Below are 137,015 nucleotides of genomic sequence, written 5' to 3' on the forward strand. Positions count from 1 at the left end.
ATCAATTAAGTCACTACTCAATTGATTGCTAAGAGACTTTTAGCTTAAATATTATTATTATCTTTTTTACTATTAATGATAAAATACTTTATTAATGTAATTAAAACAATAATTATACAATAGATTGCTTAATTTCTTATTAAACTTGTTATAACTAACATTTAAAGCAATCAAAATTATTTTACAGTTAACATTTCTTATAGGTATAATAATCAATATATTTTGTTAACTATTGTTGTGTTGACTAATACCTCTTGACATTTGTATTTTATCTATATTGTAATCAATAATAAGACTTATGAATTTCATTACTAAGCTGAATTTAAAAATAATAATAATGCATGAAAATTAGTAAAACAAATAACATTAATTTTACTGTCCCAAATTGTTACGGGGTAGGTTTGTAGCGAAAGAAACCCGTGCAACATCCAGGTTATGTACGACCAGGATAAGTTTGATGTGTGTGTGTGTGATAAAAGCCATGTGTCAGCCTGATGATGCCTCCACTAAGGTTAGTGGCATTGGATCATGACCTCGTGATACATGGCCAAGGCTCTTTGTAGCTCTTGCCAATCCATGGGAGGCACTCTTATGTGCCAAAAGGAGAATGCTATGATGTGAGAGGCAACCACTATGATGATGATATGAGGCACTTGTTGTGCCAATGAAGAGAGGCAATTGTTGTGTCGATGATGTTTGTGGGTAATTGTTGGGCCATAAACACGCCCGTGTGCTTGTTGTGGGAACGAAGTAGCTCGATTAGCTTAGGCATGGAAGTAGCGAGGTGTAGGGACATGCTTGGGCCAAACCCACATGGAAAGCCTCCCCTTCATATGTGATGCATAGTGTCGGTCCATGAACTATTCCCGTGAATGTGTGTGTGTGTGTGTGGCGCCTATGAGGAACCGTAGTAGTCATGCTTATCATTAATCAGGATTGCCTCGCAAGGGATGTTGGTTTATGGAATGCTAAGATCAAGCACCCAAGGAGGTCAATCACCCCTTATCAAAGAGTACGTTAAGCTTTTGGAAGTTTACCAGTAGGAAATATCACTTTTTCAAAAAATCATACTAGTGATATTTACAATAGTGCCACTCAACATAAGCCTACCAAGCGTAGATAAGGCTAAGCCTGTGTCAGACCATGACTGTCTCCCCTGTTGTCCTCCCGACAACGGCTCTTTTGTGAATGGGCATCTGTGTCCTACACCATCCATGTGTGCTTTAGTTTAGCTACTCATTATTGTAGTTAGGGCCACCTAGTTAGTCTGAGTCTCACCTATGTTGATATTTATATAAGGGGACAAAACCTAGACTTCACCCATTGTGTTCAAGTTACTTAAACCGTGCAATGGTTATGTCCTCAATTTGTGTGTATATGGCTCTTAAAGATGTTATACGTTTGTGGTTCGTGGAGGTCCGCCTTATATTCTCTTTACCTCAAGGCCTGATTGTCTTTTGGATAGCTTTTCGGTGGTGTCATTGAACACGATGTGATACGTCTTCTCCTATTGTTGGCATAGTATATTGGGAAACCCTTTCACCATGTTGGCCTGCAGCCTTTACCTCACCATGTTCGGGTTACTCCAACTTATTCATAGATTATGCTCTTTTGCTCTAGAAACTACACTTTATCTCGTTATGTTCGGGATACCTCTTCACTCCAAGGGGCCCCTGATGTTGCTTGCTTCAAAGATTTGACCATAATGTGTACGAGTGGTGGCAACTTTTACCTATGATGTTGCCAAGCATGCACTCGCTTGTGTGATGTATTGATGTTGTTGCGAATGTTCTGCCTTGTGTTGTGTTGAGCATGTCCTCCGATGCAATGCGTCGTGTCGCCATGCTCCAACAACAAGTGTACTCACATTCCTAACATTCCAAATATTATGTCTTCAACTGATAACCCATTTTGTACTAATGTCATCATTTTAGTGACATTCCTTGACCAACCATTGACACCAACTAATTTCGGACTATCGTCCCCAACTTAATAGTGCCTTAGACAAGCTATGGAACAATGGCCCATCTGTCATGAGACCAAGATATAGGCGCACTACCCACACCTCACCAAAATGAACAACGACTAATGTCCATGAGGAAGCAAGGCACTCTCTAACTCAAACCACCACAATATGCCTTCTAAGAAATGACCCATGTGTCTGCCCCTACACGAGCGTTGCTTCGGATTCATTAGAATGGGGACATGATATTTGGCCTTTTGCCAGACTTAATGCTTGTTGCTTACTTGAACCCTGTTGAGTGGGTATGCCAAGGGACCACACCCTACGATGTGCTTCTTGTCATGATGACGATTCCGGGCTGGCTCAATTGTGTGCTCTGATACCAACTACGACAATAGTTGGTTAATGCTTTGATACCAATTGTCATAGGGGTTGGTTTGTAGCAAAAGAAACCTGTGCAACATCTAGGCCATGTGTGGCCAAGACAAGCCTGATGTGTGTGTAAGAGCCATGTGCGTCTAAGCTATGTGCGGCCAGTGGCACTGGATCATAACCTTGCGGTGCATGGCAAAGGCTCTCTATAGCTCTTACTGGATCATAGGAAGCGTGGTAGCTCAATTAGCTTAGGCATGAGGCTAGCAAGGTGTAGGGACATGCTTGGGCTAAGACCCACATTGTCTCCATGAGTGTGTGTGTACCCATGATGAACCCTGGTAGCCATGCTTACCATTAATGAAGGCCACCCTACAAGGGATGTTGGTTTATGGAGTGCCAAGGTCAGGCACCCAAGGAGGTCAACCACACTTCCTTAAAGAGTGGGCGGGCCAAGCTGGGCTAATCCATGTTTAAAAAAAAATTAAAAAAATAATGAAAAATTTAACATAAATTAAAATAAATAGAAAAAATAAAAAAGATCTTAAAATTTTATTTTATATGAATTTTGATGTGTACAATTGTTTATATATGCAATAATAAAATGAAATAATATAATAAAATTGAAAAATAAATTATATACATATTAATATATTATATAATTATTGTATATAATATATGGCCCGAGCCCGCGCAGGCCGTCTTAGGCCAGGCCGGGCCACGAACCGGGCTAAGCCATGTTTTTTAAAAATTAAGAAAAATGAAAGTTTTAACATAAATTAAAAAATAGACAAAAAATAAAAAAAAGATCTTAAAATTTTATTTTAGCCTGAGCCGCCACGAGCCCGTCTTAGGCTAGGCCAGGCCACGGACTAGGCTAAGCCTGTTCATGGGCTCGGTAGCCCAATAATTTAGCTCGGCCCATTAACAATGCTAAATTAATTAATTAAATAATTTGAGATAGCCTTTACTAATCTTATGTTGATAATACATAAAGTTTTATTTATTTATTTACTTATTTTACTAAATTATTTAATTAGTTAATAATTTAATAATCTAACAAATTATTATTGCCATCAAAGTAAGACAATCATGTATATATTTACTCTCTCACTTGATTGTCTATTTATCTCATTTATTTTACTAAATTTATTTATTTATTAAATTAAATTAATTATTATTTAACTATTTACAATTATTCCACTATATAAAACAAAAGTACAATGGCAAAAGTTATCTCTCCCTCTTTCACTCTATTGCCTGATGGTTATTTATTTATTATTTATTTTATTAAATTAAATATATTATTATTCATAAAATTTTATTTATTTTAAATAGATATTTTTTTCTAATAAACTTTTACTTAAAAAATTTATCTTTCATAATTTTTTATTATATAATAATTTACCTTCGACAAACCGCTCATCATGTTTTGCCCTTACAAAGCAGTGCGCCTTTGCTAGTATGATAATACTTCGTTATGTAATTTTGTCAAAAAATTACTTTGATACACATGGCATCTTACCATTTTATTTTCATTGTAAAATGAATAATATGATGAAAATGAAAATAACTTAGTATGCATGGGTATGTACTTGAGATAAAAACAAGAAATGGCCAAATTTGTCTTTTTTTGAAAAAATAAATGTATTAACTATCGAATCATACGATACAATATGGTCATTATTCACTATCCAACACATAAGAGACGAATGTTCCCTTATTTTTGAAAAACATATGCTAATCAGAAAAATATTTTAAATATTTTATGATTACAACCTAATTGTATATATTTACTAATATTTAAATAATGTTTCATAAAATTTAATCATTAATAAAGTAAAATAAATAAAATGAAATGTTACTAAATACTATAAAAAATAATTATATTAAAATATTAATATAATTAATTCAAATTATTAAATTATTTTTATAAAAATTATTAAAATAAAGATTAATTATTTCGCTTATCACCGTGTTAATCCGAGAAGGGAGAATGACCAATCAGCCTACATCAGGATTTTATAACCCTATAGTACAGGGGATGCATCCTGACCATGAATTGATGCCAAATTCACGGGCTACGGTTTATAGGAGAGAGGGCTAATGGAATAAAAATTCTGCATCGGATGTATCCGTATTTCTCCTAAATATAGTTGAACGGAGTCGCTGTCGACTGGCATTTTCTTCCGTATTTCAGCAATAATATCGATTTGTGGTTGCATATGCACAATGCAACGCACCAAAGACGCGACGGGCCCACGGAGATCTTGTCTGTAGCATGTTGCACATGAAGCGAGCATTTTTATTGTGTTTCCCTTTTACTCATGCTTCTCAACTTCTGTCCATTCCTTTTCCCACAATTTCTCAATTGGGAAAAGACTAGAGAGAGGCCGAGAGGAATGAAAATGCGCACAGAAGGGTGAAAATTGGGTGGAAGGTCTAGCTGTAGCGATGAACAACAGCGTAAAGCATGATCGAGAGCCCCAGCCTCAGCCACCTCAGCAACAGCCGCAGCCCCAGCGTAGGCCCCGTGGCTTCGCCGCGACGGCAGCCGCTGCGGCGGCATTGGGCGTCGCCAGCGGTGGCAAAGGGAAGAAGGAGAGGGAGAAGGAGAAGGAGAAGGAGCGCACCAAATTGAGGGAACGCCACCGCCGTGCCATCACCAGCCGCATGCTTGCTGGTCTCCGACAGTACGGCAATTTTACCCTCCCTGCTCGTGCTGACATGAACGACGTCCTCGCTGCGCTTGCCCGTGAAGCTGGTTGGACTGTAGAGGCCGACGGCACCACCTACCGCACTTCTCCACCTCCCTCACAAGCGGTTCTTTCATTATTTCTTTATCTCGTTTAATTTATGGTCCTTTAGTTTTTTTTTTTTTCGATTGATTCTGAGTTGAATCTCTCTCTCTCTCTCCCTCTGACATTATGCCTATGGAAACCCGGAATTTGCTTACATTAAATGAACATTTTATTTACTATAATAGGAATCGCTTCTTCTTTAGTATGATGAGTACACTTAATTGGTCACCAGAAAAAAAAAGAGTACATTTTAATTAAGAGTAATATGGAGCTTATTTCAATGGAATTGGGGAAAACTCCAACATGTGCACTTCCTAAGTAAGGCTTTTCTTTCTTTCTGAATTTTCGAGATTTTGTGAAAAGTTAGAGCATCCTGTTGGTTGTGGGCTACTTGTGATTCTATTTTGAAGTGTAAGCATAATTTCTACACCTAGAATCATGTTTGATTTCTGTTGTTCATCATAAGAAAGTGAAGGTAGAAAGGACCATGATTATTTCCCTAGTGCATTAGAAGTCCTGCAATATTGCCTATTGAATAGGTGAACGAGATGGAAGAACAAAAAGTGTTGTGGTCTTGTGGAGTGTAAGATTAAATGAGGGTTGTCTACTGGGAAATAAGAACGAAAAAGGTAGGTGGGACAGACTAAGAGCATCTGTTTTGTTCTTGCAGATGGAGAGCGCTCTAGTTGAAAACGTGTATCATACGTATGGACACAGATGTACTGGTTTTGAAAGTCTAGCTGGAATTACTAATAAAAAAAATCTAGCTGAAATCTACAATACCAAAGATAAGTTACATGAAGCCAGCTGCAAGGTTTTAGTTGTTTGTTCATATTGAAATTTGAAAGAAACAAGATCATACTAATGGGTACATTTTATTCATAATTTTCATAATAAAAGTATAAAGTTCATATTAAAGTATAGAAAATCAACATATTCATGAGAAGAAAGAGAAGAAGGAAAATAAAATTCAAAAAATATAGGGGATGAACCCTTATTTTTGTTATAGGAAAAGAAGAAAAGAAAAAGTAATGGTAGTAGTAGTAGTAGTGGTAGTATATAAACACACAATAAAAAGAAATTAGTATATAAACACACAAAATGATTATTTTAGTTTAATAATGTCTATTTTATAATTATAATCTCAAAAAATAATGAACAAAAAAGTAATTTATAGTAGGAAGTATAAAACTGCTTGGCGATTAGGCGAGGTGAGCCTCAAAGGGCGCCTGCCTAGGCGTCGCCTTGACAACTATGTTTCATAGTTATAGATCATTGTATTAAAAGTTCTGTGCCGAGCACTATCTGTTCCTTGAATCTTGATCCATAGGATTTTAGATGTTTAATGGGGATTGTGTGTATTGTGAATATGGTGGTTCATGTAAATTAGTACTGCAATGGATAAGTGGTGGGGGAAGTTGCCTAATGGCTTTGGTACAACCCTAGATAGTCAGATTCATATTAGAGTGTTGATATCTAATCTTCTAATTACAAGAAACTCATGAGTATCTTCCATTATAAGTCATTAGGCCTAGCTGGTATTTCTCCATTTCCTACATGGCCATTGTTCTCTCTGCAAATTTAGAATATAGGTTGCTTTATCATTGGTAATTCTTATTGATCCATGATTTTTTTGATAAGTATTCTTATTGATCCACATGCAGTCCTGCAGTTCCACCTCTATGATTCTTCCTAAGTCTTTACTCACTACTAGCACTCAATATGTTTTCTAATTTGTGCTTATAAAAAAAAATCTTTCTAACTCATGTTGAGTTACTTTCATCATCAATGTTATTCTGAACCATGGCTATGCATGAACGTAGAAGAAACACTTAAACTAGAAGATTCCATTAGGTGGGAGTGGTGCAAGCTCTATTAAGAGGATTTGAAGCTGTGTTAGGGTTTATGTACTGTTCAGAAGAGTGTGGTGATAAGGACAAAGAATAATGATCTAATTAAATTTGTATGGGAAGGCTCGGATGAACTATGGTTTATTTGCCACTCAAAAAAAAAATACTATGGCTTATTTGCCTATCTTGGCCTACCTTTCGGGTAAGGTTCTAGAATGACACATTTGCCGTCTGGTCTGTGCAGGTTGGAATAAAAGTTCTCTCTCATTAGAAGGAACAACAACACTAATCAAAAGTGTAACTATCCAGCTTACCGAGCTATCATATGTTGATACTTAATCTTGCACATGAAGAAAAAAGAAAATGGAAAAAGATTCTGTGGGACTTCTTCTTGATGCATGTAGAGAGAATAAGAGGTTTTACCTAGACAAATGGTGATGAGTATGTTGGGCAAGGAGTGTAGGAATGGGATTCTCAACAATATGGGAAATGACCAAAGCATTGTTAAGTAAAAGGTTATGGAGTTTGAGTGGGATTGCAGGAACAAGAGACAATTTGGAGGAAGTTAATGCTAGATGAATATGGGGTGGGATTTTATAAAGAGAATAATAGGTTTCACCTAGACAACTGGTGATGAGTATGTTGGGCAGGGATTGTAGGAGTGGGGTTCTCAACAATATGGGAAAGGATCAAAGCATTGTTAAGTAAAAGGTTATGGAGTTTGAGTGGGACTGCAGGAACAAGAGACAGTTTGGAGGAAGTTAATGCTAGATGAATGTGGGGTGGGATTTTATAGGGCCTTTACACCATATGGTGTGTGATTATGGAGGGACATATTGAAAGATTGATGATTATATATCTAGCTTTAAATTTCGATTAGGGAATGGGGAGCCTGCCCAGATCTGCTGAAAGCAAAAAGTGTGTGAACATGCTGAGAGCATATAGCATGCAGCCACACATCAGCAACATCTTCCATACTTGTATGTTAAATCCATGGGGAGATGTTCCCGATATGTGGCTTGATGCCGTGTCCTCAGTGCATTTGCATGCTTTTTGCCTTCAGCAGATCCCATCTTGGGAATGAAGAGTCTTGCTCTGATGAGATTCTTGGGAGAAACTTTACCTAGCAAAGGAGGACCTGTGTGTCTGGGAGGAACATTAAGGGGAATTTCATGATGAAGTCTTTCTGTGACAAGCTAGTTAGGTGCAGGTTGCTTCTCATGGAGGCATTGATTAAATCTGGGGATTTTCTATACCATCAAGGGTGGTGACTCCTTTTTGGTTAATGATGCTTGGGAAGATAAACGATTCTTACAGTGGATAAGCTAAAAAAATGGAACATCAAATTAGCAAAAAAGAAAACAACAGAAAATTGCTAATCTAATCATACAAAAATTTCCAAATTACTCAATTGAAACTCCAACACTTCTCTCTTCTTTCCAATCTTCCTGAGAACCTTTGGATCCCAAATAACCACTAAGCCACCTGATAAACCCACAAGATTCACCTCCGCGGCTCTGCCCATTCCTCATTATTAGACCCCAAATTTCATTTTTCATTCTCAAGTTGAATGTCTCCAGCTTCGTTCTTGCTGCATCACTACATCTGGGTTGAGATTTCTCCGAACACTCCTCACTAATATTCTTCTTCTTTCTTCTCTTAGTCCCCTAACATTCCATGACTCCAGCTCCATCTATAGATTCTGCTTCCACTCCCTCCCCTACTTTCTGCTAATGTCCCCCTATATTCTTCGTCAAGAAGTCCTTCTTCCTTCCCTTCTCCTTCCTCCCACTTCTCTTCCCCTTCCCCTATAGCTTTTCTTTTACTATATTCTTCGCTTCTGTTTCTCTCAAACTGTTCAATCACTTTTTTTTTGATAATTGAAAATTAATTATTAATCAAAGATAGATCTGTTACAAATAAGCCTGGAGAGAGGCTTGAGGTGTAGCCTCACTGGCTCACTCTTAAGAATAAATATCAGAACTACATGAAAAAACAAGTAGCCACTAGTAGAGAGATTATACACAATTAAAAAGCTGTCCAAAACAGAGAATCCCTGTCTACCCCATTGGATCTTCACTATCGTATTCCTTGTTAACCAATCCACCTTCTTAAGAAGATCTCTTAAACCCCAAACAGTCGAATACGGTTCCAGCAACCATCCCACAACAACCTGGGAATCACTTTCAATTATCAGCCTTTCTATACCAAGTTGACTGGCTAGCTGAATCCCCTGTACGGCAGCTAGTAGCTCTGCTTTGGTAGTCTCCTAAACTGACTGGACCTGAGAATAATGCCAAGACATTGCTGTCCTTATCTCTCAAGATTCTTCCTATGCCAAAGGGGCCAGGGTTACCTTGGCTGCTCCCGTCAAGGTTTAGTTTAACAAAACTCTCAAGAGGAGGGACCGAAACTGCAACATAACTCTGTTTTGAGGATGAAGTGCTAGCCACTGTTGACCAGTTCCTCCAGAAGTCATCAAAGGAAAAAAGCTGGGAAGTGCTTGTTGTTCTCAACCAGTGTATTGTCCTTATCAAAATGTAGTCCTTCAACCCAGAAAGGCTTCTCTCCTTATTGTGGATGATTCTAGTGTTCCTTTCCTCCCAAATAGTCCATAAGGAAGCTGCCCTAATGATTTCCCAACTTCCACTTGCTTGTCAACTAGAGTGTCTATATCCACCATGCTTCTCTCTTCACATATCTCACCTGTACCTTTACCAGATTTTGCCCCCCTGATGCCTTTTCTCCATCCCCAGAGATCTCTTCCCCCTTCTTTTGTTCTTCTTTGTCCCTTCCTTTCGTCCTCCTTTTATTATAGACTCTGTTTTTCTTCTCTTCTGAATTTTTCCTCTTCAAACAAGTTCCCTTCCCATGTGAATCTCCAGAGCCAGGTTCCTCTTTGTCTTCCTCTCCAACCAACACTCCCCCATCAATTGGAGAAGGAAAGTAAGAGGAAAAGACGGGGAAGAAGAAGGGGAAAAGGAAGCTGGGCATACCTCACTATTCAGGCAAGTAATGATCCGTGAATGTTTCCCCTCTTCTGGTGAGCCAGAAATCTCTTTGGTGCTGCTCACTTTTTCTCCTCCCATCTGCAAAGATTCCTCAAAAATTCCATTGCCCTTCCCGTCCCCACTGTAAATCCGCTGAGATGTTTCCTCTACAGTCTTCTGAGAGGAAGGACCTCCAAATGGATTTAAAGCTTCCCACCTTCGTGAGTTTGGAATCAAATCCTCTTCCTCCTCACAGTTCTTGGATTGCCGTTGCTTCTCCTTCTAGACTGAACCAGATTGTATCACCTTCTCCTGCAGCTCTTCTTGATCGGCGACCTTCCTGCCGTTCTCAAACTTAGTCACCACCGAGACCTATTCATTGTTGTTTGGTTTCTAAAAGTCTTTAATTGTTTAGACCTAAAGGAGCCAAACCCAAATCTCATTGAAGATAAACTCTTTTTTAAATTGCCCCTCAACCTTTTTGATCTGCTACTCTGGCTCCCCTTTTTAAAATTAAATCTTTTATGTTTAAAACGATGGGCCCCACTCCCTTTACTTACCCGACCATTACCTGCTACAGCATGTTTCCTCTCCCCCTCATTCCCACCCCGAACTTCTGACCTTTGGACTTCCACTGACTCCTCTCTAATCCTGTCTTTTCTCATGCGAACCATTGGCCCTGTTTTGGCCATCTGTACCTCACATGTGTTGTGAGGTTCCACCTGATCATCTCCTTTTTCCATGCGACTCTTCGGCTCCCTTTCCAGCCATGCCTCCTCCTCTGTTCTGCAACTAGACAACCTTTCATCTTTTCCAGCCTCGTCTCCATCCTTCTTTGCCACTAAATCTTCAAAAGCTCTTCCACCCATTGAAACCTCCTCCTCTTGACGTCAATGCGAACCATCTGCACCTTCAATGATTAGTCTCAGGTTGCAGCTTTCCCTTGCAAACACCAGCTCTATTCTATCTGGGATTGCAGCAGCATCTTTGACTTCAACCAGTAATCTTGCCATGCCAAGCTTTTCCCAGGTTCTATTCCAGTCATCAAACTTCAAGAACCTGCTGCAGCTTCAAACGTCAAGATACTTCAGGTGTGAAGAGGGATACCTACCACTCCTATCCACATCACAGTGTTCCTTCTTCCTGTAACTACTTCTCCAACTGCTGGGTACCACCAGTCCAACCTTAAAATCAAAACTTCTTTCTTTTGTTTTATCTGTTTCCAACACTCATTCTACAATTTGCCTGCTCTGTTACATGAACAGCAATAATCCAGCACTCAGTTTTCTCACCCCCATTACTTTCTGTCTTCCCCATACTAGCATCACCCACTCTAGCTTCTCTGCCTCCAAATCCTTTCCCACCATTCTTTCCTACCAGGTTCGCATGTAGTACTTTCATCCTCTCCTCCATCTTTGCTGCCTTTCTATGTCTACAGTAACTTTCTTAACCCGACCTTCTCATGTCTTCCTCATTGTCTCTTATCAACTTGAGCCTGATACATAACCCTCTTTACACCTGGAGGGTTCCTGACAAAACTCATGAACAAATGAAGAGGCCAACAAAAGCCTTGTGGTCCTTAAAAAGAAAGAATGGAAGTTAATATGATTATACCATAGTGGGATTTTAGGGAATTTGGAAGGATAAGAAAAGCAGAACGGGGAAGAAAACTCAAGTGTTTACAAGCTTCCTCCTTGCACATGAATACATGATATATCCACCTGCCTACCAAAGTTCCATGAGCTTAAGTAGACTTTAGGGGCGACGAGAGGCACTAGGGGTGACAAGAGCTAGGGGCGACAATGAGAGGCAACGACGAGAGTTACGACACTTAACGTTGACAACTAGGAGAGGCAAACACACAAGTTGTTTACATGGCTTTGATCGCTCGGTTCCAATAAGATGTTCAGAGGTGGTTCGGGTTTTCAGGGGAGAAAGGGAGGTAGATGGGGGGGTGGAGAACTGGCATAATTCGAACAAGAAAGGAGCAGGCTTGAAAAGAAATTTCTCCTTTAAAAGTGCAATAGATGTAGGACTTTGGCTTGGATTGGGAGAGACGATCATACGAAGGGAGGGGGATCGACAATTCTTGGAAATGGAAGAAAGGGGAGTGGAAGCCAGAAGGAATTTCTTGAAGGGATGCTTAGTGGGTTGGGAGGAGATTGCAGGGGTAAGGATAAAAAAATTAATAGATGATCAATACTTTTTTATCTTCTCATCTAGGGAGGAGGCAAAATGGGTGTTGTACAATGGACCTTGGAGGTTAGGACAAAACCGGCTGACGATTGATTGGTGGGCAGACTCAGCAGGATATATGCTAGTAGAGAAGAACGGAGAACTACCCCGACCAAAGGAGACATGGATCAAGGTGTTCGGACTGACGCTACTGCTTTGGTGTCCAAACATAATAAAGGGGATAGGGAATATCTGTGGGGGTTTTTTAGGGACAAATGACTCAGTGGAGGAGTTGAAAACTTGTGAATGGGTTCACATTAAGATTAGAACGGAGGGAGAGGTGCTGAAAAAGATCAAAATCGTGACTGGTGACTCCACGTTCTGGATCTGGATTTGGAAAGAGAGAAGGTCGGTGGTGGAGAAAAAGGAGAGGACAGAGGGGGAAATGTTTCTAGGGGGACTAAATCCTCCCGGAGGAGCTAGAGAAGATTTGGAACCGGAGGTCAGGGGCAGTTACTGGAGGAGAGGGAGAAAGAGGAAAGGGAGAGGGGTCTTTCGAGACCTGTGCCTGAGACGGGGTTGGAGGCTATGGGATCAACCAAGGGGGTTGGCTTAAAAAGTCAACAATCCCTCCCCCACCATGCGATGGAGCCGAGTATCAATGGACAACAGGAAAAGGAGGTTCAAATTTTAAGCAGGGACTAGGGAGGAGTGGGCTTTTCGAAAGAAGCCTTAAAATAAACTATTCTCGAGTGTTTAAAAGAATTGGATTGGATGCCAGCTAGGCTAGAGCAACAAAAGGGGGGACCACTGAATTTGGCAAGCCCAGTAGGTAGAGAGACCCTTGGGGGTGGTTCAGGTGAAAGAGAACCAAGGGTAATTAGTGGGAAGGACTACTCTACCCCAAACGGTCCAAGCAACCCGAAAGAAACCTGGACCCATCTAGTTTCTCCTCAAGCCCATCTGGGAACTTGGGAGGGTGAGTGTGCCTGGCCATCGAGTTCGAACTAGTTAGCCTCGACAGACAAGATCTTCCTTGTAGAAAGGGATAATTGTGCTTGATTGCAGGCCGATGTGGAGTTGAGATGTGCAAGAAACCCGCAAAGGCCTTTTCAGAAGCAAAAGACGCCTTCTAGGGTCTCCACTACCTTAGTCTTGATGGGGGAGGAAGTTCATCCGGCTATCGCGACGACGAAGACAAGTCTAGAGGACTCAACTTCAGAAGATGTTACCCCATTGGCCGTAATTGAAGCTAGAGAGGAAGCTACCCCACATTTACATTTGCCCACCGAAATCCCAAGTTATCAAGTACGCAGTTCTGTTTTGATTTGAGAGGGTGAACGGAGAAGGGGAAAGGAGGTGGTTGCGGAGGGGGGGAGGGGTGAGAAAATTGAGGGAAGGAAGAAGGTCGACTCTACTTCGGCCTGGGTGACTTCAAAGCTGTTGGGGTTGGGGAAGTTTTTGGGGGTATTGATAGAGGGTCTGGAGGATGAGACAGTTAGCTACTTAGAGGGGATAGAGAAGAGGTTGTCGGCGGAAAAAGAAAAACTGAACGCTAGAAAAGGGGGAAGTTCTTTCAAGAAAAATAGGGAAATGTTAAGACTCTCTTGGGGTTTGAATGAGAAGGTGGGAAAAGGGGAGGGTTAGATGAGGGAGGGGAGGGGGAAAGAAGGGGTAGAGAAGAGTGAAAGGCTGTGACAAAAAGGGGGGCGGATTCTTATCGTGTTTTCTTTACGAAGTTAAAAATCTTATCTTGGAATGTGAGGGGTTTAGGGTCAGGGAGAAGAAGGATGGTGGTGTGCGACTTATTGAAGAGATGGAGGTCGGAGGTGGTTTTCTTGCAATAATTCAAATTGGAAGTGGTGCAAGCTGAAACAATCAGGAGTATCTGGGGTGAAGGGGAAGTTAGGTGGATCTTCAAACCATCTAGAGGAAGTGCAGGAGGCCTAATTACCATGTGGGATAGATCAAAATGCAAGTTGATTGACTCCCATGTAGGGGATTTCTCCATTTCAGTTGAATTAGAGTGGGAGGGGTGAGTGAGGGGTTTATTTACCAATGTTCATTGCCCAAATTTAAATGAAGAAAAGGAAAGGCTTTGGGGGTATTTATTTGAAGAAGAGGGTTTTCCTCTTCCACAATTCCTGAAGGGATGAGAGATCCATCCTATGGACGCCCAAAGATTGCGGAATAAGGGGCGAATTTCAAAAATTTTTCTCTCCCTTCAACTGGGAATCACATTCCCTATTTAGAAAATCATATTTTCAATGATCATTCTTGAACCTTAAACTGAACCAGATCTGAACCAAAAGGAATAGGAGAGAATTATACTTGATACGGAGAAGTAATATCTCCCAACGAAGGTGTTCACACCCAAGGAAGGATCCAAAGACTGCTCCCACTGAAGATGGCGTAGTGCAGGATGGAGCAGAATCAACAGTGTTCTTCCCCAAGAACTCTGTCCTTCGCAAGAATCAGTAGAATGGTACGTGAGCACAACTTCCTTTCAATCCTTTCTCAAAGAACTGATGTCAAGATCCAATCTTGACCTCCCACAACTGGAGATCGAACTGGAAAACAGGGCGGCAAGAACAGGGAGGCGGCAAGAGAGTATTCGTAGGGTGCAGAATTCTCTCTTCTTGATTTCAGCACTAAAGAGGATCTGATGTATATCTCCTAAAGGCTGCCACCCCCTCCTTCTTTTTGTTAGCTTAAAAGATCAGCTCCTAATCCCATCAGGAGCTGCTTATCCAAATCATATTTGGATTAGCCTTCTCTTCTAGTGATAAGGATAAACCCTTATCTTATCTGCTTATCCAAATCACATTCAGATCTGGACTCTTTGAGTGGATAGGATTAAGACCCTATCCTATCTGCTAATCCATCTTAGAATTCGCCCCTAAATAAATAGCCCAGTTCGAAATGGGCTTTAGGCCCATTAAGCTTATGTGCTCACTTAACCTTCCTAACTGCTGCCTAGTTGGGCTTCCTTGTATGGCGTGGGACCCAAGCATTGATCTACACATCAGCCACATGGGTTCGGCCCAGCCTTTGTTACAAGGCCTGGTCGAATACACTGTTAAAGACAGTGGGCAGATGGGCCCAACACTTACCCTAAGTGGTCCCTGGGCCAAGCCACCTTGTAACACCCAGGGACTGTGGGCAGATGCAAGATTAGCCCATCAGGTATTATCCTCAATGGTCTTACACTTAACCTCTCAGCCCTTAATGATCATACACTGCTCGACAAGAGAGGACCTCTCCCTCGGCTGCAAGGAACAGTGTTGCACTCTCCACTTATATGGATCCCGAGAATTAAAACCTTTTGCAAACATTTTAGAAACCATAGTATATATACTTTTATATCTCATATAAAATATACTTTGCAAAACAAATCTCAACGGTTGAAATCGGCTGCCGGCAGTCTTGGTTTCCAACAGTGAGAGTGCATCCCCGATCATTACCTTTGTCTGACAAAGGGGCTGATCCTGTCACTATGATCACCCACTCAGATGAATTCTCGGATTGTCCCAACATACCCAGGTTTTGACCCCCGCTAAGGATCTCACTGATTGGTACATCAAAGACAGCCCGATCCAACACCTAGTGCAGTATCATAATCGAGTCTAGGGGTCGGGTGTAACTTTCCAATTTTGCCCATCAATCTCCAAGGTCCAGGGCAATAGTGGAAATCTGGTCCAGTTCAAAGATTCAATTAGTCCCACACTGTATGTGCCTAGGGTCTCACCCTGGTAGCTGAGACAAGCCACCCCAACCGACTTGGTGGCACCACAGTGTCAGCCTTGTCAAGATAGGTCTCCTCAGACCGACCCACTGGCTGTGAACATTCTAAACTAACACGAGTCTCATTAAGTGTCCAGTTTAAGGGTATTACACAGAAACATACCAAGGGAACATGAATCAAATATGCACTTTTATTCATTTACAATAAACTTATAAAGTACATCAATTTTGATTGAAGCTAAGGGCATACAAAACTGTTTAACAATTCCTTGGGTAGTAGGGGGAGACTTCAATGTAACTAGATTTTTGGAAGACAGAAATGGGGGTAGAAATGAAGCTAGAGACAGAAAGCGGTTTGCAAATTTTGTAAATCAATTTGAATCGATAGATCTTCCGCTAATTAGGGCCCAATTCACATGGACAAACAACCAAGAGAATCCGGTCCTAGTAAAACATGATAGATTTTTGGTGTCCCCAGGATGGGAAGACCTATTCCAAAATCTGAAACAGCAAGCTTTGCCAAGGTCAATTTCAGACCATTCCCCTCTTCAACTTGTTTGTGGTGGGCAAGTCCGAAAGAATTCTAGCTTTAAGTTGGAACATGCTTGGTTTGAAGAAGAAGACTTTGTACCATTTTTAAAAAACACTTGGTTTGAAACTCAGGTGGTTGGAACAAGCTCTTACATTTTAGCAAAAATATTGGGTGCAATTAAGGAGTCTTTGAAATCTTGGAAGGCAGAAAATTGGAATAAATCTGAAAAGGAAAAGAGGAGGTGTCTTGAGGAAATAAAAAAGATAGATTCAGCAGACGAAAGAGGCCCCATCTCAGAGGAAGAAAAGAAGACAAGATTGTCAGCAAAACTGCTCCTAGATAAATTAGCATATAAGGATGAACTGAAATGGAGACAAAGAGCAAAGGTGAAATGGCTCAAGGCTGGAGATAGAAATTCTAGCTTTTTTCACAAAATGGTAAGGGCTAGAAATAGAATAAATAGAATAGAAAAGCTGGAACAGGAAGGGGAGGTTGGGGAATCTTGGAGAGACAAGGAAAAAATGGTTATAAATTTCTTCGTGAAGCTCTTTAAGGAAGATTGGAAAAAAAGACCTCTGCCGGAGGGAGTTAATTTCAAAAGAATTTCTGAGGACCAACAAAGATGCTTGGAAACTCCTTTTTCGGAGGAGGAAGTTTTGGTAGGTGATAAAGAATCTAGATCCAAAGAAGTCCTCGGGTCCGGACGGGCTTACCAATTTATTTTACAAAAGCTGTTGGGAAGTGGTGAAAGTAGGCGTGATGCAGGTTTTCCAGGAATTCCATAGGAATGCCTCACTGGGAAGAAGCTTAAATTTCACATTCATCTCATTGATCCTGAAAATTGAAGGAGCTACAAACTTGAAGGATTTCAGACCTATTAGCCTCCTGAACAGCTTCTATAAGATTTTGGCCAAGGTTTTGGCAGAGAGGTTGAAAAAGGTGCTGCCGAGTGTGATCTCTCAAAATCAGTTTGCGTTTGTCCCCGGTCGTCAAATGGACAGTATCTTGGTAGCCAATGAATTAATTGATTCAAGGTTAAGGGAGGGAATTCCGGACCTGCTTTGCAAACTTGACCTCGAAAAGGCCTATGACAATGTCAATTGGAGATGTTTGGACTGCGTGTTGGCTAAAATGAATTTTGGGCAGACTTGGAGGAACTGGATAAAAGTTTGTGTCACCTCTCCTAAGTTTTCAGTCATCCTAAATGGCCAATTAGTAGGCTTTTTTAAAAATTCTAAGGGGTTCAGACAGGGAGACCCTCTCTCTCCCCTCTTTTGTTCATTTGTGTGATGGAAATACTTACAAATTTCATTCAAAAAACAGGGGTGGTGGTGGTGGTGGAAGGGCTTTGAGGTGGTGCCTGGAGGGGAGAAGGTTCAGGTACTGCAATTTGCAGATGACACCTTATGTTTTATGGAAGATAATGAAGAACACTTAGACCTATTAGTGGGAGTTCTAAGCTGGTTCGAAGTGGTGAAGAACTGAAAGTTAGTTGGAGCAAAAGCTGTTTGATTCCAATGGGAAAAGTGGAATATTTTGAGGACTTGTTAGAGAGATTAGCTTGTCAGGTGGGGTTCCTTCAAACAAAGTATCTGGGACTCCCACTAGGAGCAAAATGCACTTCAGCATTGATCTGGGAACCAGTCTTAGAGCGGCTAGAAAAGAAATTGGCAACTTGGAAGGCTAAATACTTGTCCTTGGGGGGCAGAATTACCCTGTTAAAAAGCTCCTTATCCAACTTGCTGGCATTTTATCTCTCCTTATTCCCAATTCCAAGCAAAGTGGCCCAAAGAATTGAGGGGCTGCAAAGGGACTTCTTATGGAAAGGCTGGGAGGAGGATAGAAAGAAAATCCACTTGGTGAGTTGGGAAAAGGTATGCTCTCCGAAAAGTAAAGGAGGTTTGGGTATTAGGCGAATGAGGACCTTTAATAAGGCTCTTCTTGGGAAATGGATCTGGAGGTTCGGGCTGGAAAGAAACCACTGGTGGAGGAAGTTAATGGCAACAAAATACAACACAGATAGAGGAGATTGGATCACCATTTCTTCTCCCCCATCTTTAGGCTGTTCGGTATGGAGGAAAATAATGGACACTTCCCATTCTCAGTAGAGGTTTAAGCCCCAACCTTGGGAAGGGTGACAGGCTGTCCTGGAAAGATCCCTGGTGTGGAAACACTCCTCTTTCAGAGTTATTCCCACATCTTTTCCAGTTAGCAGACCATCGAGATGCAATGATTGCTGAATGTTATGAGGTGGTGGGGAACTCAGTAGCCTGATGTCCTTCTTTCAGAAGGAATTTTCAGGATTGGGAAATTCCTGTCTGCTGATCTTCTCAATCTGCTCTCCTTTCAACACCTAAATCTGCTCAAAGAAGACAGCTGGTCCTGGAATTGGAGTACGATTGCCTCTTCTCAGTCAAGTCATTTGCCTCTCACATGACAATGTCCTTCTTTCAGAAGGAATCTTCAGGATTGGGAAATTCCTGTCTGCTGATCTTCTCAATCTGCTCTCCTTTCAACACCTAAATCTGCTCAAAGAAGACAGCTGGTCCTGGAATTGGAGTACGATGGCCTCTTCTCAGTCAAGTCATTTGCCTCTCACATGACAATGAATACTTCAGAAGATTTGCCTGCTTCCAGAATCTGGAATCCAACCTATCCCTCAAAAATCAAGGCTCTAGTGTGGGCTGCAGTTATAGATAGGTGTTTAACTAAAGCCCACCTATGTAAGAGAGGGGTTCATATTCAGGATCAGAGGTGTGTGTTATGTGGTCAAGGAGTGGAAGATAGCAGTCATCTGTTTCTGCACTGTTCATTATCTGCTAGGATTTGGAATCACTTTTTTGGTTCAGTGGGTCTTGCCTGGTCAATGCCAGCTTCGGTGAAGGAGATGATGTGGAGCTGGGGATTTCAGGGATTGTCAAAGCTTGCTTCAGTAGTGTGGAGGTCCATTCCGGCTGCAGTTATCAGTACCATTTGGGCAGAAAGGAACAAAAGACTATTTCAGAATATCTATAACGACCCAGAAGATATGATATCTATTTCTTTTGGAAAGCTGATTTCTTGGGTCTTGGCTTCGAAGGGAATTCAGGCTGCTCAGTTGGGGGCTAGGCTGAATTCTAGGAGCCTATGGCATCTGTAATTTTGCTATGTTTGGGCTGTTTCCCCTTCTAAGGTGTTTAGTTGGGGGGCCTTTGTACTAGTATTTTCTATCAATAAAATTACATTACCTTTTCTCAAAAAAAAAAAGTTCCATGAGCTTAAGTGATGCACCATTAATGTCCTGTCTAAATGTTGCTCTTTGCTTTGTATTTAGCACCATGATTATTACCATCAGATTCATTTTTCTCTGTACTGGATTCAATTGGTAATATTTGGGTCTAAAAGGGGATAAGGAAAAGGAGTACAAAGAATTGATGCAGAAATGATTTGTATGATCACAAAATTTTGTGCTTGTACCACTTATAAAATAAGTGTTTGTGTCAATTTGTTCTCTTCTGTATGCATTTAGCACTCCATGAATCCCAAAGCAGAGAGACTTTGTAGACATAATTTCTGTTGGTTTCAAGTCATTGTACTTTTCAAACTGCAATTCTGGAGGAATTAATAATCATCATATATTTTTGAAAAAAAGCAATTGGACAGGATAAACTTATAGTTTTCTTAAGATGTTAAAATATGTATCTGTCATAATAGAGATGTTTCTATCCATTAACTTAATTTTAATGACTTGTATATAACTGTCACTGTCTGGCTTAAATAAATCTATCATATGCAGGCACCATATCCTGTTAGGTCTGTTGAAAGTTCGCTGTCTGCTAATTCATTGAAAAATTGCTCCACCAAAGCATCAGTAGACTGTTCTCAATCTATTCTTAGAATAGATGAGAGTTTGTCACCAGCATCTCTTGATTCTGTTGTAGTTGCAGAGAGGGATTCAAAGACTGATAAATATACACATGTGAGCCCCATTAATTCACCTGAATGCTTGGAAGCTGATCAGGTAATTTGTTGTTTACTTGCTATAATTGCATGCTAAATATTATACAGACTTTCATTCTCATTATTTTGTAACTTCTAACTGTTTTCACTCATTGCTGATCTAAGACTAATAGTTACAATTATGCGAGTGCTAAATGATTCTATGGACAAACCTATAAATGTTTCTTGGTCACCAAAGACATCATGTATGCCAATATGCAAAGGAGCTTTTAAAACCTTCATAGAAATACATGTGTTCATGGTATTTTGTATGTATGTGATACTCCTTTAGAGACAAAAATCATCTACTTGAGTGATGAGACCATTCTCTAACTTGGAGGGAAACAAGAGATGCCATGAAGGGAGCTTCTAAAGGACTGAACAGACTGTGGTGTGCCTTGGTTGGCAGCTAGTAGTGATGGAAAAAGAGAGAAGAATACTTTTTGCTGATATTGGATGTCTCATTTTAGATTATCTGCTGGTTCATATGTTATTGTGTTGAATTTTTGGAGTAGACTTGATTTTCTAACGGATAATGGTTAGTTTAAGGTGTTTTTGGTTAGGTTTCAGTCTGTAACATAATGCTGATTTGTATTATCTTAGTACTCCCATTGTTGTTGTCCATAGTTATCAGGGTGGTAAAGTGTGATTAGGTGTGTTTAAGGATTCTCAGTCTGTGCAGAAGGCATGTGATGACTGATGACTCCAAATCTTCTGATTTCATTGGCAAATCTTTTGCAGATATGGAGGCCAAAGCTATTTGGGACAAATCAGGTGATTATGATTGGGGCCAGGGAGCTGGTTTGTTCTGAGCAAGGGATTGTCTATAATGTCTCATGGAGTGACAAACATGGGTGAATCCATGACGAAGATGTTGGCATGGGTCGTGGGCAGCAGCATACAGTTGGATGAGGTCAACAAGGTTGGAAGCAAGGTCAATAATCAAGCAGATGATGCACTTGTTCTGAGTAAGAGTTGGGTTGATTTTGGGAAACGATTCTCTTCAGGTGGAGAATTTCCCTGAATCTGTGAATGGGCTTGACTCTTCTGAGATGGGGGAAGAGTTGTTGGAGATAGAGAATGAAGACAAGGAAAAAGTATCAAAGCGGCAAGAGGAAAATGATGAGGTGACTTTAGATCAAGTGAGAAAGAGAATTTTTTATTTGAAAAAGATAGTAGAAATGGAAGTTCAAGTAAGCAAAACATTGAGGCTTTTTGTCCTATGAGGGGAAGAATTTGCAAGAAAAGCTTTCTTGGAGTTGGAAAAGAAGTATGGTTGAGGTGTGGTAGATCTGATGCTGAGGTTTTCTTTTAAGTGGTTAATGATTGGGGCATGTCTAGGGTTTGGGATGTTGGTGGAAAATTTGGTTCTCTTGTCTGGTGTTGGATTCTGGTTGTGTGGTTTTCTGGTTGTTGAAGGTCTGTCTGGTCAGGGAAAAGTTTGTGCTCAAAAGGTCATAGGAGGGCAGATGGTTTTGGGGGTTTAGTTTTTTTGTTTTTTTTTGCGGGAGATATCTTATCACCTTTTTGTAATATCTTCTTCAATTTCTTAATAAAATTTTCTTTTTATTACCAAAAAAGGTGGTAAAGTGTGATTAGGTGATTGCCATGCCATCTAAGCACCACCTAGGTGCAGGTTACATTTTTTTGATAAATAGTACAAGTAATTGTATTAAATGTATAAAGGAGGGTGAGGGTCTGGGGTGAGAGTGAGAGTTAGAGGAAGTGATTGGGTTCTGGGTTGAAGGTGAGAGTTGGAGTTCGGAACGGTGTGGAGTATTTCAGTTGTAAGGGATGGCTTGGAGGGTTGTTTTTTCTTTATTGTGTGTGATTTCTTATCACCTCTATTGTATTCTCTTTCTTTCTTTCTTTCTGTTTGTCTGGCTTTTTTTTTAATGAGAAGATGTAAAGAGTCAATTCATTAATTCAAAAATAAAAAAAACCTTTGTACAACCAGAGACTAGAGGTGAGCATTCGGTTTTTTTGGTTCAAAACCGAACCGAAAAAATCAAAATTTTAAAAACCAATCTAATGAAATGAAAAACCAGTTGAAAATTAGACCTACAGTAATTCAGATGGTGCAAGAAAAGAAGAAAAGAGAGAAAGAGAAAGAAGAAAGAGGTTTCAGCAATAGGTTGTGGAAGAAGAAAAAGAAGGGAAGAGAGAAAAGAAGAATTCGAACCACCTCTCTCTCTAGCTCCCTTTCATCACTTTTATTAATAATTCTAAGTCTGAGTACAATTACTTGGATGCCCTTAATGGGGCAGCCAACACTAAAGAAATAATTAAAGAAAATAAAAGATGGCCCATAAGGCCCATAACTAAGAAACATAACTTTTAAATACTACTTAAAAGAAATAAAGAACACTAAGGCCCATTCGGCCCATTCTCACTACAAAACCTAACCGAAACTGAAATGTACTAAAACCGATTTTTTTTTCCGGTTATTTTGGATATTTCGGTTAAAACTGAAATAATAGGCATGAAGCACTTATGTGCTATGGCCTATGTGAGCCTATCTTTACTCGGGCATGAGCTGGCCCAGTAAGCCCATCTTTACTCGCGCATTCGACGCCCAGCCCAGTAGCACCCATTAGTCACTACTTGGTCATGTTGGGTTAGGAATAGCAGATTGAAGAACCCGGTTCCCTATTTTCTATTCTAAGATCAAGATCTCCAGATTCTCCACTGTGCAAATCTTTGAGAACTGATACATCAATCCCATCATCTATAGGCCCAATAAAATAACAACTATAGCACCTGTCAAAGTCCAAACCAATTAAATATATAAAATAGTACATCAGAGTAATATTACCAATTTCCAAAAAAATGAAGGACAAACACAGAATAGCTAAATCATCTGGAGTAGTGGGATTTAAGATAATACCTGCCAATAAAATGATCCTCATGAAGAAACAACAAAGCCAAAATGTTGATAATCATAGTAGACGGGGATGAACATTGCAATGCAACAAAATAGGGGTCCTCATTTTGAGATAACGAGATGCACCAAGATAAGAGAAAAAGGGATAATCTAGATCCCATAATTCCCTGCAATTTTCCCATTGCCTACTATTAAAATTGGAGATTTTATTCTTCATTTTCTAAACAAATAGAACATAATATAAACACTAATTCTATGTATATGATGTCTTAACGCATACAAGACACGCAGAAATTCAAAACTTGACTTAATGGTCCAAGATGTTGGGTCTGGTTCTAGAAATAATGCCAGAGCAACTGATACAAGCATGATAAGTGCATTGACAGTCTTAAGAGTTGAATATCAAGTAACTTCAAATGGCTGAATACCTGCAAGACTACTGTAATTAGTTACCATATTATTTATCAAATCATCATCAATTACAACACTGCTAATCTTCTTAAACAGTTCAGATTGGCTATTGTAAAAATGTGTTAGATTGGCAATGGGATGAATTGAACCATGAACAATTTCCTGTTGTCTTCAAAACCACTGTAAAATATTTCAGATTGGCTACACATAGCCTCTCAACCACTGTTTCAAGTCTCCAATAGACAATCAACACAAGAGGATCTGAGGAGGGCATGCCCATTTAAACATATCCAACTGATGGGCAGCCCTGTTAACATGTTAACAATTTGAGGAATGTAATAGAAATTTGTATAATAAAAAAAAGAGTTTTATAGAAGAGATATTATCCAAAAAGTATTAATAGTCCAAATTAGAGAACCCAAGACCAAAAAATCCATAAAGCAAACAAAATCGGAATTTTCTTCCACTTCTCCAGTTTGGCTACTTCTAGAGCTTTAAATACAACCAAAACATCCACCATCACAGCATTTCCACATAGACTTTGCCTCCAACCAGCTATATCTATTTGAAAGAAAGGCCCCTTGCTAGAAAATTAAGGTGAGTAAATAGTCCATCATATATCACTCTTCATTAGTTCTCTCTTACAATCTAATGTACTATATGTGTAAAATTTAAATATCGGAATGAATCTAATGATCAAATATCAATCACTATTGTTGGCTCTGATGCAGTCTTTGGTAAATATGAAAAGGAAGAAAACCATGTATGACTTAATCATTTATGAAGGCCAAACAATTATCATTAGAAATGGCATGAAGCTTAAACAAAACAGTGTATTACCATTTTCAAATTTGTCAATATCTTCTAAATCTTCTTCAACATTAATTGCCTTCCATGATGACCGAGTCCAATCTCGAGTACATATAATTGCTTCTGCTACCTTAGGAGTCAAAGAGCTCCTAAATGCATCAAACACTTGTCCTCCAATGCTAAAAGTAGGGGTGGATTCGAGCCGAGCCGAGCCGAACATTTGAGTATTCGATCTCAGCTCAGTAGGAAAATGCAAGGCTCGAGCTTGGTTTGAATTGGAAATATGAGCTCGAGCTTCGTTCGATTACAAAATTCACAGGTTCGAGCTCGATAATGAACCTTCGAAGTCCTAACTCCTATCTGTAAAGAAAACCCAAATCAGAAATAGATTTGAGCTTGAGCTGCTCGAACTTTGAAGTCCCAACTCCTATCTATAGAGAAGAACCCCAAATCAGAGAAGAACTCACACAGCCATAACCCTTGGACCTGCTGCTGCCAGTGCTCTTGTTGGTGATGATAACTGCTTCAAGAAGTAGAGAAAGGAAGGCGCAAATTGTTGTTGTTGGACGTCAGTTGTGAAAGCACTAAGAGGAGAACGGAAGCCTATTTTTCTACAGCTTTTTGTGTATTTTGTAATTGTAGCAGAGAGTGTGAGAGATCCAGAACCAGAGGCATTGAAACTCTGACTCTGAGAGTTGAGAGCTAAGAACTTGAGACCGAAAGGCTCCTCAGTCCTCCCACTTTTGATAACTAGGTGAGAGCTGAGAGGGTGAGAGTGAGACCGTCGACCAGTGAGAGTTGTGGCCTGTGAGAGCAGAGCTGCAGTCTGTAGAGGAGAACGAAAGTCTGAAAGTCAAGGAAGAGAAAAAAGGGTTTAGCCGCTTAGGTTTTTTTGATTGAAGAAGATGAAATATTTTTCTCCCTCTCAAGTCTCGAAGAAGTATACTGTGTAGGGACCATGGTATAACTGTCCCTACCGATAAAATTTTCTAAAAGGGTATATATACTTATATATAATATGTATAATATAAATATATATGCTGATATACATATATAGAGGTTCGTTAGTCTTGCGAGCCTAACGAGCCGAACTTTAAAATGTTCGAACTCGGCTCGATTGATAGACGAGCCATATATGCAGCTTATATTCGGCTCAAAGCTCGGTTTGGGTCGAGCCGAGCCGAGCTTTTCACAATTCGAACTCGAATAGCTTGTGAAAAGCTTGATTCATGTCCACCCCTAGCTAAAAGTAGACTTAAAAGCAACTGTGGAGATAGGAACTGCCAACACATCACGAGCCATCTATGAAAGGATAGGGAATCTAGGACTATTAACTTTCCGCCATCCTATAATATCAAAATCATCATTACCTTGTCTCTATTCAATATCTTCATTTAGATATTTATCCAACTCAAATTTAGCATCTCCCCCTCCATTTACCGACTTGTACTTCTTAAATCGAGACATCATCAGCATCTTCTTTGCTTGTGATTGTTGCTCATTCTCTGTTTCACTTGAAGTTGAACATTTGACCTTCTCATTGGTTTGACCACTTTGAGGTGCAATCATTCTCTTGTATTCATTATACAGCTCATACAAGGCTTCCCTGACTCTTTTGGCGAATTCTTGACCTTTGGCACCTTGATATGTTTCATTATGTACAAACTCCATGTACTCTATTTTGTGCCAAGGGTCTAGAACAACTGCAATTTTGATCAACTTATTCATCTTTTCAATGTTCCCCCAATATTTATCATACTTCCCTCCCTTTCATCCTCTCTGCCATATTCTATAAATTCTTGTCCTCACTATTTACCCATTATTGTAAATTTCATGGAAAACGTTGTTTGATGTAACATACAAGGAGCCTGAAACCTACAATTTGAGATCATAAAAATGTTGTAAAAATAGCACTAACCTCCTAACATTCTCCCAATCAAAATAATTTGGAATCCCAACCCCTATCTCAAGTTCACTTCTAAAATGAGGATCATGATCCTCAAACCTCTCAAAGACTCTTTCAAACTTTTGAGCTGCATCCAACATTAGGTAGGTCGAATTCCATTTAGTACTAACATTAAACACAACAAATTACTTTGAATCTTTCCAACCTCAACAATTTCTTTAAATTTTTGCAACCTAGCCAGGGATTGCCTCACATGCCTTACTGCCTCCCAAACACGACCAATAGATTCATCCATCTCTTTCAAGCCATCATCCGCGACTAGATCTATAATGTGTGCAATACACCTCATATGAAGCAAATTTCCATCTAGAATACTAGTTCCACAATTAGCAATTTTTCTCTTCAAATATGTAATTGCAACATCATTTGAACTCGCATTGTCAACTGTAATTGTAAAGACTAAAGACTTTGTCAATCTCCCATTCAAGCAAACACTTGTCCACTGCCTTACCAATGGCTTTTCCTCTATGACTAGAAATTGGACAAGAATTAAGAATCTTTTTATTCAATTTCCAATCATTATCAATAAAGTGAACCCTTAAACACATGTAATTGATTCTTTGCAAAGAAGACCATGTGTCAGTGGTAAAACAAATCCTTTGACTTGAATTTTTTAGGAAATTCTTTAACTCCAATTTCTCATCTAAGAACAATTGGTAACAATCTCGAGCAATAGTCCATCTAGATGGAATACGAAACCTAGGACAAGCAAGCACAACCTGAGTTAGACCACTATCCCATTTTTTTCATCAGCAGAAAAAAAAACTATTTTATTATGTTTGGATATAAATGAGGTTAGTACATCTTGACGACAAGAATGCTATCCCTACTAATCAAAATCAAGTTTACATAGAATTGCAAGAGTTGCTGTCTCATTACTCCATTTTTGGCAAGGGAATCAGCTAAATCATTTGCACTCGTTACCCACTTGAATTTGGCATTTATGTCCTTTGCAATCCTTTCCACTTCCCTTAAAACATGTTTTGAGAATCCATGGGGTATGCCTATTGCAATTTTCCCATGAAATAACTACTTTTGAATCCTCCCTTCTACCTTAACATGTCTATAACCCAGTTGTTTTGCTAACCAAAAACCTTGCAGCAATGCCAATAATTCAGCCTTCAGGGAGTTTTCCATACCAATTGGCCCTGAAGATAAAGCCAAAATCCTACTCTTAGAGTTTTTGATTACCCCTTCTGTTCCTGTCATACCCAGGTTACCAGAGGAGCCTCCATCAAAATTCAATTTTACTTTGTTGGCTTCCGGGGGTTTCCACTCCACTCTTATTCTTACTTTTTCTCTCGAGGACTATGCTATCTCAGTCTAGGCTCTTAAAATGTCAGTGACTGAGAAGTTTTGGAAGCTATGCTACCTTGAATTTTATGTTGTCTATTACCTCCTCCAAAGTTCTGCCTTTTCCAATAAAGATTCTATTATTCCTCTCTTCCCAAACCACACAACTGATTGCTGTCTTAGTAGCTCTCTAGAGTACTTTCCCTCTTTTCTTTGGTTGCCTCCAGAAGTTAGGATTGAAAATGCCCACCACATTTTGAGGGGGTCTCACCTGTAACCAAAAAGAGAACAAAAAAACTCCCAAATTTGATGCACAAAGGAATGGGAGATTAAATGGGAGAGGGTCTCATCACTACCCCTACATAAGAATCACATATGAGGAGAAAGGCAAGCAAAAGATTTTCAACCTCAAAAAGAGAAATAAGGTTTGATCTATCTACAGAGAACTGGGCGGATGACTAGGATTATGGCTCCCCACTATGTTCTGCCACACTTCCTCCACTTGACAACCTTTACTTTGGAACAGCCTTGCATTCTTTCCTGCCAAATCGACCAGAACATTGTTCCAGGAACCATTTGCCAGATTGCTTTTTGTATTCTTTCTTTCTTCTTAATACATTTTTCTTTTTCATTTGTTGCAAAAGAAGTTATGAAGGAGGGCGAGCAACCCTCAATCTAATACAAAAAGTGTCTCTATATGTGCACACAACATATACATTCAGCTCCTGTACATAGAAATCAAAATAAAATGGATGAGCAATTATCAGAAAAGTGGCTAGCCAGAATTCCTGCAAACAGCCTTGAATTGCCAGTCCATCTCCCCAAATTCCAGTCCACCCTGTTAATAATCACCTCCAAAGACTCAGACTTTGTCTCAAAGATTATGCAATTTCACTCCTTCCAAATTGCCCAAGGAATAGCAAAGACAGACATTTCCAAAGAAATTTCCCTTTAGCTGAGAACACACCCATCTTCCAAGATGAAAGTATCTCAACCATGAATAGGGAAGAATCCATTGAATCTGAAATTGTTCAATGAAAGGATACCAAATTTAATAGGTGAAAGGGCAGTGAATTAACAAATGATGCACAGACTAAGATGCCAATATGCAGAAACAGCCCATGGCATCCAAAGCCATTCCCTGCCTCACAAGAGCTTCCACAATTTGGATCTTTTCCTTACCAGTAAACCGCACAAGAAATATGTTTTTTGTGGGAATTTGAGATTTTCAAAACCAAGACTAAGCAACCTTACCAGAAGGCCCCAATAATGAATGGTAACATGACTTGGTTGAGAATCATCTTTCTCCCCCACCCAGAACCGGGCATCTCTGCAAATAGGAGCAATCTTTATCTCATACAATCTGCCCAATGAATCTTCCAGGAATGACTCTAAACTTTGACGGTAGCGCCCAAGGATCCACAGGTCAAGCAGGAATTGGGGGTGTAATCCAAGGGGAAAGGGGGAATATTTTCTGGGCTTACAGTGGTCCGATTGGGAGGGCTGATGCCACAAAGGCTGAGGTTTTGGCTGCACTCACAGGAATTCGCCTCGCCAAGCGGCTTGGATTATCATCCTTAACAATTAAAGGGGATTCTGCAAATGCTATAGTTTGGTTACAGGATAAGGGAGGGCCCTGGAGATTAGCCCACTTTTTAGCTGAAGCCAGGGACATCCTAGACTCCATGAATGTGAAGTTGGTCTGGATTCCTAGGGAGCAAATTTCTGTTGCTGATTTCCTAGCAAAATCAGGGGTCTCTAGAGATTTCTTGTTTAGTGACAGTTGTTTGCCTTTGTAATCCGGCCAAGCCTCTCTTGGCTTCAGTACATCCTCTCATGTACTTCTGTTTGTTTCTTCTTTAATAAAAAGTTACCTTTGTTTCAAAAAAAAAAAAAAATCTTCCAGGAATGGTATTTGTCAATCACTTATGTTTCAATGAAAACTAGGGGCCCACACCACTTGGCCATTGAGCATTTCCACGAACTCACTAATCAGCCCATCCTTGTTAGAAGCAATGGAAAACAGAGAGGGGAGAAGCTCACAAAGTGGTCGATCTGAACACCAAGAATCCTTCCAAAAATAGATATTCCTGCCATCCCGGGGATAATATTTGATAAGCTGCTGGAATGGAATTTAGGCAGTCTAGACATAATCCCTTTCCACACACTAGTAGCATAAGACTATTAAGGATCAAGTGTGGTCCAGTCCATAGATGACCTTTCATTCTTGCACCCAATAATCTGCCGTGATAATCGACTCCTTTCTTGACTGAACCTCCACAGCCACTAATTCCAGCTCCACCTTTAGATCTCTAATTCCAGTCTACATGAAATTTATAACCCATTGTTTATTGGATCTTTTCCAATTAAAATTGAAAATAGGAAACAATTAAAAACAACTTGTGTGGCCATATGAAAAGTAGGCAAAGGCTGCTAGTTTAACTTGTTGATTGTAAATTGTAATTTAACTCTTTCAGTTGTTATATAGTTCTGAGTTTTAACAATAATATTAAAAATCATTATATTTAATGTATATATAATAAACTATTATTTATATGAGAAGTTTCCCTGAATCCCATCTGAGTCCATGCAACACTGGTCTCCTTGCAATAGTCTCTGGTTGATCAATCATGCATGAGCTCCAAACAGTGGACTGCTATTTGAAATTGATATGCTATTCATGTTTACAGTGATGATAAGTGTAGCTTATTTTTTATCCATCAAATTACTTAAAAGTTGCTCATCCTACACACATTTTCTTGTATTTTTATAGTGAGATACTCCTTTATTATGTGGTATCTTGTGTTGACATCTATTATTTGGTAAATTGGACAGCTTATACCAGATATTCATTCTGGAGATGATTTTTCAGGAACACCATATGTGCCTATCTATGTTATGCTCACTGTAAGTGAAAGTGATTGTTACTTTCTGATTTGATTCTTCATTTTTTAAACTTTGAATATGCAGTTGGTGAAGCAGTGGTCTAACATTTTTGTTTTCTGCTTTTTTTTTTTTTTAGTTTTTAAATTTTGTTCATAGTTGTTATCGGTCAATCTGTTTGGAAAGTATTATAAATCCTCGACTCTTACTGTGGCAGGCTGGTGTTATCAATACTTTCTGTCAGTTGGTTGATCCAGAAGGCATTAGACAGGAGTTAAAACATCTGAAGTCTTTACATGTAGATGGAGTAGTTGTACATTGTTGGTGGGGTATTGTTGAAGGATGGAGTCCACAGAAATACATATGGTCCGGGTATAGAGATCTATTTAACATCATCCGAGAGGTCAAGCTGAAATTGCAGGTAACACAATCCCTGAACAAATCATGTTTTGATTGAGATCCCTTTGTTTATTCAACATGTCCAACAAATATCACATGTATGTTTGTGGGTTTATCGTCTGTTGTCTGTGTTGTGGAAATGCCGGTCACCCAAATATGGGAAACATGTCAGAAATGTCAGAAATATTGTAAAAATTATAGAAATAGTGGAAACATTGCAAAAATATAGTATGATATTTTATGAAATGATAAGAGAAGCATAAGCATACCTTTTTAAATTATTATATTGTTCCTAATCATTAAACAGAGCTAAGAAGCATGGGTTATAGACAAAAATAATACATTTATGAAGTTGTCTTATATACTTTAAGAATCAAAACTACATAATAGAATGAGTTCAAACAAAATTTAAATTCATGGAAAATCCAAATGACTCTAATAGATCAACCAAATGATCTATTACACAAACACAAACTAATATTTAACTTCATATTTGAAAAGAGTATTGAGCTGGCTCAAATTGGTAATCATATCCATTAGGCCAGCAATAACATTGCTACTTCACAGATCCACAATATTGTCACCAAATTATGTTATAATGCTATCTTTTGTACTCCACAAAGTGCTAGTGGTGTTCATTAGGGAATATGTCAATTCTAGTAAAACATCAGGTTGATATCCATGGAAATGGAAATATGTCATGGCAATATTAGGAAATTTATGAACATTTTAAACTATGCTTTGAACCTCTTGCCTGATTATTTTCTTTATGGAATACTGCTTTTATGGGCTATGGTAAATATCTTTTGTCCTAGTAGTTGAATGACCTAAAAACCTCTTTTTTTTTTTTTTTTTTTTGCTTTTTTTGAAGGTTGTAATGCCATTTCATGAATGTGGGGGACACGGTTCTGGTGATATGTTGATCTCTCTCCCAAAGTGGGTTTTGGAGATTGGAAAAGATAACCAAGATATATTTTTCACAGATCGTGAAGGAAGGAGAAATACCCAGTGTTTGTCATGGGGCATTGACAAAGAACGGGTGCTAAAAGGAAGAACTGGTATTGAGGTAATATGTTATGAACTTTGTGGTAGTCTCTATATCTTTTAGAAGGATTTCTGTTGGGAATATGGGCTTTATTTTCTTTTTCATATTAGCTTTTCATTTATCAGTTAAAATTTATGCTACCATATGCATTGCATCTTAGTGTTGCATAAATTTGTGTCTAATATTTAAATTATCTTTGAGATTTAAAAAGTAGCTTTCATGTAATTTTATTATTCATTTGTTATTAATGTTATTATTTATATACAAGGTTCAAAGTATCGATACGATACGGGTTTCGGCCGTATCGTATTGGCACTTAGAAACATCCGAAACTCTATTTTTTTTGTAGTTTTTTTTCAAAGTTTTGTTTTTTGGAAAGCTTATAACCTGTTTTTTATTATTAAAAAAATTGGGGGTCCGAAACACCTGCAAACAGGCATTTCAGACCGTATCGCTTTCAAAAGATACGATACGATACGCCCGATACGGGGCGTGTCATATCGATATTTTGAACAATGCTTATATGTGAGATTTTTCTATTATTTGCATCTTTGCATATAACATGGTTTTCAATTTCCCTGAAACAAAGTGAAGCATCCCTGATATTTTTCCCATTTTCTAAAGAGGTGAAATGAAAAATCTTGGAATAAAAAAAATTACAAATATCTCTTGTTGTTACCTTGATACTTAAAAAGGATTGATACATTAGCAAAATTTTGAATTTGTTATGTGCAAAATATTCTAACTTGTTTTTCCAAAATCAATTGGAAAATATTGTGGGACAGAGAAAATGCCCATAGCACATCTTTGTGCAAAACAAAGAAAAAGGTATTTGGATTTGTTGATAACTCAATATTTTGGAGAATAAAGATCATTTTGAATTTTTATTAAATAATTAATTTAATAATAAATAACTCTTTGTAATAATTAATTAAATATAAGTAATATAGTAATCATAATGATAATCCTATCAGTCTTTAAGATTCTGGCTAAGGTGGCTAGTAGGCTGGAAAAACTAATGAGAAACTTTCTTTGGGAGCCGAGAGAGGAGAAGAAGGATCATAGGGTTAGGTGGGAGGTGGTATGTAGAGATTGGGAATATAAGGATTAGGAACTTAGCACTACTAGGGAAATGGCTGTAGAGATTCTCATTGGAGAAAGAAAGACTGTGGGTTAAGATAATGGGAAGTATACATGGGCTAGCAAACAATGGATGGGACTCTGGGATCCTAGCAAGAACTACAAGAGCTTCTCCTTGGAAAGCTATTCAAGCCATCTTGCCCTTGTTCTACCCATGGGTTAGGTATGATTTACACTCAGGTAATCTCATTAAATTTTGGGAACATGTGTGAGTTGGGGACTCCTTTTTGAAAGATCAATTTCCAGGCCTCTTTGCTATCTCTATCCTTAAAAATGAACCAATTTCCTCTTTCCTTGTACCTTCTAATTCACCTTTTGGGTTCGGTTGGAATTTGAACTTGAGAAGAGATGTCAAGGACACAGAGTTAGCATGCATTTTAGCCTTACTATCCATTCTTGAAGGGGTCTTCATTGAGCCATCGAGGTCAGATAGTAGAATATGGATACTCACTCCCTCGGGTTCCTACATTTGTGCCTCTTTCTTCAAGGCCCTTTTACCCTCTTCTCCTATTGGATTGTCTTTTCCTATTAAAGAAGTGTGGTGTCGATCTATACCTCCAAAGGTTGAGTTCTTCTGTTGGGAAACCTTCTTGGAAAGAGTTAATACAGGGGATCTACTTCAAAGAAAAAGACACAATAGTTGTTTGTCTCCTCACTAGTGTGTCCTTTGTAAGTTTAATGGTGAGCCTGATATTATTTATTAATTTCTTGCCAGTTTGTTAAAGTCATTTGGGAATGGTTTACTTCTTTGTTTGGATGCAGGTGGACTTCCCTTTCGAATGTATAAAGCTTATTTACTTCCATGCCTAACTGGTCAACCAAAAGGGCCAAGATCATGTGGAGATGTGGTAGGGCTGCAGTGTGTTGGACTATTTGGGAGGAGAGAAATTCAAGGGTATTTTCAAATAAGGAGAGAAGCTTGGAAGCAACCCTGGAGACTATTCACATTAGGGTGATTCACTGGTTAAAAACCTTGGAATTGTTTGCAGTGTGTAGAGGAGATGGGCCGAATGGCCCATAGACTGTCATTTCATGTTATGTTATGTTTCTCTTTGTTATGGGCCTTATTCTGGGCCCATACTCTGTAATGTTATGTTTTTTTGTATTTTTCTACCCATTCAAGGGCCTCTCTGTAATTTGTCAAAGATTAACATCTTAATAAAATGTTTAGAGTGTTAGAGTGAGGTTATGTTCGAACCTCTCACTCTCTAACACACATTGCCGCCAGCTCTCTCTCTCTCTTCCTCTCTTGTTTGCTTATTTTCTGTTTTGCATCTAATCTCAAACAGTTCCATACATCAAGTGAATTGTTTTTCAACTTGGTATTAGAGCGGGTCATTGCTTGGCGTATCCCTCATGTGGTTCTAGTTCAGCCAACTGCATGAGGAGGTTCTAGGGCTGAATATTTATAGTCATTCGCCTGGTTCTTGGAGGTCATTGGAGGGTGCCCAAGTTTTCTACACACTTGGAGAAGGGTTCGGTGACTAGGAAGAATCAGAGAGCAAGGTTTTCAACCTGATTTGAAATCAGAGAAAAGGGGATTTTGAAGTTAGCTCAGGGAACAAAGTGTTCGGCCTGGTTTGAAGTTCAAACCAGAGATACTGTAGTTTTTTTTTTCTCAGTTCTTTGCTGAGTTATCTTGTTATTTGGGAGGACTGTTAAAGCATTCAAAGCACACCTCCATTCGGCTCACTGTTGCTGGACTGATTCTACTCAGAAATTTCTGGGTTATTTTGGAAGTGTTGTTCGGCTGTTATTGGACTGCCAAACTGCTGAAAACTGATCTAAACTGAGTGGTACTAGTCTCATCTTCATCCCAGCCTCTTCTTGGACCTATACCGAACACTTTGAAGTGTTTTTTTCTAAGTTAACAGTAGGCTGTTAACTACTGCACACTAAGTGTCTAACAAAAGGTCTCTTAAGGACTGTGACCTTTCTTTCTCTCTTTGGGACAACAGCTGCTGGGAACATGAAATACCTTGTGATTGGAGGTTTGCTGGTTGTCCTTGAGGGCTGAAACAGTACAGAAAGAGCTACCGCTGAGCTAGACTGTCACAACTATCAAGATTGGACTGATTTTGTGAGCTAGTTGTTGTTGCCTATTCAGCTCAACCTAAGCTCATCAAGACCCCAGTACTTTGAGAACCTATTAAATCCTAATTGGAGCCTTTACATGATGGAGTTCTCAAACCTTGAAAACAAGAATGCTGCTGAATATGGGCAGATTTTGGGAGCCCCAGCCGATTCTATGTTGGCTGTAACTATAGTTAAACTTGATGGGACAAACTACTTGGCTTGGTCACAATCAGTGAAAATCCATATTTGTAGCAGAGGAAAATGGGGTTTTATTTCTGGAAGCAAGAAAGCTCTTCCAGAGGATGATCCATCTTATAAAAGATGGGTGCAAGAAAACTAACAGTGATTGGGTGGCTTGTGAACTCAATGCAGCCACAGATTAGTTAGTATTATCTGTGGATGAACTCGGCTAAAGAAATCTGGGATAGTGTTGCAGAAACTTACTCCCAGAAGTTGAATGTTGCCAGAGCCTACAAACTGAGAAGTGATGTGAAGAATCTAAGGCAGGGGAAGAAGTCACTTGCAACATACTTCTCAGCCCTGAAATCTCAATGGCAAGAGATTGGTTTGATAGAGGCTGTGACATGGGATACCCCTAAGGATGCTGAAACATACAGGAAATTGGTTGAAAGGAATAGGGTCTTTGAGTTCTTGACATGGCTGAATTCTGAATATGACATTACAAAGCAAAACATCTTGTCCAAGGAAGATGTTTCATTGTCTCAAGCATATGCTTTGTTCAGCAGTGAAGAAAGTAGGAGGCAAGTGCAGGTTCAAGGAGTCAGTATCAATGATCATTTTGCAAAATGTGGGAATTAAACCCAAAGGGGTTATAGGAGCTCCCAGTGGCACAGGAAAGGAGGTGGTGTGTGAATATTGCAAGAAGCCGGAACACAAAAAGGACAAGTGTTGGAAACTGGATCCCAATCTTGTCCCTATCAGATTCCAAAAGAAGAATGATAGTAAAAAGACAGGAAGTGCACATGTAGCCACAAGTACAGATACAAAGGTTGAGTCTACCAGTGCACAATTGGCAGCCATGAAAGCTGAATATGAGAAGTTTGGAAAGATGATCAACCAGCTTGAAGGTGTAACTTCATTATCCAACCCTTCTGGAAATCCAGCCACCACTGCATTTGCTCACTCAGGTATAAGGGCTTCTGCTAACCATGCATCCACCTCAGGTAATCTCAAAACCCCTTGGATCATAGACTCAGGTGCTTCTGATCACATGACCAACCTTTCCACTTTGTTTGTTTCATATGACTTGCTTCCTGGTCGTGACAAAATCACCTTGGCTGATGGTTCTCTTGCTCCTATTTCTGGCAAGGGAACTGTCAAGCCTACAGACTCCTTACTCTTATCTTCCACTCTTCATGTACATCTGTAAGTAGCTTGACCAAGTCATTGAATTGTTGTGTAACATTTTTCCCTTCTCACTGTGTTTCAGGACCTGAAGTCTCAGAAGGTGACTGGGAGTGGCTATGAAGCGAATGGAAAATACTTGCTCAACACCCTGGCCAATGCTTTGATCATCCCAAGAATGTTGCTTTTGGTTCTATTTTTTCAGACTCTGTCAGTCAAATTATGTTGAGTCATTGTCGGTTGGGTCACTTACCTTTTTCTGCTTTAAGTCATTTTCTTCCCAAACTGTTTAAGGGAGTCAGTGTGTCTAGTCTCAATTGTGAGTCATGTCAGTTGTCAAAGCATTGTAGAAAAAAATTACCCTATGAGCAATAAAAGATCTTTTTTTCCTTTTCATATTGTACATTCTGATGTGTGAGGGCCTTACTACTTATCCTCTATGGGGGTTACAGATACTTTATCCTGTTTATTGACTTTTCTAGATTCACTTGGATATACTTAATGAAATCCCGGGATGAAGTCCCAAGACTTGTGAGGCAATTTCATGAGTTTGTTTTAACTCAATTTGATACCAGAATTAAGGTTTTCAGATCTGACAATGCAAAAGAGTATTTTGAGAAGAGTTTATCCTTGTATCTCTCTGACATGGGGGTTATTCATCAAAGCTCCTGCGTTAGAACCCCTGAACAAAATGGAGTTGCTGAGAGGAAAAATAGACATATTGTTGAAGTTGCAAGGAGCCTTTTGTTTGCCTCACATGTTCCCACAAGATTTTGGGGTGATGCTGTACTTACTGCTACCTATCTCATAAACCGTATGCCATCCAGGGTTTTAGGGTTTAAATCCCCCTTCAGTCTTCTTCATCCAGACAAGGATCTCTTCCCAGTTCCCCTTCGTGTGTTTGGTTGTACCTGTTATGTTCACATTCCAAGTGTGCATAGACATAAGTTTGAACCGAAAGCCCACAAATGCATCTTCCTTGGTTACTCCCCCACACAAAAGGGTTATTGTTGTTTTGATCCAAATACTGGCACCCGACATGTCTCTATGGATGTTACCTTTGATGAACTTTCTCCTTTTTATGGTTCCTCTTAGGAAGGACATTGTCAACAGGGGGAGAGTCTGTCACAAGTTTTTGCTCTTCCACTTCCTGTCCCAGTTGAGTCTCTTGACAAGCCTGTATCCTCACCAAATGAATCAAAGGAGGATCAGTCACTTCATTTCTCTTGTCTTAGTGCCCCTATTTCTTTACCTCCTCGTCCTACTCATAATCCCAAAGTGTATCAAAGGCATAGATCCATAAATGAGCAAGTTGTTTCCCTTACAACAGATGAGGCTCATACATTCCCAATCACAGATGAGATAATAGGTACTGCTTCAGCTCCTTTGGAATCATCATTCCCAGACCTTGATGTCCCCATTGCTGTTAGGAAAGGGAAGCGGAAGTGTACTACACACTGCATTTCCAAACACCTTTCTTATGACCTGCTTTCTCCTTCATACTTTGCCTACCTCTCTTCTATTGCTTCTAACCCTATTCCTAGGTCTGTATCAGAAGCTCTTGGGATTCCAGAATGGAGAGATGCCATGAAGACTGAAATGGATGCTCTACGTGCAAATGGTACTTGGGAGGTGGTGGATTTGCCTGAAGGGAAGGGTGGTGCAAGTGGGTTTTTACCATTAAATACAGGGCTGATGGAACTATTGAGAGGTACAAGGCCAGGCTTGTTGCAAAAGGTTACACACAAACATATGGGATTGACTACCTGGAGACTTTTTCCCCTATTGCCAAGATGACATCTGTGAGGGTTCTTTTATCTCTGGCAGTTCACTTTGATTGGCCTCTCTATCTTAGATGTAAAGAATGCATTTCTGAATGGTGACTTACATGAGGAGGTCTACATGTGTCTTCCTCCAGGAATGTATGGGAGAGATATGCAAGGAAAGGTATGTAAATTAAAGAAATCACTTTATGGTCTCAAATAATCTCCTAGAGCCTGGTTTGAGAGATTTAGAGCTGCACTTGTTAAATTCGGCTATGTTCAGACACAATCAGATCATACTCTGTTTGTGAAGAAAAGTGGATCTCTAGCAGTGTATCTCATTGTGTATGTCGATGACATTATAGTGATTGGTGATGATGCCTCAGGCATTCTGGCCCTTGAAGTCTTTCCTCCGTACAGAATTTGAGATTATAGATCTGGGGGAGTTGAGATACTTCCTTGGCATAGAAGTTGTCAGATCCAAGGATGGGATTCTTATTTCCCAGAGGAAATATGTCTTTGATTTGTTGTCTGAAATTGGAAAAATGGGTGCAAAACCAGCTGCAACTCCCATTGATATGAGTTACAAACTTTCAGCTTCGGATGGAACTTTGTTGGAAGACAAAGGGGTCTTTTAGAGACTTCTTGGGAAGCTTTTGTACTTGTGCATGACTAGGCCAGATATTGCGTATGCTGTCAGTTGCATTAGCCAGTTCATGCATGCTCCTAGAGATACCCATAGGGCAGCAGCAGAACGGATTTTGTGCTATTTGAAAGGCTCTCCAGGAAAAGGAATTCTATTTACCAAGCATGGTCATCTGAAACTTGAAGCCTATACTGATGCTAATTGGGCTGGAAATATTGATGATAGAAGATCTACTTCAGGGTATTGCAGTCTGGTGGCTGGTAATGTTGTCTCTTGGAGGAGTAAGAAACAATCAGTTGTGGCCCGATCCTCCGCAGAAGCAGAGTATAGAGCCATGGCACATGGAGTCTCGGAATTGTTGTGGCCAAGGCCCTTAATGGAAGAACTTGGGATTGATCATGACAAACCCATGATGTTGTACTGTGATAATCAAGCTGCCATTAACATTGCTCACAACTCGGTACAACATGATAGAACCAAACATATTGAGGTTGATAGACACTTTATTCGAGAAAGTCTCCTCCGGTGAAGTGTGTCTTCCATTCATTACTTCTGAAGGACAATTGGTAGATTTCCTCACCAAGGGCATTTCCAAGGCAAGGCTTCAACATGACACTGGCAAGCTGGGCATGGTTAACATCTATGCTCAGCTTGAGGGGGAGTGTAGAGGAGATGGGCCGAATGGCCCATAGACTGTCATTTCATGTTATGTTATGTTTCTCTTTGTTATGGGCCTTATTCTGGGCCCATACTCTGTAATGTTCTGTTTTTTGTATTTTTCTGCCCACTCAAGGGCCTCTCTGTAATTTGTCAAAGATTAACATCTTAATAAAATGTTTAGAGTGTTAGAGTGAGGTTATGTTCGAACTTCTCACTCTCTAACACATTGCCGCCATCTCTCTCTCTCTCTCTCTCTCTCTCTCTTCCTCTCTTGTTTGCTTATTTTCTGTTTTGCATCTAATCTCAAACAGTTCCATACATCAAGTGAACTGTTTTTCAACTCAGTGTTCTCAGTTGATGAGATGACCAGAAAGTGGAAGGAGATTGCAGAATTAGGCTCAATCAAGAAGACATCAAATTCTTGCTAGACACCTCCACCTCATGGGTTTACCAAACTGAATTTTGATGGCAGCAGCATGGATCCAGAGCCCTCTGGAGTGAGGGGAGTGATAAGAGATGAAAAAGGGAACCTATTAGCTATGTATTCTGGCCCAATTGGGGTTGGAGATTCTTTGAGGGCTGAGATCCTAGGAGCTCTTGAAGGGATACAAAGGGCCAAGGAAATGAACTTTAAAAAGTTGATCATAGAAGGTGATTCTGAAATTGTAGTGAATTGGCTAAAAGAGGACTGTTCTATGCTCTGGAAATACAGCAATGAAAAGAGGAAGTTCAAGTGGCTCACCAAGGATATTGAAATTTGTTGTACATGGATAATGAGAAGTGCTAATGCACTAGCAAATGGTCTAGCTAGGCAAGGGGTGAACAGTCTATGTTTTGGGCTGTTTTGTAATTGCTCCATGATTTGGGGTTTATAGGGTATTTGGGAGTTAAGATTCTTTAGGTCCTTACCTTGTAATTCTGGTTTTCCAAACGACTAATAAAATCCACTGTTATTGATAAAAAAAAATCATAATGATAATTCATATTCTTATTTAATGCCATAAATGCACATTTCTACACAGAGATTATAAGAATTTCATTTGTCTTTTAGGAATACTTACCTTTCATGACTATAAATTAGATAATTTCCATCAATGCTTTATGACCTTTAATTTTCTATTGTTTGTTGTACATGGTGGGTTATGTTTTTTTTTACCCCCGAAGGTTTTGAATGCGTAATATACCTTCTTCAGTGTTTCTTGAAGTTTCATAGAGCACCTGGTAACCAAATTGAGAACCCATATTTCTGGTCAGACCATAAAGCCCCAAAAGAATCAGATAACCTTTAAAAACATTCTAGAACTTTATAATAATTATTTGAAGCCCCCCCCCCCCCCCCCCCCCCCCAAAAAAAAAAAAAAGGGAAATCTGATCCAAATTACCATTAATCAATTTCTTGGCCATCCTATTTATGGATGTTTGTTCACGGTTGTTTATGGATTATCTGATTTTTTATATACCTTGGAAACCAAAACCAATCACCAAAGAATTTCTGAAATGGCATTTATTAGAAGAACTGGAAAATTAAGCCTAGAAACATAGGTCAGCTTAAGAAAATGGAGGTACAAATCACAGTGCATCATAGAAGAAAGAAATCAAATCTTATGCAAAAACATGCATGAACATACACAAATTATATGCAGCAAGATAATGGCGATGCTCCACTTGTCTCTTGTGTTCAAATAAGTAATCTTTGAATGATTTGACATATTTATTAACAAATGCATAATCGCAAATTTATGCAGGTTTATTTTGACTTCATGAGAAGTTTCCGGACAGAGTTTGATGACTTGTTTGCAGAGGGCCTTATTTCTGCTGTTGAGATTGGATTGGGTCCTTCTGGGGAGCTAAAGTACCCTTCATTCCCAGAAAGAATGGGATGGAGATATCCTGGTATCGGTGAGTTTCAGGTATCTGTTTCATTTATTGTTACATTGCACATATCTTTATTTTTTTTTTCTTTTTTATTCTTTTGGTTGGCAAATAAGTTGGTGGTCAGTCATCACTAATCAGTGCTGAAGACAGGATTTGAACCTAGGTTTGTGGTACAAATCCCCTAGAAAAAGGGACTTATCTATCTGATTGCCTCTCTTGTTGCTTGGATTGTCTTGAGAAACATTCTTAGGTATAATAGACAACTTCTTTTACTTGGTCTCTCTGTTGGAGTAAACCTAGATCCTATGGTTGAATGGCCAATGGAGCAGTCCAATGGTATCATTGAGCTTGAGAAACATTCTTAGGTATAATAGACAACTTCTTTTACTTAGTCTCTCTGTTGGAGTAAACCTAGATCCTATGGTTGAATGGCCAATGGAGCAGTCCAATGGTATCATTGAGCTGTCAAATGACATGTATATTGAATAAGAGAAATGCAAGTGCTGTAGACTGTTACAGTTACGACCCTTTCATAAATGAAAGTTAAACAGGATATTTGTTGGGGTTTGCTATTTAGTTATGTCCTTTCACGAGAACAAGGGTTTACAGCTGGCATTTCGTGTGGAGCAGTGGAGATCTGCTGTGCATAAAGGAGGTTGAAGCAGCCACTGTAAGGATTAAGGATTTTATTCTAGGAAACAAGTGCAGTATTAACAATGTTGAGGTATATTGTCTTAGTTCAACCCTTTTCAAGCAATGACCCTTCTTGATGTCCATGTACCCTATATAGTAAATTTGCACCGAATGTGCAGACATGCAAAACTTACTAGTCAGAAAGTGATTTTTAGGGGAATTCGGACTCTGAAAAGGCTTGGGTGTAGGTGCTGTCATGGATTTGTGTTTGAGCCTGGGTGACTTCTGAGCTAAATAAACCAAGTTGATGCATATAGTCAAATTATTTCAATTAATGCTTGACGCTCCATTACGACTAGGTTTAGTAATCAGTATCAACATTTTCTATCATTTTATAAAGTTATACTTCATGTTGGTGATCTTGTAAGTAGCATGACACCTAAGCATTTAAAATAGGTTGGTTCCTGCATGTTCTTTATGCAAATAAACATTCTTTCTTTTCTCTGATCATATGTGCAAAACTATGCAGTGTTATGACAAATATATGCAGCAGAGCTTACGAAAAGCAGCAAAGTTGCGTGGACACTCTTTTTGGGCAAGGGGGCCTGATAACGCTGGCCAATATAATTCCAGACCACACGAAACTGGTTTTTTCTGTGATCGAGGTGATTATGATAGCTACTATGGGCGATTTTTCCTCAATTGGTATTCACAGACCCTAATAGACCATGCAGATAATGTGTTATCCCTTGCGAACCTTGCATTTGAGGAGACACAAATAATTGTCAAGGTATGCAATGCAACTTTTGTCCCATGAAGTTTATTAACTTAGATGTTCTTTCATTTTTTGTCCAGCACATCTTGTAGTGCTACATATTTAATAGTGGTCCATCTGAGGTGTTCTTCACTGTATTCTTACTTTCTAAATGTTAATTCTTCAGTCAGTGAACCTCTTGGGTTTTCCAGATCCCAAATTCACTATTATCACTATGTTATTAGCTGTTGAACAGTTTTCAATTGGTTTGATTTATTTGGCCCTGTTTCAAACAAGATTTCTCACCAATTTAAGAGTTCAGACTATGTATTGATAAGCCATGTTGCATTTTTCTGAATAGGGTTGTCTACTTCATATGTTTTGTGGGTAGTCTGTTAAAATTGATGTCATAAACAAAGTTCAGTGAAACGTAAATTCTCTCTGCTAAAGGATGTGTGGACTCTTCACAATTTGTTTCCATTATAGCTTCCATAACTGTTTTCATTTCTTTTCTTTTTCTTGTCATTTTGCAAATATTTTTACTCAAGTGTACCTTCAGTATTATTCTTATTAAATTATTATAAAATGGTGTTGCAATTGTGAAACTATGCAAAGTTCTTTTCTCTTCTTAAAAATTTCCAATATTTAATCTTTTAGGCTCCATTCACTTTTATTGGAAAAACAAGAAAACACTAACTTTTCTGTATTATTTTTAAATATAAAGATAAGCTTAAAGGGCAAATTCATTTCAAATGTTGCTGAATTGAGCAGCTGAGTATAGAAGTTATTGCTGAATGGAAAGGATATACCGGACATGTTGCTCATGTAGAAATCTTTGTTGGGGGTTGTGTTGCTTTTTTGCTGCTATAAATTTCATCTTCCATGACACTTAAATCAATTTACCTCCTTGTCATGGCCATGGTCTCTAGAGTTAATTACAGGGTTGAATATTCCAATGTGCAGATTCCAGCAATTTATTGGTGGTACAGAACTACAAGCCATGCAGCGGAACTCACTGCAGGATATTATAATCCTACAAATCAAAATGGCTATTCTCCAATTTTCGACATTCTTAAGAAACATTGTGTAACGTTGAAGTTTGTCTGTTCAGGACTGCACGTCTCTCCACAAGAAAATAATGAAGCATTTGCAGATCCAGAAAGTTTGACGTGGCAGGTGATCAATATTCATATTTAGTTTGTTTTTATCCACATTTTTTTCCTTGGGAGGCTATTCGGTATTCTCTGTTGCTTGTGAGTAAAACCAGAAAGGTTTTCATTTAGTGACAAGCAATAAAAGGCAGCCCTTCATTATTAATTTATTCTTTCTAAAAGATTGTGTATTGGTTACCTTGTCATTATTGTGGTATTTAAAGAACCTCATTTCCACGCCTGATATCAGGGGAATTTATGATGTTACTCATTTCTCTGCTACAAACAGAAATAGCATGTGTTTTATCCAAATCAGTATCTAAGATTTGGTATTGAACTAGATTGTTGGAAGAGGAGTGGCAAGAGCAAGGAACTAAGGGACAATTTAGTTTCCCTGGACAGGGACGTTCCATCTGTAGATGATCACAGGATTCAAGAGGCGAAGTTCTTAATTATGATACCTGGATACTTATACATGCTTAGGTACCGGTGAAATATGATATTGGAGGCCAAGTTCTTAACATATACCTGGATACTGTATATGTTAGAAGTTTAATTTATATGACATGATATTAATTTTGTAATTGAAACCTATCTTTGGAATTAGATACAGAAGCATGATATAAGCATATTAACTGGACTCTTGCCCAAATGTGAACAGGATCTTAATGGAGTATGTTTCCTGTAGCCGTGTCTGTCATTTTCCATATCTTAGGCATTATTGGTTCTTGCTGTGACTAATCTACCTTCTTTGGAAGGATACAATTTCTCCATTACATTTACAAGTAGAATGGAGAAAAACAACATCAAGTCTTTGCATTACCTGGGTAAAGTCTGAAAAATCCATGCTTATAGGGAAGAAGAAAGGAGAAAAAGGAAACATTATTGCCATGACAGGGAAGCTGTTGTAGTGGGAAGCAAAACACAATCTACTTGGATTCTAATTTGTGCAATTACAAATACAAACATACATACATTTATATAACTAATCTCCATTGTATCCTGCAGGTCCTAAATTCAGCCTGGGATCGGGGATTGACTCTAGCGGGTCAGAATGCAGCTCCGTGCTACGATAGAGAAGGGTACATGAGACTCCTGGACAGTGCGAAACCTAGAAACAATCCTGATCACCGCCACGTGTCTTTCTTTGTGTATCAACAACCTTCTCTGCTTCATAATGAGATTTGCTTCTCAGATTTGGATTCTTTCATAAAATGCATGCATGGTAAGTCTTGCTAATTTAGAAATCATCTAATTGTCTCGGCTTATATGGAAGTTTTGGAAAATGAATGGTGGAAGTTTTTCTGTCCATTATCAATCAAAATAGGATTCTGTTCGTGATGGATGTAATTTGGTAACGTAGACTGTTCAACTGGTAGGCTTTGTTTTCAATTATTTTGAATCCTTATGACTATTTGCAGGTGATGTACAACCATGATTTGACTGAACATTCATTGCAAACTTCTTGTGCTTATGCGGAAAGTGAAGAAAAGGAAAAGGAGCAAAGAGAAAGAGTTACTGGTTCTAAGCATGAAATATAGGAGAAAGTAAACCCTTCTGTATTCTTATTTAAATGTTCTTTCCCAAAACAAAACGATTCCTTGGTTTCCTTGTATCATGCTCCTTGCAATTCAATCGTTGGTTGTGTTTTGGTTCCCTCACCCAATTTCATTTTACAGTTGCACGGGTTGCATGATCCATTCTCAAGACACTCGGTCGTGGCAAATGCAAAATCAGGAAATAAATATCACCTAAGACTTTTTAGAGTATTCGTATCAAAATCGAGTCACTGGTTTCAATCTAATTTTGAGTGTTGAGTTGGCCCAGGATTTGTACCATCGAAATGCAGTATATGCTGTATCAAACACAGGCTGTGTTTGGTTGCAGTGCAAATTTATTTGCACAAGTACAAATGCATGGGAGTGCAAATTCTTAGTTTAATTTTGTTTTGGATTTTACTTTATTCTGCTTCATGTCTTAACTTGTTTCATTTTACTGCAATGAAACAAAATAAACTAAAATTTGAAACAAAAATATGTCAGTTTACACTAAAATTTTAACTTATTTCATTTTACTTCATGTCTTAACTTATTTCATTTTACTTTAGTTTATTTGTATTGCAACCAAACACAGCCTTAAACAAAAAAAAAAAAAAAAAACATTACATAGCACAGGTTCTAACTATTCCGGTGTTGAATGTCACCAAACTGATCTATCCTTGAAAATTTTTGGCTTTCTGCCCTGAGGCTGTGTTTGGTTTGAAAGAAAAGGTAAGGATCAAACCAAACACAGCCTAATATAAACAAAATTTGCATTATCAAAAAAGACAACTAAAGAAGAGATTTGGTCCAGACAACTTGAAAATTCAATATTTCCAAGGGTACAACTCCGGAATTCCCGCCTAAAAGAATCCACCAGAATTTCCTGGACAACCCTTCATAGCTAATTTTGAGTCTGAAAAGATTGTAATAATCTTCCATTCATTCTTGAACTTTAGCAAGAAGACATTTCAAAACAACTCCTTTCAGGGGGGTTTGAAACTTTATTCAACTTCCCACCTGCAGCCACCAGAAACTTTCCATTATTAGGGAATACACAAAAAACCATACGAGGTAATAGAATTTCTATGGTTCTATATCTAGCCCCCATCGAGAAACCAAACGATGCAATGGAATTCCTATTGGGATACAAAACCAAATTATTATCAAACTGGGGCCTATGGTTGCTTCCAAAATTGTGGTCTTTGGGGGAAGCACTGGGTCTGGGTGAATTCAAGACCCGAGAGACCTAGCGCAAAACCCAATTGCAGGAGCGATTAATGTTTGAGAACACAGTCGATCTTCCTGGCTTTTCAAACAAAACACCACATTACAGCTAACCAGGCTAAGAAACAAATGAAATTGTTTCAGCAAATGGAATTGGGTTAAATCCTGAATGGAGTTATTATCAACCACCTACTTCCCAGGACTTGCAAAAAGAATAACTCTCACAAAAAGGCATTACAAAAAATAAATGACAAACAGTTTCAGCAACATCATGACACAACTAACAGCTATCATCCTGGACGATGCCTATTTGTAACAATAAAACATCTCACAAGTATCTGAAAAGTTTATATCTTGGGGGAATCTTGAGTTTCCAAATTATTTTGATCCCAGTAGTTACATTGCTATCCACCTGCGTATTATTTTGTTTCCACTCAAGCCAAACAAAAATCCTTCACACAAAACTGACCCTTCTGGTTTTTTACCTATACCATTTACTCTCTGGCATTCACTATTTTTTGGACATCTCTGATCTCTCAGAAAGATGCTGTTCAGAAGGTTAGTTTGCCACTCCTAGATTGTTCATCCACTTGATCTTTTATTTGAAGATCCTTCCATTGAAAAAACACAGGTCCCATGGGTGCTTTAAATCCTTCTTCTGAAGGGATCCAAGCAGTTTGCCAAGCATTCAAGTCAGACCTCGAGTGGATTTGAACTTCTATATCTGTGAACATGGAACGAAGTTCCCGACGTAAGGTCTTCCAAAATGGTGAGGCAGACTCTAGGATTTTCCTAGGGACTTGGTTAAGTATTTACTCTGTAACAACTTAACCAATAGAGTCTCTTTCAGACAAAAATCTCCACCCAATCTTACAGATTAGAATCCTATTAACAGTTTCCATCCTTTAAAAACCTAGACCGTCCATTTTGCCCATTTTAAGTGCCCTTTACCTTACAATTCATTCCACCAAAAGGCTTTTTGAATTTCCCAACAATGGGATGGAACTGATTGAAGAACAGATTGCACTAAAACTTCTTTCCTGCATAGGATAAAGATACGTCTTTCCAACTATTCAATCTGCTTTTTAGCTTGTCCAAAATAAATTCCAAAGATTTTGCCTTATCCCTTTCAAAGCATTGGTATACCCAAATATTTGACATTTGCATCTGACTTTCATTCCAAGATATCTTCTTAGCATTCTTGCTCCATTTGGTGGAGTTCTTTGATTAAAATAGACCCCTGATTTTTGAAAGTTTACGCTCGGTCAGAAAACTCTTGAAATTTGTAGATGAGTTCCACAAAATCTGCTACCTCCACCTTGTTTACCTTCCCAAATAATAAAACATCATGAAAAAAAAAAAGAGAAATACTAGGGGCCTCTCCTGCTAATTTAGTTCCCAAAAGTTTGCTCTTTTCATTAGCTTTCTTGGTAAGCCTAATAAGCCCTTTCACGGTTATGACAAATAAATAGGGGGAGATTGGATGCCCTTGCCTTAGACCCCTAGTGAACCCAAAACTACTTTCTGGTGCACCAGTACTAAAACTCTACTGTCAACACACTGGCATGTATCATTTGACACCATTCTTCTAAGAAACCTAGAGATTTTAAGACCCAAAGCAGGTATTCCCACTCTAAGTCATAGACTTGAGAAAAATCAAACTTTATAGTCATAAGCACTTCCCTTAACCATTAGTTTTCATATAATGTGGTAGCTCTTAAATAATAATCACACTGTTGTGTATTTGTTTACTTGGGTTAAAGGCTGTTTGCATGGGTGAAATACACTTGCGAAGAAAGGGTTTTAATATATTGGCCATTCATTTAGGCTGCATTTGTTTTCGGTGTAAACTGTTATCAATGTAAAAATACATTGATGGAATTCAATGTCAATGGGTTTAAAATGAGTGAACCCTTGGAACTTTTTAAAGTGATAATTAATGTAAATGCTATATCGATTATCATTGTAAAACTCAACCGTGAGTGAGGTTTAACTTCGGCTCCAATCAAATGCATGAAAATACAGATCAAGAATAGAATTTTACACCACTCCATATTTACACTAAAAACAAACAGCGACAAATTTTACACCAGTCCATATTTACACTAAAAACAAACAGCGACAAATATGCAAGAGTTTTACATCAACTCACATTTACACCACAAACAAATACAGCCTTAGAGATTATAAGCTAATCGACCTAAACTGTTTCACCATGCTTGGGTTTTAACTTATGGATCAAAGTTAAGAAAGTGTGATTAATTCTCCCGATTTTTTTATTTTAAAAACATCCACCACAAACTCATAAACGTCTTGCCCCATAAGTTCCCAAAACTTTGGTAAACTAGGTGGAGACATCACTTCTCGGCCCTGGAGCCTTCAAGGCTCCCATAGACATCACCTCTTCTCGGACTGACTTCATCGAAGGAATGTCTGACAACATTTGGTTATCTAGATTATAGATAACTAGGTGGAAAAGGCCCTTTATTGGTTAAAACCAATGTTTTCAAAATCAGACCGGATTGGACAGTCGAACCAGAAAAGCCAGAAACTGGTCATCCATTTTACTCCAAAGCCGCTTTTTAGCCAACAACTGTTTATTTGGTCAACAAACCGTTGACCCAGGCAGTTGAACCATCAAACCATTTGACCTGAGAACGGTTTTTGGCCCTTTTGTGTTTTTAAAAATTTTAAATTTTTTTGTCAGAGTAGACCGTCCATTCTGACTGGATGGTCGGACCATTCAACCCGGGAACCAGACCAGAACAGTTCCCTGTCCGGTCTGGTTTAAAAAACCTTGGTTCAAACAAGCCTTCCCTCTGGGAAGTGAATTGGTTTCAAGCGCTTGAATAAAAGTTTGGGCTATCTCCTCATGTTCTGACCTCCAACCTCCATTTACATACTTCATCCACGAAATCTGATTTCTATGCTTTCTAAAGTTCACAAATTTGTGGAAAAAGGTGTTAAAATCACCATGTTGGAGCCATAGTTGTCTGGACTTTCTGTTTCCAGAAGAGTTATAGCTGAGCAGATGAAGCAGTAATTCCTCACTAAGTTTCTCTAGATTCCAAAATATCTAATTGCTCATTAATTAAGTCCACTCAGTGATTTATATTCCCAAACTTATCCCAACTCCATCTCAATTATTGTTTAGTACCATTCAACTCAGTGATTTATGGCAAACTTTGCTGCTATAAGAAAAGGAGGATTTTGGCTAAAAAGAATTACATCTAATTTTACATCTTCAATATCAGCAACATGGGTAACACTAATAGAAACTTGAATTACTAGAGCTCATTACCCAGATTAGTGACAAAGCCACCCGGTTGAAGGTTAAGAACTTGGCTATAGTTCAGAACACAATAATGTTGACCTCTTCCAAAATTTGGTCTTCTGTTTTATCTCTGAGAATCACAGTATTGTGGATAATCACAGCAGCAGGGTCCTGCTCTGACCTATAACACGTAAAAATAATTAACAGTCTTGAGTATGATAAGCACCTCAAAGAGAAAATTAATAAAGCAAGTAAAACAACCAAGTCTGGAATATACCCACTAAGTAGCTAATAGAAAATACTCAGTATCAAACATATATTTCTCTAGTTGCAAATATTTTGAACTCCGATCTGTTCTTACTATCCTATCCCGATTAACAATTTGACTTAAATTCCCTACTCTGTTTGATTTGAAGGAAAATTCAAACCAAACACAGCCAAAAGCACACAAGGTTATCTTGATCCAAACTTTGGACAATATTACCATTTGAGTTGTTACATCTTACATTATATGGAACTAAACAATATTTTCATTTTATTTTTTTGGCCCTAAATGCCACCTATGACATTTACAAGATCAACAGAAATAATCAAATAATGAAGACAATCTAAATTAATATGTTGATGAATTTCAAGTATGCAAGAAACATGACAACAAGGCAATGCAATAGAGGCTAGTTCGCTATAACCATGACACAAGGGAGAAAAGCATTGCATATTAGATATGGATGACATCTAACCTCTAATAAATAACAGAACATAGAATGCTAATGCTCAGGTTGAGATATTCATACTTTTTTCTATAATCACTGCCACAATTAGTTGTAGCACTAAGCACAAATGCAGAGACATCAACACTACCACTCAATAGGTCCCACCTAAAAAGTATGCATATACATCAATATTGATCAGAATAGATCATCAAATGTATTCTACTAAGATATTTCTTTATGTTGGCTACCATCCTATGACAGATTAAAAGTGAGCGGGGAGCATAGCTACATCTGATCAAATAAAGTTCTGCTAACAGTTAAAGCCTGGGATGTATAAATTGTCAGTACTAACTAGAAAATCTTTCCAAGGAATAAATTCCCGTACCTTACGAAAAGTAAAGGAGACTCTTCTCGAATTTCTTCTGATGATATTGTCCCCCACCATATCAACCTGTATCACAAGCATAGCCAAGTGAACATCTTCTAGAAATGAAATTAGCAGTGCTAAAAAATTCAAAGAAAATGCCTGAATAGCAAGTAGCAACATGCCAACATCACTATACAAAAGAATCCTAATTACCAGACCAAGATAATATACATATATATATATATATATATATATATATATATTTCATATTTAATGATTTATTTGCTAAATATTGTGAACAAATAACAGGCAGATAATTACACAATGTACTCAAAACTATACGATATGAAGTTATTCCTTCTATCCTAATCTTAAACCACTTCCACTTCTATTTTTCTTCCTGAATGAGAGGAACTATTCTATTTTTCTTCCTGGCTTGAGAATAACATCTTGAAAACCAAATAAACAAGTGCCATAGTGAGAATAGACCTGCATAGATAATTGGAACTATTCTAACTTTTTGAGATTACCATGGATGGATTGTCTATGGACCCTGTTGAATTCAGTCAAAGATTCTGGGCATCAGTACAAGATTCTCAACACTACCACCAGAGTTCACATTGCTCATCAGTGAAGAGTGTATGCTGTTAGGGTCGGATATGATGTCCATGGGTCAAAAAAAAAGCAAAGAAACTAAAATATATTACATTTGCAATTTAAGAAAAAAGAATATACCACCTTTAGCATTCTCCATATTGAACAAATAAATGCTTGGACACTACCATTTCAACTATACATGTTCATAAAACAAAAAATTCTACTTCCCAATACCAATGGGTTCACTAATGAAACTATTTCCACCATTTAATATACATAAATGCACAGGGACAGAGATGCTAATTAGGTTGCCAAGTGAAGGACTCTAAACAACTAAGAAATCTTCCATGTAGCTATCTGCTACAGGCCAAAAAAATGTCACATGTTCATCTTGGCACCTTTGATTTTTGGATTTGGATGGTAACTTCTGATAGATATCACTTATTTAATTTGAACTGGCTCTCATTACCAACAAGGAGCAAGATGTCATTCAGGTATACAGGATAGCAATGTCATAAACTATTTGGCAACAACCTACCTTTGAAGTGGACTCCTGAGATAACACATATCCACAAGTCAACTTGCTTATCACTTGTCAACATATGCATCCCATTTAGTTACCATATCAATCAGATGGATTTACCGAAATCTCCATCATGTCAATTTACCCTATTCATAAATTCTCACTCTATGGCATTGATCAAAAAAATAAATAAATTCTCACACTACGGCAGCCAAAGAATTCACATCAACCTCACCTTTGGAATGGACTCCTGAGATAACACATATCCACAAGTCAACTTGCTTATGACTCGTCAACATATGCATCCAATTCAGTTACCATATCAATCAGATGGATTTACCAAAATCTCCATGTTATGGGCCCGGGTGTAGGATCTCGTCACGGGTCGGTCCACGGGGAGAACCTCTAGCTTCCCCTTGCCCCTCCCCTTGCGTGCAGACCCTATCGTGGCAACCTAAGGGTGATTTGTTCAAGAGATCACCCTAACTCTCCTAAACTCTTTCCTTGACTGAAAATTGAATGCCTTTATTCTCAAATCGCATCTCCTTAAATAGGAGATTACAAGAGGTGGGAAGGACTCCCTGTAGAATTCAACTACTTACAGATAAAGATAAATCACACCTTAAGATCAATCAGACTCCTACTTCTAATAGATAAATCAAACTCTAGAAGATAAGGAAAACTACTAATGATAAGATAAGTTGAGAGCTGATAAGATAAGCTGCTGCCTTGTGGGCCCCTCCTCACTGCTGCCTGCCGACGGCTGTACGTCCTCCCCACGAACGCATCCACAACTACACCCCTCCTAAGCGACGAGCTTGTCCCCAAGCTCGAGATCTAGGTAGGCGTCTTGAAGAACAGTCCAGGGGATCCAGGTGGCCTCAGCTGATGGTAGGTCATCCCATTCCACTAGGACTTCGAGAGTACCTCGATTGACGCAGGATCGAACCAGAGCCCGAGGCTGGAGAAGGGGTCTGCCGTCCCTTAAGGGTGGTAGGGAAGGTACCTCATCAGGAGGAGTACCTATAAATGGCTTGAGCAAGGACACGTGGAAGGTATCATGGAGTTTGTTGTGCTCTGGTAGCTCAAGCTTATATGCAACTTTCCCGATTCGCCGTAACACCTTGAAGGGCCCGTAAAATTTGGGAGCCAATTTAGGGGGAGATCTGCCTTTGAGAGAGTGTTGCCGATAGGGTTGGAGCTTCAACCACACGAACTGTCCGGGCTCGAAAGTTAATTCTCTGTGGCATTGATCGTAGACATTCTCCATGCGTGTCTGAGCTTGCTGTAAGTAGAGAGCAACTTCGGCCAAGAGGGCATCGCGATCTTGTAGACTATGATCGATTTCTTCTAGCCGTGTCGAACCGGGTTCGTAGGACAATAGGCGGGGGGGTTCCCGACCATAGACGACCCGGAATGGAGTCATGCCAAGAGAAGAGTGATAGGCCGTGTTGTAGCAGTATTCGGCCCACGGAAGGCAATCCACCCAACGCCGTGGTTGGTCACCCACAAAACAGCGGAGGTACATCTCTATGGTACGGTTTACTACCTCTGCTTGCCCGTCTGTCTGTGGGTGGTAGGCGAAGGAAAAGGCTATGGTTGTACCCTGGAATCGAAATAGCTCCTTCCAGAAGGTGCTAGTAAAAACCGGGTCCCTGTCACTGACGATGGATACGGGTAGCCCATGAAAGCAGAAAATATGTGTGAAGAAGACGTGGGCAATCGAAACTGCGCTATACGGGTGGGATAAGGGAATGAAATGAGCATACTTGGAGAAACGATCCACCACCACGAATAAGACCGATTTTCCGCCGACCTTGGGTAGGCCCTCAATGAAGTCCATGGAGATATTAGCCCAAATCTGTGTTGGAAGTGAAAGAGGCTGGAGAAGGCCCACCGGCTGTAAGTTTTCCCATTTTTGTTGTTGACACATGGAGCAATTTTGGATGAAATCCCGAATCAAAGCCCGCATACCATGCCAATGGAAATCGGTGTGGATGCGGTGCAATGTCTTCTGAACACCTTCATGTGTGGAGTTATGAATGTTGGAGATGACGGAGGGAATTAATGGACAATCGGCTGGGAGATATACCCGTCCCTTGTATAGTACTAGCCCGTCGTGAATGGACCAGTTCGGGTTGGTTGCTCCGGACTGTATCTTTTGAACAAGGTCCCTCCACTCTAGTGATTGGGGCAACACGCTTCTAACGCTTTCCAATAGGGTGACACGGGGCCAAGAGATTGCACAAAGGTGTATAGCATCTTCGCCACGCCTGGACAGTGCACCCACGGCCCGATTTAAGGTCCATACCTTGTAGTCTACCCGGAAGTCAAACTCGAGCAGCTTACTCGCCCAGTGCTGTTGAGGTGGAGTGGTAAGCCGCTGCTCCAGTAGATACTTGAGACTGTAGTGGTTCGTCTTGATGACGAAGGGACTCCCCCACAAGTATGGCCTCCAGTGTTGTACGGCCTTGGCTAGTCCAATCAACTTGCGCTCATAGGCCGGTAGCTTTAGATGTCGGTCAGCTAATTTGCGGCTAACGAAGCTATGGGGTGCCCTTGCTATTGTAGTACTGCTCCAATGCCTATACTGGAAGCATCACATTCAACCGTAAATCCTTGGTCAAAGTTTGGTAACTACAGCACTGGGGTGGAGGAGAGTGCATCCCTTAAGTTTGCGAAGGCGGCATCCACTGCTTCATCCCACTGGAACGCGTTCTTCTTTAGCATCTTGGTTAATGGGGCAGCCAAGAGTCCGTAATTCTTTACAAACTTGCGATACAATCCGGTCAGTCCTAAGAACCCGCGGAGAGCCTTGGTGGACTAAGGTTTAGGCCACTCTTGAATTGCTTGGATTTTGGAGCCATCTACCGAGACACCTTGCCCGCTGATTACATGTCCCAGATAAAGGACCTGGCGCTCCCCGAAGGAACATTTGAGCCGCTTCAGGAAGAGTTTGTGTCGGCGCAGTAGTTCCAGAATAGTTCGTAGGTGACGAACGTGCTCAACCCATGATGTACTGTAAACCAGGATGTCGTCAAAAAATACTAGGACGAATCTGCGAAGGTGTGGTCGAAATACCTCGTTCATCAATGACTGAAATGTGGATGGAGCGTTGGTGAGGCCGAACGGCATGACTAGGAATTTGAAGTGGCCATGATGCGTCCAGAAGGCTGTTTTTTCCACATCCTCGAGGGCCATCCGGACCTGAAAGTACCCTGATCTGAGATCAAGCTTTGAGAAGTACTAAGACCCGTGGAGTTCATCCAGCAGTTCGTCTACCACGGGAATCGGAAATTTGTCCTTGACGGTTCTGTTGTTGAGTTCTCTATAATCCACATAAAACCTCCAGGTGCTGTCTTGCTTCGGTACCAATAAAACCGGCGAAGAGAAGGGGGAGCGGCTGGGGCGGATGATTCCTTGTTTCAACATTTCTACACAATGTTTCTCTATCTCATCTTTTTGCAAATGCGGGTAGCGGTATGGCCGGACGACGACGGGTTCTGATCCTGGTATTAAAGGAATCCGATGTTCACACGATCGGGCAGGTGGGAGTCCCTTGGGTTCTTGAAACACGTCCAGGAAGTCGATGAGAAGTCTCCATCTCTGCGGTGTGCATGGCTTCGCCATGGAGAGTATGCACCTGCGGTCTTTTTTCCTTTACCCTGGTTCTCTGCAAAGTGACTTGTTTTCCATTTAGGTGGAATGACATGGTTAGGGCACTGAAGTCCCATAGGATAGGGCCTAGAGTGTTGAGCCACTTAACTCCAAGCACTATATCAAACTCGTCTAGGGGCAGTACAAATAAATCAGTGGAGAAGGGTTCGGATTCGACCTGTATTTGAATGTTCCGACAGATTCCAGGGCTGTGAACTCTCTCCCGATTTGCGACGGCTACCTGAAGTTGTGGTCTGCTTTCCACCGGTAGTTTCGGTTGAAATGTCGCTTGCTTGCTGACAAAATTGTGCGTGCTTCCCGAGTCCACCAGAATACATACTGGTTTTCCTACCACCTGTGCCCGCAGCTGCATGGTTTGAGAGTTTTGTAACCCAGTGATGGCGTGGAGGGAGATCTCGGGTTCTAGTGTTGTGGGTTCCTCCTCGTCTTCCTCCAGTTCGTCTACCAGGAGGTAGAATAGCCGCTTGCATCGGTGCCCGGTTGAGTAAAGCTCGTCGCAGTTGAAGTATTGCCCTCTTGCCCGGCGCTCCACCATCTCAGCTCTAGATAAGTGTTTGATGAGAGGTGCTGTCATGCTGCTTCCTATGTTGGGTGCCGATCTGGAAGTGCTACTTGTGTGAAGCCTTTGTTCCTTGTTGGCTGCCAAAGAAGACCCTCCTCCAGTTGTTTTCGGGTTTGTCCATGAAGTCGTTGAATGCCCCATGCTGAAAGACCCTCGGCTGATCTGTAGCTTGCGCTCGAAAGCGCAAGCTAGTTTCATGGCGGTGACCAGGTTGGGAGGGCTCTGCATTTCTACATCGACTCTCAGGGGCTCGACTAATCCAGTGGTGAACATATTCACCTGTTGATCTGGGCGCACTGAGGCGGCTCTGGCGAGAAGGGTCTGAAATTGCCGTTGGTACTCGGCTACGGTCCCAGTCTGCTTGAGGTTAATTAACTCCCCCAATGGGTTTCTTGTCAATGGGGGCCCGAACCGGAGGAGGCAGTAGGACTTGAACTGGTCCCAGTTGAGTCCTGGTTCCTCCTGCTCTACCCGATAGAACCAGAGCTATGCTTCTTCTGTCAGATGAAACGCGGCCAGACTGACCTTATCCCTCTCCTCCGTGCGCTGATTGCGAAAGAATTGCTCGCAGCGATACAACCATCCCAGTGGGTCGCCGTTGCCGTTGTATGAGGGAAACTCCAACCGACTATACTTGGGTATGACCGCTGTTGTTGGGGTGGTGATCTGTCGTTCGTCGGATGCCTCCGCCAAATCTGGTCGGCGGCTATTGGTGGTGGTCGCCCCTTCAGGGCTCCTCTCCCTGGTGGAGAAATACAACTCCAGTAGGCGACGAAGCTCTCGGACATCTTCCTTGACTTCTCTCACTTCTGCGTGGTTCTCCACGAGTCGGTGTTCCAATTCGTTGACCCTAGATGATAGCTGCTCCATATCGCCCATGACGTTTGGCTCTGATACCAAAATGTTATGGGCCCGGGCGTAGGATCTCGTCACGGGTCGGTCCACGAAGAGAACCTTTAGCTTCCCCTTACCCCCCCCCCCCATTCCTTTGCGTGCAGACCCAATCGTGGCGACCTAAGGGTGATTTGTTCAAGAGATCACCCTAACTCTCCTAAACTCTTTCCTTGACTGAAAACTGAATGCCTTTATTCTCAATTCGCACCTCCTTAAATAGGAGATTACAAGAGGTGGGAAGGACTCCTTGTAGAATTCGACTACTTACAGATAAAGATAAATCACACTTTAAGATAATCAGACTCCTACTTCTAATAGATAAATCAAAATCTAGAAGATAAGGAAAACTACTAAGGATAAGATAAGATAAGCTGAGAGCTGATAAGATAAGCTGCCGCCTTGTGGGCCCCTCCTCACTGCTGCTGCCGACGGCTGTACGTCCTCCCCACGAACACATCCACAACACTCCATCATGTCAGTTTACCGTAATCATAAATTCTCACTCTATGACATTGATAAAAAAAATAAATAAATTCTCACTCTACGGCAGCCAAAGAATTCACATCAACCCCACCTCTCAAACACAAAAGATCCAAACCAAGCTAAGCTAAGCAAAGCTTCTTTGTCTTCTTGGAGTTCTTGATCAGCTGGAACAGATCAGGATTATAGGATCAAGCACATGAGCCTTTAGGATACACATGATCTTACCCCCAGTTGAGGTATTGAGGATCATGATCTCACAAAAAAGCTGATGAGGAGGCACCATTACCTTGAATGCACGCACACATACATGGTGACAATGTTGGTGGAGCCATTGTTGTATGCCAGCAAAAATGAGGATTGAGGAGATCCAATCCCCTTACTGTTGCATACAATCCATGGTTACAATGTGTTGTGGACTTGCAGCTGTCTTTCTCAGTTACAAGCTGCACCAATTGTATATTTGTGCAGCTTCCCCTTACTGCTGTGACTTTGTCACTTTATCTTCCCCATACCCGTTTCAACTTATACACCCTTACCATGTGGTTAGAAAGTCCTTATTTGAAGGCCCTTTTTATATTGAGATTTATGGATGTAAAGCTACAAGGAAACTGCACAAATATACAATTGGTTACGGTATAATATGAACAAGGGGATAGAAGATTTAGCTTCTCTAGAGGAAAAATCAAATATAAATCTTAAAAGCAATCAAAAAACTAGGTCAACAATAATCATATTACCTTATGGTGTGGAATGTAGTGATGCCAAGCATACCGTGCCTCTCCAGATAACAGAAGCATTGACCGAGGGGGAAGAAAAATGATTCTTCTAGTGAAATTTGAACAGTGGTCATTATCTTCCTCTGTCACATCATTACTGGTGGTCAGTGGAGGAAGCCATGTTCCTTGTGAATATCTCCTGAATTCCATAATGCAAGGCCCTGCTAATGAAAGGCTGAAAATTAATCCCTCAAATGCTGAATGAGTGTCTATATGTGGGGACAAGCCCACCCCATGTGGGTATTCATTGACCTGTAACAAATCTAATAGATGCCTTCAGAGCCTTTAAAATATCAAGAACAGAAAACCAAACAGAAACAGTATAAAACATTAATTATCAATTGGTACAAACTAAGTTGATAGATTGAAGATCATAGAACATCAAAGGGTACAAATTTTGATGGTAGCAGCATAGGCAACCCAGGGCCTTCTGGAATTGGAGGTGTGATAAGGGATGGAACAGGGAACGTGTTAGCCATGTACTCTGGGCCGATTGGGGTGGGAGATTCATTGAGGGCTGAGATTCTTGGAGCTATTGAAGGAATTCAAAGGGTCAAGGAAATGAAGATCAAAAAGGTGGTTATAGAAGGTGATTCTGCAATGGTGGTGAAATGGCTAACAGAGGACAGTGCTATGATGTGGAAATACAGCAATGAAAAGAGGAAATATAAATGGTTAACCAGGGACATGGAAACTCAATGTAATTGGATAAAGAGAAGTGCAAATGCAATGGCTGATGGTCTAGCTAGGCAATGGGTAAATAGAGACACATTATTCTGGGCTGTTTTGTAATCACTACAAGATCAGAAAATTCTTGGGTAACTGGAGTTAAGACCTTTTAGCTCCACCCCGTTGTAATCTTGTTTTTATCATTAATAAAATTTCACTGTTACTAATAAAAAAAAAAGATCATAGAACATGAAGGCCAAATTAATTAAGAAAATGCACAAACATAAAGCATATCCAGCTAAGTACTTAAGGCCAAGAATCAGTTCCAAAATCCTCAACAAGATTTTTGAACACTTGTCCAACTTCTTGAAAATCTATGCAAGTTCAGCTTTTAAATCTAGCGTCTTTTTTTCTACCCCAACTTCATTTACAACTGTAACGGAAGGATAGAGACTATCCACTTTATTGCTTTGTACAAAAAACATATGGAGCATTTACGATGGTTGTGTGCCAAGCACCCCAATTAATCCAAGATAGCCACTGCTACCATGCCCCATCAAACCATTTAATTTTGTAGAAGCTATAGAGTTTGAGTCCCTAGTGATGTGCTAAAAGGCATGGGAGATTTATGCTCAGAGGTGCACCTTCAGGTGAGGCACCCTCAAAACACCCTGAGGTGCATGCTGAGGTGCTGATGCCCCTGATGTGTATGCCTTAAGTGCATGGGGCATACACCTCAAACACCTTTTGCATGATTCGTACTAAAGATGTATGCCTCATGCAAAAAGAAAGAAAGAAAAGGAAAGAAAGGAAAGGAAAGGATAGGAAAAGGAAAGGAAAAAAGAAAAAAAGAAAAGAAAGATGAGATCTTTCGGCTAGTGTTATGCATCCTCATTCTTCTTAATACAAAACATCTTTCATCAAAAAAGAAACAAGAAAAATAAGATGAGATCCTCCTTCTTCCTCCTCTTCGCGAGGCTTATGCCTCTTGCATTCTAAACTATGCCACACACCCCCAAGTAGTGGAATGGCTCACAAGTCACATCATGCCTCCATGTTTTAAAGCACTGATCCCTACTCCCTATTAGTTACCTCCAGAACAACCAGTCCCAATCCACCCCCTGTTGGCCGAGCCATCTGTCTAACTATTTCTTAATCTTTGCGTCCTTAAAAAGTATGCCCTCAATTCACTTGCCAGATATCTTCCATTAAAATGTATCTATATTACCATGGACCTGAGTTATTGTTTCTTAACCAGCCCACAACCTTGGAGTCTCCTTCCAGCTAACTCTTTACTGGTTGGTGGAAGGATAGAGTTATCAATAGAGAAGAATGATAACATGAATAAACAGAATGATTAGAGTCCAATAAGGTAGAAACTTCCACCAACTTCTTTACTGGTTAGAAGTTAAACTGAAGGAGAGGGAAACTCAAACTAAATGACAAGAAAAAGCCCTTTGTGTCCTCTCACCATATGTGGAAAGAACATTAGGTTAAATTTTGCTCGAATGGAACCACAGTCCAACCATTATTCATTACCAACTTTGTGATGTGAGGGGATAGATCTTAAAAGTGTTTTCTCAATGGAAGTGTGCGTGAAAGAATATAGAAAGACATGGTTCTTGCATCAACGCAGTACAAGAATAAGATCTTTTTCTGCTATATATGCATCATACAAGCAAAATGATGTTCTTTTCATGAGTTTCCCTGAGAAGCCAATTGACATTGTGATCCCACAAGATTTTTCAAATTACAACTTGTCTAAATAAGAAACTTGAATGGTCATTCCTTACAAAGTACTATCATTAAGTTGATTCCTTGGTCATAGATCAATTATCCCTTGGAAGAATTTGTTGCATCACCACTCCTCATGTAGGAGGTAAAAAAGACAAAGCTATGTCAATGCCAGGTCTCTTGCAGGGAAGAGTGCTACGGGCTGAGATTTCCATACGCTGTGTTGCAAAGTGGCTCCCCTGCAGTTATACAGTTATACCCATAAAAAACTACACCGTGAACTCTTATCCCTATTGTTTTTTTTTTTAATTTTCTTTTTTATCAATAACTGTAACTTTCATTAGATAAAGATGCAATAAATAGAATACAAATACAATTGGAGATAAAACATCTTATCTCCAATATCGAAAAGCTTTACATTAGAGCCCAAAACAATTGATTCCTCCAATCACTTGCTTTGCCACATGATCAGCCATGATAATTAACCATCCTTTGGGCCCATTGAAATCTCACATCCATACCCCTAGTCAACCACTTGGTCTTCTTTAGTTCATTTTGGTACATCAATATGCCATTACCTTTATTTTGTAACCACCTGACTACCAATTGAGAATCATCTTCTACAATCAGTTAGTGCACACCTAATTCCTTTGCTTTGGTTACCCCTTCCACAACTGCCATTACTTCAGCCCTCAAAAAATCCCTAATGCCAATTGTACCCAAGAAAAGTACCCCCTCCAATCACTTGCTTTGCCACATGATCAGCCATTATAATTAACCATCCTTTGGGCCCATTGAAATCTCACATCCATACCCCTAGTCAACCACTTGGTCTTCTTTAGTTCATTTTGGTACATCAATATGCCATTCCCTTTATTTTGTAACCACCTGACTACCAATTGAGAATCATCTTCTACAATCAGTTAGTGCACACCTAATTCCTTTGCTTTGGTTACCCCTTCCACAACTGCCATTACTTCAGCCCTCAAAAAATCCCTAATGCCAATTGTACCCAAGAAAAGTACCACCACATGACCTATCTGGTGGACACTGGGGGTGAAACTTTGCAAGTTCGCTCATACCCAATGGGTTGGGGAGATTCTAGTATATTGGAGTGACTACCCCTATTACAAGGGCTCAAAATGGCAAGATCTCGTAGCTATGGAAGCCTAGAAATTGAAGGAGATTCTATGTTGAGGAAGATGTTAAGAGAGGCAAGATCCCAGATCTAATTGTTCCAATGGATTAGAAGATAAATGAAATAGCTAATTGTCTAGCTAGAAATGGGGTTCAAAGGGAAGTACTGTATTCGGGTTCAACACCCCTCAAAGGGTGTGAGGGGCAACAATTACACAGTCCAGGGATATGCACGTCTATTTTATTATGTACTTATACCTATACATTTTAACTTTCTTTTTTTGAAGTAATATCTTATGATTTTATTAAAAGAACCAAAGAATTGTTCAGCCAAACTGGCACCCCTACAACCAAGGCATTACAGCCTCCAACCCACGCTAATATCAACTTTTACATATCTGTTTTTTTTTTTTTGGAAAAAGTTATTTTACATGTCCATGTTATGATGTGTTATACATCATCATCATCTAAACCTTGGCCCAACTTATATTGGGCCGGCAATATGAATCTTTTTTTTTTTTTGAAGATAAATAAAAAAGAAAATTTTATTGCTGAAAATGAAAGATACATCTAACACAAGTGACCAGGAGTCACCCAACAGAACAACATAAAGAATACATCACAGGTGACCAGGGTTGGCTACATGAATCTTGTTTCACCATATGCTGTGTTACATAATTTCCCCAAAATAGTTACTGATAAAAAAAAAAATCCCCAAAATAGTTCTGATGTTTACCCCTTGCTTAGACAATGTATCAGCCAAAACATTGTTGATCTCCTTAACTGTTTGAATGCTACATAGTCCCCTTCCCAATTCTTGAAGCTCCTTCATTGAGCTCCAGTGATGCCAAATGACTTGCCTTCTGTTGGTTAACCATCCCACAACCATTTCCAAGTCTCTTTCCACCGCTAGTTTACTGAAGATTTTCTGCCTTCTATTCTTACCCCTGCAACACTGCTTTTAATTCTACTATGGTTGAGTCCACAAGTCCAAATGGACCTGAAAAGAACCGTAGGATCATGCCACTACAGTCCCTAAAGGCTCCCCCAATACCAGATGACCCAGATTGCCCCAGATACTTCCATCAAAATTCAGCTTGACCCTGTTAGGTGCAGTGGTCCCCATTGTGCTGAACTGCTATTCCTTTGCAAGGATGAGTTGGCTATCTAATTCAATCTTCTATTTAGGTCTTCTACCAAGAAACACTGCAAGTGCTGAGTGTTTTTATGCCATTAACTGTCCTGAGGACTAAACTTTCTATCACATCACATCTCTTTGGGCCCTTTTGATCTCCTTGAAAATTCTTTTGTTCCTTTGTTCCCAAAAGTCCATAGGATGGATGCCTTTACATCTCCATGCATAGTATTCTTCCTATACATTTTAACTTTCCAGTTTTAATTTTAAATAAACAAAACTCTCAAGTTCCCATTCAAAAAAAAATTGTCCTACACTATTTCATTAATCTAGTGGCCTGAGTATGACTTCTGTCAAAATAGTATTTAGGATAATCATTGTATATAGTCATGTAGCTCACATGAGCAGAAAGGACCACTACAATTGTTGTAATCAAATACAATTCAATTGATCAAAATTCAGGGTTCTCAAAATGGAAAGGACTTTTTTATTAGTTTATGGACATAAGGAATTAGAAGTACAACCACCCTATGAAGCATTGAAGCTCACTAACTTTAGAACAATTGCTAAAAGAGTAAGAAACATATGCAGGTTTCCAATCACCTAGTTTGCAAACTCTTTATCATTCCATGCAAACACCCAACTCATTAATCTGTATCCTAGTGAGAAAGAAAGAAAAAGAAACCAATCTCTTCATACAGACGGAAAAACTGATTGGTAATGAAAAATCATTTGTCACATAACATGATGAAAAGAAGAACTATTCTGCGTACCGTTAATTGATCCAGAGTATCATATCCAGCAGCAACAAAGTTGGGGAATGAGGAGATCTTTTCAAGTATGGGAAGAACAAATGATGGGAGTTCACCTAGGTACTGCTTTGTATCAACATTCCTTGTCTGTAAAAAGAGTAAAAAAGGCTTAGTGTCTTGGAAGATGGAGCTTTGAGAAAAACATTTGTTATCAAACACTGGCTATGTTTGGTTTGAAGGAAAAAGTAGGGAAAGGAAAGGAAGGGAAACCTTTACAAATCTTGTATAGGTTTCCCTGCATTTCTCTTCCTTTCCTTACTCTTTCCTTCAAACCAAACATAGCGTAAAAGAAAAATCTTGTCTTACAGTGAAAAATAACTAAACAATCAAGATTATAAACATAATATCTAGGATACCTGATTGAGAAAAGGTACAATTTATTACTGTGCCTTCTGATGGATTGGCAAATTTCTAATAGCATTGTTGAATTCATATCCTTACCATATTAAATATGAAAATTCATAACAATTGATAGAAAAATAGTTGCCCCAAACTACACGATGATAAGAGAAACTATTAAAAGCATGGTTGAAAATAGGAAAAGTTGCTGCAGTAAATTTAAAATCTTCAAGTAGATACTTACTTCATACAGAAACTCATAGCCATAATGCTGAACCCTTCTTTTTGCAAGACGTTTCCAAGGCCTGTTATCAACAGCGGCAAGGAGTTTCTGTAGAAAACAAAAACTAATGTGAATGACACAAGTGTGAGAAAGCATTTAGAAAATCATGCTTCGCAAAAGAACTGCAACAGAAAGATGCAAAAAAATGGAGGCAAACAAGTATCAAGAGATTCCCTAACCTCCTCTTCTTTACTGGTGATAAAGTCATGAACCAAGTAAATGCCTGGAATCTTCAAATCTGAAGCCACCATATATACTGGAACTGAATCATTTACTTGAACCTAAGGAGACATGAATATATTCATGAACAATGAACAATGAACAGACAATAAAGATAAAGCATAAATATTGTTTTACAAACATCAGCACAAATCTTACAGATTTATTTTCGAGTCTTTTTTATCATATATTACAGTCTACAAATGCAATATTTGTAAAATATGGCACTAACGAAGCAACATAGATGCATCAAATAGCCCCCATGTGGGAAAGATCCTAAAACTATGCCAAATCAGCTTGGTTAGGGGACATAACCATCCAGTCTCTAGAGCTATAGCATCATTTCGATGATAGGAATAATGCATGTGGCAATAAGTTAACAAATTAAGCCCACAAATCAGATTTTTAAAATCTTCCTGATCCAACCTGGTAATTTCCTGGAAGAATTCATGAAATGATGTACACTCTATTGCACATGTTCAATGTATACATTAGTCTATTAACAATAGGAAACATATAAATAGCTTGGATTAATGAATTTACTCGTGCAAAATGCAAACTTGAAATGAATTTCAATGAAGGTAAAGCAAATAGAAGCTACAAAGATCCTGAGATTTTAAGTCTATTATTAAAACCTGAGAAGCTGGTCGGAGTATCGAGTAACGTATATGCAGAACACGGCCTCCAAGATCTTTGCAAGGATGTCCACTTAATGCCTTCAATGCTGCTTGGGCAGAGCTCTCTTCAAGGTAGGAAACAATGACACGGGTACCAGATTCATCGGCTGGATAGACCCCTCCCACATTGCCAAATGTGCTGAACACTGATTCAATCTTGGCAAAAGATAAACCAACAGCAGGCCCACAGTTAGCTACGTACAGGTTGGGACTGGATTCACCATCTGATCCCTTGGGGCGGGTAAATCTTGATGTGACCATATCCAGCAAATTCCCACCTTAGAAAAAAAAAATGGAACTTGAAATTGCTTATAAAGAATTAAAATTACAAAACACTTGAATGATAAATCAAATAAATATCAGGTTACAAATTAATATTACAAAAACAAACAAAATTGCAAGGAAACCAAAAGACAAAAATCTAGAATACTATTCCATTAGTTTCAGAATATATTACGATTAGGCTATGTTTGGTTTGAAGGAAAAGGCAGGGAAAGGAAAGGAAGGGAAACATGTACAAACCTTGTATAGGTTTTCCTGCATTTCCCTTCCTTTTCCTACCTTTTCCTTCAAACCAAACACAACCTTAATCAAAGTAACCATGAACTTAAGCATTTGTTTCCTTTTCTTTCGAGAGGAAATACAAATATGGAGCTGATATCGTACAGAAATTCCTGTTTTTCTAAACCAAGATGTGATGGTCATAAGCGTACTTCGTCTAACAACATTAAAACTTTTAGATAAACCAAATTCCACCAACAACATTAGTTTTTAAGATTAGTCGTAGACTTTTTTTCTCTTTCTTTCAGTGCTAATGGTTGTATATGGAATTGACGATCAAAATTGAGGACCAAGCATATACCGTCATAGATAGTTTAAATTTCTATTAAATACGGAGAAAAAATGCGATTTGAATTAGGGTTTTGATCAATTGAGCTTTAGAATTAATCTCAAGGCTCCAGTCCAGAAGGAATAAAGATAAACATGCTTCCTTTTTAACCATGAGGAGAGACTCAGAGAGAGAGAGAGAGATCTTACGAGGGCAGCAGTTGTGTATATACGAACGAAGAAGACGGCAACGGCAGCAAGAGTCGGAATTCAAAAATAAGAAGGGGCCTAAGCAGAAACCGAACCGACTGAATTTTAACTCGACAGTCGACATTAATAGATGCAACCCGACCCGACACAGAGAAGCATTGAACCAGTATGCATATGGGTCCAGATGAGGATGCCACGTGTTGAATCATCGTTAATGATGGGATCGACAATTAGGTATATATTTAACATCGATGTCTTTTTTTTTTTTTTAAACATTGCTACTAGATAATACATTTTTTGGAGCAACAACAAATTTTTTTCTATTTGTTACCAATGCTCCTTGTGTCACATCATTATTCTATTGGCAGCAATAAATTGCAACTCTAGAAAACACCAAATTTAACGTTGCTCCAAGCCATGCCTTCCAGATTTTCAAGGTATGGCTTGGAGCACCATATTTTATAGAAAACAATTTCAAACAAATGCTCATTTTCTGGAGCATTGCTTTTTCTGACATCGCACTGATGTGGCACTGTATTTTAGAGCAACAGCAACAATGCCAAACAGATGTTAGATGGGTCCCAGCTGATAAACATCATAATAAAAACATAAGGCTTATTTTGGAAGGAGTACAGATACAAATATGTAAAATGCAAATACATACAAAATAATGCAAAATACATGGCTTTGCGCTCTACATATTTGTGTTTGTACTCATTCCAAAATGAGGAAAGAGTACAAATACAAATATTTAGAATGCAAAACTTTATAATTTGTATTATTTTGTATGCATTTGCACTGTGCATATTTGTATTTGTACTCCTTTCAAACTCAGCCTTAGACTCCATTTGGAAGGAATACAAATACAAATATGTAGAGTGCAAAACTTTGTATTTTGTACTATTTAGTATATATTTGTATTTATACTCCTTCCAAATTGAACCTTAAGCTCAGCTTGAAAGGAGTATAAATACAAATTTGTAGAGTACAAAGCCTTACACTTTACATTATTTTGTATGTATTTGTATTGTACATATTTGTATTTGTACTCCTTCCAAACTGAGCCTTTAAGGTAAAACATAAGGGTAAATTGCAAATTAGCACAAGGACTAGTCTCATTTCATTGGAAACTTTAAAATGCAATTGTATCTGAATTCTTGAAAATTGACAACTTAGAACCCATAATTAGAATTTTGCCAGTATTTGTATATGATAGATTGGGATATGCTCCTTAGGGTGGTTCAGATTAAATGTCAAAGCGGTCAAACCGACCAAACCAGCCCGACCCAACCTGAGTTGGCCGGTTTTTCAAAACCACCGGTCGGTTTCGGTTTGTATGAGAAAATAAATGACAATTCGGTTCGATTTCGGTTTTCAGAACCGATCCTATATGTTTAAGTAATTATTAATTAGTCCCTACCCTATATGTTAAATGTTGATATATTTTATTTTTGTTTGTTTGAACTTAAAAAAAAAATTGGTTATTTATGATAAAAACTAAAAAGTAAAACCAATACAAAATATAATATAATGGTACAATATTTAATTCAGTTTTGTATAAATTTAAATAAATATTGACCAAAAAAAAGTTTTGCATAAAAACTAATCGATTTAAATATATATTTTGATTTTGCATAAAAACTAAAAAGAAATAAACTTAAATATAAATAGATATTTTAATTTAAAATATATATAAAAGCTGGTTAAATCGATAAACTAACACAAACCGACCCTTCATGTTTGGGTCAGTTTTACTTCAGGGTCACTCGGTTTTGATTTATTCAATAAGTAAACTGACTAGGTTGGGTCAGTTGAAGAAAATGATTCAAACATACCCAACCCGATCTGTGAACACCCCTACCCCAACCCAATCGGTGTAAGGTGCCATGTGTAAGGAGCAGATCCGGTCTCGTATATGATATACTTGCAATTTAAATTTTTATGAAAACATCCAAACTACCTTTTTTTTAATATTTTTGAAACCATTTTACTTTGGTTGCCATCCCAAGGGACAAAAATTACTTGTTTTCTCCAACAACATTAGCATCCCTTAGTATGGATTGAATAATTGAAAACAAGGATTACAATGACAGCATTCTAAATCCCTCTTTTCCGGCAATGATGTCATTTTCTCCAGCAACATTTATCCGTGTAGCTTCTTTGACAAAAAGCAATGGTTATTAGACAAAAAGGTTAGCATAAAGTAAACAATGGTGCCCAATTGCAATGAAAAGGGATTTAAATATGACTATTTTAGCTATTTCAAAATGATGATTCTCCTACCTATTCAAAACTCAAAGGGTATTTATGTCTTTTCATATGCCATTAACAATCTTGGAGTATAAAGTTCGGGTATTGAAGTGAGATTAACCCCAAAGTGTAAGTACTAATATGCAATTTACTCAATTATAGATGCTTTTAATGGTCTGATTACTATCTAAAATTGTTAAAATGCCCGGATTTGGGCCAGTCTTAAGCTTTGTGAAAATTCGTGGGGATAGTTTGGACTATGTAATTTTTTTTTAGTAAAATAAACTATGTAATTGATCTCATCTGCCTTTGCCTTTGATGAACCCATTGGAGGCCCATTAATTAGTTTTTTTTCTTTGAAACACTATACGGTACCAAGAGTTAAACTATCAATATTGGGTTGTGCTGCCCGTGGCCTGACTTTGGACCGGCCCGGCATGATCGCATGACAGCACGTGGATCATGCCAGGTCCAGCGGCACAATCATGTTGGCTATGCTGGGCCTGAGGTTTTAGGTCTGTGGGTCAGGCCGGCATGGCACGGCCTAGCACAGCCCATATATACTATTTATATTATATATATACATAATATAATATATTATATAAATTATAATTATATAATAATATAGTATATAATATATTAACAAAATAAACATTTATTTTCAATTTTATTATACTAATTTATTTAATTATTGTATATATAAGCAATTGTATACATCAAAATTCATTTAAAATTAAAATTTTAAGTTTTTTTCAATTTTTTAAATAAATAGCTTTGGCCCGGCCTAACCCAAGGCTTGACCCATGGACCAGCCCAACCCATGGCATGGCACGGGCCTGCTCGGGCTTGGGGCGTGGGCCGTACCGGGCCGACCCCCAAGTTTTCCCAAGGGAGGGTGGCACGGCTCAAGACAGCCACATGGCCCGTTTTACACCTCTACCCACACATGGGTATCAATCTGTATTTATATGGCACAAGGTTCAAAGTATCGGAAACACTATACGTATCGAAAAGGCAAATTTAAGAGATGTATCGGGATACGCATGGATACGGACAAAAAATTAAAATACACATGAAAATGCTATAAATACTCTTATAAATCATAAATAAACATCAATATCACTAAATATAAGACATAAATGAGCTATTTATGCATAAAAATAACACATTTTAGTGGGTTTTATGGAAAAAAACATATTATAATCAATAAACGGGAAGTTGGGAATATAAACATACTATCTAATTATGGACATAATAGATTAAGTAATTATTTTCATGTTTTATTCTAATTTTCTAAAAACTAAGTAATTATTTATTTTTATTCAAATAATTATTTTGCATGTTTTATTCTAAAAATTAAATTAAAATTAAGAAAAGTAAATACGTAACAAAAAACTGAATGGATTTATAGACATAAAAGATGAAATAATTATTTTTCATATTTTATTCTAAAAATTAAAAAAAAATAAATATCAATGTTTTAAAACACAGAGGCATTCCACTACCTAGAGGTGTGAAGCATAGCTCAAAATGCAAGAGGAATAAGCTTCCTTAAGAGGAGGAAGGGGGGATTTCATTTTTTTTCTTTATCTTTAATAAAAACTTTTATATTAAGAAAAATAAAAATGCATAATAGTTGTTAAAAGGGGGTCTTGTCAAAGTAGATGCGAGCTCGCCAAAGCGGAGCAAGACCCCCTTAACTAAAAAAAAAAAAAAATTAGGCTACATTGAAAGGGGGATGGGGGGTGAAGTCCCCTAGCCGAAGGGGTAGGGGGCAAACCACTTTCTTTCCCCTTATCTTTTCTAACATTGGCTGAAAATGTAAAAGGAATTTGAAAAAACATATTTATTTTCACTCCACTTTTCACAACCTTGAAAAATTTGTTGAATATTGCAAATTTATAGATGTTTTGGCAAATTTTTACAAGATTTGAGTCTTTAAAAAGGTTAAAAAGCTTTTTGAAGGGTTTGGGTAAACCCTCTTTCGAAGGGAGTTTTATTTGCGTTTTCGCCACAATAAAATCGTACTGTATCAATCGATACGCTCGGCCGATACACTATCAAAACGCACCGATACTCAACGATATGAGCATGATACAGCCTCGATACGACAAATAGATACGACACATTCAATTTAGTACCATGTATCGTGCTAAAAACTTGCTAGAACAATACGTATCGACCGATATGAACCGATACGTGATGAAATTTTGAACCTTGATATGGCAGATATTTATCTTTTTTGTTTATGTAACTGCATTGACACCAATACAATACACCCCACATCAAACATATTGATCAATATTTTAATCTTTACTACCATATTTTGCCATGGTGTTCTTTTGTTGGAATTGAAAACCATATTTAAGCTATGATCAACTTGGTCCTTGTATCTCACCAAGAGCACTGAACAACTTGAATTTTTTAATCAACACTCATCATTGTACACTAACCTTCTATGCTAATAATCGAAACATACACAAAATTAGGTATTGGTGCATATCAATATCACTCATACTCCATCCTTTTTATTTTTATTTTTTACTTTTTGTTTCATTTTATAGGCATTAGAGAGGGATGAGAGTAGGCTTTGGGATGTTTTGAAGTTTTTCAAATGTGTATTTCAATGTATCCATGAATATCTGAGTGTTCATATCATACGCCAGATACTTCTAAACGTTGAATACGGCATCCTCGTGTGTTTTCGTCTCTCTTGCGTGGAAATTGTTTGCCAAAAGATTATCAAAATAAATGTAATTTAAGAATTAAGGGGGTGTTCGAACTTCGAAATAAGGACGACTTCTGTGTTCTTTCAAAAGATGAAAATAAACTCTGCCCCATCAGCTGGTAGCTATCAACCCAGCTTCGATAATCACCCAAAAACACAAAAATTGAGAGACTGATTCTTCCACTGAACTTTGAGGAACAGCTTACCAAACATGATTTCTCAAAGTGATTAGAAGCATCTAATATGGCAAGATGAGAACTCAGAATCCGCAAATCAATTCCTCCTACCAGACAATCTAAATCAGCGCTCAGCAGTTCTTACATCATTCATCACCGAAATATATTGTACCTCTCATAGGAACTCCATTTCACAGAGCTAAAGTTTAATTTGTTCAATGTAGGAGATTTTTGGTTGGAGTAAGTCAAGAAAGCAAAGATCTCAAACCTACACATTAAACAATGTTTGTCGAGAAAAATGCCTACCTCTGAAATGCCCATCGTGTGACTGCTCAAACTGGATGACAGACCTTGATGTATGCTTGGTTCTATGACTTCTAACAGTCAGCAAATTAAATAAACCAAACCCCAAGACTCAAAACATGAATCATATGGATAACCATTTCTGCAACCCAGTTAAATCTTGAGAAAATTCAGTTTCATTCTATTCCATGCCCAAAAAATACTAGTAAGAGGACAAATTACTAGTGTCAATGTCATTCCTTTTTCTGTACTACTTTTGAGCCCACAGAAGCCACATCAGTCCATCTATATCAATTCAACCAATCCCTCTAGGCATCACATCCAGAAAGTGAATTCAAGGTTTAATGTTGTAGATCTGCAGGGGTAATACATGCTATCTGTATCTGTTTCATTAAAAAAAAAAAAGTAAAATGCGCTTGAAACATTTTAGAATCTGTAAGACAGTCACATTAGCACTCGGAATTTTGGATCTGTCAATAAATTTCAAACACAGAAGTTTACAGGGAAAAGAAAAGAATTCATGTTCCAGTATTCAATTCGTGTGTTTAACTCAAACAAATAACAATCAACTGGAAAAAAAAAAAAAAATGAACGTATAAATTTTCACATCCAAAGCCTTTATGCTTAGGATAGGAACACTAGGACCAAACTCCGTCAACAATCAGTTGGCAAAATGGGGTGGTCCGCTGGAGCACCAGAACCGAGGAACTTGGAGATCTGCAATTAAAACTCAACAAAATGTGCATCCAAAACCATAATATTTTCTGGCACCAAGGAGAAAACATATGATAACAATTTTTAACTGCCAAGCAACATAAAATTGTTGGTGCAATACCTGTCAGACAGCCCTTGCCACCTGGCCTTCTGTTTGAACTTAATAAACGTTGTCCTATCCAGCTGCAAGGTATACCTTAGTGGAAAATGGCAATGTTAGATACATCTAACATTGTATTTCCTTCAAAAGAGGATAAGGCAAACCAATAATTAGTACAGAACTTGAGTACAAATCTAGCAGCTGGTGAACTGCGTGGAGATGAAGGCCCTTGGATGAATTAATTAGCTGTGGACCAACCAGAAGTGAATTTCCAACAAGATTTGGATGCCTTATAAATCATAAATTATATTAGTGAAAGCACAATGGACCAACATGACCCCAAAGAAGATTTCCATAGATAGCACAAGCCTGCATGGCAACTGGAACTATCAAATACAGATTTCCATGCCAAATATGAAATTCATAACCCCTCTCAGGAGGTTAACCAACTTTCCACTTCAGGCAATCCTTCCATAGTCCTTTCTTGCATGGGATGGTGGTGGAATTGTGGTGATGGGATGCCCGGCCCTTCGTCCTACAATACAAGCCAGTATCATTTAAAATATCATTGGAAGCTTGTATTCTCAAGAAGAACAATAGATGGAAAATATTCTATAATTACATCTATGAATGGCATAGGAGTTGAGAGTTTAAGTACCCCAATTCGTTCCATTGGCAAATGTGCTATTGCCAGGAGAATGTGAACCCCCCATGCTATAGTTGGGTGGAGGCTGAACCTTGTGATGACTCCACTCACCACTACGAGCAAACATTGAGTGCCCATGGTTGAACCGCTGGACAGTCTGCTGTCCCAAACGGCTTGGATAGTTCAATGAAAAATGAGACATAGGATGTGATGAAGGTTTCGATAATGCACGTGGATACCCAGCAAACATATCATGAGCTGAAGGCGGGCTTCCCACTTCTACATGTGAATATGGTTGAATAGGTCCATTTGTTCTGTATACATCACAGAATACGATGCATTTATTAGAACAAATATAATCTTTTCCAGAAATCTCATAAACCGTACAAGTACACATTACAAGGGTAGTAAAATCAAAATGAAGAGTTATACCTACTGCAAGAAGATTCACGGCTGGGTATATTTTAATAAAAATATCATACACGGATGATATGGAAGAACCAGAATAAAATTTGAATCTAACAGAATTACCTTTGGATGAAAGGATGCAATCTTCCTTTTTAAACCAGATCAGATATGACGCTAGAAATGGTAATAAAACTCTGTTTTTGGGAAAATCTTTGGCTAGGAAACACATTACTCAAAGATAGATTTCCTTTGTTATACTCTTTTATCTCTTACAACTTGAAACCTATTTCCACGTTTTGAGCTCATTCTCCTAATGCGGTGATTTGGGATCTTTATTTTAGGAAAGGCCATAAAGAGAGGGATTATGTTTCTTTGTTGGAATTGTCATCCTTACTGGATTCGGTATCTTTGGATTTGTTATATGAGGTTTGTCAGCATCTTCTTCCAGGTTGTTTTCTTGTCTTTCTTGTCTTCATGTCCTTGTACATTCCTCCCATCCTATGACTGGGCCCCCAATTAAAGAGGTATGGAGCAATCCTGTGCTAACGTTATGGCTTTGTTGGGAAGTGGTTCTGGGGAACATTAATACTGTGATATGCTCCAAAGAAGGCCTCAAGTTGCACCCCAAATCTGTATCCCCTAGAAAGCCAGTAGAGAGACTATTCCATTTACTAATCACCTGTTTATTTGTGTCTAGTGTTTTGCAGTACTTTTGTTCTCTCTAAGGTTGCAGATGGGTTCCTTCTCAAGATGCAGCCAGTTTGTTGAGCCTAGGGATTTTGACCCTTCCAAAAAGAAGGGGTGAAATGATATGGAAAGCCACAAGAGTTACAATATTATGGACCATATGGGAAGAGAGGAATAACAAGTTGTTTAAGGAGCAATACAAACTTCGCATGCCTTAACTAAGAATATCACATAGAAGATAATTCATTAGGTTAGGACAATGGAGATCTTCAGCAGTTTTACAGTTAGATGACATGATTAGAGAATGGGGAGCAATAGCTGCTTCCTACATTTTGAAGACCACAGTCCAACAGCAGTAGGCTCCCTCAATTAATAATAGGATAAAAATGGATTTTGATGGAAGTTTACTAGGGAATCCAAGCCTCACTGACATTGGAGTGTTTAGGGATGAAAATGAGTCAATTTTGCCTCTATTTTCAGGTCCTCTAGGATATGGAAACTCTCTTACAGTAGAAATTTTAATTTGTTTGAAAGGGATTCTACACTGGTTGTGAGATGGATGAATAATATTAGTCAAGAGTATTAGCTATGAGAAAAAAACAGGAATTTCGCAAGAGAGATGGAGGCCACTTTAGATGGGTTAATAGACTACCAAAATGATTTGGCTGAAACCATGGCAAAAAGAGGGGTTTTTTTGGAAGGGAACAACTCTTTTGGGCTTCATTGTATAATAGATGTGACAAAAGGTGGTTCTTTGGGGGCCTAAACTGTAATCTTGTCTTACTTAATATGAAGTATGAAAAGTTAAGTTACCACAGTTACTGAACATATAAAAATTACCTTTGCATGGATAAGCTTGAACTTGTCTGTGCCTGGTTTGGAATGTGGCTTGATCTTCCAATTCCAGCCATTGGAACTGCAGATTCTGCAGCATGCGAAAGGCACATTCCATTGCTGAACTCAGAAGTTAGATAGCTTACATCAGAGCCATCCTCTTGCAAAAGAAGTTCGTCACTGGAAGAGAAATTTGCCAATCCAGAGTTAAGGTTTATGCAAACTTCTTTTACTATTCTTATCGTTCTCTTATTTTGAATAAATTACAAAAATATTGATATTTTTTGTGAGCTAAAGTGGGATTACAACAATATATTTTGAATTTTTACCTATAATTGGGATCCCAATCACCAGGATCAGGAAGTGACAAATTGCTTTCAGACTTGTCATAAGCAGATTCTGAAGTTTGTTGCAATGGAAAATTAGAGCTCTGTGCATGTGATCCAGGGGCATTCTGAACAGTTGAGGAATAGCCTGAAGTGATACCATTGCATCCCCTTTGCTGTCTCCAGCTTGGTGAATTAAAACTTGATTGCACACCTCGAGGAGAACTACCATGTCCTCGAGAGTTCCCTTCAGTGTGACTACAGCTAGCACCATCACTGTGATGCCCTTGCCAGTGTGGAGATGAACTCTCCTGAGATTGCAGACTTCCTGGATATCCCCAACTTCTTCTTCTGTTAACTTGGCATGCAGCTGTCATTTTGCTTAATGGTGAACCATGAACACTACTTCTTGCTGGAGAAGTTGGACCATACTTTCCAGGAGAACCAGCAGAAACCTGAATGTGGGAGCTTGGAGGAGTAAACTGTGAGGGACTAGCACCCAGGGACATTGGTGCAAAATTTCCTGCAGATGGACTGACACCAAGACCATTTCCATGAGAGAGTTGAGATGTCCTTCGCCTAGCATCTGGGCTAGCTCCAAGGATTGGTACTCCACCTTGCGTGTGGATGTTCAAACCCGATGGACCAACTGGAGAATAATATGCATAAAAACTACTATTATCACCATAACTTCCATAGCTGCTTCCAAGTCCAGCATTATCATTATAACTGCCATGGCTCCCTAAACTGCCATAACTACTGGCATGACAAAATGGAGCCATCTGAAAATGTTGACTGCTCTGTGGAGGACATCTGTTCATGCTTGTGACCTGTAAATTAAATTGATTAGAGATCCTTGTACCAAAATAAAATATAATGACAAACACCACGAGCTCAAACTTGAAATATGACAAGGTTCTGAAACAATACATCTCTGATATAAAAAAATGCTAATAGAAATTAATTTTGAAAATATGCATGCTACAAAATAATGGTCATAAAGAAGAAGAGAGTTCACCTGAGGAGAAAGACCAGCAGCAAACCAATGGCCTCCACCAGGGTGATGATCCACCTTAACATTCTGAGCAACAGGCTGTGAAAAAGACACAACCAAGTAATTGCTCTGATACTTGAGAGAGAGAAAGAGCGAGAGAGTAACCACATTTTCAGCTCCCAAGGAGATGAAAAGAACCAATTGATGCATGTATAAAATTGAGTACTCAACCAAGGCTTGAAACCTCACTTCACTTGCTAATGCATTGTAAGGGAGAGGAAATGGCAGAGTGGGAAGGGTGGCAGAAACAGGTGGTTCTCACAAGAGCTAGGACTTTTGCAGACTGGAAGATTCTAAATATTAAGAAGAAAATCTGATAAAATATTTAAAATCACCTTAGTACCTTACCTAATACTTGTTCTATCATAAAAATATATTTTAAAAAATCTGCAATTAGAAAGAAAAAAAAATAAATGATAAAGAATAGGAAGTACTAAAGTTACTGTCAGTTCTTTAATTGAATGAATGGCATTAAACATAGAATGGAGGAACAGCATCCTAGCTGCTATTCCCAATTCTGAAGGTAGAGTAATACAAATAGGGGAATTGATAGTTGCTGACTTTGTTTGGGAGATGTAAAGTGAGAAAAGAACTTTACGGTGGGTACACCACCTAAGGTAAAAGTTCATAAAACAATATAGTGTAAGACAAAGAGTGCAATTTACCATGCGAGGAGTCTCTGGGGATGGTTTGTAAGGGCATGTAAATGGTTCTCCTGTGACAAAAGGATGTCTTGAAGCCTGCAAACAGAACTAGATTTTGTATATCCACCACTAAAAAGTAATTATAACTACATAAAAAGAATAACAATAATGATGTTTACTTAATGGTGCAAGACAATGACCTGCAAAGGTGACCACCGTTTTGCTGGATCAAATTCAACTAATCCACTCAAGAAATCAATCAGTGCTAAGCGAGTTCGATTTTCTGTAACATCATCATCATAAAAAAGCTGACAAATATTGGTAAAATGATGCTACAATATTCATCAAGTATGCACCACTGGTAATGCATTGAAAGAACAAGTCACTAACCATTCGAAATCTCCTCTTCAGGCAAGTTTCTTCTGTAAGGGTAGGTTCTAACAATTTCCTCAAGCTTCATATGATTAAAATATTCTTTTCCTATTAATGGTTTTTTCTTCTCCCTCTACATAGAAATAGCAGCAGTGAGGGGGAAAAATGCAAAAGTTAGACACTTCACAGCCACACAACCAAGAATACTGTAGTAATAATCAAGTTTGCCAAATTTAAGGCCTAATAATCAAGTATGCCAAATTTTTCATTATTCTGTCTATTAGATCTATGACTTTTATTCGCGATAAATAACACTTACAGCTTCATACTCTTCTTCAGTCAATACTTGGTATGCACTTCTGCCACCCATGGAGGTTTCATCGTTCTCAAGGTGATATACACTCCCAATACGCTTAAAGAACTTATTTGTGTTTTTTGCCTCCCTTAATACATGATCAGGTGGTTGCCCTCTACAGTTTTGAAAAAGAATACACCAAACCATCAGCAATCATGACACTGGGTGTACAACTTACTGGATGGTGGAGCATTAAAAAATGTGACTTTGTTTATGGATACTTTGCATTTTATTAGAACTAATCAATCAATACTAACTATATTAGGTACTTTAGGTTTATAGTCAACTTACCAAATTCACATATTTTAATTATTTTTTAAATTAAAAACATACTAACATAGATGTCAAGAACAGATAATTCTTCAAAAATACTACTCTAACAAAAAGAAAGTGTAAAACATAAATGAATTAGAATTGTAAAATCCACCACAAATCTACAATTAACATAAATCCATGATCCATTAGGCCTTTGATTCTGCTTTACATAATCATGTTGACTACATGTGTCTTTGTTGCTTGCCATAAAAGAAACACAAAATGTAAACTATTTTAATTTATTTATGTATCACACTTTTTCATCATATAAATGCATTTACCATATTATGGTCTATGATACATATTACAAGAACAACATTATAAACCTCCAATAGTAAACTATAATATACAGCTAATTCTATTGGAACTATTATAATAATGGTCTATAAATCCTAAATACTGTCACTTTCACAAAAAAAAAAAAAAAGAAAAAAGAAAAGAAAAACTAGACTGAACTTTAGCAGGGATCACTAGATGAGGATTGCCTTCCAAACACTGGTGTAGGACCTAATATAATGCATAAGCATTTTTCTTTTTTATTTATATATTTATAACAATAAAGTAGAATGTTTCCGTGTAGTTAGTGTACAAACTTACGGATTCGGTAGATGACTACTTTCTTTGTCAAAGAATGTGCAACAACAGGCTTTGACCATCAAACACAAAATAGGCATGCAAAATAACGCAAAACTTGCACGCCAAGCACAATGGTCACAATTAAACTATAAGCCTCGTAGAAAAATGTTAAGAAATGCTTCATTTTCCTTTCCTTCTGTGTTATACAACTAAAATATTTCAATTATTTAAAAAGAAACTAAATGCATAGGCCAAAATAAGGGAATAAACATTTTCCCAGGACTGTTGTGCTGAAATTCATTTTATTTATTTATTAACTTATTGTTTTTAAATTGTCATTATATTCAGAAATATATTTAACCCAAAAAATTAATACCAAGAAATAAGGTTGTTTAAAATCAACTACAAACAGAATAGAGCAACAAAACATACCCCAGAATTTCTATCATTCGCCTGAGAAGATCAAATTCAGATGCCCCAGGAAACAGAGGCAGCCCTAAGAACAACTCCGCAACAATGCAGCCAAAAGACCACATATCAATAGCAGTAGTATATCTGAATCATGGGTGAAGGACCAAACAACAGCACCATGTTATAGCAGGATTGCTAGTTTTTTTTTTGGCTATTATTATTATTATTTTTACAATTGAAGAGGAATTTTATTAACAAAAGATGAGAACTGTTACAAGCATCCCATAGAGAGGCACAGGCGCGACCTCCCTTAAAAATGTAAAGGCCGCATAACACTAAAGATTAAAAAAAAATTACAAGGTAGCCCAGTACAAATGTTCCCTCAAAACCCCTTGTTTAGCAAGATAATCTGCCATAACATTTGCCAACCTGCCAATCCACTGTAACCTAACATTGATATTTCTTAATAACCAGCTGACCTTTGAGAGGTTTTTGTAGCACCAAATGACTGAGTTCGGGTTTACTTTTTTTTTTTTTTTGCTTCATGGTGATACACAACAGGGCGTTACGGGGGTAGCCCATCCCCCTCCCTTAACCCCCCTCCCAAACCCTGGTGGCAGCTGGATTTGAGCCCAGGTCTCTTCTCCGACAAGTCAGAGATCCATAGCAGGATTGCTAGTTGGATCATCAAGACAATCTTCACATGAGCAACTTGTTTTAGAGAATAAATGAAACCTCCTAGATATAGTATGTTGCCTCTCGATCCAATATAAATATAAAAACATACAAATATGCATATGGTATGTTCATGCATATATGCATATACATACATATGCATGTATATATAAAGAGGACAAATCAGCTAATAACAACATTAGTGAAGACTAACTGACACAGCTCAACTTCCATGCAGAAACCTTCTTTGGAGCTCAAAGTATGCATTCTGCTCTTCATCCCTTCAGCATCTAATGAGTTTAAGCCAAAAAGTCCTAACCATGCAAGCTCTTCATAGCACATCTTAAATTAAAAAAAAAAGTCTGGACTAATAAGTTGGTCAAAATTCCTAGATAAGGTGGGGAATGAGGCTGAGAAGACTGCAGGAAGATTACATGGGCAATCCCAACTGTGCTCTATCTACTCAATGTTTCGGATCGGTCACAGAATTCCTCCATGTGGCAGAAAGAGATACGGTTGTCTACAGAACTTCCCCACTTAACCTGATTATGAAACATTTTCCATATAAAGAACATTTCTGAGCACAAACATACAGATATACATAAATAAAAATGTGAAGTTCCAATGTTTTGGAAACCCTTTAAAATCAGCAAGGAAAAGGACATGATCATAGAACCCCCCTCCCCAAAAAAGGGGGAAAAAAGAAAGAAAAGAGAATCATAGTGCAAATGTAAACTATGATGTAAAATACCACAAGTCATGGCATTTACCCTTCAAAAAAAAGGTAATACAATATGGTATTTAGTATTTACTTAAATGGTCTACCTTTTACTTTCAATAAATGCAGAGAGATCACTAGAAAGAAGATTTACACAATTTATCCACAAGGATACTGATAACCAAGAAGAACTTCGGGAGACCTGTAGTAACGACTCTGCGTAAAAAGGGGGAAAGGAATGCATCAGACAGACGGCACTACATGATGCATATCTTCAACATGCTTGTAAATCATCCACCACATTATGAAAACGATGAAAATTTAATAACAGATATAAACCTGAATGTAGGAATAAACCGTGCGATCTTCCATGCATGCTGATCCAAAATCAATAATTTTGATTTCTGCTGGCTTCAAACTGTTAATACAAACTACAATTAAAGTTTAACAAAAAAGGAATATATCCTCCAAAATTTAAATCTCCAAAGCCAGCAATAATGATTATATTACCTCGTACACAGAAGAATATTTTCTGGCTTCAGATCACAATGAATGATACCAGCTTCTTTCATCAGAACCAATGCATGCAAAATCTGGACAAACAAATAAACAAAAATGCATGTGGTAAGCACACTTGAGGAAGACCATATATTTGCACAACCCCTAGATTAACTGTATATCAAATCACCCCCAGTTATTTATAAGAAAAACTTTAAAACAGAATACCTGCTTTGATAGTACTTGGACAACATTCAGTGACAACCCTCTAAACTGGTTTATCTTGATGACCTCATAGCTGAATTGCCAAAACATGTTAAAAACAATATTTGAGAAAAATAGAGAAAACAAACCTGATAAAACAATCTTTGAGCAGCCATCAATGTTTTTTAACTAGAGATGTTGAGTAACCTACAGGTTTGCACCAAGCAGTTCAAAGGAAATGCATAGATGTCGTTGGTATACAAAGTAATCAAGAATCCGGACTATGTGATGCTTATCTTCAGGATCAAACTTCTTGTTTAACTGCAAAAAGCATAAATGTTTAGTTTGCATGGAGACAAGTTTCATGATAACAACCACCACATTTACATTGTCCATCTGCTAGAACTCGAGTACCGTTGTCAGAATAGAGACTTCAACCAGTGCCTGCTGGTAGTATGCTGGTTGGTTTTTTATGATCTTAACAGCAACATAACTGTTGGTTTCTGAAACCCAGCATTTGGCAACTTGTCCAAAGGTCCCATGGCCAAGAATATCCTTGACAATGTACCTGCATATGTTCAGATGAGAATAACAACTAAATATATAGGGGGCAAAATCAAACATTCAAATGCTATAAACTGCAAGGTGCCAACCAGCTGATTGGTAAGGTCCCTTGCTGGTCGTAGCGGAGACGTAGGATTGAATCCCGCCTGCACCTGGGTTGGGGGGGGTTATGGATTGGGGGATGGGCAACCCCCCCCCCCCGCCCCAGGATACCTAGGGAACTACCCTAGGATATATGTTTTTTACTTAAAAAAATCCACCGCCAAGGCGACTAGGCGACAAGCCCTGTCACCTAGCCTCACCTTGGCACCATGAAAAATAGTCATATCCCGGTGTTCTGCTTTAACATCGCATCCTACTACTACAGATTGCTTCTTGCTTCTCCATGATACTGAATTACTAGCAATAAATATGCAACAACCTGATGTAGAATGCTTATCATCTATAGAGCTTACCAATCTTCAAAGGTATAAGGACCAAAAGATATGGACTTCTATCAAATTGGGTTTCTAATAAACTGATAAAGTCTTTAATAACTTGAGGCACTTCCTACCTCATATTCAACAAGTATAGCCATGTGTATCAGAAAAGGTACACCACAAACAAAATGAAACCATGATAATCCCCAATAGTAGATAAAACAATAGGACCCCTACATATCAACAAATAAAATTTTAAAAGGAAAAAGAAGCTTCTTTCGTTACTTAAAAATAATGGACCTACAGTATTTGTATTTTTTTCTAATAAGTAGTCGATAATCTTACATTGCAAACTCAAAGAAATGAACTGAAATAATGAGTATGTCACAATTTTATTTGAACAACATTATTAGAAATGAAACTCACTGAAACTACTAAAATGACAGTATGAGACACTAGAGACTTCTGAGGAGGATAGTCCTACGGTAAATTCCATTAAGTTCAAGACCATTCCAACCTCCCCATGCTTAGGTCCTGAAAAAGATATCGATCAACAAAGAAAGTTGTACAACAGTTCTTTTTAAGGCTACTACCAACAGATAAGATATTCATTATAAATTGAAGAACAATTGAAAGCATTATTGTTAAAGTAGCAGATTGGGTGAAAACATTGGAGATATTTGAGCTATTTTTTATTGAAGATATCATTAGAAATTGAGTTGTAGTAGCAAGCTCTTCATCAAGGAAAGCAAAAATGATGAGAATTTGGAGAACACCGGATTTTTTTTTTTTTGTGAAGCTCAACTTTGATGGAAGCAGCATGGGGAATCTGGGACCTACTGCGATAGAGCAGTTATTAGAAGCAATGAAGATAATGAGGTTGCTATGTCCCTAGGTCCAGTTGGAAGGGGAGATTCCATATGGGCAAAAAATCATGGCAGCAATCTAAGGGGTGTAGAAAGCAATGGAATTGATGTTGCGCGATCTGGTCGCTCCCTGCTGGAGGACAGCTCGGATGCCAGGCTGATGAGGTCATCTGGTCGAGCTGCAAGGAAACAGTATCAAAGTACCCAGGTTGCTTTACCTGAGGTGGGGCACTCCGATGCTTAAGTCAACGAAGAGTATCTAGATGCTTAGAAAGCATGAATGAAAGAGAGTTGTGAGTGCTAAATCGCACATACCTTCTCTAATCAATGGGGGTGCCTTTATATACGTGCAGGTTGTCGTGGGGTTCACATAACGCATCCGAGATCTCCGGCCCACCTCTCTCGGAGGTAGTTTCACAATCAGAGTCGGCTTCCGCATAAAGCGATAGAGCTTATCCAGTTGTCTTCGAAGCAAGCGGGACGGGAGTTAGTTTTGTCGATGAGACGACGTGATCTCAGAGGATCGGAGGTGATAACCCACTCACAAAGGAGGTCGGCTGCCACGTCGTGCAGGTCTCCAACTAGGTCTCAATTAGGTCGGCAGAAGCAGGCCACCTCTTATGCCAACCTAACCCTTTCTAGGACACGTCCATAGGTCAACCTACCAAGGTGGGGTCAAGGCAGTTAAGGCAGATGTGGTGTGTTCGAAGTGCTTCTGAAGTCATTGCCCACATGGCGCTGAGATGTACGACGGTTCTAGGGTGTCACGTGTCATGAAGTCATTGGAGGGCCAAGTCACCCCTCATTAGGAATGTAGGTGGAAAAGTAAATCGTTAAGAATGACCAAAGGTAGTGACAAGCTAGTTGCCAAAGAAAAAGGCCTGTATATAGAAGTGTGATGAAACAATTCAAATGGCTATCAAGAAGTACTTCAGTTACAAGCTCAATGGGTTGAAAGGTCTCTAACTGTTTGGTTGATGCTTTAGTTAAACAAAAAGTCACTAGTAACTGCCTAACTGGGTTTTTGGGCTCAAATGTAGGATAATGACAGAGGCAACAAGGGATGAGCTCTTATGGGTTTCTCTTATATCTTAAAGGATTGTACTTCTGCTATATAATTTTGTTTATATTTTTAAAATAATTTTGGTTACTGATAAAAAAATGAGGAAAATGAAGAACAAATTCAAGAGAGAAATCACCTAGTTAAATGTCCCCCTTGCCTGATATATGAGAGAAACCAAACCAAAAATGGGAAGTAAAATAGAAGAAAAACAACCAACAACCAACATTGACTTCCAATTTTGTTAGAAGTGCCCTAACCCCTCCATATCAACTCTGCCATCACCAATCAAAAAGGGGGAAAAAAAACATTTTCTATCCTTGCAAAGTTTGAGCCTTTTGGGGCCATTAAAAAAACAGAAGAAAAAGTTACCCCCTCCATTGAGATAATGTTTTGAGATAATGTTTGGGATCAAAAATGTCTATGAGGTACAGTGTTTTAAAAGGTATGGGAGGCATATGCCTAAAGGTGCTAGAGGTGAATGCCTCATATGCCTTTTGCATGAGGTGTGCTAGAGTCATACACCTCGTGCATACCCCATACAAAAAGACAAAAAGAAAGAAAAGACAAGAAAAGAAAGGAAAAGAAAAGAAAAAACAAGAAAAGAAAGGAAAAGAAAAGAATAGAAAGAGAAGAGAAAAGAGAAAAGAGAAAAGAAAAGAAAAGAAAAGGGAAGGAAAGGCTTATGCCTCTTATGTTCTGAACTACACCTCACACCTCCAGGTAGTGGAATGCCTCGCATCACGTCTCCACGTTTTAAAACATAGATGAGGTACTAGAACTAGTAGATGTATAAGTATCATATTTCCATTCCCCTTCTTTCCCTCCCTAAATATTGTTTGCTTCAAATAGTGATACAACACCCAACTCCTATCACAAAGGTCCATTATTTTCTTGCAGTAATCATACAAGTCCTCATCCAGCACTTTTACCACTTGCCTATGCTTTATCAATACTAAAACAAAGTGATCTATGCTCGGCGAATGAAGGATGGCCACCCTACAACTCTCCTCCCCCTTGTACTAAACTACTAATGAATAAACCAACGGAAGACATAGCATATAAGAGCCAAGATTATGCTGCCTTATGAAAATACATTCTGGATTAAGACTTGCCAATAAGTCATACCACACATTTTCTCAACCAACTTATATGGGCTAACATCATCAAAGTCCTCCCACTCAACCACATCACAATGATCAATATCTTCTGACAGTACCTGATAGGGGCAAAATAAATTAACACTGGCTTCTCCGACTATGTATATTTCTCACTTCCCTATACAATTGGTACACCCTGGCACTGTTCTGTACTAATGAATAGACTTCAGCTCCCTATCCTGAATTTCTTTTGTTGATAAAAGAAGCACACAATTCCAGGTAATATCTAGCTTCATGGAAGTGGAACTAACAAGCTATAAAATTACCATTAGATTACCTAGCTCCTACTTAAAAGATGCACAATCCTCCATTTCAGGCTTATTTTTCTTTCCTATGAGATATCCCAATTTTCCATATCCTCCAATACAAAACTTTGCAAATTGAGACCATTTTAGGTAGATGTTTCCATCAAGATCATAATAGTTAATTCGAATATTAGGACTGTCACTGATCAGATAGAAGTTGAACTAGATTTTCAAGAGGCTTTCGTGTCCTGAATAGAGAACATTTATAAATTTGCTGTATTAATGCAGTCACAGAAGTTCTCTACAATTATCTACCCCAGAAAGGGAGCAATGAAATAACAAGAAAACAATTCCCTAACAATCACACTAGCAGACTAGAAATCAGGCTATATGGAAACATGATACACATGATCAGGGAAGACCAAAATAGGTCATACTTTACATACACGACAGCAGGTAGTAAATACAATGCAGAATTTTCAACACCAAGCTCTCAAAACTCAATGAAACCTCATCATATCAATCAAACTAATCTGTATCAGTCCCAATTGCAGAAACCCCTCTGAACTAAAACCTTGATCCAGAAAGTTCAGGCTTGTTTTTTTTTTCTGATTTTCTCATAAAAGTTCCACAAAAATCATATACTTAATACAATTCAAGCTCTAGCAGAACCTAACATTCACTCTTCAAGCAGTCACACCTGCTGATGTCATCTGAACAGACTAGTGACATCAACAAGGCTCCATGGGAGTAGCCGAGTAGCAATCAACATAAGCAAACCGACGGTTGCTCTGTTACCAAGTTGCAGTAAAGAAATAAAGAGTAAGTGGAGTAAAAAATTGGACATCAAACACACTCCCCCTTCATGTACTTATAATAAACAATGTAAAACCAATCCTCAAGAGCTTCTTCATCTTGAATGGATGTTAGTTTTGGTTTTTAAAGAATTTAAAGAAATGCAAAGAATTATTAGAAGGAAAAGGGATAAGAATGTGAGACACCAAAAGAACATTTCCTTTTTTGATATATAATCGCAATTATTTAATAATATTTTTTTTTGATAAATGAGAGTAGTTTTATTAATTCAAATAATGAAAATACAATCAGCCTAGGAGGAGGCACAAGATGTTACCTCCCCGAGGACAAAACCATATAAACTAAACATGCCCAAGCCTGAAACTCAATTACAAAGTAGCCCAAAACAGATCTCCCCTTGACACCCCTTGCTTGGCCAGAGAATCAGCCATTGTTGCTTTGTTGTTTGCTTTTAGGAAAGGGATTGGATTTGATTGTATTTTCGTAACAAATGTAATCCTTTGTTGTCAAGGGATCCATGTTTTAGGGTGGATCAAACATTCCAGAAGAGAGAAGAGAGAAGAGCGATATTAGTACCATCCGACAGACTTGAAAGAAGTCCCCCACGGCCTAAGTCCACCTGAGACCCCAAATTTCGTAACAGAGCCAATCCCTGAAACTCCTAGTTCGGGAAGACACAGTAGGAAAATTTACAGGCCTCCATCACCAGACAAATCAAGCTCCTCCTCTCTCTTCGAGTCAGACGGCACCGATACAATCGAAGATTCGAGCTCTTATGCGACAGAGATCGAACAAGACCCCAAGGAGGTGGAGTTCTCAAGGGCAAAAGATCTTTTCTCTAGAAAGGAAGTCTGGGGAAGTGTAGAAATACTTGAACAGACAGATCTTGTTAACCCTGAGTACGGGATCGACTGTAAGCCAGCAAGCCTAGAAAGAGATCGAGGACGAGACTCACGTTCCTATCCCAGAGTTTCCCCTTATCCTTCCTCTCCATTGCCTGTAAACTTTTCTATTTCTTCTTCTAATCATGGTTCTCACCTTACCTCCCCTCTTTGTCTTCCAAGTTTGAACGGAGAACTCTCCCAACCAAGCATTAACCCAATCTACCAAGAAAAGTTGGACGACGGGCAACATAGTTTAGATAGACACAGAAGGGAGGTTATTCTAGAGAAAAGCATTATTGAAAGGGCTAGAAAATTGGGGATAAGTGAAGAAAAGGGAACTTCACACAATCAGGCTCCAAAAACGGGGAAAGATGGAATTCAGAAGGTTGAGTTTGTGAAAAGTGGCAAGAACTCTAAAAAGGAGCTAAAGAGACTTCAATGGGGATTGCTAGATCAAAAGACAATAGGGCATAGGGCGGACAAGGGAAAATCAGTGATCAGAGCTCAATGAAATTATTAAGTTGGAATGTTAGAGGGTTGGGAGGCCAACTAAAAAGAAGTTTGGTAAAAGACACCTTGAGAAGAGAAAAACCAGATATAGTCATCCTCCAAGAAACAAAAAAGAAGAAGTGGACAAGAAGCTTTTGAGAGCACTTTGGGGAATTCGTGGAAAGAAATGAGCTGTTCTTCCTGTTTTAGGCACCTCAGAGGGAATTATCCTAGCTTGGGATGAGGAGGAGGTATCGGGTATCGAAATAGATAAAGGAGAGTTCTCAACCTCTGTACTTTTTACCAATAAGAATGATGGATTCAGCTGGATCTTAACTGGAGTATACGGACCAAATGTTCCTACAGATAGGCAAAGACTCTGGGAAGAATTGGACACTTTACATGAGTTTGATGAAATCCTTTGGGTCTTAGGAGGCGATTTTAATGTAACAAGGTTCTCTCAAGAAAACTCCAATAGAAGAACAGCAACTAGAAGCATGAGGGACTTCTCCAAATTTATCTCAAGACAATCTTTGCAACCTTCCTCTCCATAATGGCCAATTCACTTGGTCAAACCTACAAGAAAACCCAACAAAATGCAGACTAGATAGGTTTCTGGTAAATTCAGATTGGGCAGAAAAGTTCCCAAATCTTCTCCAAGAGATTAGACCTCAATGCACTTCAGACCACTGGCCTTTAGTCCTGAGAACAGATCTGGTCCTGAAAGGTAAACCCCCATTTAGACTGGAGATAATGTGGACTTTACATAAAGACTTCCACAAAAACATAGCTTCCTGGTGGGAGGAATGTAGAGTGGAAGGCTGATTGTACACAGGAAGATATAGATAAAAAGGAGCAATTAGGAGTTATGGATAGAGAAGGATTGTACATGGGAAGACAGATTGTAGAAAGCATTCTAATTGCAAACAAAGTTGTCGAAGACAGAAGGAAGAGTAGAAGGACGGACCTCCCTGTGAAACTAGATCTTGAGAAAGCCTACAACTAAGTAGATTGGGACTGCCTTCTCCAAGTCCTGAATTTGAGGGGTTTCGGAATGAAATGGCTGCAGTGGATGAAAGGTTGTATAAGTTCAACCTGGTTCTCGATCATGATCAATGGAGAGCCCAAAGGTTACTTTAAAGCAAGTAGGGGCCTCCGACAGGGCTGTCCTCTTTCACCCTTCCTCTTCACTTTGGTAATGGATGTCTTTAGCCAACTCATGGAGAAAGCCAGAAGCCTTAACTTAATCAAAGGTTTTGAGGTAGGAAGAGATAACATGCATGTCTCCCATCTCCTATTTGCAAATGATGCCATCCTATTCCTGGAAGCAAATTTGGAGAACATTATAAAGGTAAAAAGAGTGCTTCAATGTTTTGAATTAGTCTCTGGGTTGAAGGTAAATTACTCAAAAGAGTGGCCTAGCAATTATAAACCAAATTGAAGAATCCCTCGTGAAAAGCTTCAAGGAAACTCCGAACTGCCGAGTGGAAAATCTCCCCCTATCTTATTTGGGCTTGCCCCTTGGTAGGAATCCAAAAAATCCAAGTTTCTGGGAGCTAGTGATGGAAAAATGTGAAAAGAAGTTAGCTACTTGGAAACGCTGCTATCTCTCTAAAGGGGGTAGACTTACCCTCATTAAGGCTTCCCCTGCAAACATGCCCATCTGTTTCCTTTCAGTGTTTCAGATTCCTGCCAAAATCAGATCACAGATTGAAAAACTTCAAAGAGATTTTCTATGGGAAGGTGGAGGTGATAGAAAAGGGCATCTTGTAAATTGGAGTTAGGTCTGCAACCCAAAAGAGGCTGGAAGGTTGGGAATCAGACATCTAAAAAAGAAGAATAATGCCCTCCTTGGAAAATGGCTGTGGAGATTCCCCATTGAATCAATCTCCCTTTGGGCAGCTATCATTACTAGCAAGTATGGGTTAAATGCAAACGGTTGGGACTGCAATCTCCACTCAAAACGATTAGCTTCCTCAAATCCCTGGAAAGGTATCACTTCCATTCACAACCTCTTTCTTTCTTTCATAAGATTCAGGGTGGGTAATGGAACCAGAATAAAGTTCTGGACTGATCTGTGGTGGAATAATTCCACATTAGCAGATTCTTATCCTGCGCTTTAGAACCTTACCCTAAACAAAGATGCAACCATTTCTCAGTGCCTCCCCAATTCTCCCAATGAAAGCAACATAAACTTGAGACTCAGAAGACCCTTAAAGGAACCGGAGATCAGTGAGATAACTGACCTCCTCCTCTCTCTTTTAGAGAAGTCTACATTTCCCCAAACTCCCAAGACCCCCGAGTCTGGAAACCCCACCCTGGAGGTGAGTTCTCGTCCAAGTCTTTCTTCGAAGCTCTGGTTGCAGGAAACCGAGACTGTAACTTCCCTTTCAAGAAGATCTGGTGCAAGTTTGTCCCCTCAAGAGTGAGTTTCTCTGTTTGGGAGGCTTGTCTACATCAAGTAAACACTTGTGAGCTACTACAGAAGAAAAACTTTGGAAGGCTTTATATCTCCCCTCATGTCTGCATCCTCTGCCTCCGTGAGGGAGAGACAGCTGACCACCTCTTCATACAATGCCAGGTAACCAACAACATCTGGAACTACTTCCTACAGCTAGTTGGATATAGTTGGGTGGCTCCTAAGCACCTTCAGGAACTAAATTTTCAGTGGCAAGGAAGAGGTCTGAGCAAGAGAAGTAAGGTTTACTGGCTAATAGTGCTTCATGCTGTGCTGCTCTAGGGAACTTGGGAGGAAACAAACAATCGACTGTTTGAAAATAAGGTAAAATCTCAGGGTGAGATGATCAATTGCATCACTTACCACTGCAATTTGTGGGCTTCCTGCTCAGAGGAGTTCATAGGAATCAATGTTAACGACCTTAACAGGAATATGTATAACTTTCTGATCTCCTCCACTCCACCCCGCCCCCGCCCCCGCCCCCCAGAGTTCCCTAAACAAGAAGGGAAGGAACTTGGACTCTAAGCTTTGATGGAAGTGCTTTAGGTAACCCTGGAGTTGCCGGCATAGGGGAAATCCTAAGAGATTAAAATGGACTCACCTGATGGGTATACAATGGACCGATTGGGATAGCTGACTCCACAAAGGCAGAAGTGTTAGCAGCTCTTACAGGGATTCGCCTAGTCGGCAAACTAGGTATTCAGAACTTCTCCATCGAAAGTGACTCAGCAAATATGATAAAATGGTTAGGACAACAGGAGGCCGGATCATGGAGACTTAGTCACTTTTTAACAGAGGCAAGGAACCTATTGGCTCCAACGAATGTTTCTCTGTACTGGATTCCAAGGGAGCTAAATGCCATTGCAGATGCTTTAGCAAAATTAGGTGTCATTCTGGAGACCTTGTATTGTGATAAAATTCCACCTGTGTAATTCTCAGGGGTCTGACCCCTGTTTTGTATTTGTACACCCTTTTGTGTACCAATCTTTCCTTTAGTGAAATCAGTTAACTTCTTTCAAAAAAAATATTAGTACCATACCAAGAAACTAAGGCACACTTGGAGGTTCGTCTTGCCTAATCGCCAAGCAGTTTTGTATGTTGTGTTATAAAGCACTTTTATATATATATATATTTTTTTGAGATTATAATTATAAAATAGACATTATTAAACTTCAATGTATATTTTGTGTGTTTATATACTAATTTCTTTTTATTATTTTCTTATTTGTAAGGGTTTAATCAACACAGACATTGCTAACTGCTATATTGAACCCTCGAAGACTTCAAAACCCATGCCCATAAGTAAGGAAGAACTTAATTTTGTCTAACCAAAACCTCAATCAATAAGACTGCTGTATTGCTAACTTCTTCCACCTTTTCCTTTCTTCTTTTCCTATAACAAAAATAGGGGTTCAGCCCCTATATTTTTTGAATTCTCTTTTCTTTATTCTTTTTCTTCCCATGAATATGTTGATTTCCTATACTTCAACATGAAGTTTATATTTTCTTATGAAAATTATGGATAATTACTAAGGAAATATGGTTATGGAACCTAGGGAACTACCCTAGGATAAATATTTTTTACTTAAAAAAGAATTGATCGCCTAGGCAACTAGGCAACAAGGTGCCCCCCTGTCGCCTAGCCTCACCTTGGCACCTCGAAAACTATGCTAGGAAAGATGTTCGATTTTTTATGTGCAGGGAATGAAACCCCTTCTCACTGCATTAATTAGCCTTCCTTTCAGTAGACAATCAGAAAAACAACATCTACAAGTTCAGATAGTTGAAGGTTGAGGGTTGAAACTTTTGCATGCTATGCTGAGACTTTTTTTTCCATTTCATTGGTCAGTAGAAGATAATAATTAATCACCCTTTCCAAATACAGAAAGCAAAGATACATAAATGACTGAAAAAGTGGAACTTCAATCCTTTGTTTTGCATACACAATTCAACTAAGCCATAACCTTTTATGATCCATATTGAAATTTTTTAGGGACATTTCCAATGCAAACATCAGGAAAAAAAAAAGATAAAAAGTGTACAAGTATCTAGAGAAAAACAAAATGGAAATAAAAAAAGAATGTTTAATTATTAAGTAATGGTAACAAACCTTCTTTGCGAGTCTACATTGACCAAGACAAAGTTCACAGTCAAGATTAGATCCGAGTTTGCATTGTCATAACCATCATTTAGCACTCCAACGGATGGACTTGTGAGATACCGCTTTGGGTTCAATTCTTCAGAATACTTGAATTCTGGATTGCATATTTGATAAGTCTCAACTATGTCCCTGGTTAATCTTGCCACAAGCTGGTCAAGTGACAAAAAATATGGTTAAACAAGGTAATGTTTCAACTTCCTTACAAATAGAAAAAACACGCTATCATGAAACCCAACTTTCACTAGATGACCATATATATATATATATATATATATATATTGCTACTTCAGACAAGTGGCTGCCTATCTTCTCAAGAAAGATTATCCAGATTGTGGTTCTTTCCACTCTCGGAATAAGTGGGAGTAGTTCACTCCCCAAAAGAAATATTCACTTCAGACACATAGCCACTTATCAAATAAAAACCCCACTCCAAATAACCTTTCTAATTCAAATAAAAGGACTCCATCTTTTAAATGAAATAGGTCATCAATTACAAATTGACCATGAATTAATTATTTTAAATTGAAGAAGAAACCCAAATCAAATTTACCACTTAAGCATGAGAAGCAAATCTCAAGCTAAATAATAAATGGTATAGGACCTATTAAGGTGGGTTAATTACACATAAAACCTGATTTGATATCTTAAATGAAATAAGAAATCTATATACAAAAAATAAAAATCATTTACCAAATAATCAAATAAAAAACCTAACCAAAATTTACAATATAGATAACAGGTGTCAATCATGTAGGTCAAATTATCTAGTTACATATCAAAATGAGGCCAACAACAAAAAAACAAGGAACGTCTCAAACATTACCAATCAGAACTACCATAGAAAAAAGAGGTACCCTTATATCTTATCCTCTTTATGGTAAATAAAAATTACACTAAATGAAAAAAAGGATTTAAAGTAGGCATGGTAAGCACACCAGTGCAGTTGGACCAGTGACCCAGACACAATCCCAGTTAGGGTCAACTTCCACTGACCCATTGATCTAGAAGGAAAAGAAGTTCACCCTCGAGGCCAGGCTTTAAAACACTGAAGCATAACAAGCAAAGGTAAAGAGGTTTCACTTTACAAAAAGGAAACAGAAAAAAAATTTAGAAATATGAATAAGAAAAACAAGAAACAACCAAGACCACTAGCTAAACATCATTTGTCATGATATATCATGATATCCAAAGTAGACCAAAAATCAGCACTCAACTTTCTTCTATCAATACCTTCTACTTCTTGATGCACTAACTAACAAATGCTTGCTTTCAAAAAAATGTGTCCATTCCTTTCCTTTCAAACACCCCAACAAACCCCAAATAGAATGATGCTTGAAACAATTTTCTACAAAAGATTGGCTGCTTAGAAAAATCTCAAGCAGCTGACTAGGACTGAAATTTGTACTTCTATATAATCCAAGGAAGAGCAAAAGCTTTCACCCTGGGAAGAATTGGTTTCTAACCGGGTTCTTCCAAGCCTCTATAATTGGAAGTTGTGCCACCTGATTCCAACCCATCCTTTCCACCAGCTAGCATCAACTGAAGAAGGATCCACTTTAGAAGATTCCAACCCGCTTAACAATTTAGTACATTCTTCCAATTCTCTAACAATGGTCTTCTAAAAACCAGGGGAAGACTATCTTCTCCCTTCTTTCAAAGCATCGACTTACAATAACATCTTCAGTATCTGTACAATCTTTGAAAATTTTTAAAAAGTTAGCCTTCCCCCAGTGTTGCATGGACAATGACATGTGAGATTGGGCTGGGATGCTGGGTGGAAGAAACTAAATTTTGATGGCAGCAGTTTGGGAAATCTGGGGCCATCAGGCATTGGTGGGGTAATAATGGAAGAGAATGAAAATCTGCTAGCCATATTCTTAGGTCCTATTCAAAAAGGTGATGTGGTGAGTTGAGAAATGAAGGCAGCAGTGTTTGGTGTTGAAAAAGCCAAAGAAATGGAGATTGATAGGTTGATTGTTGAAGGGGACTCAAAAACTGTTCTGAATTTGGCTGAAAAAAGGGGAGGTAATTATTTGGCGGTTAAGGAATGAGTTCAGGCGCTTCAAACAGGCTTCTAAAGACATGGTAATTCAAATAAGATGGATTAGAAGATCAGCTAACAGCATGGCTGATGGTCTAGCTAAGCAAGGAGTTCAAAGACAATCTATGTTTTGGGCTATGTTCTAGTTAGTAGGATATTTCTGTTGGGTTACCCTTTGGGCTGTGTTGTAATTAAAGAAGGGATTGCCTTTTGTGTTTGCTTGGGGCTGTGATGCATTTAATGGGGCAATGTGGACTGCCTGTACACTGACTCCGCCCACAACTTCTTGTTGTACTTGATTTTCCTAATTAATGAATTTTTGTGTTGCTGATAAAAAAAACAAAAAAGAGTCTACCCGCAAGACAAGAAATCATGGACTTGTGCGACATCTATGGAAAAGTATATACTGCTGTAATACTTCATATTTTTTGAATTTTTACATTATATACCTGCAAAAACTGTAACCTTTGTCATTAAGTACTATTTCGCATGAACGATGGCATTTATCTTGTAAATTATCTGTTCATGTATGTCAAACAAGCTAGAGATAAAAAGAGAAATGTTATGTAGAAGTGTCCTCAAAATCCATTAAGTGCTGGACCCCAATACATGTCTGACACAGATACAATGTCCATTTAGGAGAATTTGAAGAAATACCCAAACGGGAAAGAGATGCAACTTCAGAAAGTTTATGACTTTATTCTTGTAGAGAAAGATGGAGAAAAGCCTAGGGAATCCTTGACAGAAAGGTTTATCCCCACCCCCCACCCCCCAACAGCAGCCTTTACAAAAACTATGTGACCAAATGCACAACATGCCAAATAAAAATGTGGTACATCTTCAATAGCTTAGAAGGGCAACATAATATCACTCAAGAAGCTGCTCTAAAGTCCCAACACTTCCAATAAAGGCCATACTTGGTATTAATAATGAAATAGCAAAGAATATGGCATTCAAAGGAGAAATCATTTGAAAATCCAACTCTTGTCACAGGGGAGCATCCAACTCTTACGAAACATCCATTGCCAAGTGCCTACCTATAGAGAACCTAATAGCCAACATTATAAGAAGAAATCATTTTTCCAAGAGCTTCCTAATGATCCAAGCACCGTTACTGCAGGAGCTTCCTAATGAACCTAATAGCCAACATTAGTAAGGAAAGGCCTGGTTTGGGGGACCGAATCCAGAAGTGGAAATGTATCAAAGATGAAACTGTGACGTACTTTTCCTCAATTAAACAATCCTATTTTAGATTGAATCTATTCATGTTTTCAATGAAATTCCAAGCACCGTTACTGATCAAATAAAATTGGAAGCTGCAGGAGGTACCAACTAAGTTAGGGCAGGAGTTAGGAGTTTCCAAAGAACTGGAGTTCTATCTGCAGGTTTTCATAGAAATCTTAAAAATCGTCAGCTAACAGAGATAGATGGATTAAAAGGGCCATTATCCAATGATGGTCCCAGCAATCTGGGTCTTGAGAAGAGTAGACTAGATATGTACTTGACCTTTTTTTCTTCTTCTTTGCAGAAGTGATCATTCCATACACTAACCTGCAATCTCATGCTTGTCATCCCAACATTTTACCAATGCGCCAAGTAATGGCCCCTTGAGAGATGCATGCATTGCAAATCCTAATAGTTGGTTAGCTTCAGCTTGTTTTGTAATGGTGAGTGATATCCCTAGTAGAAAACCATAGATAGTATTCTCCACAAGAAAAGTTGTTGCCTTATCTCTTCAATTGCTGACTATACCTACATGAATGAACACCGGTTGCTTATAATTTTATGCGTTACCAAACGAATGGTTTCATCCATGGCCTCATTCATCAAGCATTAACAGTTTTCTTTTGAACTAGTGGAAAAAATGGTTTCATCTCAAACCACCAAAATAACTTTATAGCGATACCCTTCTAGTGTCATGAATTATTCATCAATAACTCCACAAGGATCATACTTTTTGCTCATCACATGGACCATTCTCCTTTCCCATCGGCATGAAGTGGAAAAAACGTCATTAAATAGGGAAACAAACAATTGAGAAGGAGAAAATTTCTCTTTGATGGAAGCAAATTTCTTAAGACAGTTTCGTAGCCACATAAACCTAACCTGAGAAAGCTAACCGTACTAAAATCGGCACCTCATAAAAGACTAGTACCAGGGGTATTCTAACTTATAAGTCAAGTTCCCATACCCTGTTCATGGCAATCGCTCGACCAAGGTATCGTTAAAGTTGATCATGGAATTACTGAAAAACCGGTTAAAACTTTACCCAGTTAAGGCTATTAAATCAGAGAGTTCAACGTGTCCATATTCCAAATGGTACCAAACACCAAAATTTTCACAACCAATCACCTATATGTGCGAACATGAAAATCCACGCAGGCTAGTTTCACTGAAGAAGAAAGTAGAACACAACAAAAATAAGAAACTTTTTCACCAATAACCCGAAACTGCGATAAAGGAATCACTTACAGATCTTTTAACTACAACCCGCAGAGTACTAGATTTCTGAGAAGTTCCAGCCAAAGGAGAATAACGACTGAAAGCTCGACTCCTGCTCGGACTCCAAGGCAGGCTCGAGCAGTGTTCTCCCTCGTCTGCTTCCTCTCTGGCTCGAGGTCCATCTTCCTTGCTACTACTGGCTTCATCCATGACCCAACCAATCAAGCTCCAAATGTCGACAAAATCACTACCCCCAATACCCCCATCGATCAACTAACTTACAGAAATTCACAACAATCCATTAAATTAAACAGACACACCTGCCGCCCCCTATCCCACCGGCACTAATCAACCACGAAACTCCCCAGAAGATTCCAATCCCATCTTTGATCAACAAATACCCCAAAATCAACCATACCATAAACGACCATAAACATACAAGACAGAATTCAAAGACCCCAATCCGATCAAACTACAAAGGCCGACAAATGAAAAACAATAATTTGATACAACAACCAAAAACATCAAAACCCAGTAATTTTCAGATCCTTGGGCGGCAAGCGATCGATCGAATCGCAGAAACAAACATTCAATGCAAAAGGAAGTCGATTGAGGGCGATTGAAGATGGAGGGAATCGGAGCGACGACTATGGAAAATCCTCCTCTCCGTCTCCTCCTCCGAAATGAGAGAGATTTTTGGCTTTGGCCAGCGGCTGACATACGAAAGCTCACCTCCCACCCATTTATACCCTCGACTTAACTCTGGTTAATCCAAACCTTTGGCCTAACCCAGCGTCTAATGTCCATTGGCTGGTTTTTAATCGTGTTTGCTTAAGTGCTGCTTTAAGCTTTTGATTTTGGGTGGATTTAGCCGTCGGACGTCCAGCTCCTGAACTCCGGCCCAGAATTCTTTTTCGACCCCAGAAGACCTTCACGTGGCGCCAGGTTATAATGGATGTTGGATGTCTATCTATTCGTTCAGGTACCCAGAAGTTTTCTTGCGCGCCACGTGGCAAAGTTTCAATTTATTGGCTTTTGTCCCTTGTCTGGCCCAAATGTGAGGGGTCGTCTAGGGAAGAAGTCTGGTTGGCCCCATGAGACCTTTAGTTAGAGTGATGAATACCGGATCTCTCGTATGAGATGGGATAATGTTCCTGAGTAGATTCCAATCTGACGATTGAAGAGTTTTTTCCATTAGCCAAATTGAATTGAAAAGATAAGTTGTAGGTAAGACTGTTAATGGGTCGGGCTGATCCGAAGATTGGGACCGATTTTGGTTGTTCCAAATCCATTGTATACAATTATCTATCTATAAGATGTCTCTTGTAGGTATATTACAAAAATACATTTTGACGTAACCTATTTGTAATATTATTATATTATGATATCCAATTTTGTCAATATAATAAATAAGTAGATTTATCGTCAAATTAAAGGCTAAAAAGCATTACAGTCAATTATAATCGCATCTTATCAGGTCAAACGCCAATTAGACATTTAGACCCCATTCCCAACTGAACTGGTTCTGCACATTTTCTTATCATGACGGGACCGAATTGGTGCTAGTGTGCAAGTTAAATCTGTGCCAACATTTAGACCCCACTATACACCCACCTCGTAGCTCCATCCCAGAGCATCTCACCATGAGTAACAATACAAAGTATGAGAGACAGTTTTGTGAGGTTGGTGTGAGGAATAGATCCCAACTAATGAGTCGGTTTTGCAAGATGCCAATTGGCTTGATAAGGGTTGGTTGTGGCGGAGACTTGGAATCGAATCCCATCTATATCAGGGTTGGGAAGTTATGAGTTTGGGATGGAATGCCCTTATTGAATAAAATAAAATGAGATCATTTTAATGCCACATGGCTAATATATCAAGTTTATTGTATTTGTTGTAGTAGTAAACTAGTAATTGTTGTTTCTACTACTCCTCTCACATTGTTATTGTTGTTGTTGTTATTGATGATGACAATGATAATATGGTTTACGGCTGTCCAAATCCTGATCTGTACACATGTTATGATTTACAATCAGCACTTATCCATATATACAACTAGTGTAATAGCACATATGCACTTGCATGTGTGCAAATATTAACTATATATGTGATATATGGCATTTGGATTTAACTCTTATGACATTAAGAGAACCCAAAACAAGTATCCACTTTGTATAGAAATATAAAATAGATAAAGTATACAAATACATATCAACCCCTCATAAAGGATGACCATCTGAGTTGAAATTACATTTCAACCTATTATAGTAGTCTATGAGAGCAAAACATCTTCTTCTCAAGTAGTGGTTGCTAATGTTTCATCCATTCAGTCCTCCTTTTTATTTGTTGTCTACAAGCCCTCAACTTCAAATCGCAATATCAAGTCTCCTCTCAGTCTCCCCCCCCCCACCCCCAACGATTTGCCCCTATTTATTATATTAGTAAGTATGCATGTGGCAAATTTTGATAATGTTTATATTTCTATGTCTAAAAAAATGATTCTTATTTGTCACACTCATTTTTGTTTAATACGATGAATATATGATATTAGGGATGTGCCCCATATGTTTTTCACAATTTCTTTTTGTCTTTTTATACTTTTGTTTGTGTTATCTTTTTTAATTTTTATTATTATTTAAGTATGACATCAAGGATTCACACATTTGACCCAATAAGGTGGAATTGTTGACTCACCACCAAATATGAAAATAATTCTATTATTGGGTTGGTTTTAAATTTGCATTTTATTTCTATCATTATTAAAAATAATTATTCTTTTTTATTTTTATTATTGTTTAATTATGACACCAAGGGTTCACACATTTGACCCAAAAAGCTTGATTATTGACTCACCACCAAATAGGAAAACAACTTTGTTTCAACGTTGGTTTTAAATTTGTATTTTATTTCTACCATCACTAAAAATAATTATTCGTTGTCATACTTATTTTTTCTTTAGTATGATTAATTAATATAGGATTCAATGATAAAATGAAGTTAATACCCTAAATAAAAAACTTAATGAGAAAGAATTGAGTGAGGAAAAATGTAGTAGTTCAAATTACATTTTGTGTCATCACAATTAAATGGTAACCATATTAAAAAATAAGGGTTTTCTAGTCAAAAATAGGATTCAATGAATGTTAATGGAAGTTAATACCTTAAAATAATAGTTAATGAGAGGAATTTAAACGGGGAGAAAAGTGATTGTTCAAATTACATTTATGTCCTTACAATTCGATAAGGATTAAATTCAAAAATTGGGGTATTTTAGTCAAACAAAACTTCCACACTCTCATTCACACTTTTAATAATAGTATATATAAATAATGTGATACTTGCCTTGGTCCCATGTCAGGACTACCATTACTTTGGTCCACTTATTTTCCCTTCAATTATGTTCTTCTTATACACATGCCACTCAATTAGTATTGGTAAAGAAGCAAATTTGCCAATCAAACATATTGGTTTTTCTTCTCTTATTATTTATGACGAAATTTTTAAATTGCATACCATATAAGGAAATTTATCGTTTGCTCCCCCTCACAAATTTTTATCGGTGCCTTAAATGGAATTTGGATTTGGTCCTCACAAGATAGTCCTCATAGCCCTTTGTAGTTGTGCATTGAGAATATCTTTTGATGAATAAAAATATACAAGTATGAAGATGTTTCCAATGCACAATTGCAAAAAGTTGTGAGGATGGCATGAAGACAATTGTGTAAGAAGCAAATCTAGTCTTTTCTAAATGTATTGTCCTAAACAAGGGTCAAGGTATTGGTATCAAGTACCATATCAGGTACAACTTCGATACAAACACAGATACAAATCACATAAATACATTAATAACATTAAACCTAACTTTTAAAGCAGAATTATTTATGAATAAGATATAAACACATGAGAAATGCACACTTTAATAGGTTATATGAAAAGAAACATTACAATCAACAACACTAAGACTCTAAAACATGTACACATCATACAATAATCATCACTTTATTTCAACTTTTATTAAAATTTGGAAAATTTTATTTATTTAGCATTTTTATATAAATAATAACTTTATTTTTCAAATAATAAAATATGCTTTCATTTTTACATATAATTGTAAAATAAAACATATAAATCAATTAAGACAGATAAAATAAATTATTTTTATAATTTTCAGTTTTTATTTTTTATTTTTTGAGAAAACTAAATCTTAAAATTATTCATTTCAGTTTTAATAAATATAATTTCTATTTTCTATTAGTTTATTGGAAAAGATATTTATTTAGTATCTTTATATAAATGTATTTTCATTTTTTACATATAATTTAATTATATGTAAATAAAACATATAAATCAGTTAAGGTAGAAAAAATAATTTTTAGTTTTATTAAAATTTTGAAATAAATTAAATCTTAAACTATTTATTTCAATTTTTATAATTATAATTTTCAAATTTTATTAAAGTTAAAAACAATCCAAAAGCAATCAATATACAACTTTTTCAAACTAAGCATGGATACGCTTTAATATTATTGCATATTGGACCGTATCCACTGATTACACGATATGGGCCGATATGGAGGCCTATCATGCTGATACACATGATGACTCATGGGATATGCACCTAATCGTGGTGTATCCCATAATCATAAGCATGGATATGGATATGATACATTTTATATTGGGAACAGTGTTTTCGAACCGCCGTTGACCCGAACAGTCGGACTGTTTGACCCGAGAACTATCCAGGCAATCGGTTCCATTTTTGCATAAATCCGGAATCTGGTCAAAACCATTGAAAAAGTCAACAAAACATTGACCCGGGCAGTTGAACCATCGATCCGTTCAACGGTTTTTGACCATTTTTTTTAATTATTATTTTTTTATTTTTTAAGTTTTTCTGTCAAAACGAACCATCCATTTGAACTGAACAATTGGACCATTGACCCGAAAACTAGTGACCAAAACGGTTCCATTTTCGAGTTATTTTTTAAAACATTGATTGGGAATATGTATAATACACCTTGATCCCAAACTCTCCCACTTATGCTAAAATGCCCTCCTTGAATTATAATAGATTCCCCCACCTAGCGCTACTATATCAAAGAACCTTCTTTCCTTCTCTCTACTTGTGCATGACAAAAATGCATATTTTAAAGTTTTTCTCTTCTTACAAGTAGGTCGTTCTTCTATAGTAGAAAATAAAACTAGCCTTTGTGCCCTAGTTGGTGAAAGTGCTTGAATTGATTGTTTGTATGAACAACCAGACTGTCTGGCCTTAGATCTTCTGATTTTGCCTCGTTCACCATTAAAGCCTCTTTTTCTTATGCATGGGGTCCTTCCCTATATGCTTCTACTAATGGGTGTCAATATTATGTCACTTCCGTTGATGTGTTTATTGTAAATTCACTTGGTGTATTCCCCATAAATTGTAAAGTAGATGTTATTGATGTGTTTCGTGACATTACTAGTCTTTTTCTACAAATATCAAACCCTACGAATCTGATTGGGTAGTTAATAGGTGACTAGCTAGCTACTTGTACCGTTTGTCTTGTCCACACATAATACATCGCCCCTTCAACTAAGCATAAAGGTATTCTAGAGACAGCCCTTTCAGTCTTTCACCTCTTTCTAATACATCCTAGGATAAAGCAAAACAAATGGTGATGTTTTTCTTTAGTCATCTCCTTCTGCATGGCCTCAAACATCTAGACAGCTATTCTGGCCTTCTGGGTGTTTGTGTACAACAGGCACAAATTTGAGCTCTATTCCTCTCATCGATTATTTCTTGGTTACAGTCAATCAATCACACCACAGGTGCCTAATTTACCTGAGCAAGCGTTCATCTCTTGACATGTAATATTTATTAATTAATGACTCAGTTTTCCCTCATCAGTTTTTAGGTTTCCAAAGCCTTAGCTTTACTTAGTTTTAAATCAATTGTCATTGTCCAATCCTAATCTGAACTCAATTTTCAATCCAACATAATATTTTTCTTTCAAATTGTTGCCCCCCTCCTGATCATATATCAATTTTGAACAAAATCAATTGACTTGCTCTCACTCTGACATGGTCAGTTTTGGATAAAAGAAAATACTCATTGGAGGATCAATCGAAAGTTAAGTAATCTCTAAAAATATATTAATGCTAAGGGAAATCAAATAGTAAACATGAATTTGGGGAGTTGTTAAATTAAGGGTGCATTTTGTTGCAGTACAAATTTCATTTTGGGCACTGCTACAAATGTATGGGGTTGAAAAAGGGCTGAAAATAAATTATGACTTACTTTTGCTTCAGTTTTTAACTTTGTCTTTTGTTTGTGAGAAGTAAAATGAAGTGACCTCCACTTTTAAATGAAAGTGAATGGAGGTAGGAGAAAGGTTATATGTCTAGGAGTAAGGTAGGATGTAAGATGGTGTGATCCCCACTTTGTATGAGAAAGAATTGTATGGTAGGAAGAAGGTGGTACAAATTTTGTTTCAGTTTTTAAGATGCAAAATTTGCACTGTTAGTGAGTGCTAAGTAGACAAAAAGTACAAATTTTGTATCAAATAGTAATCCAAATCATAATTACAAGCAAATGAAAGCAAAACCAAATAGGGTATAAATTTTGCACTCAACCAAGATTTACACTGCAACCAAATGCAACTTTAGGAAGATCCAAGATTAGAAGATTGAACACTATACTCCTAAGTCCTACTACAGATGCATTTTAGAAGAACTTTTTAGGTGGGGATAGAATGAAATATTCATAATGGAGTAGCAAGTCTACAGAGGGGACTCCACACTAACAACAGAGCAATCAATTTTAAGCAATTGATCATTCTGCAAGGATGAGTTTTATAGGGGTTAGACTCATTATATTAAAGATGACCCAACTTCGCAATGATTAAGTGCCTGTTTGGGAGGATTTTCACATAGCAGCTTCTGGCGTTAGATGAGTTGAGAAACCCAGAAAGCCATGAAATCATGTTTGGTGAAAAATCAAAAAGCTAAAAATAGGCTTACGTAAACTTAAAAATCAACTTTTGAGTGAAGCTATCTTAGGTGCTTCTCCAAGGTGGCTTAGTAATGCAGCTCAAACAGAGAAATCCTACCAAACAGGCCTTAAGCCAAATGAGAAGAATCCCACCTTCAAGTGCATTGTTCTCTCCATTCCGAGAGAGTTAAAAATAGTCAACCCAATAAGAAGAATCCCACCAATTGAATCTCTCTAGTCAACGGTCTTTCAAACTTCAAAGGCATCTGAGAAGGATTGATTGGTCACACAGCACATGGCTGGGAGCCTGGGATGCCAATAATGCAGGTAAAGGTTTATAATTCAATGCAAGACACATGTATGAACAAAAACAAATTACGATCAATGTGGTCGGGCAGTATCATATGTCAATGAAGGACAAAGGAATGTTTATGCTGTGGAGAATTCCAAGGCTATGTTTGATTTAAAGGAAAAAGTAGGAAAAAGAAGGGAAATATAAGGAAATCTTTACAGATCTTGTATAGATTTTCTTACCTCTTTTTCCTACATTTTCTTTCAAAACAAACACAGCCAAAATATACAAAATAAGCCAAGGAAAATAATTTCTCCCAAATATCAAGGAAGGAATTTGGAGAGATCAGAATGCAGGGGAGGTCAAACCATTTATAAAAAATGTTGGGGAGTTTTAAGTAATTTACTCTTTAAATTAAAACATTAAGACTTTAAGAAATAGGATACATGGCTGATCCATAAGGGTTTGAGTTTGTCAAATGATTCCTTCACATGAGAGAGAGAGAGAGAGAGAGAGAGAGAATAGTCAATACTCCAAAGATTCCTCAATAAACATAGTACATTTGTACAATGCTTTCAACCCATTGTTGACCTGGCTGGTTAAACCGTTTGAACCGTCACCCAACTAGGATTCTAGGTCAGGTTCAGTCAAGACCTGCCAAACGGTAAAAAGCCATTGATTTGGTCAAGAACTGTTTGACCCGATGACTGGGTCGTGGGTTGGATACTCAATGCATGCAAAACTTTCGGAGGCCATAGCTTTGCACTCCGATGTTTGATTGGGGTGATTTTTCTTTTTATTTTTTTTAATTTTTGATAATTTTTTGAGATCTATGCGTCCTAAGGGCGAATTGCCCCGCTATTTTTGCAAAAAAACCCTTTTTGGTCTCAAATTGCAAATTTTAATATTTTTTATAAATAAAAAAAAATAAAAACTAAATTAAAAACATAAATTAAATATAAAATAATACATATAACATATCTAAAACAAATATATATACATTATTTATTACTAAAATATATATATGTATACACACACATACACATATAATAGCTCTCCCCCCCCCCCCAAGAACCGCACGTGCGAGTTCCCCTACATACAACTTAAGTGGCGAAGGCCCTTTCCTTTATGCTTGGTAAGTGCTTTGTTGTAGCCAAGCTTACTACTAGCCAATAGGCTAGAGCCAAGCTTCAGCCGTGACTGCTCATCGTTTCTAGCTGCCTTATTTCATCACCCAAGATCCAAGTCAGCACCGGTCTCGGGTAGCAATGAAGGGAGGTAGAGTGGATTAGCAGATTGAAGTGCAAGAGTAGAGCAAGAAAGAGGTTTGATTGCTAATGAGATGAGTGAAAGAGCTGCTTCGGTCTCGATCTAAGGCATTATCTCAAGTAGCAAAGGCAATATGGAAGAGCAGCAATGAAGGTTGCTAGCAAATGAGATGTATACATACACACACAACAAAAATGGTTTGGCCTCTGGGTTGGTTTTTAAAACATTGCATTTGTATATTATAAGGCAGGTATACTACAGATATATATAATGGTATTAATATGGGAGGCATGATGGCACAGTATGGAAATGAAATACGTTGAGAAAAGCTTCAAAGAAAAGAGCAACAGTCGAACTACTAGGAAAAAGAATTCTTCATTGAATAATTAAGAGAAAATTCAATATCAAAAAGTTGTCTTAGCCTTTCCCTAGCTACTCTTTATATAGGCATACACCCTTACGACTCATATTTCTAATCTGAAAACACTCCATAATAGAATCCTACTAAAACCTTTCAAAAGGAAAGTCCTAATTGAATATAAATTCAAAATTTCACTATAATGCTAACTTGGTAAAAACAAGCTAAGATAGAAACTCTGTGATGGCGCCAACTTGGTAAAAATGAACTAAAATAGAAATTTTGTGATAATGCTATATCGGTAAATATTTACTAAGTTGGGTCAGTGGCGTTATCTCTACTTCTTATGTGTTTTGGAATGGTCCCAACTTGCATAGAACTTATTGGCTTCCTTTCTCCCTATATATACCAAGAGGGGTCTTCGAAAACCAACTTTGTAAATGTTTACTCAGTTGGTCTGAATCATCAGATGATGATTAGCACATGTAGTGGGTACAAATCCTATAGTCTTATCTCTAAGATCTACCAATCAAAAAACTAGAGAATGATAAGGAACAATGGGAATAAGAATAAGATAAAACTGAAAGGGAGTATAATAAAGGGAAAACATAAAATAATAATGCTTTTCTTCCTTACTAGTAATTAAGCACATGCATTGCATATATGAATTTTTGTTCATATTAATCACTTGAATTTTAGATATATCATAGTTAAGATAGAAATTGAAAATTAATAAAAGTAATAATATGATTAAAAATAAACTTAAATACTTGTACTAAATGTGCACCTACATAAAATTTAAATTATAATAACAATTATTATTATTATTATTAGTAGTAGTAGTAGTAGTAGTAGTAGTAGTACTAGTACTACTACCACTAAATCTTGTATTTCATTTCTATCTTAAATAAAAATAATTTTTATTTTAACAATTATTTTTATTTAATATGGTGACTATATAACATTAAAAATGTTCTAAAATGTCTTTGACAAAATTCTATACTTTTTTATTTTTTTTGTGTTTATCTTTTTTTAAATATTTATTATTCAATTATGACATCATAAATTTCTTTGAAAAGTTGGTTCGCTGACCCACCATTTAGATAAAAAAATAGTTTTTCTTTCATATCTCAATTTTAAATTATAATTTCATCAACATTATATAAATAATTTTTACTTATCACATTTTATTTTTGTTTGACATAATTAATATATAATTTTTATATATTCTTTTGATTACATTTTATCTTATGTATAATATTTATTTTTGTGATTCTTGGTATTTTCTATTTTAAAAATTTTATTATTATTTTTAGATTGATTTTAAGTTTGGCATTCCATTTTCATCGTTTATAAAATTGCATCTTACATTTCATACTTATTTTTGTTCAGTATAATGAATATACAATATTAGTGGCATGCCCAATTCTTTTTATTTTTTTGTATTATATATTTTATTTATTTTAAATTTTTATTATTTAATTATGACATTATTTATTAATGCATTTGACCCCAAATGGTTGAATTACTAACCTACTACTCAGAGGGAAGAAAATGGTTTTGTTTTTAAATTATTTTTCAAAATATTATTAAAATTTATGTTGTGTATTTAATTAGTAGAATTTTAAATATAGGACTTAATAAGAGAATATACCTTAGATATGAGATTTAATGAGAAACAATAGGAAAATAGTTTTACTTCCAAATTACAATTGGTTTTAAATTTTACATTCTATTTCCATTATTAATAAAAATATTTCTTATTTATCATCAATGTTTTTAACTTGTTGTTGACTTGGCTTATTGAACCATTCAAATTGTCAGTTGACCTTGATTTTAGGTTTGTTTCTATTGAAACTCCCCCTTTCAGTTAAAAGTCGTCTAACCCGGATGGTTCTAACATTGACCCATTTAACCTAGTAAATAGGTTGTAGGTTCAACACTTTAATTATGTGCAAACTTTTGGAAGCCATAACTTTGCATTTCGATGTCCAATTGGAGTTATCTTTTTTTTATTATTATTTTGAGTAACTTTTCAAGATCTATATGTCCCAAGGGCCTTAGGTGCCTTGCCTTGCTATTTTTGCAAAAAGACCTCTTTTTTGGCCCCAAATTGCAATTTTTAATATTTTGTATAAATAAAAAAATTAAAAAATATAAATAAATGTAACATAATACATATACTATATGTAAAATATAATTATATTATTTTATTGATAAAATATGTATTTTTACATACACACACATAGTGTTGACATAGAGCAGTTTGACTCGTTTGACCTTGATAGTCGAACCAATGACCTATGACCTGAAGGCAAAAATGGGTTGGCCTCCGGGTCGGTTTTTAAAACATTATTTTTCATACTTATTATTGTTTAATATGTCAAATATATGATGTTAAAAACATTCCCAATTTTTTTAAAATTCTATATTTTTTTTATTTTATATATTTTTTCATTTTATTATTTAATTGTGACAATATGGATTATCTCATTTGACCCAAATGGTTTAATTTCTTACCAACACCTAGATGAAAACACTGTTTTTTCCAGGTAAATTTTAAAAGTATAAGTTTTTATGTTATTGAAAGTATTGATTTATTATGTATGGATTTAATTATAGAATTTAATGATGAGAAGAAACAAAAAAGCCTCAAATATATGATTGAATGGAGATGAACGAAAATTAATACCTTAAATGTTGGATTTAATATGAGAGAATTGAATGCACTGAATATTTTAAAATTACCTCTTTTCAATTCATTTAATATTAATAACTAATTATCTTATTTCTCCTCATTTTTTATCAATTAATTTAAACATAGAATGAAAAATTTTGTCCTTAAAAATTTTAAAAGCCCTAGAAGCCACATGGATCCTTGTTATTGTGGGGCCCAGAAATGCTTCGTTTTGTCTTTAGTTGGAGTATCTGTACCTGAGGCTGAGCTGTGGGTAGTACTACCATTTACTTTTCTTGCACGGCGTTAAGTGTGCCGGGGGAAGCGTGGGAAGCTGAGAAGGCATTGTTCAAACGGGGGCATTTGGCAAGCTATAGTGGCACGTAATTAGTAAGACGTCACAAAAACGTCTTGAAAGGGAACGATTTCCTACGCGGATGATCCATGTCACTTAGGTTGGACGACCGTCTAGGTGGAAGGATGACGTGATTAATCTAAGGTCGTTTTTAGGAGTGCTTATAATAAATTAACGGTTTATTTAGTTTAGAGCTAGAATCAAAACGAGAATATGAATGATTTGTTACGATAGTGTGTTTTTCTCAAAAGGAATCCAAGTGGGAATTGGAATTAGCAAAAATGAGATTTTATTCCCCAGGGAGGGGCAAAGGGATTATTGTTCCCTCTTATGGGAAAATGGCATTCCACCAGGAATGGGAATGAGATTTCAATTCCGCTCAATCAAGCCGTTGGAATTGGAATGATCCCTTTTGATTTTCACTCTAGACCCTTATTCCTGTGAATCAAAAGGGCCTTAATAAGTGTTTGTTGAGATACGTGATTATTATACGCAAGGTTCAAAATGTTGTTACTTGATGCACCCGATATGCTGGTAGAGGTGTATCGGGTAGTATCAATAGTTTTTTCTTCTAGACCTTTATTCCCGTGAACCAAAAGGGCCTTAATAAGTGTTTATTAAGATATGTGAATATTATAAGCAATGTTCAAAATGTTGATACACCCGATATGTTGGTAGAGGTGTATGGGTTAGTATCAATAGTTTTTTCTGTTATTTTTGTAATTGTTTTTTTCAAATCTGGTTAGGAGGGGCCGGTTTAAGGTTTGTCCACCCCCTGAACTGGTCGAGACCCCAAAACACCCCCTATAGAAGCCCCCGATATGATATGTATCAACCAATGCGACCCAATATGTATCGGTATTTTGAATGTTGATTATAAGTCAAAAACACCCAAAAAAACCCGATTTTGCATTTGGTAAAAAAAACACCATTTTTTTTAATGAAAAAATCCATTTAAAAACAACAACAAATTTTAGCCCATTGCTTATTACATTTTGGATAAGGTATTAAAAAAGAAACATATTTTACATCACCAAAGGGGCTTTTCTCTTTTTTTAAACCCCATTTACACTTTAGAATATCTATATCTACATCTATATTTATAATACTACCTAGGAAAGACCGAATCCATCTCGTTTCTGGAATTTTCATTGGACTTCTTCTACCCCCATGTAGCGAGCATATGTAGGGCATATTTGTCATTTCCTCTCACTGTAACCGAAACGGAGAGACAAAGCCCGGTTTCGCAGAAAGTTGAACAATATGTCTATCAGAAAATAATCCACTACTCAGTAGAAATCGAGAAACAAGGCCTCTACTCGGTAGAAACGAAAGGCTCTGTCTCCCACAACCTTCGACTTTCTCTGAATCAAATCCACTTCTGCAGGAATTTGGAGTTAATATGGAGGTTTGATGAATTGGCACAAGTTACCTCATAGCAACTTATGCAGGAATTTGGACTCATGCTTGTTTTATGCGGAAATAATGGACAAGTAATTCATATGGAAATAATGGAATGTAAGTCATAGTAAAATTGAAGCTATGCGGAAATAATGGACAAGCAAATTCGTAAAAGGAACAAGTTGGCAACTTATTACACGTTATTTCCGCATACTGAATTTTATCCCCAACGATTGGCAGGCAGAGTGACTATAGTTGCCAAAAAGAAGAATCCCTATTCTGAACTTCTTCTGCATTTGTTGAAACAAGAATCTTGATTCTACCTGAAGGTTGAGATTTTCTTGGTCCAACTCAGAAATCAGATTATCATAAAACTTGGATTTCTCGAAATACTTCTGGCACTCAATTAACAGAGAGAAATATTTATATTCCATGTCTGTAACACCTTAGCAAGATGAAGACCTCAACTTGATCCTTCATAGAATTTTCTTTCAGCTATGAGTTCTCACCCAGAAAGTCCTTAACAAATGATCCAATGTGCTCTGGATTCAAACCCACCGAAACCACTTGCTCCATTATAACTCGCTACCTTCTGTTCAAGTCTTTTTTTTTTTTTCCTTTTTAAGACAGTAAATCTCTTTCTGAAGAACTTTTTTTTTTCTTTGTTCCAAGCAGAGTGCAACCTCCTCTTCAAGTTTTGTTTTTGTCTCCTTCAAGATAAAATTTTCATCCTACATGTTATTTGTTGAGACAACATAGGATAAAGTATGATTTCGTCTCCCTAACTTGCCTGATTTCGTCTTCCAAACCCTGCTTCTGTAACTCCATGGCCTTTAACATCTGAATCATATGTTGGAGATCTGATGTAAGCCTTCTGTTCTTCTTGAAACTGAGCATGTAAGTTATGTAGAGTATGGAGTGTGTATTCAGCCTGGACAAAGCATTCCTATTGAGCCTGATGATCGTAGTAGCTAGGTTTATGTGGACAAAAGTAAACCGGTATTGGGGAGATAACATTACTTAGAAAATATGCAGTAAAAGTAAGGGTCTGATATATTGCCATAGTCTTCATAGGAAAATAGGTTTAGCAAATGTGTTTGGGTCCTTTTGTTCAATTCTTATGCCGTCTACTTTGTTCAAAAAAAAAAAAAATTCTCTTGATCTGTTATTTATCAGCCAAAAAGAAGTGATACATCTGTTATTATCTTGGCATAAATATCTATTGTTTTAACTTCTCTTATGACCTCTGATTGATATGACAATAATTCTATTATTTTAAATGACCTATTTTGAACTCCTTTCACACCATATAACAACTTCCATTGTTTTCTCTGGCCACTTCAGTATTGGCAGGCAGAGTCCCTCCTAAGAATTTACATCTGGGCATCCCCAAGGATTTCCTAATAAATGGTCACAAAGAGTCAAGAACAAATACAATGGTTCATGCTATTGTGTTGGGCTTGCAATCATGTTTACCTGGTCTGTTTGTTTGAGCAGTTTCAATCCAGTGTCATAGTTTGTGATTCATGATTTTAGAAAGAGCGCACTTCACTAATTCCTAAATTAATTATATACTGTTAATGCATATTAAACAGTATTTTATCAAATTTCAAGTATTTGACTCCTCACTTCATAGGTAGTGGAAGATCACATTAGAATTTTTTGCACTTTATTTTGGTGTTACTTGAAATTTGAAAGTCTCCTGTAAATCACCACATACACTGAATGCAATTGAATTGACTTGCAGGCAAATTTATACTGAACCAGTTCAATTATCTCCAAAGGAACCTAGAAATTTAGTAACCATGTTTACAATAGCACACTTGTATCATTTCTCACTACTTCAATTCAATGTATTTCCTTTTTGGCCTGCCCCTTTCTCTTTTAAACCCTTCAACCTGTAACCTGTAACTGATCACTTCTTTACATTGGGTGCTTTAGATGTCAAAATTAAGATGATGTTTGGCCTATGATATCAAATTCTTGCAAACTACACCACTAAGCAACTACCTAGTATTCACAGGTGGGTATTGATGGAGCGCAATCCGGCCGGTCTTAGCTGTCAACGAACTTGCCTCTGAGCTGGAGCGTCGGGGAGCCTGAAACGGGAAAGAAGAGAGCTCCGGGGGGAACCCAGTGTGATAACTCCGAAGCTCAAGTCAGTAATATCTCAAAGGCAAAGTGTAGACCAGATAGCGCAAAGTTCACATACCTTGTTTGTTGGGGGCAGGGGGCTCTTATAATAACTTCGTGCACTCGCTTCGAGGCCCTTGTCAGGTCGGGTATCATTACCCTTGCCTCTGTCAATTCGGCCGTCGTCCTTTCTGCTGGGACAGAACCGTCACTGCCTAACTGTCTCTCTAACTAGAGATGACGGTGTCAGGTGGCGGTGGCAGGTGGCCATTTAGAGTGCGGCCATCAAGCGTCAGATCCCAAGTCAGTCAGGTGCGGCGCCCTCGGGTACGGACTTCCTCAGTGTCAGGCATGGTACGACTTGTTTGGTTTTGGTGCTCGGAAGGTGATGCGGAGTGGTGAGCGAGGCGAAGTCTTGAGTTCGGAGGTATGTATAGGGCGGGCCAGTTCGGCGAGGTGTATCCCGAACTGTTACAAGGTTGGCCAGTTCGGCGAGGTATATCCCTATCTGTTACAATGTTGGCCAGTTCGGCGAGGTGTATCCCGAACTGTTACAAGGTTGGCTAGTTCCAGTTCGGCGATGTGTATCCCAAACTGTTACAAGGTCGGCCAGTTCGGCGAGGTGTATCCCGAGCTGTTACAAGGTTGGCCAGTTCGGCGAGGTGTATCCCGAACTGTTACAAGGTAGGCCAGTTCGGATTACTTTCTGGTTTGGGGCCAATGGTGAGTTCGGGCCCCTAGTAGGGAGTTCGGTCTGCTGGTGTCTCCCCTTGGTGTTCGTGCCTTAGGCTTGCTTTTGTGCCGACCTGTTGTTTTTGCCACGTGTCGCATAACTGTGAGGTCGGGCCAAATCTTTCTTCATCAATTGCCCCCCACTCCTCGTGCCAAGGGTCTTGCCTTGGTGCGGGGAGTTTTGCGAGGTGGTAGGTGGATTTGTCTCGTCCTTTGAATCTTGACTGCGTGAGTTGCTTTTGCGAGGGTTCTTCAGTTTCCGAGAAGGCGGGAAACGTGCCTACTACTCATAAATGTTAATGGTTGTGACCGCGTGTGTTTTGAATTTCAAAAATTCGCGCCGCTGGGATGTGACAGCGGGTCATTCAAACTTGAAAAAAGTGCACCACTACTGGACATGCGCTGGCATTTGTCAGGGAGACGTGCGACGCGGTCAGTTTCAGAAAGACGTGCGTCAGCGCGACGTCGGTTTCAAAAAGACGTGCGCTGACGTTTTGCTTTTTTTGGAAAGACGTGCGCCAATCACTTCTCGACCTCAGGGGATGTGCGGTCAGCGCGAATGTGGGCCGTCGGATCGTCTTTGATCTGCACGGTCGGTTCTTGGTTACTATAGCTATAAATAGTGGGGGACCCCAGTCGATTTGTCACTTCTGCGGTTTGCCTATTGAGCTCACGTCCAACTTTTCAGTTTGCGTCCAAGTTTTTTCAGCTCGCGTCTAGGCTGGTTACATAGCCTCCAAGGTTTTGTGGCTTGTTCTCGTCTCCGGAGCCTTCAAAACTTTCTTCCGGTGAGTACTTTCCTGAATCCACCTCTTTTCCTCAATGTCTAGCTTTGATAGCTCAAACAACTCTTCAAGTAGGACTGACATAGGTTCTACAAACCGAGCCGTATCCCCCGACTGCCTCAGTGATCCTGAGGTGGAACTTGACTATGAACCAGTAGGCCGAGCCGCTTCGGGCAATTTGGTGTCTACCTCTCATCGAGGTCGGATGCTAGACAGGTTTGGTCCCTCGACCATGACGCCTGAGGGGCTTCAATCTATACTTATGTCTTACAATCTGCCTGGGGGGTATACATATTTTATTCCTTTGGGTAGCTTTCCTTGGGAACACGGTCCTGATGAGATCGTGATTTTTCGAGAGCAGCTCGCTGCGGGGTTGCGACTTCCTTTCCACCCCCTTCTCGTTGAAGTCATAAACCACTTCGGTGTCACCATTGGCCAATTTCATTCAAACTCCATTCGGAACCTGGTGGGGACAGTCTCCCTTTATTGCGAGCAGAATTTCCCTTTAGACTTAGAGATATTCTCCTCCATCTTGATGCTCAAGAGACAAGCGAGTTCTCTTCCTGGGGGAAGACGAACGTATTACCTTTCTCCTCTCCCGGGCTTTAAGCTTCTGCACGATCTTCCTAATAAGGTCCCGTCGTGGAAGCGGGACTACTTCGGTGTGCGAAGTGCACAAGGATGGCCCTTTCAGACCGGGTGGGGTGAGGCCGCTTCTGATTCAGGTGTTACTCTCGACAAAGAGACAGTGAAGGGCCTCCGACAATGGGCACGGTAGGGTTTAAAGTGCCATCACTACTTAACGGAGGCCAAGCTTATTGCGACCAGCCTGAGTTCGGGTAGGTTTCTAGTTCTGCGGTTTCTTGCTTGCTTTGTTCCTTCATTTTTTTTTTCTGATGTCGAACTCATTTCTGCAGGTGTGATGGACGCGGAGAGAACTCGTGGGGGGTGTCTGTTCCAAGGTATGAAGAGGAGGAAGCGAGTCACCAAGCGAACTCGTACCGAGCTGCCCCCGGATGAGGAGCTTCAAGTTCCAGACAACATGCCGGAGGATCTGCCCAGGGAGCCCGAGGTGACTCCACCGATGCATGAAGCTGCCGGGGCACCTTACGCTGAGACCACTTATACGGGTGCTCCTGCCTACTCAAGTGCTCCTGCTCACTCTGGGTCCGCTCATACTCGGGCTGGGCCCTCGGGTTCGGGAGCTCAAGGGGAGTTCAGGAGCGTGTTGACGCCGAACTACGCTCTTCAGAAGAGTAGGGAGGCTATTTTCCCTGAAGAGATCGCGGCGTGGACCGATCTTCCTTTGAACCAGGTCGCCTGCCGCGCCGTAACACATGCTATGGTGGTAAGTCAGATTTCGTCTGCCTTTTTCATTTTTTGTCGCTTTTGCTGTCATTGCTCACTTGTTTCTTTTGGTAAGTGAATTCTTCAATTCATGCCTTAGCAGCCCAAGTGGAGAGGAGCTCGCGACAGGCGTGAGCTGCTGAGGCTGCCGCCCATGCTGCTGAAGAGGCTTTCCGTGCTGCAGAGGCGAATACCCGAGCTACTGAGGCAGCTGCTTATGCTGCCAAAGAGGCTGCTCGCGTCGCAATGGCCAGGCGGGCGAGGTCTCATCATGATGCCGAGGCCATGGGGGTCGTCATCAAGCACATGGTAGACTTGAAGTTGGATTTGCAGCATCAATTCGAATATCTTCAGGAGGACATCAGGGAGAAAACGTAGATTTTTTCCCAAGGCATTGAAGATGCCAAGAAGAAGGCCATTGAAGACTATATTGCCTCTCCGCGTTTTGACAATCTGATGGTGGATTCTTACAGAAGGGGGTTCAAATTGAGCCGGTGAATGATCCGGAACACGTACCCCGACCTTGATGTTAGTGCCATATCCACCTTGCGTATAACTCAGGAGATGGCCAATGCTGCCGATGGCGAGCCGGACTCTGAAGGAGAGGCAGGGCCTTCGGGTGTTGTTGAAGTGCCTTCTGATGGCGAAGAAGTGGCTCCGGGCATGTAAAGATGTTCTTTTTTTTTTGAAGTGCCTTCTGATGGCCAATGTACTCTTGTTTCTTGCAACGGAATAGATAATCTTTTTGCCCATGTTCTTTTTTCCCGAACTGATTCTTTGTCGAACTGATAATATGCCACTTGTCCGGGTTATTATACTTCCGCGACCTGTTTTGCCGCGAAAGGCTTTTGCAGCGAACAGATTTTTTGCCGAGCTAATAATATGCCCGACTTTCCTTTGCTTGTTTACGCCGAGGTTCCTCTTGGCTCTGCATCGTGGCCCATAGGATCTGATTTCATCCACTTCGCTTGGCGGTTTATAGGTAGTATCGCCTTAAGTTCACGATGTTCCACACTCGAGGTACTTGTTTGCCTTCCAAGGTTTCGAGTTCGTATGCCCCCCCGAGCGCTCTCTTTACTTTATAGGGCCCTTCCCAGTTTGGTCCAAGTTTGCCCACGCCGGGTTCGGGCACCATAATCTTACGAAGGACTAGGTCGCCGACTCGGAAGCTTCATTGCTTTACTCTGGCATTGGAGTAGCGAGCTACCTGCTGCTGGTATGCTGCTGTCCGGATGTGTGCGATGTCCCTTACCTCGTCCAGTAGGTCAAGGTTGGTACGTAACTCATCTCCATTTGTCCGATTGTCGTATGTTTCTAGTCGCAATGTTGGTACTTCAATTTCCGCCAGGATCACTGCTTCAGTACCGTAGGTGAGGTTGAAAGGGGTTTCTCCCATGGCAGTTTTTTTCTGTAGTTTGGTGAGTCCACAAGATACTTGGTAGCTCTTCGGCCCACAATCCCTTAGCTCGATCCAGACGTGCTTTCAATCCGTGCAGGATGGCTCTGTTCATTACTTCCGTCTGACCATTTGCCTGTGGGTGCGCGACTGATGTGAAGTTTTAACGAATCCCCATGTTCTAGCACCACTCTTGGAACTTGATATCCTCGAATTGCTTGCCATTGTCGGAAATTAGTACCCAAGGTAACCCTAAGCGACATACTATGTTCTTCCAAAAGAAGTTTTGTATGTTTCGAGCCGTAACAGTTGCTAGAGGTTCGACTTCTATCCACTTCGTGAAGTAATCTATTGCAACAACTAGGAATTTTCTTCCACCTGTTGTTGGTGGGAATGGCCCCAGGAGGTCGATGCCTCATTGTGCAAAGGGCCACGGGCTGGCGAGGTATTTGAGGTCGGAGGCAGGCTGATGGTGGATATTGGCGTGCTTTTGACACTTGTCGCATTTTCTAACGAGCTTGACAGCTTCTGCCTTCATCGTTGGCCAGTAGTATCCTTGTTGAAGTGCTTTTTGGGCGAGTGCTCTGCCCCCCAAGTGTTTTCCGCACAGGCCTTCATGAGTGTCGCGGAGTACGAACTCGGCTTCGGCAGGTCGCAGGCAACGCAAGTAGGGGAGCATGTAGGACCGTCGGTATAACCGTTCGTCTATTATGACGTATTTGGCTGCCTAGCGCTACACCCTCTTGGCCGCATTGCGTTCTGCAGGTAGGGTTCCTTCTATCAAGAAGCTTGCGAGTGGGTCGATCCAGCTCGGCTCTGCTTCCAGGACGGGAGCGACCTCCTCTGCCCCCCCAAGAATACTAGGCCGAGGTAAGTCCTCTATGTACATGGTTCTCATGTTGTTGTGACTTGTGCTGGCTAACCGGGACAGAGCGTCGGCCTCAGTGTTCTCTAACCTCGGGATTTGCCTGATGAAGTGTGACTGGAAGTTGAGCAGGGCCTCTTTTACTTTCACGAAATATGCGATCATGGAGAGCTCACGTGCTTCATACTCGCCCGTAACTTGGTTGACCATGAGCTGGGAATTGCTGTAGATGACCAAGTGCTTTGCCTTTACCTTTCGCGCTAGGTCCAGCCCAGCTATCAGTGCTTCGTACTCTGCCTCGTTGTTGGATGCCGCGAACTCAAAGCGTAGTGCGTATTCTAATTTTGTGCCGCCCGGGCTGCATAAGACTATTCCAGCCTCGCTGCCTTGCTGGTTCGAGGAACCAACCATGTGAAGGATCCAGGGCTCCTCATCCCAGTTCGCGTTTCGCTTGACCATGAGAGATGCCACACTGGCTGCTACTTCACGGGGTTCAGACTCTATTGGCTCGGGAGCTCTGGGTTCGCCCGAATTAGGGACCTCGGGCTCGACCTGTAGGGCTTTGTGGCTGAAAGTGCACTCGGCGATAAAATCTGCCAAAGCTTGGGCCTTAATTGCAGTCCGGGGTTTGTACTGGAGATCATACTCGCTGAGTTTGATGGCCCATTTCGTCAGCCTACCGGAGACCTCGGGCTTCAGCAAAACTTGTCTTAGGGGTTTGTCGGTTAAGACAACGACGGTGTGAGCTTGGAAGTACGGGCGGAGTTTCCGAGCTAATATCACCAATGCGTAGGCAATTTTTTCTATCTGCGGGTACCTTGTTTCTGCTCCCTGCATAATTTTACTAACATAATAGACGGGCTGCTGGACCCGATCTACTTGCTTTACTAATACCGAACTGACCACTTCGTCGCTCGCCGAGAGGTACAGTTCTCGGACTTCGCCCTCCTCGGGTCTGGCTAAGGTTGGTACGGTGGCGAGGTAAGTCTTTAGCTCGTCGAACGCGAGCTAGCAATCTTGGTTCCATTCGAACCCTTTGCCTTTGATTGCCTTGAAGAAAGGCAGGCAGTGGTCTACCGATTTGGACATGAAGCGGCTCAGAGCGGCTATGCGGCCATTTAGCCTTTGAACTTCTTTTACTTTCCGAGGTGGTCTCATATCAAGGATGGCCTTTATTTTGTCCGGGTTGGCCTCAATGCCGCGCCGGTTGACAATGTACCCTAGGAACTTACCCGAGGTGACACCGAATACACACTTGTTTGGGTTTAGTCTCATGTTATACTGACGCAGAATTTGGAAGACAGAATCTAAGTCTTTTATTAATTCTTGCGAAAACTGTGTTTTGACGACCATGTCGTCTACATAACATTCGATTTTCGTGCCAATTAAATGACGAAAAAGTTTATTTACAAGTCTTTGAAAGGTCGCACTAGCATTCTTTAGCCTGAAGGGCATGATCTTGTAGCAGTACAGGCCGAACTCGGTAATGAAGCTGGTTTTTTCTTGGTCGGACTGGTCCATCTTAATCTGGTTGTAGCCTGAGTAGGCGTCCAGGAAGCTTAGCAGCTCGTGTCCTGAGGTCGCGTCCACTAGGCGGTCAATTCGGGGTAGGGGAAGCAGTCTTTTGGGCAAGCTCGGCTCATATCAGTGTAGTCGACGCACATGCGCCACTTGCCGTTGGCTTTTTTCACCAGCACTGGGTTGGCTACCCAGCTCGGGTAATGAACTTCCCTTATGAAGTCCGCTGCGAGGAGCTTTTCGACTTCTTCGTCGACCACCCTCCAGCGCTCCGGGGCTAAGTTGCGTTTCTTCTGTCTAATGGGTCTGACTACAGGGTCAGTGTTAAGCTTGTGAGTTATAAGGCCAGGGTCAATACCGGGCATATCTGCCGCGAACCATGCAAAAATATCTAAATTTTGGAGTAAGAAACTCACCAGTTCAGTTCGCAAAGGCTCCTTGACGGAGGTGCCGATCTATAGAGTTCGCGTCGGATCTGTAGCCGAGGTCGGGACTGCGACTGTTTCCTCAGTGGGCGAAGCTCGTTCCTCGCCCTGCTCTGTAGGTCGCTCTAGTTCGAGGTCGTCGGCTGCTTTGTTTTTTCCCTTTTGGGGCGGCAACATAGCATTTGCGGGACTCGAGTCAGTCGCCCCGTGCTACCCCCACACCAAAGTCCGTGGGGAACTTCATTGCCAGATAATAGGTGGAGACCACTGCACGCAGAATATGCGTAATTGGTCGCCCTATTATGGCGTTGTATGGGGAGGGGGTCGCGACCACCAGGAAATCGTGGTTGAGTCTTACTGCACACGGCCATGTGCCGACTTCCACAGGTACTGTTATTTTTCCCAAGGGCCTGACTTCCTCTCCGCTGAAGCCTACCAGAGGAGTGTGAGCGGGTTTCAAATCACTTTTCTGCAACTGCAATTGGTCGAATGCCGATTTGAATAGTATGTCCGCCAAACTGCCTGAGTCTACCAGTACGCGCCGCACTACGAAGTCGTTGATCCTTAGTTTTATGACGAGCGCATCGTCGTGGGGGTAGTGAACACTTCGCGCGTCGTCTTCTGTAAAAAAGATTGGTTCTTCTTTCTTCGGCCTCTTGGGACGGTTCTTCTCCTCTCGGGCTGCTTCGAAAACTGACGTCCTTGCTGCCACCAAAGTGCATCCTGCCACCACCGAACCACCCACTATCACGTGGATGGTTCCTCGGACTGGCCTTTCTTCTGGGGGAGGTCGCTGCAAGGCTTTGGCCGGTTTGTTGCTCGGCTCGGGGACATCCTTCCCGTGTTCCCCTTGCCGACCTGCTTTATTACTATTGTCGTAATGTACAAAATTTCTTAAGTACCCGCGACGGATGAGTCTTTCTATCTCGTCGCGGAGATTATTACATTGCTCGGTGCTATGACCGTGATCTTTATGAAAACTACAATATAAATTTTTGTTCCTCTCGTTGGGGTTGCTCTTCAGGCGAGGTGGCCACTTTACGTAAGGCGCATCCTTGATCGTCATCAGGATCTCGGTCCGCCTTGTGTTCAATGGCGTGTAATCCGTCCAAACTGCTAAGGGAGCTCAGGACGGCTGGCTTGGCTTCGCCTCTCGGTTATGGCCTCTTCTATCGCCGGGGTTGGAGGGTTGCTCGCTCTCTCTTTTTCTTTTTTCAACCGCGCCTTCGTTTCTCTGGTTGATCTCTTCCTCTATTCTCATAAACTTGTCCGTGAGCTTGAGGAAGTCGGCCACGGTTGCTGGCTGGCTGACCACCATGTGCCATTTGAACTCTTTGTGCGTCACCCCTCTTTTCACCGCGATGAGCTGTACCGCGGGGTCTAACCGAGGGATCTGCAAACATGCTTCATTGAACCGTTTGATGTAGCTCCGGATGGGTTCTCCCTCTCTTTGGATTACCCCGAAGATACTTTCCTTGGTTCTGGGACACCTTTTGCTGGTGACAAAGTGCGCAGTGAAGATCTGCACGAACTGGGGCCAGCTTTTTATCAACCCGGAAGCTAGGTTCCGGTACCAGGTGCGGACCACCCCTCTGAAGGTGGTGGTGAAGGCCACACACATGCACAACTCGCTTGCCCTAGCGAGGTGCATTTGCGACTGAAACGCGTCGACGTGGTCGTTGGGGTCGAATGACCCATCATAGTTGTCCAGAGAAGGTTGTTTGAAATCTAGGCAAGGGGACTGCCAAAAGTTCTGCTGAAAGGGGGGAAGGAACTGAGAGAATAGGGACGGTTTTTACCTCGCCCAAGCTCGTTTCTTCCTTGCCTCTGAGCTCGGGTAGCACGCGAGTAGCAGTTTGGCGTCTTTGCCGGCGCCTTCTTTGAGTGGGCCTGGTGCTGGCACTGCTTGCCTCCGTGTTGCCGAGCTCGATGGGCCTGGATTGCTGGCCTGCTGCTAAGGCGCTGAAGCGGTTCTCCGTGAGTGGGAACTCGGGCTTGGAGCGCCGAGGTGACTTTGTTGGCGAGGTTCTTGACCCAACCGCGGGCTGCGAGGCGGGGGTGATCTTTCTTCGCTTTCGGCCCGGGGATGAGGCCTGACTGTTAGGGGGGTTTTGCGGTCGGGAAGCCTCTCCTTGGTGAGGTCGTCCACCTTGAGGGGAGGCCTTGACCGGCGGCTTTGAAACAGGGTGTCGGGGGGGAAGTGGGTAGTTCAAGGGTTGTTGAGGGAATTGTTGTTGATAATGGTGTTGGGAGAGGTGGTGCAACACCTGGTGTTGCTGGAGTTGGTGCTGCTGGAATTGCTGCATTTGAGCCTGCATTGCCCGCATGTATTGCATCAGATCATCTATCTGGTTTTGGCGGGCTGCCAGTGGGACAGCTGTTGGTTCCGCGAAGTTCGTTTCGATGGGGAGTGGGAGAGGGATGTTCAGCGAGGGAGTGTTAAGAGGTGCCACCGCATGTGGCACATTCAAACTCGGGATCCCATCCACTGAAAGGGGGATGGTGAACTGCCCAATGCACACCGCCGGAACATGAAGTTGCTCTCCGGTAGTGGCTGTTTCGGTTCCACGTCTGGCACTGCTGGAGGAGGCCATTTCGGTGTTGGAGTTTTTGAAAAAAGGGTTAGGTAAAAGAGATTTAGAGGGAGGCTTTTAGAAGCTATCCCACAGACGGCGCCAATTGATGGAGCGCAATCCGGCCGGTCTTAGCTGTCAATGAACTCGCCTTTGAGCTGGAGCGTCGGGGAGCTTGAAACGGGAAAGAAGAGAGCTCCGGGGGGAACCCGGTGTGATAACTCCGAAGCTCAAGTCAGTAATCTCTCAAAAGCAAAGTGTAGACCAGATAGCGCAAAGTTCACATACCTTGTTTGTTGGGGGCAGGGGGCTCTTATAATCACTTCGCGCACTCGCTCTGAGGCCCTTGCCAGGTCGGGTATGATTACCCTTGCGTTTGTCAATTCGGTCGTCGTCCTTTCTGCTGGGACAGAACCGTCACTACCTAACCATCTCTCTAACTAGAGATGGCAGTGTCAGGTGGCGGTGGCAGGTGGCCGTTTAGATTGCGGCCGTCAAGCGTCAGATCCCAAGTCAGTCAGGTGCGGCGCCCTCGGGTATGGACTTCCTTAGTGTCAGGCATGGTACGACTTGTTTGGTTTTGGTGCCCGGAAGGTGATGCAGAGTGGTGAGCGAGGTGAAGTCTTGAGTTCGGAGGTATGTATAGGGCAGGCCAGTTCGGCGAGGTGTATCCCGATCTGTTACAAGGTTGGCCAGTTCGGCGAGGTATATCCCGAACTGTTACAAGGTTGGCCAGTTCGGCGAGGTGTATCCCGAACTGTTACAAGGTTGGCTAGTTCCAGTTCGGCGATGTGTATCCCAAACTGTTACAAGGTCGGCCAGTTCGGCGAGGTGTATCCCGAACTGTTACAAGGTTGGCCAGTTCGGCGAGGTGTATCCCGAACTGTTACAAGGTCGGCCAGTTCGGCGAGGTGTATCCCGAACTGTTACAAGGTTGGCCAGTTTGGCGAGGTGTATCCCAAACTGTTACAAGGTAGGCCAGTTCGGATTACTTTCTGGTTTGGGGCCAAGGGTGAGTTCGGGCCCCCAGTAGGGAGTTCAGTCCGCTAGTGTCTCCCCTTGGTGTTCGCGCCTAGGCTTGCTTTTGTGCCGAGCTGTTGTTTTTGCCACGTGTCGCATAACTGTGAGGTCGGGCCAAATCTTCCTTCATCAGGTATCACCAAATTTACCTACCTGCATAAGCTTGGATCCTAACATATAGTGTATACCATTTAGAAAATTTCCTATAACAAAAGCCAACAGTTGAAATGAACAGTTCTGAAACAGTCCAGCAGTTCTAAAACATATAGTGTGTACCATTTATACCGTGACAAAGATTTTGCACTATAGACATTTGTATTTGTACTCTTCCTAGACTCAACTTAAACTGTACATGCAAAACAAATTAAGCTCTTAATTGGAATTACTGTCAGTTAGAGAGAAATGCCAGAGTAATGAGCTTTCACATCCTTTGTACCCTTAGGGTGGCAAGGGATTTGGCTTGTTGGATTGTCCATTTCCTTGTTTTGTGGTGTCATACTTCTGTCATTCTTTATGTTATTTGTTTTTTTTTTTTTGGTATTTCTTGTTTTTTTTCACCTCTTCTTCATCCTTATTGAATCTTTTGTTATTGATCAGGAGGGTATTGTTAAGAGTTCAATCATATCATGTAAATGGAAATGAATGCAATAAAGAAGTACAATTAAAAATTCCCCTTCTTGCTTTCTAGCAGAATTCTTCTTTCATAATGAAGACTTTGGTTCCTCAATTTAAATTTCCAAGCCAATGCAAACTTATTTCTTCATTGACCTTCTTTATCTTGAGTTTGGAGAGATGGGGCTGAAGGGGTTCCCACAAAAAGGTTGTTTCTTCATCACAAATCATAGTGTCTATATTTTGAAGGTCAGAGGCTAACCTTGGCAATTCCTTGACTCGGGTTGGTCCGGGTTGGCCTAGACTGTTGGCAGACCTAAATGCCATGTAGTGTCGTATACATGCTCCTTGTGAATCATCCTTTCCTGACCACTGATTTATGTTCATTTTATTTTGCAGATTCTACTTCAATTTTACCATGACTTACATTGCAACAAGAATGCTTTGTTCACATCTACTGAGCTTTTCTTCGGTGTTGGAAGTTGTACTCTCATGGCGGATAATGTGGCCTATGAAAAGTGGGCTTAAAGGAGATTGGTTATCCATAACTTCACCCGAAACCAGTATGAAGAGCTAGAATTGTTACAACATCACCAAATTAGATATTACCTTTCAAAATATTCATTACTGATGGTAACTTATGCTATTTAGAGAAAAAAGTGGCTTCTCATTTGCTAATGTATTCGGCAGGTTTTTATCTCCATTGCTCTCATCCTTGGAAAGGTATTTACAATTTTCTCAAGATAATGTTCTTCACCATTAAAACCATCCATAACAGGATGAACAAAAGGAACTCAAACATAATCAGAAACTCCATGACAGGATGTACAGTTTCACCATTAAAACCACCTAATCCGAATTTGAATTCTATTAATTAAGGCTATGTTTTAGTTTGAAGGAAATGGTAGGAAACCGATACAACGTTTGTAAAAGTTTCTCTACCTTTCCCTTTACATACTTTTTGCCTTCAAACCAAACACATTATTAGACAACGGTTTCAAAAGTATGGCCACAAACAATAATATTAGTCTGTCTAATTTCGAATTTGAATTCGATCTTTTAAAGAGTTTGTTTAGAAACAATAATATCAGTCAACGGTTTCATACAAGTTATTTTCAATCCATTTTGTTCGTGAAATATAAAAAAAAAAAAAACAAAAACTATGACGCCAGAAAGACATAACACCAAAAAGGCTTTGACCACTCAAAACCGATCATGGAAAATCCACCCGATTGGTTACCATGATGATGTTTGTTGATATAAGTTTTTATGGTATCAAGTTTTTCCAGCATTATTGGTAAAAAAAAATAAATATATAATATTTTGATCATATTTTAGATAAATTTCTCAATATTAGTTAATTACAATCTAAATTCCACATAAATCCGATGAATAAGATCTGATTCAAATTCAAATATAAAGGAATCAAATATAGATCTACCTACATTCCATTCTATTCAATCCGTTTGGATGGTCTTAATTGTATAGAATTGGATCCAGGTGGATATACATTTGATCCACTTATAAATGGATGTGGCCTTAATCAAAATTGGATCAAATTTGAATTTGAACAGATGGGAATCATTCGAGTATTATAACTTGATGATGCATGATCTGGTGTTCCTTGTTGGCAAACAGCTCGGACGTGAAACTGAGTAGGTTGCCTAGCTGAGCTGCAAAGAAAGAAATTAGAGTGCGTGGGTTGCTTTACCTAGGGTGGCATTCCGATGCTTAAGTCAGCAAAGAGTTTTGAAAGAGTTAAAAAGTGAGAGAACTAGAGAGCTGTGAGAGCTAAATCATGGGTACCTCTTCTGATTGAAGGAGACACCTTTGTATAGGTGCAGGTAGTTGTGACAGTAACGCATCCAAGATCTTCGAGAGGACGCAGCCATAGCACGTCCAAGATCATCGGGAAATTGTATGCCATATTCGGGAGTGGTTCCTTACTCGGAAATGGAATCTGCATAGATTAACTCTGAAGCGGAGACGTAGGGAGACGTGTCTAATGGTTGAGTGATGTGATCCCATAGGAGTTAGGCACGATGTTTCACTTCGAAGTGATTGGCCGCCACGTCAGGCAAGTTGCCAACTAGCTCCCAGTCAAATCGGCAAGGTCTCGGTGGGAGGTCACCCCTAATACCAAGTTCCCTATCTCAATCGTAACGAGGTTGCCACCTAAGTCTTTGTTAGGTCGGTGGAGGTAAGTCGCCTCTTCTACTGACCTAGTACTATCAAGATCTTACACCGCCAGGTTGGCGAAGGTAAGTTGCCAGTTAAGTCTTCGTCAGGTCGATGGATGTAGGTCACCAATTGAGTCTTTGTTAGGCCGACAAAGTTAGGTCACCTTTTCCATCGGCCTAGTCCTGACGAGATATTATGCCGTTTGGTCGGCGAAGGTAGGTTGCCAGATGGGTCTCTATCAGGTTGGTGGAGGTAGGTTGGTAGCTAGATCTCTATCAAGTTGGTAGAGGTATAGGCAGGTTGACCACCATGTCATGCAAGTTGCTACTTGGACCTCAATCTAGTTGGTGAGACCTCAGCAAGAGTTCTCCCTTCGTGTCAAGGTCTCAAGCTCGGTCCTAAGGTTGTCGTCTTGATCCTGACGAGGTGTCTATAGGTTAGACATGGCGAGGTGGTAACGAATCATCCTCAGGTAAGTCATCGCCTATGTGGTGTTAGGGTGTCAAGCAACGATTCTGGGATTGCCACATGGCTTGTTGTCACTAGAGGGCCAAATCTAACCTCATCAATTGCCTCCACTCCCGAGTTGAGATAAGCTCAGTGAAGGGAGTAGGTCGTTGCATGTCTCTGGCTCAAAGTGATAGTTTAGCTTGTTTTTTTTTCTCTCCTTTTTTTTTTGCACCGACCCAATTTGCTTGCCTAAGCTATAAGAGTTTAAGGGATAAATGCGGCACTAGAAAGAACACTGCCATCTTGACCACCGTGTGCAGATTTAAACTCATCAACACGAGGAGAGGCATAGCGGGCACTCCAAGGACATCCGCCGAGCTAGGGATGTAGCCATCGAGGAGTTCCGTCATTCTCCCAAGTACCTCAAGAGCGGAGTTCATCGTGCCTGCCCTCAAGAATGTTTCAAACTGTGCCATACTTACTTAGGTCGCCCCACTCACAAACTTCTATGTGGTGTCCTTCAAGCTAGTCCTCGAGAGGGTGTCTGACAAGGTCGATGCAGAGCCCAAAACCAAAGTGGAGGATAGTGGAGAGGGGCAATGAGAATGATACCAACAAGAGTGTTGTCAACGAGGATGAGAACAACGTTGCAAGTTTGAACGGGTTAAGGTGTGCTAAGCGCCGGTCAGTCATCTGTTGCCACCGTGTTTCGAATAGGTCGGCTTAAGGGAGCTTTAATGCTAAATGCGGTTTGGCTTCCCATTCATAGGTTTTTGCCTAAGTGCGTGTATCGCGAGTCGGATCATCCAGGTTGCCAAAGTGAGTCTTAGTTAGGTCAACGAAATTTTAATAGGGCAATTCGCTCTTAGCACCTCGACCTACAAACACCTTGTCACCTTGACAAGGCTGACCTACAAGGGCTGCTCCATTGTTTGTTGACCATCAACTCCCATAGGAACCATAGAGGGCTCGACCTGCGAGGGGTGGCCTCACAGCCAAGGCCAAGATATTCTATCTGAGTGAGACTACTAGAACTTGTTCGAGTTGATCATTTTGATTCTCCCCCCCACGGGGTTCCTTTGATCTAGGCGTTGTTGTTGTTGCTTGAGGATGCCATTACTTGAGGTTCAAAGAACGGATGAGAACTTAACTTTTGTGTACCGTGTTCCCACATATGGTGCCAATTGATTATGCATGATCTGGTGCTCCCTGCTGGCAGACAGCTTGAATGCTGAATTGAGTAGGTCACCTAGCTAAGCGACAAAGAAAGAGATTAGAGTGTCTAGGTTACTTTACCTGGGGTGGGCACTCCGATGCTTAAGTTAGCGAAGAGTTTTGAGAGAGCTAGAGAGTTATGAGAGCTAAATCACGCGTACCTCTTCTAATTGAAATATAGGCGCAAGTAGTTGTGATCGTAATGTGTTCGATATCTCCGAAAGGATGCGGTCATAGTACGCCCAAGATCCTCGGGAAGTTGTTTGCCATGCTCAGGAGAAATTTTTCACTCAGAAATGGAATCCATGTAAATTAACTCCGAAGCGAGCGACACAGATAGATAGGTCTAATGGCCGAGTGATGTGATATCGTAGGAGTTGGACACAATGTTTCACTTCGAAATGACCGATCACCACATCAGGCAGGTTGCCAACTGGGCCCAATCAGGTCAGTAGGTTCTCGGGGGAGGTCACCCCTAATGTCAAGGTTCCTAGCTCATTCGTGATGAGGTCACCACTTGGGTCTTTGTTAGGTTGGCAGAGATAAGTTGCCTCGTCTGCCTACCTAGTCCTATTGGGATCTTACATCGTCAAGTCAGTGGAGGTAAGCCGCCTCTTTTGTCGTCCTAGTCCTGTCAAGATATTACGCCGTCAGGTTGACAAAGGTAGGCTGCTAGTTGGTTCTTTGTTAGGTCGACAATCGGGTCTCTGTCAAGTCAGTGGAGGTAGGTCGGCTGTTGGGTCTCTGCCAAGTTGGCTGAGGTAGGTTGGCTGTTGGGTCTCTATCAAGTCGGTGGAGGTGTAGGCAGTTTGACCACCACGTCATGCAAGTTGCTACCTGGACCTTGGTCTGGTCGGTGAGATCTCAATGAGAGGTCTCCCTTCGTGCGGAGGTCTTAAGCTCGACCCTAAGGTGGTCGTCCCGATCCTGATTAGGTATCTACAGGTTAGCCATGGAAAGGTGGGGAAAAAGCACCCTCGGGGAGTGCGAGGTGCATCCAACGTGGTTCCGAATAGGTCTCCATCATTTTGGCTAAGGCAAGTCATTGCCTACATGGTGTCAGAGTGTCATGTGACAATTCTGGGATCACCACATGATGTGCTGTCACTAGAGGGCCAAATCTGCCTTCACCATAACTTTAAAACATGTTTTCAAAGATAATGTTGTTTAATGAATCATTTCTCTTCTTCGAAAATCGTCCTCTAGACAATGTGGGATCCATGTTTCCAAGAGTTGTATAAACTTGTTTATAAAACCTCTTCTACTTTTCCATGATATGGCTTAATTGGGAAAAGCTAGTTGAACCGATATAGGGTGTCAATTGGATTAGATTTGGTCCAATCATATCCAGTCCAATGTGAGTCCATTACAAATGGACTAGGTCCAATCTAATCCAATGAATATTTTAGACCTGTCCAATTCAATGTTCGGATCGTTCAATCTGCTCAAATTTGATTTTAATTTAGATTAATTTTAATTCAAACCTGGTCCATTGGCACCTATATTTTTATCTTCTATGAATGGATCATATATTGGTTCAATCGAACCCAATCCAATACAAACTGAATTACCAAACTAGGGGTGAGCATTATTCAATTAAAACTGAATTACCACACCAAAATTTTCGGTTTGGTTTTTCAGTTCATTTTTTTTTTTCGGTTGTTGGGTAATTCGGTTCAGTTAATTTGGTTTTTAGTAATTTTGGTTTTCGATTTCGATTTTCAGATTTAGAAATTTGGTTAACCAAAAAACCTGAATTAACTAAAATTTATTATATAATATATAATATATAACTAGCAGGGACCCGTGTATACAAGAAAATCTAAAAGATTTAATAATTTTATTTTTCATTTAATGTTGATTTATAAAAAATAATAATTGTTAATTGAATATGAATAAATATTTTTTAATAAATTTAGTTTTATTAATAATTTATAGTAATTTTAATAATTTTTGTTCTTTTTATTATTTTTAAGTGAAATTTTAATTACTTTTAAAATAAATATAAAAGCTAACATTTTTATTAATTCCACTAAAATTTAACAATTATATAGGAATAACAACGGGGTGAATTCAGGGCAGGGCACCCCATCCTTGCCCCATCCGTAGTGTCATGTGGGTTTAGGGCAAGGTAACCACTCCTCAATGTCAAGCAAGTTCAGGGGCAAGGCACCCCACTCGAATCCTTGAATTTCCCTGCCTCATCCCTAGTAATAAGTGGGTTCAAGTAGAGGGGTAAATTGGGTCGTGTTGGGTCAGCATGACACGACCCGCATGTGGCCCGCACAAAGTGTGAGTCATGTCGTATCAGCCCACGAGGCATCCCGGGCCGTGCATCTCTCATCTAGGTTAATTTGGGGGGTCAGTTCGGCACGACCCATAGCTTGAACCCACACGGGCCCGTGCCATGCCGTAGGTCAGGCCAGTCCATGGGTCGGGCCTTGGGCTAGGCCATGCCGCACACCAATCCAATCTCAAGGCAAGCCACCCACTCCCCATCCAAGGTTTTTAAAATTGGACTGGATAGGGAACCATTTTGAGGTCGAACGGTCTATCTATCAAATGGATGACTCACTCTGACAAAAAATAAAATAAAAAATTAGAAAAACAAAAAAGGCCAAAAACTGTTGTCCAGGTTGATGGTTCAACCCCCTAGGTTAGCGGTTCTCTAACCAAATAAACGGTTTTTGGACAAAAAGCAATTTTGAGGTGAAATGGTGTCCGATTCCTAATTTGTTCAGTTTAACCATCTGGTTTGATCCAGTTTTGAAAACACTGTCCCTGTCAACCCAATATTCAATTTGATGATAGAAATGATCAAAAGGATATATTGGGTATCAACCACATGGTAAATTTCTAAAAGTACACTAAATTTTCTTTAATATTCAAAAATGTAGTTTTATGAAAATTTTGGAAAATTTATTGTACTTGTGTAATTTTGAAAATTTATTCAAATTTATTTAAATTTTTATTAAATAAATTATTTTCTTTTTAAATAGTTTACTTACAGAATTAAACTAATTTATCTTATATTTTCTAATATAAACCAATGAATAATTTCCTTTTTTCAATATTATACTAATTTATCTTAATAAATTGTCTAATTATTTGTTCAAATTATAGTTTTTCATTTCCCATAGTCATTTATATTTAATAATTCATAATAATTTGCAATGAAAATTACATAAAATTTTCAATAATTTTCCAAAATCTATCAAATGTAATAAATTTTCCTAAAATTTCCAAAATATTCTAATAATTTTTAATAATTATTTAATGCATTTTAAATAAACTTTCAAATACTTATATCTTTTAATTTCAAAAATGTTATTTTATGAAAATATAGTTTTATGAAAATTTTTGAAAAAATTATTACATTTGTGTAACTATAGGGATTTTTTGAATTTTTTTAAATTGCTATTAAATATTTGTTTTTACTTGGTAGTTTACTAACAAAATTACACTAATTTATCTTTCATTTTTCAATATAAATTAATTAATAGTTTCATTTTCTAACATTATAATATTTTGTTCCCCCATTTGTATTTGGTTATTAGTTATAATAGTAACAATAACTAAAATTTTATACTTTTTGATAATTGTTAAATATATTTCTCAATTTTATAGAAAGTAGTTAAAGAGTTTTCAATTTCTATAAAATGTTGTTAATGAGTTAATTAATAACAATATTTATTATTATTTTTTTAATTTACTAACCACACTAATAAGGATATTTAATTTTTGGTAATTTACTAGTCGTATTTATTAACTTTTGGTAATAACACTATTTAATACTCATTGAATATGGGTGGAATTAAATATTAACCGTATTTACCTATTTATTAATTAATATGGATATTTTAAATGAAGGAGAGTGTATATAGATTGGGGGGGATGCATTTTAGGAATTCATCAGTGAGTGGGGCAACATGATACTTTCCTATTGGTTTAAATGAGATATCTTAAGAGAAATATCATAGGAATATTTTTATGTAGTTGGGTGACATGACTTAATGGGAGTGGTGGAAAGGGGAGAGGAGAGAAAGTCAAAGAAATTGCAAGGTGGGGATAATAGAGCAAGGAGAGGTGTGGTGACGGGGACCTATGCTTTGTTAAGCGAAAGTTAAACAATAGAAATACATAAGAGTATATAATTGTTTTATATTTGAACTTTTTAATAAACAATCCAATCAAACTCAACCCGAGTTAGTCGGTTTTTTAGTATTTCAGATCAGATTTGGCTTAATAAATATATTAGTATTTTATATTTTAAATTTAATTTTTAATACGGGAAGTAGGAAAATTTTCATATTTGTTAGTCTAAAATATTTTTTATCATAAATTTAATTTTTGTAATTTATTTTTTAATAATATCATTGTAATTTATGAAATGTAAAGTTAATTTTTTAAGTTTAAATCTTTTGAACAAATAAGCTAAACCGAAAATAGACCCAAATTGATATAACCTGAGTTGGTGGGTTTTCGCTAATGGTCAATCGGTTTCTAGTGACAAACTATAGACTTGACCAAATCAATTTGGTTAGCAAAACAGCCTGCAACTGAATTGAACCAATCATTGAACACTCCTAATTTCAACTAAATTTATAGTCTAATCTCTAATAAATAACAATAGTTTAATCTCCAATAATTATTGAAATTTTATAGCAAACATATACAATCATTGAAAATAAGTTTATAATGAAAATATAATTGATATATAATAAAAATACAAAAATTACAAAAATATAATAAATACCGAAAATATACTAAATTAGTCAATAAATAATGTAATCTTATATAATAGTTTAATCTCTAATAAGTAATAATCTATAAATTATAAAAAATATATAATTACTAAAATTAAATTTATAACAAAAATACAATAAATATGATAAATTAAATAATAGTTGTTTAATCTCCAATAATTATTGATAATTTTCTATTAAATAACAAAATAAAAATACATTTATAAATAATTATTGAAAGCATATTTATAAAAAACAATAAATAATTACTGAAAATAAAATAAATATTAATTATAGTATATATAAATATGTAATGAATAAACATTGTTATTGTTAAATTATTACTAATAAATATAATTTTGTTGATAGTTATTTTCTATAATTATTAATTGATATAAGTGAAATTAGTTATTTTCAATATTATTTACTTATTTAAATAATACTGTTATTTAAGTTCATAAAATATTAATTATTTATTGAATTTAATATTCCATAAAATTATAGTTGTACTATTTTTACATAACTCATTATTAATTTTGTAAAATATTAAATTATTATTGATATGAATATTATGAATTCTATTATAATTATTTTTCTACTTTTAAGATTTTATTTTTTAATTTATAACATAATTTCGTTATTTTAACTATAGAAAATTTATTCATGTTAAATATTTTGTTATTTAAATATTTAAATAATATGTAAAATATTTACAAAATTTCATTATTTGAATTTTATTTATTTTAATGTTATTATGTAATATTAAATATTTTGTTAAATGGTTTAGATATTTTTAATGTTTTTTATTTAAGATTTTTAGTTATTGAAATATTTAAATAGTGTTTTCTTTTTTTAATGTTAAATTCTTATTATTTGAATAACATTTAAATTGAATAATTCGTAAAATTATAATTTATATTGTTACTACATAATTTCATGATGGATTTTGTAAAAATATCGAATTATGAATAATATGAATATTATTAAATCTATTAATTTTTTGTGTTTTGAATAAATATTTTAAATTTAGTATATAATTTCGTTATAACATTTATATAGTTGTTGATTTTTTAATCAAAACTTTCTTTAGATAGATATAGATAAAAAGTGGGGGAGAGGACGAATAGGAATTAGAGATAGTTTAGGGGAGAATCTCTAGAGATAATTTAAGAGATAAATAGGAGTTAGAGATAACTTAGGAGATATATAGGAATTAGAGACAAATTAGGAGGAAGTGGTGCCACTTGGCTAAACATTAGAAAAGCAAATTCCTCTTTCTTTATGGTTGTTACAAATATCCAATGGGTAATTATGTAGAATTAAAAAGATAAAAATTCAAAAAAACAGAAAATTAGAAAAGGGGGTTTGAACCAAGGAGAGGGCTACTGACATGGCAGGACCAATTTTAATATATATATATATATATATATATATATATATATATCCCTCTTCGTTTAATAGGTCAGGTGGTCGGGGTTGAACCAATCCTGTACCAAACCCAATCTGTTTTTTATTATTTTTTGAAAGCCCATAGGCTAATTCATTAATCAATTGCTATTTTTCAAGATTTTTTTTTTAAGTTTTAATTTTTAGACTTGTATGCAAGAAAAATGGCTACATAGATTTGGTGAGCCCAGTAAAAGTAGCCAAATCAACCAAGGATTAGCTGAATGCAATAGTTGTTCAGGGTATGATTTTCAAAATCGGACTAGACCGGACATTCAGACTAGAAAAAACGGGAACCGGTTAGGTGACGGGTTCCGTTTTTCATCAAATTCGGATTTTTGCCAAAAACGTTGATTTGGAGAACAAGCCGCTGACCCGGATGTTCAAATCGTTCAACGGTTTTGACCGTTTTTTAATTTTTTATTTGACCCAGAAACCGGGCCCCTTACCGGTTTGTTATCCGGATCGGTTTTAAAAAACCTAGGCTGTGTTCTCCACGCTAGTAATAAAATATATGGGAATCGTATTAATTTCTTACATTGTAATTTGTAACTGTGTATTTTATCAGTAGCGTGGGAAATTACTATTGATTCCACAGCCTGGTCAACAAACAACAGTGCTCTTGATGCGTTATTTGTACTGTTGTATATGTTTATGCTGCCTGCCAAGTGCCAATTATAGCATTTCATGTACCTAATTTTGTTACACTGATTGATATCATCACCTGTGGTCATGTTCCATAGTGTTGGAAGGTAATTTTTCTATTAAAAATCCATATATCTCTCTATGAGATTCAGCATTTACTTGGTATTCATTAATAAGATTTGATTTGCTGAGTCCACTTTCTAATCTTGTCGCATCAGCTGAATAAACCACTCATAGAAATTGCATTTGGTAAGTCACTAAGTCGATTCCTTAAAAATCAACAGAGCAATTTGATCAGCCTCAGTTTTCATGTCTGAGAGAGTTTCATTGAATGAGAGGTGATTCTGGATTGCAATGATCAATGATTCATCCATGTCAAACTAGTAATGTGCAAACACACAGGAAACATGTAAAAGATGTCATATCAGCAATATTAGTTTCTACCAAACAGGTATTCTGGAGAGAAATCAGGCATTTACCCAAAGGCTTCAAAAACAGTGATTCCTGTCTCCTCATACAACAAGTACCCACTTAATTGAATGGATTTATTGCAATGTAGACAAACAGAGGAAGAATTGAAAGGAAATGAAAACCTTTTTTTAGTTCTTGAATGAAATCTCTTCCATGACTAAGGCATGACAAAAACCCTCAACTTTCAGCCTCTCCATATCTGGTGAAGCAACAACTGCAACCTCACCCTCTCAAGATAGTGATAACAAGTCTCATTCCCTTTATTTCCATATTTATGCTACTGTTGCTATCGAGAAACATATCTGTTACAAATTTACTCCCTCCCCACATTGAATTATTCCAGTTCCACCACAACCATTCAAACAGTGAGAATGGAATTCAGGGCTTTGTCTACATAGAATTTAGACAACAATATTCACCTACTCAAATTTAGATAACTCAGTCTCTTATGAAGTATTTTTCATGGAATATTGGAATGGATTATCAAACATATCTTGAATCTCTCTTCATTCTTTACTTTTTCTCTTATTGTCCAGTTTTGGTAGGCCTCAATCTCCTTAATTCCTGCTTGCTGTTGTTTGTAGCCTACTAGTCACTAGTCAGGAGATTGGGTTTTAACTGGGGTCATTTTATTGGCATCAAATGACTAGACCAGCCAACCAATTTACCTTCTCCAGCTTTCATCTTTCGTTGGCTCTTCTATTAAAAAAATGCAAAGAAACAATGAAAAAGACTACTTGCTATGCCACATAGTCAATCCTTTTTCCTCAGTCAATAACAAAATAAGCTATTCTATTGCTATATATTTGTGGTGGTTTTATACAAGTAATGAACTAGACATATATACCTTATTGAACTTCAAATTCCGAAAGCATTTGCATATAAACAAACTATCATAATAAATATTCATGTCTAGCTCTATTAGTTTAATTGTTAAAATATCAACGTTTGGAATAGATTGATGGTTCTGAAGTCAAATTGGCATGTCTTAGTTTGCTTTTGTCCATTGGATAGGCATTTTTCTATTAAGGCTGGGATTGGTTGAAGTGCAATTTTATTTGCACTAATACAAATGCATGCGAGTGCAAATGTAAATATATATATATATATATAAATTATTGTTTATTTTTGTTTTCGATTTTATTTTATTCTACTTCATGTCTTAATTTACTTCATTTTTACTGCAATCAAACAAAATAAGCTAAAATTTGAAACAAAAAGATGTCAAAATTTACACTCAAATCATTTGCACTGCCATGGTTTTGCATCAGTGCAAATTTATTTGCATTGCAATCAAACACAGCCTAAGGCTCAGTTTGGAAGGAGTACAAATACAAATATGTAGAACGTAAAACCTTATATTTTGTATTATTTTGTATGCATTTACACTGAACATATTTGTATTTGTACAATTGTAATCCTTCCAAACCAAGCCCAAGGCTCTCAGTTTGGGAAAACTGCAAATACAAATATATTCATTGCAATACATATTTGTATTTTTTGTTTTGCACTCTTCCCAAACTGATCCCAAGGCTTTGTTTGTTTATAAGTAGTGCAAATCCGAACAGGATGCAAATTTTACACTTGGTTCAGATTTGCATATGTTTGTTTGTAACAATTGTTTGCAATCACATGATGCAAATTTTGCACATCTTTATCTCATATTCACTTGCTGGTAGTGCAATTTATCATGATAAG

The 137,015-nt window shown here is 38.8% G+C and overlaps 3 protein-coding genes across 8 annotated transcripts; 1 reads left to right on the forward strand and 2 right to left on the reverse strand.

The window, feature by feature from the left end:
* The first annotated feature begins 4,676 nt into the window (after positions 1 to 4,676).
* On the forward strand, positions 4,677 to 45,825 carry BMY2 (beta-amylase 2). The gene is made up of 10 exons (XM_088953285.1): positions 4,677 to 5,158; positions 20,203 to 20,427; positions 30,605 to 30,676; positions 30,870 to 31,073; positions 31,923 to 32,117; positions 41,492 to 41,656; positions 42,784 to 43,044; positions 43,972 to 44,184; positions 45,168 to 45,384; positions 45,581 to 45,825. The coding sequence occupies exons 1-10, from the start codon at positions 4,790 to 4,792 to the stop codon at positions 45,595 to 45,597; spliced, it is 1,938 nt and encodes a 645-aa protein (XP_088809411.1). The 5' UTR covers positions 4,677 to 4,789; the 3' UTR covers positions 45,598 to 45,825.
* On the reverse strand, positions 23,350 to 67,160 carry TRM9 (RNA-binding (RRM/RBD/RNP motifs) family protein). 5 transcript variants are annotated; one of them, XR_016101843.1, is made up of 10 exons: positions 66,835 to 66,982; positions 65,755 to 66,074; positions 65,080 to 65,181; positions 64,862 to 64,948; positions 64,240 to 64,365; positions 58,753 to 59,043; positions 51,297 to 51,362; positions 50,993 to 51,076; positions 50,226 to 50,379; positions 46,333 to 46,717 (listed from the first exon to the last, which is right to left on the reverse strand). XR_016101843.1 is itself a non-coding variant. In XM_088953299.1 (8 exons), exons 1-8 carry the CDS (start codon positions 66,956 to 66,958, stop codon positions 50,323 to 50,325), a joined length of 1,173 nt encoding a protein of 390 aa, XP_088809425.1. In that variant the 5' UTR covers positions 66,959 to 67,160; the 3' UTR covers positions 50,005 to 50,322. The 5 variants fall into 5 exon arrangements, 1 of the variants encoding a protein (XP_088809425.1); XR_016101831.1 differs by lacking the exons at positions 46,333 to 46,717; positions 50,993 to 51,076 and adding an exon at positions 23,350 to 23,456; XR_016101830.1 differs by lacking the exon at positions 50,993 to 51,076.
* A 5,580-nt stretch (positions 67,161 to 72,740) lies between these two features.
* Positions 72,741 to 98,152, reverse strand: LOC148873612 (dual specificity protein kinase YAK1 homolog). Of its 2 annotated transcripts, XR_016101849.1 has the most exons (19): positions 97,464 to 98,152; positions 92,900 to 93,099; positions 82,243 to 82,396; positions 82,040 to 82,149; positions 81,853 to 81,922; positions 81,637 to 81,719; positions 81,466 to 81,544; positions 81,302 to 81,342; positions 79,755 to 79,877; positions 78,396 to 78,546; positions 78,095 to 78,209; positions 77,905 to 77,987; positions 77,726 to 77,800; positions 77,025 to 77,099; positions 76,010 to 76,836; positions 75,687 to 75,860; positions 73,764 to 74,065; positions 73,127 to 73,640; positions 72,741 to 73,008 (listed from the first exon to the last, which is right to left on the reverse strand). XR_016101849.1 is itself a non-coding variant. In XM_088953316.1 (18 exons), the coding sequence occupies exons 1-18, from the start codon at positions 97,641 to 97,643 to the stop codon at positions 73,564 to 73,566; spliced, it is 2,919 nt and encodes a 972-aa protein (XP_088809442.1). In that variant the 5' UTR covers positions 97,644 to 98,152; the 3' UTR covers positions 72,741 to 73,563. The 2 variants fall into 2 exon arrangements, 1 of the variants encoding a protein (XP_088809442.1); XM_088953316.1 differs by having other exon boundaries at positions 72,741 to 73,640.
* Positions 98,153 to 137,015: the final 38,863 nt, after the last annotated feature.

This window comes from Nelumbo lutea, chromosome 1 (assembly GCF_056320005.1).
Source record: "Nelumbo lutea isolate HS-2025 chromosome 1, American lotus-T2T, whole genome shotgun sequence".
Taxonomy (NCBI): Eukaryota; Viridiplantae; Streptophyta; class Magnoliopsida; order Proteales; family Nelumbonaceae; genus Nelumbo; species Nelumbo lutea.

Excerpts from the sequence above, each read along its gene's own strand:
- LOC148873612 (XM_088953316.1), bottom strand. The coding sequence starts at position 97,643 with ATGGATGAAGCCAGTAGTAGCAAGGAAGATGGACCTCGAGCCAGAGAG. Across the intron at positions 82,150-82,242 it reads AAGTCTCTATTCTGACAACG|TTAAACAAGAAGTTTGATCC; the intron begins GTACTCGAGTTC and ends TGCTTTTTGCAG. Across the intron at positions 81,720-81,852 it reads TCCAAGTACTATCAAAGCAG|ATTTTGCATGCATTGGTTCT; the intron begins GTATTCTGTTTT and ends TTGTTTGTCCAG.
- BMY2 (XM_088953285.1), top strand. The coding sequence starts at position 4,790 with ATGAACAACAGCGTAAAGCATGATCGAGAGCCCCAGCCTCAGCCACCT. Across the intron at positions 20,428-30,604 it reads AATGCTTGGAAGCTGATCAG|CTTATACCAGATATTCATTC; the intron begins GTAATTTGTTGT and ends TAAATTGGACAG. Across the intron at positions 30,677-30,869 it reads CTATCTATGTTATGCTCACT|GCTGGTGTTATCAATACTTT; the intron begins GTAAGTGAAAGT and ends TTACTGTGGCAG.
- TRM9 (XM_088953299.1), bottom strand. The coding sequence starts at position 66,958 with ATGTCGACTGTCGAGTTAAAATTCAGTCGGTTCGGTTTCTGCTTAGGC. Across the intron at positions 51,363-58,752 it reads ACTACATTCCACACCATAAG|GTTGATATGGTGGGGGACAA; the intron begins GTAATATGATTA and ends CTTGTGATACAG. Across the intron at positions 50,380-51,296 it reads TCTCCTTTACTTTTCGTAAG|GTCAGAGCAGGACCCTGCTG; the intron begins GTACGGGAATTT and ends TACGTGTTATAG.